Below are 144,179 nucleotides of genomic sequence, written 5' to 3'. Positions count from 1 at the left end.
GATGATTTTCTCAAAGGAATCCAGTTGATGATGTTAGTCTATTTCATCAAAAATAAATATTTTGTATTTCTCAACCTAAATAACCCTCTTTAGTCATCCTTTGCTGGTGAAACATTCAATTAGTATGCAATTACTTAAAAATCTTAATGGAAAATTTAGAATTCCAAAGAAATAAACAAGGTGTAGAGTAAGATGATGAAGTACTATATACTAAAAAGCAAAGTATGAGAAGCAAAGAAAAGGGTTATTGATACTGTCAGGTCTCACACTGGTAGCAGTATGCATTTTTTACACAGAGTAGTAAGAGGCAAGAGGGAGATCAAAGACAATGGCTATCCATACCAAAACCCCCATTGTATTCCTGAGAAACATGAAGTCCATAAAAGTTTCGTAATTTACTCAAAGTAATTTACTCATTTCTTTAGATAACTTGGACAATCAAGATGGTAAAATAAGAAATGGATAATGAAAAATAACCACAACTATTGGACTGTAGTAAAGTTTTTATACTTTTCTCATTTCTTTCACTTTGTGAGTCAAAAAGTGCATGGGAGCTTCCTGCCTCTACCATGTATGAATGCTACTTGACATTTGTCATTATATTTTGGTTACAAGACTCCATGAGGTCTTTTCTCAATGAAGGCAATTTCTTTCCCAAACTGTACCCTATTTTATTTTGGGCTTTTTTCTGACAGAACCCAGTCTTGAAATTATATATTCCACTAATCCAAACCTAATATTTTATGGAATCTGAGACAGTGTGCTGAAAATTGAAAAGAATTTAGGGTTAGTGAAGGATCTGATAAGGCAAAGGAGATTTTATTTCTGTAGTACTGGATATAAGATTTTTAATGTATCAATAGTTTATGAGTAAAATTAACTCCTACCTAAAATTTGAAATTGAATTTTATTAGGAAAACTAAACAAAATCACCTTTCCAGCTTAAAACTTTTAATATGTAATAACTGAGAAGGAGATAAAAAAGGATGGCGAGACTTTGGAAGGTAAAAATCGAAAGCCTTTGGGACTTGTTTGGGTATGGGAATGAGAAAGAAGATGTTGAGCATGGCAATTCTGTGGTGAGCTTGGATGACTGGAAGAATGGTTGTACCTGCTACAATGAAAAGCCAATTAGGAATAGGAAAGTTTCAAGAGGACAATAGTAATGAATTCAGCTTGGAAATACTAAGCTGAAGGTTTCTTTTGTATGTCAGTGAATTTAATTATAAATTCATTTGGCCCCAGAGATTTGGGAGAGTAGACTCATTGATGGCTTGTTTAATTTCTTTTTCCAAAGAAGAGTTTTTATTTCCTCTTTGGTTAATCTGGATAATTCAGATTTTTGTAAATATTCATCCATCTGACTTAGATTGTCAGATTTATTGACATACATTTGGACCAAATATTAGCTTATTTATTTTTTAATCATATAGTAATAGTGTTCTAGAACTATAAACATTGTCAGAGAAAGAACATCTGATCTGTCTGACCGGTTCACTATTATTAATGACAAAAATGGAGACCCAATAATAACTCATAATCAAGCAGAGAATAAGAATTTATCACTAATTCAAGGAAAGAAAGGGACCTTGTACAATTCTCCATACAATTATATACCAGGGAGTAACTGACAGTCTTAAAGACCTTGTGAATTGATTAATTTTGTTAAGCTATACCCATTGTTTCAGAACATTAAAAAAATGGAATGGCAGAGATATATAAAATTGTCCTCTTTTACAGCAGCATCTACTCAATTCTTTTTAATTGAATACATTTTTAGTTAAATATAATGAAGACAAAGAATAGAGCTGATGTTCACTCAACTGTGAATTCCTCTGCAGTGTTGTTGCTGCTGCTGTCATTCTCCAGCTGAGAAGACTTCAGGTCATCTACAATGATAAGGAGTTCAAATCAGACCTCATAGTGCAAGTCTTAAGAAATGGTAGGATATTGCCTAAAACAGTAGGTTCTCCAAATATTGCTGAATTAGTAGAAGATGACCCAATTCTGGGAGTTTCTACTCTGATGCAATGCTATGTTTTTAACCAAGGAAAAATAGTTTCAACAGAAAACTCTTGCTTATCAATTGTTATGAATATCAGGTCAAGGGGAGAAAAAGCCAAGGTGAAAAAAGGAGAAACAGAAACACAGCCAAAATCCCCCAATTTCACCATCCCAAGAACTTGACTAAAATAACACCTCAAATCAAATTTGGCAGCAGAAGAGGCAATAAATCTTTGGTCTGCTAAACTTTTCTAGCAGAAGACAACAAAGGGGGTAGGAGAATTATGTGACACTGAAATGATGTCTAGCCCATAATGTACCTATTCAAGGTGGGCCATGGAGGCAGCTACTGCTTCAGGAACTCTCTTGCTCAGAAAAAGTTATGGATCTGGCCCCAGAAGAGAAAGATTATAGAGGATCCTGAATTGGTTCTGTGTGCAAGACCCTGTTGCATTGCTCAGACACATTTCTCTGTAGCAGGACTAGGGGGAAGAGGAAGTACTAGGACTTGCACTTTCATGGTAACAAGTGCCCTGGGGACAATTCCAGAGCAGAGGGGAGTTCTTGCACTTGTAAGGTCTGGGAAATAGGGATATTTCCTAAGGAAGAAACAGAGTATTGGAAAAAAGTCATGAATGGCACAGAAAAAAAAAAAAAACATGAAAAGAGTATTAACACCTGGATGAGAGGGGGAAGAAATTCTAAAGAAAAATAATTGCTTTAAAAATTGGTCAAATGGTGAATGAGTCACAAGATCATTGAAGAAAAGTACTCTTTAAAAGTAAAAATTACCAAGTGCAAAAAGAGATACAAATCCTTAGCAAAGAAAATAATTCCTTTAAAAAAGCAGAATTAGGCAAGCAGAAGCTAATGATACCTTGAGACATCAAGCAACAATAAAATAGAAGTTCAAAGAATTACAAATTGAGTATTACAAAGAATTACAAATTGTGAAAGAGACTTATTTGGAAATTAGCTCGAGAGGAAAACATTTAAGACTTATTGTGGGGCTCTGGGGCACAGTGGATAGAGCACTACACTAGAGTCAGGAAGAGCTGAGTTTAAATTCAGCCTCAGACCCTAGCTTTGTGACCTTGGGTAAATCACTCATTCCCAATTGCCTCCCATAAGAACAACAACAATAATGTATATTATATAACTTGAAAGTCATGATTAAAAAAAGAGCAAAACTATCATATAGTTATATGATTTCTATATATAGAAATTATAAAGGGAAACTTTAATGATATCTTAGGTCCAGAAAAAAAAAGACATGGAAAGAATCCATGAATCAACTCCTTGCCAAAGGTCCCAAAATAAAACCTCCGGATGATTATAACCAAGTTTCAGTGCTTACATTTTAAGGAGACTGTATATTAAAGGCTTTTGGGGGTGAATCAAATAACATGGAACTCCACTTAAGATTATATAAGATTTAGTAATTTCTGGGACAAAGAAGTAGTAGACTGAGATTTGGAAATCAAAGCAACAACCTATCCAGCAAAATTCAGTAGTCTGTGAGTAAAATTGATATTGAAATAAAAGACACACCAAAGGCTTTCTGATTTAAAAAAAAAAGCCAGAGATAAATATACAATAGGACATTTGAACCTAATTCTCAAGAGAAACATCAAAGGCTAAAATTAATAGACATCATGAGAAATTCAAGATTATACCAATGACATGTCTTTAAAGGAAAGTGATAGATGTAATCAGGAATAATTACTCATTATTAAGACCAGTTATTCATAAAAATTTTTAAGTGTTTTCTACTGAAATTATTTTTCCTTGATAAAAAAACAGCATTTCATCAGAGTAGGAACTCCAGAATGGGATCATCTTCTACTAATTCTGAAATTCTTGGAAAAAAACCTACTGTTTTAGGCAATATCCTCCCATTTCCTAAGACTTTTGCACTATTGAGAAGGTCTTATTTGGACTCCTTATCATTGTAGTTGACCTGAAGGCTTCTCTGCTGGAGAATGACAACAGAAATAACAATACTTCAGTGGAATTCACAGTTGGGTGAGCATCAAGTCTATTCTTTGTCTTCATTATAATTATATCTCTGCCATCCCATTTTTTTAATGTTCTGAAATGATGGGTATAGCTTAACAAAATCAATCAATTACAAGATCTTTAAGATTACTCCCTGGGATATAATTGTTTGGAAAAATGTAGAGGGTCCCCTCCTTTCCTTGAATTAGCTGATGGACCCTAATTCTCTGAGGATAAGTTAGTTACATAATTCCATTGGGTCTTCAATTTTGTCATTAATAACAAAGTCAAACAGATCAGATGTTCTTTCTCTGATAATGTTTATAGTTCTAAAACAGTTACTACGTGATTAAAAAATAAATAAATAATGACAGCTAGATGATGAAGTGGATAGAGCACCAGCCCTGGAGTCAGGAGGACCTGGGTTCAAATGTGACCTCAGACACTTAATAATTGCCTAGCCGTGTGACCTTGGCCAACTCACTTAACCCCATTGCCTTAAATAAATAAAATTCTAAAAGTAAATAAATAAGGTAGTATTGGACCAAATATTTCCCTATATATCTGACAGTCTATGTCAAATGGATGAATATTTATAAAATTCTGAATTGCCCAAATTAACCCAAAGAAGAAATAAAATATTTAACACTACTTTAGAAAAAGAAATTGAACAAGCCATCATTGTTCGGACTTTTCCAATTCACTGGGGCCAAATGTATTTATAAGTAAATTCTACCAAACTTTCAAAGAACAATAAATCTACAATATACACCATGAAAAAGAACAGGAGAGGATGGAATCCTACCAAATTTCATTTTTTCTAAAATGTCATGCTAATAGTCAGAGAAAGAAGATTATAGACAAATTGCTATAATTAATATTGTTGCAACAATGTTTTTTTAGGTTTGTTTGTTTTTTTTGCAAGGCAAATGGGGTTAAGTGGCTTGACCAAGGCCACACGGCTAGGTAATTATTAAGTGTCTGAGACCAGATTTGAACCCTGGTACCCCTGACTCCAGGGCCGGTGCTTTATCCACTGTGCCACCTAGCCGCCCCATGTTGCAACAATTTTAAATAAAATATTTCCAAAGAATTTACAGTAGAATTGATCACCAGGAAAATACACTACAACCAGGTGGAACTGATACAAGGAATGGAATGTTGACTCAGAATTAGGAAAACTATTTGTCTAATTGACTATATGAATAATAAAACTGACAGAAATCATGTGATTATTTTAATAGATGCAGAAAAAGCTTTAGACAAAATACAGGACCTATTCCTAGTTTAAAAAGATGAGGAGCAGATAGGGGTTCTAGTGGACAAAGCACCAGCATTGGATTGAGAAACCAAGGTGAGAAAGAAAGTTGAAAGTTTGGAGCCGCATTTTATGTTCACCCTTTCTTATAAAGGCTCATATCAAAAACATGTAGAAATGTGAATCAAATTTATGAGAATACAAGTCAATTGATAAGTGATCAAAGGAAAAGAATAGACAGTTCTCAGATGAAGAAATGAAAGTTATCTATAACCATCATCAAAGAAACTGTTCTAAATCACTATTAACTAGGGAAAGGTAAAGTTCTAGTCACCCCAATGATATTGGCTCATAAAACAGAAAAGGAAAATGATAAATATTGTTGGGATTATGGGGAAAGGGGGTCATTAATACACTGTTGGTGGAGTTCTGGACTGACCCAACAATTCTGCAGAGCAATGTGGAGCTATGCACGAAAACTGTGCATGTTTTGATTAAACAAATACCAGTTCTAGAACTGAATTCCTAAGAGATCATGCAAAAGGCAAAAGGAACCACATGATCAAAAATACTTTTAGCAGCTTTTTTTTGTGGCAGTAATGAATATTTTTAGGATACATATGAATTAGGAAATGGAAGAACCAGTTGAGATCAATGAAACTAATGTAACAGTATAGTTGCTGCTGAGATATAAAGATTGAGGACAGAAAATCTGAGACCACTGAAAAGTAAAAGAATTAATGTGCTCTCTGAGATTTTTAAACTGCACAGGATTTTTATTACAGAGAGAGCAAAATAAAGTTTTAAACTCCTAGAAAAACAGTAAGCACTTTGAGTACAGGCTAGGTCTAATTTGAGAGAGAAAGAGAGAGAGAGAGAGACAGAGAGACAGAGAAGGGTAGACAGCCATGAAGCTTGGCTTAGGTGAAGGGGAAAATGGGAGACAGGATATAAACAATAGGGGTCAAGAGGTGACAAGATACAATCAACAGGGGTCAGTTTGCATCTTAGGAGCAAGAAAACTTCCAAAATTAATAAGATTTTTACAATTTTAAGGCTACATGAATAATTCTCTGCATCATTTCCCCCCTTCAAAACTATTTTGGGTCCCAGATTCTGCTGGACCTTTCAGGGTACATTGGAAGTGAATGCATTACAGTGAGACATCCACTGAGGCAGTGTCCAGAGAATACTGCTATCATGATTGGCACAACTGAATGACATGCTGCAGAGCCCACTATTGGAGACGTACAGCTCATAACCTAGTGAAATGAAACTCAGAAAAAAAATTGAGCAAGCAAAACCAGAGAGAGAGTTTTAACAGAGTAAGCTATTTAACAGAGGTCCAATGATTAGGAAAAAACTAGGTCTATTAAGAACAAGAATTCTACTTTATGATCCTGTCAGTATCAGAACATGTTCTATAAGAACATGGGTTCCAAAATAACAGATTTATTAATGGATGCCACAGTAAGTTGTAACCAAAAGCTCAAGAACAGTATAAACAAATGTACTGAATAATCATTTTAGAATTGCATATAAGTCATTTGCAAGAAAATTTTCTATTTTAACTTTAGACATGTTTAGAATGAATAAAAATTCTAGTTGAACAATGGATGTCTCCTTTAAAGCAGTTAACAAAATAGACCAATAAGCATTATCCTGAGATGAGCAGGCATACCGATAATTTTTTTCCTTAAGGGAAACTGTTGTGATAATAAGCCAAGACTCAATACTTGCAATCATTAAAGATTTAGAAGATAAGTGTTCCAAATGACTCACTCTTATTGACTGTAATAGCTCTGGCATGGGTCAGGACATTGACTCAAGAGTCAGGCTGAATAGAAATGCCCAACACATAAGGTGGTGAAACAAACTCTATTGCTTTATTCTTAGATACTCATACTTTTATAACAAAACTTATCTCAGGCATGACAGGTTAGACGAAACCCTGCTGCATAGCTTCCTGGGTTAAATTTACAATATTTATCCTTTGAAGTCTGTAAATTTCATTATCAGAAGGCTTCCTAAAACACTTCTTGTGCCACAGATTCTTAGGTCAGAGTTCACTGGTGTGCCAACAAATACATTTAAAGAGCAAGAATACATGCATATCTCTGGTGGCAAAGGTCACCAAAAATATGTGTAAATCATTCTTAGGAGCTGGCCCTCGACAGTTACCCCTCTCAGGCATGTTGAAGCTTTAAGACAATGTGTTAAGACATCAATATTTTGTCCCAGATTAAAAAGACATTTGAGACAAATGGGAATAATACACAATATCAGTAATAATGCAAAGATACCAGGAAGCATGCACACTAATAGGTTCATAAAATGAAAAGGATGAAACCTATTAACAAAGTTAAACAAATCATTGGTATCTGAGTCCCTTTCCATTCTAGGTGCAAATGCAATATCATTAACAATTTTATGCAATTCATTCATATCCATTATTAAAGAATCATTATACCATATTCCATTCAAATAATTTTTATATTATCCCATGGAATAAGTAAAGTATCACATTTTAAATGAGTAACACAAATAGCAGAAAATCTATAATCACATTGAAATTGTCCCTTATGTTCAATACAGAGGTTTATAATGCATTAATCAAATGATAAAGACCTTCATCAATTCTCTCTTGAGCCTTTAATGCTCTAGTAACATTTTCTGATAATTCTTGAATATATTTTGCTTCTATTTTTTCTTTATTCACCACTTTTTTACCTATACAAGTTTGAATAATGCAATTGTAACAGTTAACATTATACCCCTCTTTTTCTCTAGTAATACTGACATTTTTGAAAGATCCTACCATGAAAGTAATATTTGGTCCTTTGCACACAGTCACAGACAATTTCTTTTCTGCATAAGATATTTTGCCCAATGTTTTATTCCATTGTAGACACCTTATCTATTGCTGCCATAGCCTTCCCTATCTCTGAATTAGCTAACCCTAATTCTGCTTATATAATTGGATTAATATAGCCTGGAATACCCCATGGAAAAACTCTACCAGGAAAATATACTCTTTGCCTGGTTTGGTTCACCATCCCATTAAGTAGTTACTTTCTAAGCATACTATGTTCCCAGTAGATAAGAAGTTATGTGGTTATGCTGTACTTGATATGCCAGTACATATAGCATGGCCTGGGAACAAGGGAAGTACTCAGTGTGCTCAGGGGACTGGATAAAGAAGGGACCTTGTGATTATTGCAATATATAATCTTGTGCATGGCTCAATAAATCAGACACTCCTCCATCTGGTCAGAATCCCATGTCTTCCTTTATTAGTCAGCTTTCAGTCACCTAACTCTTTCCTCACTCTGCCATGCATCAGGACCACCAACATGTGGCTTTCTCCAGGATTTGAACAACAAAAGGCAGTATATATGGGACTAGTTAGAAAAGATGCATGGATCAAGTTTTTCTGAGAGTCAGAGGAAATGTGCATATTTGTAAGCGGAGAGATACTGGAGAATCAGCAAAACCTGCTGAAAGAGATGGGATGGACTGAAATCACTTCTGAAGGAATTCAGTTTTCTTTGGAAAGAAGGTGGATCACGTTCTATATGTCAGAAAGTGGAAAGTAGAATTAGTGACAGAGGCATTTTAATGTTAGAGTAGATGAAGTGGAAGGAGGAGAAAGAGCTTTCAGTAACTAGTAGTTGTACAATTCATCAAGGAACTTTTGGGTCAAAGTGGAGCCATGTCCCACTTTATATACTAGGTTAAGGACTACAAATGTGTGACCTGAGCCCCTGCCCTCCTTCCTTCTGGCTTTCCTGGGGTCTCTTCTTTGGCTCGGGAAAGTTGAAACACAAATTCTGGTTCAAGACCCATGACTACAGCTTGGAAGTAGAACAGGAAAAATACAAGATCAATCCAGGAGGACCACCCTACATACCTCCATTGTGCCAATTATAGTGGAATGGTACAAGGAAACATCCCATGAGTAGTGGAGACTCTAAAGATCCGGCCCTCTCCTCCATATATTCACTCAACTCCCCTGGGTGCCAAAGCATGTGAGTGTAAGGGGCCTGGAGGAGACAAGTATCAAGTAAGGGGTCTGGTAGTCAATGAATGATTGTCCACAAAAATGATAACACTAGGCTGAATATACACCTTTGAAATTCTTCAGAAAGGGGACTACTTTGGGGCCAGCCAAGTACCACTTTGCTACATAGATGTCTCTTCTGAATTTAGGCATCTAAGGGTTCAAGGAGGGATGCTAAGCTCTTCTTGTTGAACTGATTGTAGCTCAAGTAGGGGTGGGCACATACTTATTATGTACCTATCTTGGAGGAAAAAGAGGAAGAGAAGTGTTTACTTCTTGTCAACTGGACCAGAACTGGTCTTTAGGAAGATTATCAAATGAAACTACAGATAGGTCACCTGAAAGTTTAGGGAATTTTCATCTTCACACACCATTTCTTGTTTCCATTTTTTGTTGAACCCTGTACATTATATGGGTAATGTTTTTTTTTGTAGGTTGGACAAAGAATTGGAATTTGTAAAATAAGTCCCATTTCTGTCTTGATATTTTTAAGGACCTCAAACAGAAAAAAAAATCATCCACTTCTCAAAAGCTCACATAAGAGAATGTGAGAAATGATTCATTTAGATTTCTACTCTATTCCATCACTAGTAATCAGTTTGATATTTTACATAAATCATATAGAGGTAATTAGATATGTTTTAACTGTTGGCCTCAAACTTAACAGTCAGTATTCACCATGTGTTTACTAGTCATGAAGCTTCCTTGAACAACCACAAGAATGATGACAAAGAGCATTATCTGATTTTTCTCAAATTTCATGTTCAAACACAGCTTGAGTGTGATGCCTTAATTCTTTAGAAAATCTTCAACTTATTTTTGTACCTCCAGACTACTCTGTCTTGCCCATCTTATGACCACTCAGAGACAATGACCTTTGCCTTGTTCAACTTTTAACTATCCATACTCATGTACCATTTTTGTCACTCTCAGAGTGGTTAAGAGGAAAGTCTATAAACCTATGGAATTCTGTATTTTACTTTGACTTTTCTAAATACTTGGTCAAACATTATAAAAGTAAAGTCTTGGGAAAAGGAGGCATTTCAGATCATGAGGAAGATCTCAGAATCCTTTCATTAGAGAACTATGGACCTTTACTAAAGTGCTATTGGCTTCTAGCTCTGCCTTGCAGAATGGATAATTTTGAACCATACATCATGGTGACTGTGGTGAGACCATGATTTGTGGACTCCTACCACTCACAGAGAAATGTTCCATGGATAAATTTTCACAGTTGCTTCCCCCATTCTGGAGGAATTTGGATTCCCCTGGCAGTTGGCCACCAAATTCTCTGAGCCTAGGGTAAGTTTCTCCAATCTAAAGATGGATGAATCTCTCTTGATTTAGTCTGAATTCTTTTTTCTAAAAAAGGTTTCAATTGTCTGGATTTATAATTAATTTGCCTGGGTTTATAAGCTCGGTGGCACTCCATTCCTATATTTATAAAAATATATGCCCATAATTGCAATTTTAACTTTTAAATATTGGTTATTTTTTTTCTTTATCCTTTATTTGTGTTCATTTTGTTGAGAAATTGAGCAGCACAACTGCAAGTTCCTCATTAACTAGTCAGCCTAATTTTAAAATTAGGTGATGATGAGTTAAAAATAGATTTTGCTTTAAATTTTTTTAACAAGGATAACTAAATCATTTTTGTCATCAGTAGAGAAATCTTTTCAATTGTTTGAGGGGGAACCCTAGGTGGCTCACAGTAAGGTGAGAAAATTGTAGAAGATCCAAAGACCATTTCCTGGATGATGTAGGGATTGGAGTAATGATTGCCCATTTGACACCACCTTGAAGGAGCAAAAATTTGTGCTAGCCTGAATATAGCCTTAGGGGGAAGATTTTCCCACCTCCATGGTGACAATCAGACCAAACTAGCAACTAAGCTGTGTATGATTGGAGGCAAACATTGCATCCTAGAGACAGAACTGTCAGGAATTAACACAGAAATTTAATTTCAAAATGAGGGAAATGGTTTGTAAACATGAACACATATATGGAGGCCCTGTCTCCCCCTCTCCAGACATTGTGGGGAGATCTAAATTCCTATATATCAGTGGCTATGCAGTGAGGTGTAGAACTGACGCCAAAAATGAGACAAATTTTATTCATGTAAGGACTTTATGAGTGGAATATGGGTATTTGTCCTTTGCATGTTTGAACTTGGGAACACCTGGCACTCCCCAAAGCAATAGAATAATTGTGTTATTTTGGCAGAAAATTCGATCATCCAGAGGACGATCATGTACGAGAATGGTTGCTATGCCAAGCTCAGGTTCAGCTTGCTCTGGAAAACAGGATGTCCCCTGACAGTGGAAAGCTATCAGAACATTTGACCACCCTGAGAGTAATCCCACTCTCTTCTGACCCTGAGAAGGAGGCTCATTTCACTTTCACAGAATTGAGTAAATGAAAAAGCTCCCCTTCACTTGGTGAGTGAGGTAACTTTTACGTATATTTGTTTAGGATTAGGTCAGTTGCTGACAATCAGGAAGCGAAAATTTGTAACAAAGTTCTAGAGGAGAACTGACAAATTCTGGTGAAAATTTTGTCTCAATTGAAATATTTTACAAAATTGGTCCCTGGGTATCTTCAGCATAGGTGCTTCAGAGACGGATTTTTAATATTTCCATTCACATATAAAGAACTTGAGCCCTCGTTGACAGGGCTTAACCGTTAAGCCCCAAAATTATGAATTGGAAGCATAAGAAATTGTACCAAAACAAATCTCTGAATATAAAAGAGTTTTAGCTGTAAGAATGAGCTCCCTTAAGAGATGAACTCAGATGGCTAGGGGAGTGTACCCTTAAAAAATCAAGGGTGACTTGTATCCAGGTTTTTCAGTGGGAAACTTCTCAGATGGAATGAGTCAAAGGGCAGGAATCCTAGAAATCAATTACAATACTTCAGAAGTTCCTCTGAGGAATACCACTCCTCAATGGAAATGTCCCAAGGAGAGATGGAAATAGGCATGATCCACATTGGACCCCCTGTTCAGGGATGCCTAAAGAAAGAGCTGCTAAGTTTTGTAAAATTTGATTTGAGAATATAAAGGATATAGGGGATTGCCTTGGCCAAGGTATAGAACTTTTGATTACTTCTCCCTTAGAAAGATAAGAGAATCTACTAAAACTAGAGAAATTCAGTTTGAACTAGAATTCCTACCTCGAAAATATTTAAAGTTTTTAGGTTTCTTTTTTTTGTTTTAGTCTTCCTTCCTTCCTTCCTTCCTTCCTTCCTTCCTTCCTTCCTTCCTACTTTGGCAAAAAGCCTAGAGGAATGGAATTTTAAGCAGTTCTTCTATTTGGGGGAAATTCATTCTAAATAAAAAGTGCATTTTATATAGGTAAACCCAATTGGCAAATTAGACTAAAGCAATTTTATTTAAAACAATTTACTAAATTACATTTTGTTGATCAACACTGATAAAAGCATTGACATTATTAGAACACAGAAGTATTATTTTAGGCTTTCAGCAGGGTCCCAGTCAAAAGATGGTCATAAATTCTATAGTTAATAGAGGAGATGTAAGATTCTGACTCAAAATCTCCTTGAAAAAAACCTCGGATGTTCAAGACTGATTTAATGTTGTTACATGGTCTGTGTGTGTCAGTTTTGTAAATAGAGAAGCTAAGTCTAGAAATAAAGGGATCCTTACTTCGGAAAGACATCTATAGGAAAATCTTGAAGTGAATGAAAACAAAATGACTGTTTAGTATGTGTTGTGCCATTCATATTTTGTACTAAATCATAGACAACAGGTTAGTTTTACCTATGCATTTTCACACAGAGAATTTTTCCTTTCAATTACCATGTTAAAGAAATTTCAAAACCTTTTTTTTAACTTCTGAGTTCCAAACTCTGATCTGTTCCACTCTCTGAAGCAAAACATTTCCATATTAGTCCTTTTGAACAAGAAGACTACAATAAAAGAAAGAAAATTTTAAAAATGCATGCTTTAGTCTGCAATCAGACAATTTCAATTCTTTCTCTGAAAGCAGATGGGATGCTTCATCACTAATCCTTTGTGATTGTCTGGGATGGTTGCTGAGAATAACTAAATCATTAATACTTCTACATCAAACTTAATTGCTGTTACTGTGTACCACATTGCCCTGGTTCTGTTTTGTTCACTTTGTATCAGTTCATGTAAGTCTTTTCCAGGATTTTCTGAAATCAACATGCTTATGCTTTCTTAAAATGTTCCATTACAATCAAGTATCACAGCTTCTTTAGTCAGTCCTTCATTGATGGATATCCCTCTGATTTCCAATTCTTTGCCATTGCAAAAATAGCTGCTTAAATATTTTTGTACAAATAAGTACTTACTCCCTTTTTTTGGACCAAGACCTAGCAGTGGCATTGCTGTATCACAGTTTTATAGCCCTTGGGGGTATAGATCAAAATTACTTTTCAGAATGGTTGGATCAGTTCATAACTCCACAAAAATGCAATGTCCATTTTGTTTGATGTGATTCACCAAAAGAAACAGGTTATACAAAATTAAATTTTCAGTAAATCTTTCAAGAAGACAGATATCTCTCTTTTCTCTTTGTTTTTCCCACACTGCTCATATTACCGATGATGAGTTGAAAAACAAACTTAGAAATTAATTAGAAATTATGATACACTTGAACACTATTACATTGTTGGTGGAGCTGTGAAGTTATCCAACCTTTCTGGAGAGAAATTTAGAACTATGCCCAAAGAACAACAAAAATGGGCATATCCGGGTGTGGCTGGGTGGCACAATGGATAGAGCACCAGCCCTGGAATCAGGAGTATCTGAGTTCAAATCCGGCCTCAGACACTTAAGAATTACCTAGCTGTGTGACATTGGGCAAGCCACTTAACACCATTGCCTTGGAAAAAAACCTAAAAAAAGATGGGCATATCCTTTGATCCAGCAATACCACTACTGGGTCTATACCCTGAAGAGATGATGAAAAAGGGTAAAAATATCACATGTACAAAAATATTCATAGCAGCCCTGTTTGTGGTGGCAAACAATTGGAAATCAAGTAAATGTCCTTCAATTGGGGAATGGCTTAGCAAACTGTGCTACATGTATGTCATGGAACATTATTGTTCTATTAGAAACCAGGAGGGATGGGAATTCAAGGAAGCCTGGAGGGATTCGCATGAACTGATGCTGAATGAGATGGACAAAACCAGAAAAACACTGTACACCCTTATAGCATAATGGGAGTGATGATCAACCTTGATAGACTCTCTCATTCCATCAGTGCAACAATCAGGGACAATATTGGGCTGTCTGCAATGGAGAATACCATCTGTATCCAGAGAAACAACTGTGGATTTTGAACAAAGTCCAAGGACTATTTCCTTTAATTTAGAAAAAAAACTGATATCTTATTGTCTGATCTTTATATCTCTTGTACTTTATGTTTCTTCCTTGAGGATATGATTTCTCTCTCATCACACTCCATTTGGATCAATATACAACATGGAAATAATGTAAAGACTGACAAATTGCTTTCTATGTGGGGTGGGGGGAAGGAAGTAAGATAAGGGGGGAAAATTGTAAAACAAATAAAATCTTTAATAAAAAAGAAAAAAAGAAATTAATATACCAAAAGTAATTAAAGACCAATTTTGTGGGAAAAGAATAATCAATTTTTATTTTAAAATTATAATTTGAATATCTTCCTAACATATTTTGATGGACTGTGGCCAGGCCCAACAAATTCTGTAGTTTAATGAAAAAATTTAGAGATCACTTATTCCATAAAGGAACCATTTAAATGACTAGAAATTGATTTAAAACTGAAGGTTGATCATGAAATTAATTAAGGAGAAATTCAGTATTAAAATAAGAAATATTTAGGAAGCTGTATAGGAAAAATAAAAATAAAAGTCTTGTGGGTTTAAATAATTCCACAATCCAGAATTTAGAAAGAAACATATTTACTAAGCCTGAAGATGTTTAAGTAAGTCAGTTTTTAATTCTGAAGTTCTGGGTTATGAATCATTGAAGTCCGTTTTCATTTTAGTGTAGAATAAAGATATACTTTAAAACTGTATTAAAGTTTAAATAAATTTATTACATGAAGGAATTTTTAATAGAAGAAAGAATAAGAAATTTTTAGACCATTTTTAGAAAAGACTAAAAGGTAAACCTTCTGTTTACTATTTTTTTATAAAGTCAAACTGAGAGCAACAAGCAAGCCCTTTTTGGGACCCCAAATTGAAGGTGAATCCCACAGGAAAAAAAAAACTCAACTTGTTTTGAAATAAGAAAGCAGAAGAAGGTAAGTGAAATTTAATGACACTAATGTACTTTTAGTCAATTTTTTAGAGGTAAGCTAAAACATAGTAAGTCTTATTTTGAAATCAGTTGTCTAGTGAAAACAAGTTCAAATTGTATGAGTAAAACTATAGAAATCTAGGGAAAGAATTATTGAAGCTACAATTGAACAAGAATGTTTAAATACAGACATACATATAAAGATATAATAGAAATTGTCTTTGCACACCTAATGGAGGGTGCTCAGATTATAACAGATCAAATTAAAGTGAGACTATAACTTATAAAAGTACAAAATACTGACATTTTAAGAGGAAAAGCAAAATTTTCTCATTATTTTAGAACAAATAAACATTCTATAGACTGAAATAAGGAAGCTTACAAAACAAAACAAGTTTTTATCAGGAGGGTTTAGGGTCATAAAGCAAATCAGAGAGATTTGGAATCTCCATTTATTGATAAATTATAATAGATTAGATTAAGAAAAAACAAAATAAATGAACTTTAATTTTAAAAAGTAGTGCAAAAAATTCCAATAACTGTCAAATATATATTAAAGTACAAAGTCATTGATGATATTGGTCCATGAAATTTGAAATTTTGGCAATTGATGGCATTTGTGGAAGTTGTGATTTTTAAATTATTTAACCATATTTGATTTTGGTGAAATCAAGGTTAACAAAAGAGTGTAATAAGGATTTCTGTTGTATGGTTATAAATTATCTTTTAATGTGAGGTAAACATAAAATTCTGAACCTGGAAACCTATAGTCTTAGAACTATCAAAACTTTGTAAAAGACAAGTAATTTGGAATCAGGTTCATTCATAGGCAACAAGTACCAAAATGGTAGTTTCCTTTCAGTAAAAAGTTCAGTGTTTCATTTAGAGTGAATCATGAGAGAATAAAAGTCACTTATATAATAAGAGGAATAGCAGAGTTGAAGAACTGAATGGGGAAGATCGACTTCTGGCCAAGATGGCGGAGAGAAGCCAGGCACTGTCCTAAGCTCTCTTGACTTTCCCTAAGATCTAACATGACTCAAGCCTCTTAACAGAATTTAGTCCCAGAAAACCCATAAAAGAACCCAGGAGAAGAATGTCTACCAACAAGGTCTGTCTCAGGGGAGGGTGGGTGAGCCAGGCACAGAGAGTGGAGAGCCAGTGCAGGGGGTGGGGTGAGGCCTGGGACTCACCTGAGAGCAACTATGCAAGCTTTGGCTGTGTGAGTGGTGGGCGGGAGAGTTCTAGCTCAGCTACTAGACATCAATTGGGCCATCTCCACTGATCTGCAAGACCAGGGCTGCCAGCCCCCATGTTTTCAGTGGAGTTTCCTGCTTTCCATTTGAGTCACCCCCCCCACCCCCCACCCCCATTCCTGTGGGAGAAAGTGACTCTTCCCAGATCAAACAACCTCCCCCCCACCCAGGCTCAGAAGGGGAGAGCAGATCTCCCTCAGGGCTGAGTGAGAATTAGGGAGATTAACTATCTGGCCTGAGGGTTCAGTCTACATTGTTGGAGGATAAACCCTTTCCTGCTGCCCCCCCCACCCCCAGGCCTAAGGAGTGGGCCACTTGTCAAGGTCACAGACACTTCCGAGAAAGCAACTAGTGCCCCCTATTGGCCAGCCCACTTGGAGTTACTAAACCCAATGAGCAAAGCCTCTAGCACCCCCTAATGGTTGACCCAGTTGGAATTACGAAGCCTAGTGAACAAAGCCTCTAGGGATTTCAACACCAAAGGTCTGGGAACTAGCCCCTCCCTCAACACAAATTCCATGGAAAATGAAGAAAAGTCAGTAGGAAGGGGGGGGGGGGTCCATTGAAAGGTAACTTAAAGGCAAAGATCCTAACTCAGAGAGTTCTAGAAATTCTGAGGAGAATATGAATTGGTCGCCAACCCAACAAGACTTCTTAAAAGAGATCAGAAAGAAGTTTAAAAATCATTTGGATAAATTGGGGGGAAATGCAAGAGAACATTAACATGTTACAAGAGAAAATTATCATCTAGCAATAAGAAAATGAAAATACAATTGGACAAGTGCAAAAAGAAAAGAATGCTCTCCAAACTACAGTTGGGAAAATGGAAAACTTCAAAAATGGAATTGACCAATGGAAAAAGTAGTTGCAAAAGGTAAATGAAGAAAATTCTTCTTTAAAGAAAAAAGATTGGAATCTGTGGAAACTAAGGACTTCATGAAACAAAAAGAATCTGTTAAACAAAAACAAAAACCAAGAAAAATTAGAAGAAAATGTAAAATACCTCATTGGCAAAACAACTGACCTAGAGAACAAATTCAGGCCTAGAGAACAAATTGAGGAGAGACAACTTAAGAGTCATTGGACTTCCTGAAATATTGTGGAAGGAAAAAACCTGGACTTGATACATCAGGATATAGTGAAGATATCATAGAAATAGAGGGCAAAATAGTTATTGAAAGAATACATTGCTCCCCTCTTGAATGGGATCCCAAAATGAAAACACCAAGGAATATTGTGGTCAAATTTGAGAACTATCCGACAAAAGAGAAAAATCCTGCAAACAACAAGAAAGAAACAATTTAGATACTAGGGAGCCACAGTAAGGATTACACAGGACCTGGCTGCATCAACATTAAGGGATCGAAGGGCCTGGAATATGATATTCTGAAGAGCAAGCAAGTTTGGAATGCAACCAAGAATTCACTACCTGGCAAGGCTGAGCCTTCTCTTCCAGGGAAAAAGATGGACATGTAACAAAATAGGAGACTTCCAAGGGATAAAGGGAAAGGGGAAAGAAAGGGGAGGGGTGTTGGATACAAGGGGCAAATATACTGAAGATGGTGGTATTCAGAAACAAAATACTGGGGAATATGGATAAGATGAAAAAAGAGAAAAATATACACAGAAGGAACATAGTATGGAGGGAATAAAGAGTTAGTAATTATAACTTGGAATGTGAATGGGATGAACTCTTCCATAAAATGTAAGTGAATAGCAGACTGGATTAAAAAAACAGTATCCTACAATATGCTGCTTACAAGAAACTCATTTGAAGTAAAGAGATACATGCAGAGTAAAGGTAAAAGGTTGGAACAAAATATATTTTGCTTCAGCTGAAGTGAAAAAAGCAGGGGTAGCAATCCCTATGGCAGAGAAAGCTGCAAAAATAAATCTCATTAAAAAGAGACAAACTACATCCTACTAAAAGGTACCATAGATAATGAAATAATTTCAGTCCCAAATATGTATGCACCAAGTGGTATAGCATACAACTTTTTAAAGAAGTTGAATGAGGACATAGACAGGAAAACTCTACTGGTGGGAGACCTCTCATATTTAGATAAATCTAAGCATAAAACAAAAAGGAAGTTAAGGAAGTAAATAGAATGTTAGAAAACCTAGACATGATAGACCTTTGAAGAAAACTGAATGGGAATAAAAAGGAATATGCATTTTTTCCACAGTACATGGCACTTAAACAAAATTGACCATGAACTAGGCCATACAAAACCTAATAATCAGATGCAGAAAGGCAGAAATAATGAATACATCCTTCTCAGATCATAATGCAATAAAATTCACATGCCGTAATGGACCAGTGAGAGATAGACCTAAAAATAATTAGAAATGAAGTAACCTCATTTTGAAGAATGAGTGGATCAAACAAATTATAGAAAGAACCAGTGATTTCATCCTAGATAATGATAATAACAAGACTACATACCAAAACTTATGGGATACAGCCAAGGCAGTTGTCAGGGGATATATCTTTAAATGCTTACATGAATTCATTGGAGAGAAAGGAAATCAATAACCTAAGCATGAAACTAAAAAAATTAGAGAAAGAACAAATTAAAAACCCACAATTAAATACCAAATTAGAAATTCTAAAGATTAGGAAGAAACTAATAAAATTGAAAACAAGAAAACTATAGAATTAATAAATAAAACCAAGAGCAGGTTTTATGAAAAAAAAAACAATAAAATTGACAAACCTCTGGTTAATTTAATTTAAAAAAAAGTAGAAAGCCAAATTACCAGTATCATGAATGAAAAAGGTGAACTCACCACCAATGAGGAGGAAATGAAAGTAACAATGTGGAATTATTTTGCCCAACTGTATGCTAATAAATTTGATAATATAAGTAAAATGGATGAATATTTATAAAAATATAAGTTGCCCAGGTTAAATGAAGAGGAAATTAAATATGTAAATAACCTATCTCAGAAAAAGAAATTCAACAAGCCATTATTGAACTCCCTAAGAAAAACACTCTAGGGCCAGATGGATTCACAAGTGAATTCTATCAAACATTTAAGGAACAATTGGTTCCAATTCCATATAAACTCTTTAGCAAAATAGGTGAGGCTGGAACTCTGCCTAACTCTTTCTAGGACACTAATATAGTGCTTATACCTAAAACAGGAAGAGCCAAAGACAGAGAAAGAAAATTATAGACCTATCTCTCTAATGAATATAGTTGCCAAAATTTTAAATAAAATCTTAGCAAAGCAATTACAGCAAGTGATCACTAGGATAATACATTGTTTCCATGCAGGATTTATCCCAGGAGTCCAAGGTTGGTTCAATATTAAGAAAACTTTTAATTTAATTAACTATAACAATAACAAGTCTATCAGAAATCATGATTATATCAATAGATTCTGAAAAAAACTTTTGACAAAATACAACTCCTATTCCTACTTAAAAAAAATGCTAGAGAGCATGGGGATATATGTATTGTCCCTTAGAATGATGAGCAGTATCTATCTGAAACCATCAACAAACATTATATGTAGTGGGAGTGAGCTAGAGGCATTCGCAATAAGATCAGGGGTGAAACAACGATGCCCATTATCACCACTACTATTCAATATTGTGTTAGAAATATTAGCTTTAGCAATAAGAGAAGAGTAAGAAATTGAAGGAATTGGAATTGGGAAGGAAGAAACAAAGCTTTCTCTTTGCAGATGACTTGATGGTATACCTAGGGAGTCCTAAAAAATTATCTATAAAACTACTAGAAACAATTAAAACTTTAACAAAGTCACAGGATATAAAATAAACTCATATAAATCTTCACCATTTCTATATACTAATAGCAAAATAGAACAGCAAGAGCCAGAAAAAGAAATCCCATTAAAAATAACTTCACACAACATAAAATACTTGGGAATCTACCCAAGGCAGATTCAGAAACTCTATGAAAACACTTCTCTTACAAATAAAATAAGATTTAAAAAACTGGAAAAATATCAACTGCTCATGGATAGGCTGAACTAAAGTAATAAAAATGACAATTTGATTTAAATCAAATTCTACCTACCAAATCAGTTCTACCTACCACTCAAAATCCCCCCAAAACTACTTTAATGAGTTAGAAAAATTGTAAGTAAATTCATATAGAGAAATAAAAAGTTGAGAGTTTCCAGGGATTTAATAAAAAAAATGCAAAAGAAGGTAGGGACTAGCCCTACCAAATCTAAAATTATAAAACATCAATCATCAAAACTCTCTGGTATTGGCTAAGAAACAGAGTGGTGGATCAGTGGAATAGACTAGGTGCAATAGCAGGAAATGATAATAGCCATCTGCTGTTTTGATAAACCCAAAGAGTCCAGCTTTGGGGATAAAAATTCTCTGTTGGGAAAATTGGAAGTTAGCATGGCAGAAACTTGGATTAGACCAACAACACCTCACACATTATATACCAAGACAAAATCAAAATGGATACAGGATTTAGACATAAAAGACAATATTATGAGCAAACTAGGAGATCAAGGAATAGTTTACCTATCAGATCTATGGACAGGGAAGCAGTTTATGACCAAGGAAGAGATGGAGAACATCATTAAAAATAAACTAGATAATTTTGATTATAATGAATTAAAAAACTTTTGCTCAGACAAAATCACTGTAACTAAGATCGAAAGAAATGTAGTGGGGCGGCTAGGTGACTTAGTGGATAAAGCACTGGCCTTGGAGTCAGGAGTACCTGGGTGTCAGACACTTTAATAATTACCTAGCTGTGTAGCCTTGGGCAAGCCACTTAACCCCGTTTACCTTGCAAAAACCTAAAAAAAATGTAGTAAATTGAGAAACAATATTTGCAACCTGTATTTCTGACAAAGGACTCATTTCTAAAATATACAAAGAACTGAGTCAAATTTTTTTAAAAGCCATTTTAAAAAGCCATTCCCCAATTGACAAATGGTAAAAGAATATGTGGAAACAATTTCCAGATGAAGAAATCAAAGCTATCCATAGTCATATGAAAAATGACTCTAAATCATTTCTGATTGGAAAGATGCAAAGTAAAGCATCTCTGAGGTACCATCTCCCACCTCTCAGACTGGTCAGTCTGACCAAAAAGGGCAATTATAAATGTTGGAAGGCATGTGGGAAATCTGGAACATTAATGAATTATTTATGGAGCTGAGAACTGATCAAACCTTTCTGGGGAGCAATTTGGAATTATGCCCAAAAGGCAATAAAAATGTGCTTACCCTTTGATCCAGCAATACCTCTACTGGGTCTATATCCTGAAGAAATCATGAAAAAGGGTAAAAACATCACTTGTACAAAAATATTCATGGCAGCCCTGTGTGTGGTAGCAAAGAATTGGAAATCAAGGGGATATCCATCAATTGGGGATAGGCTGAACAAATTGTGGTATATGTACATTAAGGAACACTATTGGGGGCAGCTAGGTGGTGCAGTGGAGAGAGCACCAGCCCTGGAGTCATTAGGACCTGAGTTCAAGTTCAGCCTCAGACACTTAATAATTGCCTAGCCATGTGACCCTGGTCAAGTCACTTAGTCCCCATTGCCTTAAACAAATTAAAAAATTAAAAGGAGCACTGTCGTTCTATTAGAAACCAGGAGGGATGGGATTTTAGAGAAGACTGGAAAGATTTGTATGAATTGATGCCAAGAGAGATGAACAGAACCAGAAGAACATTGTATACTATAGCAGCAACATATGGGTGATGATCAACCTTAATGGGCTTGCTCATTCCATCAGTGCAATAATCAGGGACAATTTTAGGATTTCTGGAATGGAGAATAGCATCTGTATCCAGAGAAAGAATTGTGGAGTTTAAACAATGACCAGTGATTATTACCTTCAAAACCTTACCAAGAAATAAGGGGTAGAAACTAGAATTCTATATAATTGGAAAACTAATAAAATAATTCTATAATTAAAAAAATTTTAAATTATAAGAGGAATAGCAAAGAACTTTTTACCATTATCTGGGTAATTACTGTGCTATCAGTGGGCTCTATTATTTTGGCCATTGTCAAGTGGATTCTTTTATAAAATAAGTGGATAAATGCTTTTCCAGCATAAAAGAAATTAATTCTGAGAAGATGATAGATGAGTTTTTTTTTCTCCAAATTATACCTGTTTACTGAAATTTGTGGCCCTCTACACTGAGGAACCTTGTGCCCTGGATGATTTGTTTGGGGGGGGGGGGGCTATTTGCCTATACTTAATAAAAGTTACAGGATTGCAACCAATTTTAATTGTCTTTAAAGTCCTTAAAGATACGGTAATAAACTGTGCATTGTAACCCCTAAGAAACCAAAAAAGGAATTACAATATTGCAATTTGACAGTTTTCGGTACAATAAAGCTTCGTGCCAGTGTAAAGGAAAGTTCAGTTCAGTAATGGGATGGCTAGGTGGCACAATGGAAAAAAGCACCAGCCCTGGAATTAGGAGTACCTGAGTTCAAACCCAGATTCAGACACTTGAAGATTTACCTAGCTCTGTGACCTTAGGAAAGTTACATAATCTTCCTATATTGCAAAAAAAAAAAAAAAAATCAGTGATGTAAAAAAAAAAAATTAACCCTATTTTACTTGAAATATTTAAAGGATACCCTTTGATAGTTGTTGAATATCTCCCTTCCTCAATCATTAGAAAACTACAAAAATCTTCATTTAAGTGCACGTTAAATAAATTTCTTGATAAAGATTATCTCTTTGCTCTGAATTAAGTCATACTATGAAGAATCAGTAAAAACTGAAAAATGACCAAAATACAATCACTTGTGGAACCATATCAATTTTACTCTTTGATGAGTTCTCTTTGTCATAGAAAATGTTTTTTTTTTCCAATAAGACATGATATTATAGAGGAAAGGTTATGGGATGAAAAATCTGATTGATCCAGGTCCAAATCCTAGTTCTGCCATTACTCGCCATGATCACAGTTTGAGGTCTCACCTTCTTCATCAGGAGTAAAAGTTTAGACTAGATGGTTTACAAGACCCTTTCCCAGTCTAAAGACAATTTCTCACAAGGTTTCCAGATTATAAGGGAAAGTCCAGGAAGCTGTTGTGGGTTTTTAGAATTTCTAATTTGGTATTTAATTGCAGATTTTTGATTTGTACTTTCTATGATTATTTTAGTTGCATGTTTAGTTCATTGATTTCCTCTTTCTCCAATTTATTCATGTAAGCATTTAGAGCTATAATATATCCCCTGAGAGTTGCTTTGAATGAATCCCATAGGCTTTGATATGTTGTTTCATTATTATCATTATCTAGGACAAAATGGTTAATTCTTTCTATAATTTGTTTTTTGGTCCACTCATTTTTTAAAATGAGGTTATTCAGTTTCCAACTTGTTCTGGGTCTATATCTCCTTGGCCCAGTATTGCATATGACTTTCATTGCATTGTGATCTGAGAAAGATGTATTGACTATTTGTGCCTTTCTGCAGTTGATCATTAGGTTTTTATGTCCTAGTACATGGTCAATTTTTGTATAAGTTCCATGTACTGCAGAGAAAAAGGTTTATTCCTTTCTATCCCCATTCATTTTCCTCCATAAGTCTACCATATCTAATTTTTTTAACAATCTATTTACCTCCTTAACTTCTTTCTTGTTTATTTTATGCTTCGATTTATCTAGGTCTGCAAGCAGGAGGTTGCGGTCTCCCACTAGTAGAGTTTTTCTATCTATGTCTTCCTGTAGTTCTTTCAGCTTCTCCTCTAAGAATTTGCATGCTGTCCCACAGGGTGCATATATATTCAATATTGAAATGACTTTATTATCTTTGGTACCTTTTAGGAGGATTAAGTTTCCTTCCTTATCTCTTTTAACACTATCTATCTTTGCTGCTGCTTTGTCTGAGATAAGAATTGCTAGCCCTGCTTTTTTTACTTCAGCTGAAGCAAAATAGATTTTGCTCCAACCTTTTACCTTTACTCTATATGTATCTCTCTGCTTCAGATGAGTTTCTTGTAAGCAGCATATTGTAGGATTCTAATTTTTAATCCATTCTGCTATTTGCTTAGGTTTTAAGAAAGAGTTCATCCCATTCACATTCAAAATTATGATTACTAATTCTTTATTGCCCTCCATGTTGCTATCTTCCCTCTGTTTGTATTTTCCCCCTTACCCCCCCCTTATCCATATTCCCCAGTCTTTTGTTTCTGAAAACCACCCCCTTCAGTGTGTTTGCCCTCCTATATCACACCCTCCCCTTTCTTTCCCCTTTCCCTTTTCCCCTTTTCCCTTCCCCTCCTTTTGTTATTTCCCCTTTTTCCCCCACTCCCCTTCCCTTTCTCCATCCCCCCTCCCCTTTTCCCCTTTTAATACTTGAAAGGTTAGATGTTTTATAAGTTAACTGAGTATGTGTAGGTTGACTTTCTGCCAAGTCTGATGAGAAGAAGATTCAGGTGTTTCTCCTCTGCTCCCTTCTTCCCCTCTATTACCATAGGTTTTTTGTACCTCTTAGTGTAATGAGATTTACCCCATTCAATCCCCTCCCTCCTCCAGTCTCTTTCCTGTCCCCCATTTTAAGGAAGTAGTGTTTTTTTAGATCATTCTAAGTCTTCTGAGTGTCTGTCCCTTCTAGTTCAGTATATTCTATCAAAAAGAGTCAGAATTCCTGAGAGTTATTAGAATCTTTCTCCCAAGTGGGGTTAAAGCCAGTTACATAGCAGTCTCATGGATAGGTCATGAATGTCCATCATTTCTGGCTAGGTGTATTCTCTCTGTTAGAGTTACAATTCTCATGATTTATGAGAATCGTTCCCACCCCCATTCTGGGAGTTTCAACTTACTGGATTGCATTTGTTTCCTTTTACTGCCCCCCTTTTTTTTACCTTTTCATGTGTCTCTTGAACCTCCTGTTTGATGTCCAAATTTTCTGTTTAGCTCTGGTCTTTTCATCAGAAATTTTTGGAATTCTTCTATTTCATTAAATGTCCATCTTTTTCCCTGGAAGAGAAGGCTCAGCTTTGCAGGAAAGTAGATTCTTGGCTGCATTCCAAGCTCCCTTGCTCCTCAAAATATCTCCTTCCAGGCCCTTTGAGCCCTTAATGTTGATGCGGCCAGGTCGTGCATGATCCTTACTGTGGCTCCTTGATATTTAAATTGTTCCTTTCTGGCTGCTTGCAGGATTTTCTCTTTTATCTGATAGTTTTAGAATTTGGCCACAACATTCCTTGGTGTTTTCATTTTAGGATCTTTTTCTGGTGGGGATCGATGTACTCTTTCAATAACTACTTTGCCCTCCAATTCCATGATATCAGGGCAGTTTTCCATCACTAGATACTGTAATATTAAGTGCAGGCTTTTATTCTCTTCAATGTTTTCAGGAAGTCCTATAATTTTCAGGTTGCCACTCCTCGATCTATTCTCGAGGTCAGTGGTTTTGTTGATGAGGTATTTTACATTTGCTTCTATTTTTTCTACTTTTTGATTTTGTTTGACTGACTCTTGCTGTCTCATGGAATCATTCGTTTCTGTATACTCCATTCTTTTTTGGGGGAGGAGTTTTCTTCATTAACCTTTTGCAACTCCTTTTCCAATTGGTCAATTCTACTTTTGAAAGAGCTTTCCATTTGACCCATTGAGGTTTTGAGAGAATTAATTTCTTTCTTTTTTGCATTTGCTCGTTTGAGGATCTGAGAGAATTATTCTCATTTTGTATTGGTCCAATTGATGATCTGTGAGATTTATTCTCATTTGGTAATTTTCCAATTGTACTTTCTAAAGTTTTGTTTTCTTGTTGTAAGGTATTAATTGTCTCTCCCAAAATTTTAAGCTCCTTCCTTATTTCTTCAAGGAAGTCTTTCTGTGCTGGAGACCAGATTGTATTCTCCTCAGAGGTTCCAGGTCTCTCTGAGTTAGGGTCTTTCCCTTCCAGGAATTTTTCTATGGATCCACCTTTCCGCTGACCCTCCTTCATTTTGCTAAGACCTTGAGTTGCGGGGGGGGGGGGGGGGGGGGGGGCTGGTTCACAGGGACTTGGGATCGCTAAAGGCTTTACTCACTGAGTGCAGTTTCTCTGGCTAGCCAGTAGGAGGTGCTGGTTGCTTTCTCTGGAGTGTCTGTGACCTTGGTTGAGGCTTTCTCCATTTGCTTGAAGGGAGGGGTTGGAGCTATTGAATTCTTTTACCTTCATTCAATGGTGGGCTTTACCCTGGTCTGAGGTCATTCCTCAGCTGGACTGGTTCTTCTGCTCACACACCTGGGCCTGAGGCAGAAGTAGTTTGCATTTGTTTGTTTGGTAAGAGGCCTCAAGCTCCAGGGGGACAGCACCAACACCAGCGCCTCAGCTCCCCAGCCAACCCAAGCCCCTGTCATCCAGCCCCAAAGCTGATCCAAGGGGTCCGGCTCTCGGGCCCTCAGACTCTTGGCTCCAATTCAGCCATTAATCTGGCTGATTCGGGGCTGATCCTCCCTCTGAGCCCAGACTCACCTGCCCAGATTCGGCCAAAGCTGCTGCTGGAGACAAATCCTAAGGTAGATGTTCTTTCCCCTGGCGTTTCTTTCTGCGTTTTGTGGGTCAGATTTCTGTTAAGAGGTTTGTTTCATGTGATACATGGGGAAGAGATCAGGAGACTTTAGAACTGTGCCTTTCTTCTCTGTGCCACCTTGGCTGGAAGTCAGCAAAGATCTTAAGGCATGATTAATATTTTCCTTTATTTCAGAGAGAAAAATGAGGGGACTCTTTTCCTGAATGAGGAAGGATATGGCTTCTTTCATATTACCAATATTAGTCAACCTGGTGAGTTGATTAACTCATTTTAACATTTGTAATTTTATACCAAAGACATTGGAGCAATGTTTTGATTCAACCATGTGATGGCACAATTCTTATAAATGTCTAAATTTCTGAGCAGCAGACTTTCTAGTTTTACCCAACTGTTTCCATAACAAATGATGTAAATAATGTGCAGCATATCATTTTATAATCACAGTTCCCAATGTATAATGTGGTTTTAAGATTATTTTAGTCATTTCTGACTTTAGTGAATCCAATATAAAATTAGTAATATGAAGTTTCCAAGACTTATCTTTTTATTTCAATCTATTTTTGCTTTACATGACATCATGTTCACTACTTCTTTCCTTTTTGACTTCAGATGAAACATAATAGATTATGCTCCAGACTTTTAGTTTAGCTCTATATTTCTATTCAAAGTATCTTTCTTGGAGAAAAGATAGTGGTTGTATTCTGGTACATAATCTATTGTGCTATCCCTTCCATTTGATAGGTGAGCTCATCCCATTCACATTCACAGACAGGATTACTAGAATTCCCTCTTTTCATCTATCTCTCATTCTTTTTTGACCCTTTCATTCCTTAAAAAAAAATCTGATCACTTAACCTCTCTTAACCTGCCCTCACATTTATCACCTCTTTACCTCCTTATCCTGTTGGATAAGATAGATTTCAGTAACTTATTTAGTTTATAGATATGGAATACCCTCTTTTAAACAATTCTGAAGATAGTTTGGTTCAAACATTGCCCATCATAGCACCCCACTACTACTTTTATCCCAACATAACTGAATCATACCCATATCCTATATCTATGTAGACACCTCTAAACTGTCTTAATGAAAAATCATTCAAGACTTACATGTATCATTTTCCCTCAAAGAAATATGAATGCTTTAAATTTCTTAAATTTCTTGAATTTCTGATGCGGTCTCTATCAAATTTAACCTTTGATGTTTGTCTTTAGAATTATGTTCAACAGTGAAATTGTATATTTATCTCTAGCTTTTCTGTGTCAGGAAGATTTTGGTGATTCCTTTATTTCATTAAATATCAATTTTCCTCCATTTACCTCAGTGGCTGGATAGGTTATTCTGCTTGCTTTGATTTCCAATTCTCAGTCCACTAGTCATTTGACATAGAAGTTACTAAATCTTAGGTAATCTTGACCGTAGCTCCATGTTCTTTGATTGCCCCCCCCCAGATACTTATAATATACATTCTCCTTGAAATTGGTGAGTGCTGAAACTTGGTTATAATCCTCCTGAGAGTTTTTGTTATGGATCTTTTGTGAGGAGTTGATTCATGGATTCTTTGCATATCTTTGTTGCTTTCTGAACCCAAGCTATCATGAAAGACTTCCTTCATAATTTCTTGAAATATGATAGCTCATGCTATTTTTTTTATCATGACTTTCAGGTAATCTGAAAAGCCTTGTTGTTGCTGTTGCTATGGGAGGCAATTAGGACTAATGATTTACCTAGGGTCACATAACTAATAAATATCTGAGGCTGGATTTGAACTCGGCTCTACCTGATTCTAGACCTGATGCTCTGTACCCCTTGAGCCCGCCCCCATAAGTCTAAAATGTTCCCTTCTTGATCTGTTTTCCAATTAAGTCTCTTACCTAATGAATTATATTACACATTTCTCGATTTGTAATTCTTTGGACTTTTGTTTTATTGTTGTTTGATGTCTCAAGGAGTCACTAGTTTCCACTTGCCTGATTCTATTTGTTAAGGAATTATTTTCTTCAATGGGGTTTTGTACCTTTTTTTGTATTTGGTCAGTTTTGCCTTTTAGAGAGTGCTTTTCTCCAATGAATCTTCTGGCTCTTTCACAATTTGGCAAATTTTTTAAGGAATTGCTTTCTTCAGAATTTCTTCCCTCCTTTCTTCCAAGTGTTAATTGTGTTTACATATTTTCTCTACACTATTCATGCCTTTTTTCCAGGTTTTCCCCCAGTCTTATCTCTACCTTTAGCTCTTCCAAGAATTCTTATTTAACTTACCCCAGGATGCATGTATTTTCTTTGAGATTTTGCCTTGCAACTGTTTATATGTTTTTTTACTTCTAAATCTTCCCTGTCAGCATGAGGCGGGGAAAGATGAAGAGAATTGTGAATGTAGAAATTGGGTGGAGATGTAAATTGACTACTACCTATTCTTTGTTTTTTTTTAGTTTTTTTTTTCCTTTGCAAGGCATTGCGTTTAAGTGGCTTACCAAAGGCCACACAGCTAGGTAATTATTACATGTCTGAGGCCAGATTTGAAATCAGGTACTCTTAACTCCAGGACCAGTGCTCTTATCTACTGTACCACCTAGCTACCTATTCTTTTTTTGTTTGTTTGTTTGTTTTGCAAGGCAATGGGGTTAAGTGGCTTGCCCAAGACCACACAGCTAGGTAATTCTTAAGTGTCTGAGGCTGGATTTGAACTAAGGTACTCCTGACTTCAGGGCAGTGCTCTATACACTGTGCCAGCTAGCTGCCACTGCTACCTATTCTTGAGATGTAAATTGACTACTATGGAAAAGATAAAGAGAATTATGATTGTAATAGAAACAAAATTTATAATCTTAAAAACTGATAATCTTGTCAAATTGGGTAGAAATCCCCATTCTTGATGTAAAATTTGTGTCCTAATCTCCTTAGGCTTCACCTTCTACCTAATTCCAAATCCAGCAAAGGAAAATGGAGTTCACCTTTTGCCATCTGGATGAGAGGCAAGACATAAAAACTTGGGTTGGACTCCTGCTCAATGCAGCAGTCTTCTCTGACCTGCTGGCCTAGCCAATGCTGCTTGGCTGTTTCTTATCTCTCACTCTTTCCCCTCTCGCTCTACCTATCCCTTCCCATTTGTTGTAATTTCTTTTAAATAAGTCCTTGTTTTATTTCCACCCTAGCTTTCCGGAGTCTGAATAGGCATAGGCAGATCCAAACTCAAGTAGCCAGTGGCTATTAATTAGTATAGTCACTTCTTTTGCTCAGTTTTTGTTTCTGTTTTTTTACTGTGTGATTTACTTCTTTTTCTAATCTTTTCACTTTGTTAAAATTTGCTTATGTTTCTGGAGTGTGGTGGGCACTTTCCCAAGCTTTAGACATTTCCCCACTGTTACATTCCAAACTACCTCTTAGGTTTTGTATATTGTTTGATGCTTCCAAAGTGCTCTGATAAGAGAAATTTCACTGCTCTTCTAGCCAATACTCTTTCCTCAGGAAATGTTCCCATTGTCCTGAACCTATAAGTGCTAGAGCTCCACTCTGCTCTGAAATTATCCCCAGTGAAAGTGCAGCGCTAGTACTTATCTCTCCCTTATTCCTCAGATGGAGAACTGTATGGGCAGCGTAACTAAGTGCCCATTCAGGATCTTCTATAATCTCTTCTGATCAGTGGCCAGATACCACAGCTTTTTCTGAGCAAGAGAGAGAACCTGAAGCTGTTGCTACCTCCTAGGCCCTGCTCCAATCGATATACTATGGGCCAGGAGCCATTTCAGTCTCATAGATGTCTCCTAAACCTCTTATAGTTGTCTTCTGCTAGGAAAGTGTTGCAGTCCAAACTTCTATTGCCTCTGGCACTACTTAATTCAATTTGAGGTGTTATAGCAAAATTCTTTGGATGGTAATATTGGGAGCATTTGGCTAAATTTATGTTTCTCCTTTACCAGCTTGGTTTTTTCCTACCCTTGAACTTATATTCATAATAATCGATAAGCAAGAATTTTCTGCTGATAATGTGTTTCCTTGGTTTAAAATGTAGCATTGCATCAAAGTAGGAATTCCCAAAACAGGGTCATCTACTAATCAAACAATTTTGGAAACTATAGTTGTAGGGAAGAGTCTTCAATTTCTTAGGACTTTACAGTATTTACAAAGTCTTATTCCTTATCTTTGTGGATGACTTGAAGGCTTCTTTATTGCAGGATGACAGCAACTATAACAGCAACACTGCAGAGGAATTCACAAGGCATTGAGTTTCTACTGTATTCTTTCTCTTTATTACAATTAACTAATAATATATTCACTTAAAAAGAATTGAAGAGATACTGCTGCAAAAGAGGACAATAGTTTATAATATCCCTTCCATTCCATTTTTAAAAAGCTGAAACAATGGGTATACCTTTACATATTAATCAGTTACAAGGTTTTTAAGAGTGTTGTTTACTCCCTGGTATATAATTGTTTGGATAATTGTGGAAGGACCTTCCTTTCTCTGAGTTAGTGATGGGCCATTATTCTCTGTTTGACTAAGAGTTAGTTACATAATTTCTTCAGTTTTCTCATTAATTGCAATGAAGTGGTTGGACAGATCAGATGTTCTTTCTCAGACAATGTTTATACTTCTAAAACACTGTTACTATCTTATTTAAAAAAAAAAAACAAATAAGAGTGTAAAGGCAGAATTTTCCGGAAACTCCTTCCCCAAAAAAACTCCAAGAGGCATCAAATTATGATTCTAGACAAAACAAGGGCAGAACCCACAGAAAGACTGAGTGATACATTTTCCCAGGCCAAGATAACTTAGAAGTTCTGCAGGAAAGGTGTGTTTCACCAGGACCAGGGGTTGGGTAAAAACCCCAGTCCACAGTGCAGCCCAGCCCAATCCAGTCCAGGGATCACCAGGAACAGCTTGAAGGAGTGGTGAGAGAACTCTGCTGCGCCAGAATGAGTGTGGAATGAGGAGCATCAGCCTCAGAGAAGCACTGTGGCGAGAACCTGAAGTGGGAATTGGGCAAAACCAGCCTGCACCTCCAGAGCACAGCCTACAGATGGTAAGGGGATTGTATGAAGCTGCAGAAATCTCTCCGCACTCCCTGGGACAGGACTCTGCTGTTTTCCCACACTCAGATCCAGGTTGTAGTTTGGCCTTCCATACTAAGAAAGCAGGGACCCTCCTCACAGCTCCAGGGCAGAGGGGAGGACCTGAGTGCATAAGACCTTGGAGGAATAAAGGTCCCAGTGGGGTGACCCCTGAAAAACCCCAAATCCTTGGAAGTTCTGTAAATTAGTTTTGGGCTGAGGAAATGAGTAAACAGCAAAAAAAGAAGAATCTAACCATAGAAAATTACTTTGGTCCGATAAAAGATCAAACTACATACTCAGATAACAACAAAATCAAAACTCCTGTATCCAAAACATCCAAGAGAAATAGAAAATGGGCTCAGACTATGGACAATGAGCTCAAAAAATACTTTGAAAACCAATTAAGGGAGGTGGAGGAAAACTTGTGAGGAGAAATGAGAGTGATGCAGAAAAATCATGAAAATCAAATCAACAGCTTGGTAAAAGAAATGCAAAAAAAAAATACTGAAGAAAATAATGTTAAACACCTGTTTAGGCAAAATGGGAAAAGCAAAACAAAAGGCAAATGAGGAGAAGAATGCCTTAAAAAGCACAATTGGCCAGTTGGAAAAGGAAATAAAAAAGCTCTCTGAAGAAAATAACTCCAATGGCAGAATGGATCTAAACAAAGCTGATGACTTTGTGAGAAATCAGGAAGTAATAAAACTCTTCCAAAAAATCCAAAAATTAGAAGAAAATGTGAACTATCTCATTGGAAAGTAACCGAGCTTGTAAACAGATCCAAAGGAAATAATTTAAGAATTATTGTGCTACCTGAAAGTCATGACCAGGTAAAGACCCTAGACTTCATTTTTTCAAGAAATAATACAGCAGAATTGCCCTGAGATCTTAGAAGCAGACGGTAAAATAGAAATTGAGGGAATTCACCAATTGCCTCCTGAAAGGGATCAGAAAAGAAAAGCTTCCAGGAATATTATAGCCAAATTCCAAAACTGCCAAATCAAAGAGAAAATACTAAAGGCTACCAGCAACAAACAATTCAACTACCATGGCTCCACATTCAGGATTACACAGAATCTGTCAGCATCTACATTAAGGGATCGTAGGGATTGGAATATGATATTCCAGCAGGCAAAAAGATCTTGCTTTACAACTGAGAATCAACTATCCAACAAAAATGAACATCCTCTTTCAGGGGTAAAGGTGGATTTTCAATAAAACATGGGACTTTCAAACTTTCCTATGGAAACAACCAGAGCTGAACAGAAGTATAGGACTCTGGTGAACCATAGAGGGAGTGGAAGAGAGGGACTAACTATGAGGAATTCAATGATATTGAACTCTTTGTATTCCTGCATGGGAGGAAGATACTGATAACTCATATGAACTTTCTCATTTATAAGAGCTGTTAGAAGGAGCATATATAGAAAGGACACGGAAAGGAGTAGAATATAATGGTATAATATAGTAAAAAGATGGAGTCAATGGGTGATAAAGTGAAGTACTGGAAGTAAGAGAAAGGAGAGGACGAAGGAGCTAAAATATTTCATATAAGAGTCAAGAAAAAGCTTTTCCAATGGAGTGGAATGGGGCAAGGCAAGGGGGGGAATGAGTGAGCCTTCATTTTCATCAGAAATGACTCAGAGAGGAAATAACATACGCACTTAATAGGGTATCAAAATCTATCTTGCCCTAGAAAAAAATGAGAAGAAAGGGATGCAATAAGGGAGAATGGGGGGAGAGAAGGGGGAATAGGTGATAGAAGAGAGGGAAGACTGTGGGAGAGGGTACTCAAATACAACACACTCTTAGACAGGGACAGGATGAAAGGAGACAGAAAATGAAATAAATGAGAGTGGAAGGAAGAGAGTAGAGGGAAATACAGCTAGTAATAGCAAGTGAAGGAAAAATATTGAATACTGAAGCAGCTTCTCTGGTGGACTTATGATAAAGGCAACTCACCCCAGAGACAGAGCCATTGGAATCTGAACATAGAGTGAAGCACATTTTTTTTTCCTCTCTCTCATTATTCTTGTAGTTTCTCATCTTCTTGGGGGGGGGGAGGTGTTATTTTTACTCTTAAAACAAAATTATTGTAATAAAATTAAATAAAATTAAAAAATAAGCTAACATTTGATCCAAATGTACACCAAATAAATCTGACAATCTAATCAAATTGAATGAATATTTGCCAAAAATATAAATTGCCCAGATAAACCAAAAAGGAAATAAAATACTTAAATAACCCTATTTTAGAAAAAGAAATTGAACAAGTCATCAGTGAACCTCATGCCCCCAAATCTGTGAGATAAGATGAATTTACTAAAAAATTCTATCAAACTTTCAAAGAACAATAAACCTAATATCATATAAACAATTAAAAAAAACAAGAGAGGAAGTAGTCCTAACAAACTATTTTTATGGCAAATGTGGTGCCAAAACTCAAAATGGAGAAAGAAAATTACCATATTTCTGCATGTCTAGGACAAACCTTAATTTTCGGGCCTGAAATTTGAAAAAAAAATGTATTAAAGTTATTGAAAGTTTTTACAATTCCTCATCAGTGTCAAAACTCCCATCTGTGTTTGAGGAGGAATCACTGTCTTAGGAGAGGCTCTGACTGTTCTCCTGCCTGAGATCTAGACTGGGGTTGAACACAAGCACTCCCTAGGCAAGGCTGGTGTGTGACACATGCTTAGTCCATTCTCTTTCATGAAGTTAAATACCAGTTGTGTCCTCCTTTGAAAGCAGTATCTTCTTTTGATCAGCAATTCTTCTTACATCTTGCTGAACCATCTTTGTGGACAAAGGAATTCCAACTGCCTTTTTCCTCTTCAGTTCATCTCTTCAACTCCCTCTCTAACTCAGACCATTTTGCTGACTTGCCTCTCATGGCCTTCTTCTGCCCTGACATTTTCAGGAAGGTTTTTTCTCCTTGTAGCCAGTCTCAGATTGTTTTCTCAATTGGAAGAGGACCAAGCTGATGTTCAGCAGCACAATTTCCTCGCTATTTTGCTAACTAGATCACTTTGAACTTGAATTCAGCACTGTATGAAAATCTTTTCTGAACAATTTCTGGACAGACCTTGGTAAAACATAACCTAATATACTGGTAACAAATTCAAAGCAATGAATGAAAAAACAACAAGCATGTAAAAGCTGCAAATGCAAGTAAAAAAATCTATAACCACTGCATAAAACCTCCCAGTTTTTATGAAAGTTTCAGGAAATGTTGCATCTTATACATGGGGAAAACACAGTATAGATCAATTTCCCTAATGAGTATTGATGCAACTATTTTATATCAAATATTTGTAAAGAGATTCCAACAGGATTGATCACCAGCATAATGTACTACAATCAGGTGGAACTGACACCAGGAATGCAACGCTGACTCAGTGTTAAGAAAACTGTTGGTCTAATTGAACCTATGAATAACAAAACTGACAGAAATCATATGATTATTTCAAAAGATGCAGAAAAAACGTTTGACAAAATACTATACCCATTCCTATTTTTTAAAAAAGTGAGGGACAGCCAGGTAGTCCAATGGACAAAGCACCAGGCCTAGAGTCAGCAGGACCTGAGATCAGGCCTCAGACACTTAATATTTACTTAGTTGTGTGACCTTGGGTAACTCAACTCCCATTGCCTTGCAAAAACAAAAACAAAACAAAAGCAAAGATAAAAACCAAGAGAGCACAGGAATAGTTTTCCTGAAAACAACCAGTATCTATCAAAAATTATCTATAACAGATATAAGCCAGAAGCAGAGTTCCTTAAGAAATGCAAAATATATAATTTTGGTTACATTGAATTAAAATGGTTTTGAACAAACAAAACTAATGTGAGAAGAAAAGCAGAAATCTGGGAGCTACTTTCAATGTTTGCTCTTTTTTATAAAACTCTCATTTCCAAAAAATATAGAGAAGTGAATTAAATTCATTGTAATACCAGTCATTCCCCAATTGATAAGTGATCAAAGTAAAGAAATAGGAAGTTCTCAGATGAAAAAATTAAAGCTATAACCTTAATAATAGAAACAATGCCCTAAATCACTATTAACTAGAGAAAGGAAAATTCCCCATCACACCTATGAGATTGGCTAATGAGACAGAAAAGAAAATGATAAATGTAGGGGTTGTGGGAAAAGTGGGTCACTAATGCATTGTAGGTGGAGTTCTGGACTGATCCAACCATTCTGTAGAACAATTTGGAACTATGCTCTAAAACTGTGTAAATTCTTTATTTAAGCAAATACCACTTCTAGGTCTTAATTCTGAAGAGATTATTAAAAAGGAGAAAGGACCCATATATACAAAAATAGTTATAGCAGCTTCTTTTGTGGTGGAAACAAAATGGATGTTTTTGGGATACCCATTAATTAAGGAATGGAAAAACCAGTTGAAGTAAATGAAGGTAATGAACAGTAGTGTTGTATAAGAAATGATGAACAGGCAGATTTCAGAAAAACCTGGAAAGGGATGATCTGATGCCGAGTGAAGTGAACAGAACCAGGACAATATTGTACAGAGTAACGATATTGTGCAACAATCAACTAGAGTGAACTTACGTATTCTCAGAAATATAGTGATCCACGATGGTTCCAAAAGACTCATAATGGAAAATGCTATGCACATCTTAACAAATCACAATGGAATCTGAATGAACATCAAAGCATTATTTTTTGCTTTCTTTCTCCTGGGTTTTCCCTTTTTGTCTGATTCTTCTTTCACAGCATGACTAATGTGGATATATGTTTTAACATGATTTCACATAGAGAATCTATATCAGATTGCTTGCTTTCTGTTGGACCCCTTTGGAATCTCACCCAAGGAGAGGGCGCTCTGCCTGGCACCCTTTCCTATCCATACTGTGAAATTGGTTTGTTTGAAAAGTAGAATTCTCCAGCATGATTTTTCACAGTTGGAGCTTTAGAAATCCGGTTTGATTGATAGGTAAAAACTTTCTATCTTGATTATCTTTGAGAAAACTTTGTTTCTCTTGATTATCTTTGATAATGCTTCCAATCTTTTTCATTATCTTAATAATAACTGTTATCCTTACAATACTCTCAGGAATCATTAGTGATTGTTGTTGCAAGCTTTTTTTTTACTTTACTTTGTAATAATAATAATAATAATAATAACCTATTTTGTGTTTTTCTTTTGGAGTGTGTCTTAACTGTGGGTATGAATCCAAACTCAAGCCATTAATCTCACACCAGTTAGCTTTCTTTGTTAGTCATACTGATTGCTTTGGGTTGTTTACTGTAAAGCATGGACATGCATGTATTACTGGAATGTGCAGATGATTTTTAATATGTCATTATACATGTTGTCACACGCAGGTATAGAGCCTTGTCTCCTGGATGTATTGTTAATGTGCCTTTGTTTTATTTCAGTTTCAGTGGTACTGAGGTTTGGTAGTCTGTGTTGACAGGAGTTATCTTTGCTTCAAAACACATGTTTGTGTTGATTTTGGACAGGTTTTTACAAGTGTTGGACTTCCCCAAAGTGTCTTTGGACTGGCAAGGTACTACAAAGAATTTTCGCCCAGAGGTCTCTCTTGTGCCAAAGGCCACTGGGGTTAGACTCTATTCACTGGGGGAGATGAAGTCTCTCTCTTGCTTGAAGGACAGGGTGAAGAGCTGGAGTGCAGAAAAGCACCAGTTTTCTTGAGGCTTGCTTGGGACTCTTTTCAAGGTCCAAGTTGCATCTAGTGCTTCTGGCTTCTAGCTTTCAGATTGGAAAAAAGAAAGATGTCACCATTTCAGATTGCTTAAAGGCCAAGACTGGGGAGATATGAGACTAGGTGGCAATGTCCAAGTCCCTCTCCCCAACTTGTTGCACTCAAGAATTTGGGAAGTTTCCCTTGGTGTTGAGATCTAGGATTTTCTATTTTAGTTGAGCTGTATTACCTCACTCCTGATGGGTGAGTTCTTCACTTTAGAGTCAGGTATATACTCTCCTATGAATATCTTCTCTGATTTCTGTTTTGTTATGATCTGGATAAATGTAATTCACTATGTACATGTATGATTGAGCTAGTATCACATGGGAAGCAGGTGAAGTAGTCAAGACTTGGATATTACCTGGGGTCTCCCTTCCTCCAAATAATATTGACACAATAATTAGAAATTGCATTGAACCTGATCATATCCCTTAGGTGAATAATATTTTATGTAACAGGTAGCTATAATTCTAACTCATACCACCACCCCAGTCTCTAAAAGGAACAGAGCAGCTTCTGACTCCAAATTCTGACTTCCCTTTCTGGCAGAAATCAAAGTCTCCTTGGAGAAGGACTGAGAAAAACTGTCTCTAAGAGCATGTTCCCTATTAATCAGGTCATGTAATAGAACAATTCTGGTAAAGGCAAGGGAGAAGGATGCCTTACACAGCATATCCCTCACTATAATAAACATGATTGTGCAACTCCTGCCACCAGTCACTTGGTTAGTTATAAAAGGACTAGGAGGAGGAGGAGGAAGACAAGGAGGAGAAGGACAGGGAAAAACAGGCTGTCTATTCTGCCTCCCTTTGTATCACACAATTATACCACCAAGCAACAAACTTAGGTTCACAGAGTGAAGACATTAACATTGGACAATAAAGGCTTTTGTAGGTATAATTGGAGCTGAACCTTGAAGGAAGCTGAGGAAGCTAGGTGAAGGAAGAGAGGGGGGATATTTTTCCAGGAATGGGGGGGATATCCATTTAAAAAAAGTCAAGGAAAGGGTTTCTTATATTCAAAGACCTGTAAAGAATAATATATTGCATCACAGAGTCCCTCAGAGAACCTGAATTTGAATCCTAACTCTCTTCTTTTTTCCTGATGCAACCTCCAGATAAATCATGAATTATTTTTATTTACAAAATGAGAGAGTTGGACTGGGTCTATACTCTGAACAGATGATGAAAAAGGGTAACAACATCACTTGTACAAAAACATTTATAGCAGCCCTGTTTGTGGTGGCAAAAAAATTGGAAATTAAGTGAATATCCTTCAATTGGGGAATGGCTTAACAAACTGTGATATATGTATGTCATGGAACACTATTGTTCTGTTAGAAACTAGGAGGGATGGGAATTCAGGGAAGCCTGGAAAGATTTCCATGAACTGATGCTGAGTGAGATGAACAGAACCAGAAAAACACTGTATACCCTAACAGCAACATGGGGGTGATGATCAACCTTGAAGGACTTGCTCATCCCTTCAGTGCAACAACCAGGGACAATTTTGAGCTATCTGCAATACAGAATGCCATCTGTATCCAGAGAAAGAATTATGGACTTTAAACAAAGACCAAAGACTATTACCTTCACATTAGGAAAAAAAAAGTGTTGTATGAGATACTTTGTATTTCTTCCTTAAGGATATGATTTCTCTGTCATCACATTCAACTGAGATCAATGTATAACATGGAACCAATGTAAACACTAACAGAATACCTTCTGTGGGGGGGTGGGGGGAAGGAAGCAAAAATGGGGAAAAAATTGTAAAACTCAAAATAAATGAAATCTTTCTTTAAAAAAAGATGAGAGTGTTGCATTAAATGATTCCCACGGTCCCTTCCAGACCTAAATCTAGAATGCAAAACTCAATCTAAATCAAATCTCTATAGTTCTACAACAAATGACACAAGAAAACTTGTATGAAATATTTACAAATATTGTTGCAACTGGTGCACATCCCTCTCATTTGTGGGGCTGTCAGCATAGCTAGTCACTCTCTACAATCTTTGTACGGCTCCACGTTCACCCAAAAGCATGATTTATGAGAGACATTCTTTTACTCTAGTTAGCCAAAGGACATTATTAGCTCAAAGGGAAGAGAATGAAAAGCATAGAAAAAAAGAACATCCCATAATCCAGGAGCACACTATCCATAACTATATGCTTGATCAGTGGGTAGAATGAGCATGCATAAATTGCTATCACATAAAGGCAGAGGCCAGGGGGCACACATGTTAGGGCACCCAGAACTCCTCCTAGGAGGGACCATGAAGATGGGTAAGATAGGATCCCTTCCTCAAAAGAGCTTGCATTCTAATGAAGGAAATAGGAATTGATGTCAAATAAGAAATAGTACAAGCAAGAATGGGAGAGAGGTTCATAACAGGCAGTTCACTGGAGTGTACCTGCAGATAAAATAGTTTCTCAGATGTTTTCACTTTTATGATTCCCCTTTGATCTCAAACACATACATACTTTTCCCATATATTAGATATACACCAGCTCCACATGTTCCTTTAGTAATTCTTTTTTTGTCAATTATTGGATTACAAATATTCCCTTATATTTGTCCCTTTGCTGAAAGGACTGATTTGTTTATGGTCAAGGTTCTTGCTCTGTGTAATATCAAAGGGTCCATACAGGATCATTTATGAGTCCCTCATACTTCAAAGTGAGTCGCTTGAAAGAAATAGAGAAGTGGAAACAGTCATTAATCTTTAAGGGGCAGCTAGGTGGCACAGTGGATAGAGTCAGGAGGACCTCAGTTCAAATCCAACCTCAGACACTTAATAATTACTAAGCTGTGTGACCTTGGGCAAGTCAATTAACCCCATTGCCTTGAAAAACAAACAGACGGGGCAGAGCCAAGATGGCAAAATGAAGGGATCCAGTCTTAAGAGCTCTCTGATAAAACTCATAAGCTAAGGACTCTAACTAAACTTTTGAGAGACAGAACCCACAAAGGGACCCAGTGAGGCAGTTCTCCTACTCAAGGTAACCTGGAAAAGAGCAGAAAGGCTCTGCTCCCTGGGGTCAGAGGGGCGGCCTGCTGGAGGGGTGACCTGCCAGGGGGAAAGAACTTCAGCCTCCCGGAGGCAGCCCCAGGGCACTGGGAGCCGTGACTCACAGCAGCAGGGGAGTCTCCTGAGCTGCATCCCGGGGAGCATCGAGCACAAAGTGGGGGAACAGCGGGGGACCTCTGCCAGAGTGAGCACGTGGAGCCCAGCCCTCAGGGCACACAGCCAGCAGCTTGGTCTTTCCCCAACCCTGATCCAGGAAACAGAAGCAGTTGGAGCCTGTAAGCAGGAGCCTCCAGGGCATGAGCCCATTGAGCTGAGGGAGGGGAGTGAAGAGAGACTGCAGAGCTCTGTCCTCTGTCCCTGGAACAGCACTCTGGGGCTCTGACCACATTAAGATCCTGATCACAGTCTAGGCCCCCCCACAGAACAGCAGTGCCGCCCCACCTCAGTCCCGTGGCAGAGGGGAGCGCTTATGTTCATTCACAGACCAGGAGGAAGGACAGAGCCTCACACACTGAGACCCTTGTGGGAATGTCCCAAAAGCTCAGAAAGCACCCCAAAACCAGGCCCAGGCTGGGAAAATGAGCAAGCAGAGAAATAAGAGGAAGACTATTGAGAAATATTTGGCAAATGAGCCCAAGAAGGATCAAAATACTCAGTCTGAAGATGAGGAAGCACAAGCTCCTGCATCTAAAGACTCCAAGAAAAACAGAAATTGGGCTCAGGCTATGACAGAGCTCAAAAAAGACTTTGAAAATCAAATGAGGGAGTTGGAAGAAAAACTGGGAAAAGAAAGGAGAGAGATGCAGGAAAAACATGAAAATGAAGTCAGCAGCTTAGTCAAGGAAATCCAAAAAAATGCTGAAGAAAATAGCATGCTAAAAACCAGCTTAGGGCAAATGGATAAAACAGTTCAAAAAGTTATTGAGGAGAAGAATGCTTTAAAAAGCAAAATTGGCCAGATGGAAAAAGAGATAAGAAAACTCGCTGAGGAGAACAAATCCTTCAGACAAAGAATAAAATTCAGGGAGATTGATGAATTTACCAGAAATCAGGAATTAATACTTCAAAACCAAAAAAATGAAAAATTAGAAGAAAATATGAAATATCTCATTGAAAAAACAACTGATATGGAAAACAGACTTAGGAAAGATAATTTAAAAATTATTGGAATACCTGAAAGTCATGATCAGGAAAAGAGCCTTGACATCATTTTCAAAGAATTACTACAGGAAAATTGCCCTGATATTCTAGAAGCAGAAGGCAAAATAGAAATGGAGAGAATCCACCGATCCCCCCCGAGAAAGAGATCCCAAAAAACCAACCCCTAGGAATATTATAGCCAAGTTCCAGAACTCCCAAGTCAAAGAGAAAATATTACAAGCAGCCAGAAGGACACAGTTCAAATATCATGGAGCTGCAGTCAGGATCACACAGGACTTAGCAGCAACTACATTGGAAGCTCGCAGGACTTGGAATATAATATACTGGAAGGCAAAAGAGCTTAGAATGCAGCCAAGAATGAACTACCTAGCAAGGCTGAATGTCCTCTTCCAGGGAAAAAGATGGACTTTCAATGAACCAGGGGAATTTCAAAGGTTCCTTTTGGAATGGCCAGAGCTGAACAGAAGGTTTGATCTTCAGATACAGGACTCAGGTGAAGCATGGAGATTGGAGGAGAGGGGGGAAATATGAGGGACTTAATGAGGATGAACTGCAAGTATAGAAAAATGATATTGATAATATTCATATGAACCTTCTCAGTTAATAGAGCAGGTAGAGGGAGCCTTTATAGTTGAAGCACAGGAGAAAGCTGAATTTGAAGATAAAATATGGTGTAAAAATGGAGTCAATAGGAAAAAAGGGAAATGGAATGGGAGAAAGAAAAAGGAGATGGGGAATAGTCCAAGATATTTCACATAATAAGATTTTTTTTATTACAATGAGCTATTGCAATGGAAGGGGGGAGGCAAGGGGGAATGAGGGAACCTTTGCTCTTATCAGAGATGGCTAGGAGAGAAAACAGCAAATATACTCAATGGGTTATAGGCATCTGGAGTAAGAAGGAGGGGGGAGCAGGGGGGAAGGGGTAGGGATGTGAATAAAGGAGGAGAGAATGGACCATGGTAGGAGAGTGGTCAGATATAACACATTTTCTTTTTTACTTCTTGCAAGGGGCTGGGATTGGAAGGCCTGCCCAGGACTATAGGGCCAGGTGGATGCTGGGCCTAAGGGGTGGTATGGGGGCTCAGGGCTTCTTGGCCCCAGGACAAGGGATCTGTCTTCTGTGCCACTCAGCAACCCTACAGCAGAGTCAGAGTGAAAGGAGAAAGAAAATATAGTACATGGTAGTGGAGAAATAAGAAAGGAGGGAGTTGCGATCAGCAATGGCAACGGTGGAAAAATATGGAAGTAACTTTTGTGATGGACTTATCATAAAGAATGTGATCCACCTGTGACAGAGTTGTTGGTGTTGGAACAAAGACTCAAGCACATTTTTTGTTATGATTATTTGGGGGAGGGTGCAGGGCAAGTGGGGCTGGGTGGCTTGCCCGGGGCCACATAGCAGGGTGATCTTTGGGTGTCTGGGACCGGATTTGGACCCAGGTGCTCCTGGCTCAAGGGCCAATGCTCTGTCTGCCACCCAGCCACCCCTACTATTATTACTATTGTATTTTATTTTGGGTCTTTTTTTTAATTCTTTTTGGTTTTTGCAAGGCAGTGGGAATCGGGTGGCTTGCATGTCACACGGCTGGGTGATTGTTGGGTTTCCGAGGCTGGATATGGATTTGGGTGCTTGTGGCTCCAGGGCTGGTGCTTCGTCCATTGCACCACTTAGCCATACCTACAATTGTTACTATTATTTTTTAATTTTAATTTTTTTTCTCTCCCCTTTTCTTTTTTCACCCAAGCAAGTCTATCTATATTCATGGAGGGAGGGGTATTTTGTTTACTTGTAAACAAGAATATTTTATTAATGTAAAAAAAAATTTGTACAAAATGAGAATAAAAAATAAATTTAAAAAGCAAAAAAAAGAAAAGAAAAACAAAGAAAAACAGACAAAAAAAATGAATACACAGATTACCACAAAGGAGGGAAAATCTTTAGAGGAATAAATGCTTCAATATTTGCTGCTGATCACTTGTTTGATTACATAATGAAAGTGAAGATATGACAGGTAGGCTAAATTACAGATTTGTTGACATGCCATTCCAATTTTCAAAGAATTACTTTAAAGACGTAGAAGCAATAAAAGCAAAATTAATCTCAATGAACAAAAGGGTCAAAAATCTCAAAGGAAATTTTAAAAAATGAAAATTGGTGGGAGAGAAGAATATCAGGATTTTTTAATATTTTATTTCTCCCCAATTTGTTCCCCAATTACATGTAAAAACAATTTTTAAATATCCATTAAAAATTCTCTCTTTCTTCTCTCATTGAGAAGTCAAGCAAAGGATATATATGAGCAGTCATGCAGTGTTCTCCATGGTATCGGCTTTGAGCAGTTAACAATGAGAGTATGGATATTGCAATAAAGGGGTGAACCTAGTCAAATGAACTTTGATTATGTCATTTATTTCTAAGTTACACCCATGGAAAGTCTATTCCAAGTATATATCCCTACTCAAACCTGAGTAGAGCACCTACTTTCTCACTTAGGTGGTGGTATATGTGAACAAGATTGTTAAGAAAGTTCATCCAATTTCATTATTCCAATCTCATAATCAGCCAAAATATTCAAGAGACTGAAATTTTGAAACTGATATCAAAACTTTAGGCTATGTCAAGATGTTAGTAGATAACACTATTTTCCAGTGTGAGGACCTGCAAACCAACTGTACCCCAGTGGCATAGCAACAATCTGGTACATTTAACCTCTGGGTAATCATGCCTTTTGGTAAAATGTATTGCTTAGAGTACCTGGTGTTTTCTAATGGATTCATGATTTTCATATTAATTGAGATCTCAGTACTTATACCCATAGCTATCCTGTGAGTTGTGGCCCTGACTATGAAGACTAACAATGGGACAAGTTTGGTTCATAGGAGGACTCCATGCTTGTCCAAACTCAGGGATCTCCTGGGACTAGAAAACAATTCTGAAATCATCCGGAGGTTGGATGTACAGGATTGTTGCTATGCCACTGGGGTACAGTTGGCTTGCAACAGAAGTTAACACACACACACACACACACACACACACACACACACACACACACACACACACACACTGAACCAGAACCTATCTCTAACCTATGGGTGGCTGGAGCCCAACAGAGCAACTTAGAGATAGGAAACTCAGGACACAAACTGAAGTTTAATTAATGTCTGAGTGAGAATAGCAGCCTACAAGCAAAAACCCCGGGGGGTGGGCAAGGCTGAGTAAGGAAAGCTCCATACTTATACCCATGGCTGTCCTGTGAGCTGTGGCCCTGACCAGAAGGGCTAACAGTGTTTGCAGTTTGATTCACAGAAGGACTAGAAAACAATTCTGAGATCATTCAGAGTGAAAAGGCTTGCTCTTTTGCTAAGCACAGAGGACAGCCTGCTAGCTATGCCTCAAGTCTAGGAAACAGATACCTTGACATCATTCCTCCAGTAGAAGGATGAGATAAAACACTTCCTCAAAAGATGAACTCTAATGCAAAACTGAATTTGTGTAAAGTAGCCTGAACAGAAAGTTCTAGGATGGAATATAAAAATACATTGAATAATTCATTTCAAAACTATATCATATATATATATACATATATATATATATTCCAAGTAAGTTATATTTATAAAACATTTTCTACTTCTACTTCTATTAAAACCAATAACTCCTAACAAAAGGCATTTACAGTATTTACCACAAGCTACTCTACTGATAACCTGGTTGTGTTGGCATTCTTTTCATTAACAAAGGACTGAGAGAATTATGATATTGACCTCATTATTTTAAATAATTGGATTACATCCTAGCTTCACAAGTGGTTGAACTTTTCCCTAATTATTTCCATACCATTGTGAGAATTGAAAAGACCTTAACTAACCCAGGAACCTATATATACATATATACATGCATAAACATACTCTTTCATACTTGTATACACATACAGACATATGTACGTATGAACATATATACATCTATAAATATATATTGAGGTTAAATATTCAGTTGTTTAGAAAATATAAAGGACTAAGGTAATTTTGAGGGCAAATAGCTCAGATCTTATACATGCATCTCACAATAGTAACTCAGATGTAGTTCAGCATTAACTCCAAAATATATTTAGTTACATTTATGCTGGGAATCCAACAAAATTATAGAAATCTGGCATAAAAGGAAAACCAGGAGCATAGGGAATAAGGCTTCCCTGACTCCATGTCAATGCCAGACAAAAGTTATAAAGATAGCCAATTTTATTCAGCCAGGCTTAACATCAGGTGGGATATTTTCCACTCAAAAGGAAAGGTCATACTGGAGAAACTGGATTAGGATAATCCACTTTCTGCTCATGCCAAGAATCATTTTCCCAGTCCTCCTCAGCAGAACTCTATGCATTTAAAATCCCTTAGGGTTACTGGCAACATGAATCATTGGTTAAACAACCATCATACCTGGAATCAGACTTGGAATAATATCAATTATTGTACCATAAGATCTGATTCAGGTCTCAAGAATCACATTCTAGATAATAAGTATTAGCTATAATCTCACATTGGTAACAAGAAGAGATTCATCATAGAAAAGAAATCACACCTGTTTTTGATATAACAAGTATTCATAGTAAGGAGATGTTTTTTCATCCCTAACAACATTACACAAATGATTTTGCTTTAAGATTTGTAATAGCAAACAACAAAATAATGTGATATGCAAATAAATGCTCTCAAATTGCATTCAGAGAATAGATTATATGAAACATCATTTGTGGTAAAACAGATTCAGTTTGGGAAATGAAATAAATGGAATAAATAAATGGAAATAAACATAGACTATTGCTCTCAGAATCCCTTTAAATAATGGGAGCTGACATCTCAAATAACAAATATAAACACAATTAGATTTCCCAGGAACACAGCTTCTAAGTTACTTCTTTCTACTAACTGAACTAACTGTAACATAATTCTATTCCTTAAAAATAGAAGTTCCTGACATTAATCTCATAATTTAATAGATTCATATCTTTGTTTCACAAATTCCTTTACCATTGTCTAATTCTACCCACATTATTCTGAAAAAAAAATTAAATACTTCAGGAATTTATTCTTATACACAAATTCAAGCATTAATTTAACTCTTCCTTAGGTCATGAAATGCCCACAAATATAAATCAAAACAGCAAGATCTTCCCCATTTGAAGCTTATTAGAGTCATTCAGATGTCTTATTATTAATCTAATAATTAATAGATCCAGCATTACAATGACAGACTCCCACTTCTTGTCTACCCTAATAAAAGAAACTTTCTATTAGAGTTACAAGCAGGAACATGGCTACAATATCATCAAAACTAGTTCTCAAGGTCCACATCACTAGAGGTAATCTAGCACATAAAGCCAGGTGGATGGATTTCTTGTATGGGAAAGTGAATTAAGAGTCCAACCTTAGCATTTCCCAGGTAAACTCCTTTATTCTCAGGGAAAGATTAGCCATAGATCTCAGATGTCACTTCCATTGACCTGTTGGGGTTTATTTGTAAAGTATATGACTAGTCCAAAAACACAGCAAATCTAAGAATGAAACTCATGAAATAAAATTCAGGGTCCCAAAAGAATGTTGTCCTTCAACAATAAAGTCACATTATTGCAATAACTTTGCTTACAAATAAAATTTCAAAGGTCTTCTAAAAATCACATCTTGTTTTTACTGAAAACATTTCCATCCTAAAAATATTTTCATTACTTAAAATTTATCCTGATATTAATATAAAGTCATTAGAATCTAATAAAGTACATTAGTTGGAAACCTCCAAACTGACACTCAACCTGAAAACAAAAATAAATCCTTAAAATTGGAACTTAACAAACCTAAGTTGGTGTAAATTGTCTTCAAGTATCATAAATTCTCCTAAATCAACATAAAAAAATAAATTCCTAATCCTCACAAATTCCTAAGTACCTTCCCCTGCTCATCCCCACTCTCCCTACCTCTATCATCAGTCAAAAGGTGTTTGCAATGAACTGATTAAGTTTTTCTAAGCCCCCCAAAGTATAATCCAATTAAATTAACCTTATTACAATAACACCTATGCCCAAGTCTTTAAAAATTTACTCAATGTCCCTTTCTTCTATTTTTCTTCTAGAGTATTGAATCAATTTAATTTAAAATAGATCACTAGAAATCAATAATTGTATTCTGGATCCCACATAGATAGGGAATATGTGATAGGTCACTTAAGACCCTAGAAAGATGTTGGCTAATTGCTATAAACCTATATATTAGCATGCATATAAGGGCAGCTAGGTGGTACAGCAGATAGAGCACAGGTCCTAGAGTCAAGAGAACCTGAGTTCAAATCCAGTCTCAGAAACTTAATGGCCTAGCTGTGTGACCTTGGGCAAGTCACTTAACCCCATCACCTTAAATAAAATTTTTAAAAAACACATATATACATATTATATATGCTTATAATATACATATGTTAACATGTGACATTAACATAAACAGATCTTAGTTGAAATTCATTCTACATAATAAGCAACTTTGAGAATTATAGCCCCATTTTAAACAAGATTTATTTGTATTCCATTTATTCAGAAGGAATCTATCATAAAAAGTTTTTGCACAGAACTGATAAGAATTGATGATGAGATATTTCCAAGAATCCTTCATATCAGCATCTTTGGCATTGAATATTGATTGCAACTGAAAATCCACATAAAATGATCTGCTTAAAAAAAGAAATAAAAAATACATCTGCTTAAAAAAATTATAAAAAAAAGTTTAACATTATTAAAGCTTTTGCTCTATGCCACGCATGGCTGATTTATTTTTAAGTTATTGTAGTGCAGTGGGGTGGAAGTGACTTGTCCACGGTCACACAAGCATTTGAGTCGAATTTGAACTCACATCCTCCAGACTACAAGGGCTGGTGCTCTATCCACTGCACCACTTTGCTACCATTTGAGCACTGTGTTAAACACTTTACAATCGTGGGATCCCTACAACCACCTTGGGAGGAGGGTGGTCTTATTCATTGGAACTGAGGTACAAAAATATAAGGTAACTTTCTTAGGGCTATATGGCTAATAAATTTCTTAATATCAAATAATAAATGGGGTTCTTTGGTTCTAATTTATTATAATTATCCTAATAGGAGAGCACAATCAGATCCCATTCTAATTTTCCTTCAGGCCAGATTTTGGATTAAATAAAATTGAATCCATATTGAAATTATACCTGAATTCATCTAACTTTAGTGTGACCAAAAAATCCTTTTTGCCAAGTGGGTACTTAATTAATTTTCAAATAACTCTTTCATATACTAGAGGAAAGTATCTCCTTCCTTTTCTTTCCTCTGATTATTTTTTTCTAAATTACCCTTTTAAACTCCAAACTCAGCCTGAGGGGAGTCCTCACACTCAGTGACTAAAACTCAAAGTTGAGATAATAGTGGCTTCACTGCTTTTGAATTTTACACACACACACACACACACACACACACACACACACACACACACACAAATTTACACACACCTGCTTAATTTATATGTAGTCCCCAAAACTTAAAAGCAAGTATTGTAGTTTTAGAAATTCACTTGGAGGGCAACAGCTCAGATTTCCTTTTTTTTTTTAAAAAAAACCCTTTTCTTACCAAAAATTCAGAATAAATTTCTAATTCCTTGGGGGAGGAGGACATCTATCAGCAACTGGTTGTATAAGCTGAAATTCAAATTATTCTGAATTTTCCAGTGGACCCCTTACCATTTACACAGTTTATCCTCATGTAATTTGTTTCAGGGGATCTCTTTCAAGTAGACATATCTACTTGATGTAAAGTCTACCTCCTCCCACCCCACCCCACAGTGAGGCAGAAAATTAGAGTGTTGGAACTCAAACACTTAAAACAGAATATGTAAACTTACCCTTCCAAACAGTTTGGTGAAATAATTTTCTTCAGTCTTTCTCTCCCTTCAACATTCTCCCACTGTATTCCTCTGTCTCACCCCTCTCTTTTCTTTGAGAATATCCCAACATACCAAGAAATGCTCTATCACATTTAGGGGAAGGGGACTAATATATAACCAAACAAGAAAGAGCACTTTATAAATTGCAGAAAGAAGAATCAGAACAAAAGGGAAAACACAGTAGAAAGAAGAAAAGTAAAAAGATAAAAAACTAGAATTGTATGGTTTGATCTGCATTTAGATGCCATTGTGATTTGTTGGAATGTATTTAGCATTTTCCACCATGAGTCTTTTAGAATTATCCTGGATCATTATATTGCTGAGAAGAGCTAAGTTTACTATAGTTGATTGTTGCACAGTGTTGCTATTACTCTGTACAATATTGTCCTGGTTCACTTCACTCAACATCAGATCAACCTTTCCAAATTTTTCTGAAATTGTCCTTCCCATCATTTCTTATAGAATCATACTGTTTCATTATCTTTATTTACTTCAACTGGTAGTTCTGGTCCCTAATTCATAGGTATCCTAAAAATATCACATTCTTTGCCATCACAAAAAAAGTTGCTTTTTTTGGCTCCTTTTGCCTTTTGCCTTTTTTGTGATCTCTTAGGAATTCAGATCTAGAAGTGGTATTTGCTGAATTAAAGGATATGCAAAGTTCTAGTTTCAAATTGCTCTGCAGAATGGTTGGATCAGTCCACAATTCCACCAACAATGCAATAGTGTTTCCATTTTTCCCATACCCCCTCCAACATTTATCATTTTCCTTTTCTGTCTTATTAGCCAACTCCATAGATGTGACTGGGACTTTGCCTTTCTCTAGTTAATAGTGATTTAGAGTATTGTTTCTATGATAATGGTTATAGCTTTAATTTCTTCATCTGAGAATTGCCTTTTGTTTTCCTTTGATCAATTATCAATTAGGGAATGACTTGAATTCTAATAAATTTAATTCACTTCTCTACATAATTTAGAAATGAGTCTTTTTAAGACAAAGTGAACATAAAAACTAGTTCCCAGTTTTCTGATTTCCTTCTGCTTTCCTTGGTTGCATTGGTTTTGTTTATGCAAAACACTTGTAATTCAATGTAATCAAAGTTATAAGTTTTGCATTTCATAGTCTACTCTATCTAATATTTGCTTCTACCTTGTATTTATTATAGAAAAAACTTGTTGATGAATTTTGGGAGATACTGCTTATTTTAAGTAAATCTCTTGAACTTTTATTTTTGTTTTTGTTCTTTTTTTTTTTTATTTTTGCAAGGCATTGGGGATATGTGATTTGCCCAAGGTCACACAGCTAAGTAAGTTTTAAGTGAATGAGGTCACATTTGAACTCAAGTCCTACTGACTCCAGGGCTGGTACTTTGTCCACTGTGCCACCTAGCTTTACCCTTCACTTGTTTTTTTTTTTTTACCAGAATGCATATAGTACTTTGTCAAAAGCTTTTTCTGCATCTATTGAAATAATGATATGATTTTGGTCAGTTTTGTTATTCATATGATCAATTAGACTAATAAATTTCCTAACACTACTAATTTCCTAATACTGAGTTAATGTATCAGTTTCACCTGATTGTAGTATATATTATTCTGGTGATTAGGCCTGCTGTAAAATCTTTGCAAATATTCTACTTAAAATTGTAAAATTGTCAAGAAAGCAGTTTGATAGGACCCCTGCCTCTCCTGTTTTTTTTTTTTTAACAGAAAATGGTATTAGATTTATTGTTTTTTGAAAGTTTGGAAGAAGTTATTTTTAAATGCATGAACCCCAGAGATTTGGTTGAGGGGGTTCATTGATGGTTTAATCAATTTCTTTTTCTAAAATAGGGTTAAACATTATATTTCCTCTTTAGTTAATCTGGGCAATTAATATTTTTGCAAATATTCACTCATTTGATTTAGATTGTCAGATTTATTGGCATATATTTGGGTCAAATATTAGTTCATATTTTTTTTAATCAGTAACAGTATTTTAGAACTATGAACATTGTTAGAGAAAGAACATCTGATCTGTCTGACTTCATTATAACTGAGAAAACTGAAAACCCAAGAAATTATGTAACTCATAGTCAAACCGAGAATAAGGACCCATCACTAATTCCAGGAAAGGAGGGGACCTTCTACAATTCTCTGAATGGTTACCATATTTCCCCATGTATAAGATGAACCTTATTTTGGAACCTGAACTTTGAAAAAAAATTCTATTACATAAAGTTTTTGAATTCAAGAACTGCTATGAATATTTTGGAACATGTAGGACTTTTCCCATTTTTAAAATTTCTTATGGATATAATCCTAGAATTGGAATTGCTGGGTCAAAGGGTATGAACCATTTTATTGCACTTTGGGTATAGTTCCATATCGCTCTCCAAAAGGGTTAGATCCTTTCACAACTCCACCAGCAATGCATCAATGTACCAATCCTCACACAATCTCTCCAACATTGATCATCTTCCCTTTTTCTCATTTTAGCTAATCTATTAGGTGTGAGATGATACCTCATTGTTATTTTAATTTGCATTTCTCTTATCAATAGTGATTTGGAGCATTTGGGGGGGGGTTAAATGCATTTTATTTTAGACAACCTATATGACATGTTTTTAAAAACAATGCCTCCACTCCAAATAAATCAAGGTCAAAAATAAAAGAATAAAGCTCAAGATGACATCAGTCCAAGTGGTTGTGTAGATGACAAAAAGCAGCAGCCAGTTATGATGATAGGTAATTCAAAGTAATCAGCTGAATTTGTTAACATTTCTCCATTTCTAAACCATCCTTAAAGAAAAACACATATGGAGTCACACCATCCTCACGGAAATCCAGGAGAGCCATGCCATCTGGATTCATGTTTTCACCTATGAAGAACTGATAGCTTTTAAAATTAGCAAGGATATGTTTGATTTGTTCTGCAGCTCCCATCATAAAAGGTTTTACTCTATCTGGCTTGTTTTCTTCAAGTCTGCCTTTGATTGATTTCATGTAGTCTTTGATGTACTTTTGTAGGACTCTTTTGTGAAACTAGTTTCTTACAGATGATGGTTTATTACTATATCATCTCCAGTGATTACAGTGGCATCTGTTCCTTCACCCTCAGGACCTTCAGCAGAGGCATTTCCACAGATGAGAGAATCATCAATGGTACCCTCTGTCCTACTAATCATCTTCCCCTCCACCTCTAGGCACAGCCCATTCGTAATCTCCAAGATCTTGTAAATATCAGAGAACATCTCATCATCTGCTCAACCACAGACAGACACACAGACAGATTTAGGGTGCCATCTTAATGCCACTTAATCTCATTTGCCTTGCAAAAAAAATCTAAAAAAAAAAGATTACTAATCCTGTATTTGCCTCCATGCTGTCTTTCTCCTCTTATATTTTTCTGTTTCCTTTTTTCTTAATCCTCCTCACCAAAATTTTACTACATTTCCCTTTTGACTTTTCTTTTAAAAATTTAACTATCAGTTTATTTTCACTTATATTTTCCCTTCCCTTTTATCAGTCCCTTCTTCCCTTATCTTTTCCTTTCCCAGTCCACCCCTTCTCTGTAGATTAAGATAGATTTTTAAACTCAAATTGGAATGTGTTTTATTCCCTCACTAGGCTAAATCCATTGAATAGAATTTACTCAATGTGAGAAATGTAGGGTGTTGGTCTTCACAGGGTGTGGAGGGGTTTCCCTTTGAAATCCATTACAATGGAGGAATGGCCCCAGCCAATCACAAAATTGGGAGAGCTTTTTCCAAATCCCATTCCAGAGATGACAAACTGAAGATAAGAAGAAACTAGACCTCAGCCAGTCAAGAGTGACTTAGAGATCTTGACCTAATGCAACTGAGTTTGTACAATTAGGTAACTGAATATGATCCCACAAATCCCCTGTGATTATTGGTGTTCATCAGGATATCATGGGTTGTATGATATGGGGGGGGGATCATATTAGGGACATGTCATGGAATGGGTGGACCTCTTAGATTGTAACTCAAACTCTGAGAGCCTATGAAAATCCAAGAGGGAGGGGAAAGAGTTTCTGAAGACTGTATAATACCTGCTGGAATAACCCCTCCTCATGCCTCATGCTAAGTGAGGAACCTGTTTTCTGCAGGATTTGTGAATAAATTCTACAATTTTCTCTTTGAAAGAATATTTTTAGAGATATTTTCATGGTTATTCACACATCCATCCCTTAAGGCTAAAATAATTGTCTTAATCATTGAACTTATAGAGTAACTATACAAACAGCAGGTGATATTAGTTTTTGCTTGAACAAAAATAGTAAGATTTGGCCCAGATCCCCTGAGAAAATGTCTCTTATAGATATTAGATGCTCCACTCTGATACTTCGTATTGGAGTACAGTCACTGGGTATAATATTATACTTCTGCTGGGAAGGTGATATTCACTATTGGACATGCCATATTCATAGAACAGGTATGGTCTAATGTTCATGGTCTAGTTGGATTCCTTCACGCCAGACCAATATAACTTTTCTCTATTGATTGACTATCTGGGGCTCTTGATTGAATCATTCTTATCATCAGCCATATCCCTAAAAGACCCTATTCACATAAGAAGGCATGAATTAGTGGGGTAACATACAAATCATCATCTCCTTTATAACACACAATATTGAATTATTTTTTTCCTAAGCCACAACTTCCATGGCCTTAGGTTTATCTATAGCTTTTACTTTTAACCTATACTTAAGAACCAGTTTTCATATTAGTAGAACCAAACCCTCCTCTTCTGGTCCTGCAGAATTCTAGTTTAACTACATTGACCCATACTGAATTTAGACAGGTGATAATGACTAGTTAGGCAATTTGTTTTCCCTCATGGTAGGGTTCAAAGCCCAAATTCTGTCAAATCATCTAAATTTCACCAACATAGAGTCAATTATAACTCCCAAAACATATATTCCCCAGGCTGCTAAGCAAGAGTGAGGCAGAATGTGTCCTTGATATCTTTATTCCTAATGCAGTATTACAAATTTTACTATGTTGAGAATTGATCCACAATTTATATAAATCATAGCCTGCTGATCTGTTGGTTCCATGATGGGGCATCTGAGCATGGGGATCTAAAGCCCATCATTTTATTGTTCAAGTAGAAGTACCTTATGCTCAAGTTTTCAGATTTAAGGTCATCATTCCAGATAAAGCAGTTCCTCCTCCCAGTGGCCTGTTGTTTGATTATTGCAGAACCTCATATAAATTATCTTTCCAATTGCTAAAAGAATTGTTACTGTACTTTTTCATTTTTCCCTTTAGCAATCCATTCATTCTTTCACTCAATCCTGCAGCTTGTGGATAATAAGGGAAGTGATGTATCCATTCTATATTATGCTGTTTACAGTATAAAGCTATTTCTTTACCTGTGAAATGAGATCCATTATCACTTTGTATTTGCAAAGGGGGTATGATATAAGTAATGATATCTAAGGTTCTACAAGTATTGGGTGGCCTATTTGTATGGGCAAACTATCAAAACTCCCAAGTAGGTTCTACACAAGTACATACATATTGACTTATTAATAACAAGAGGCCCAAATATAATCAGTTTGTTAAATCTGAGTCAACATTGTCTGTCTTTCCAGTTCTCCTACCATGGTCCTAGGGACTTACTTTTCCTTAAATCACTGATGAGTTGTTGTTCTTCATTATCAAAGAAGATCAAATATCACTATGCTTGAGACAAATTACAGTGTCCTACTGTGGCATCAGACCAATATGAACTCAGAAAGCCAAGCTTTATCGCAAGTTGAGCACAAATAGTTAAACTTATGGATGCCATGTTTCCTTTGAATTCTGCCTTCCTCATACAGTGCAGCACTCTCACCGATGAAGGCATGCCATGCTGGGCATTACTGTACCAGTATCACCCATGAAGTACAAACAATTCCAGACTTCTGCGATGAGACCTTCAGGGTGTCTCAGTATCTCTTCTTCTGATCTTCTTGTGAGCATTTAACTTGTGTGAGTTCCCCATAAAATAGTATTTCTGGCAAGCATAGTCCAGTCCATTGTAGTTGCACTCTTTGTAGTAATGTTGGCACACTGGGCAGTGTCTGGTCTCTTCTCCTGCCAGGTGATCTTCAGAATCTTCCTAAGACAGTTTAAATGGACACAAGTCAGTTTCTTGACACAGTGCTGGTAGACTGCTCAAGTATCACAGCCATAAAGCATTGAAATCAGCACAACAGCTTTGTTGACCTTCAGTTTGGTAGTCAGTCTAATGCTTCTCTCCAAAACTTTTTTCAGAGCCTCCCAAATACTGAGCTAACTATGGCAATGTGTCAAACTATTGTCAATGTATACCTCCTTGGAAAGGACACTGCCAAGGTAAGTGAACTTGTTCACAGTTCTCAAAACTTATTTGCTGTAATCAATGGGTCCACATATGGATGGTGTTGTGCTCTATGTTTTCTTGGTGTTGATTGTTAGAACAAAATTAGCACAAGCAGCAAAGAATCTATCCATACTTTGTTGTATCTCAGGTTCAGAGACTGCATTGAGTGCACAATGATCTGTAAACAGAAGATCATGCACTATCACTCCCTCTACTTTGATCTTGGCTTATAGCATTTTCAAGTTGAAGAATTTGCCATCAGGGCATACTGTTACTGGCCTTGAGGTCATGTTCATTCTCATTGAAGGCATTTGACAACATGGATGAAAACATCATGCCAAAAAGAATGGGAGCAAAGACTCATCCTTGTTTTACTCCATTGATGACTGGGAAATCTCAAGAGCATCATTGACTATCTTGAACAGCATGCATGCTGTTATGAAAATGACATACAATACTGATGAATTTTGGGCAACCAAATTTTGTCATAACCTTGATGAAAGCAGCTCCTCTCAGCAGTCCAGAGAACTAGGACTGGATATGGAATGTTATCACTATCCAGAGGAAGAAAAACAAAACCAAACTCACACACACACACACACACACACACACACACACACACACACACACACACCAAAAACAACCCTTCAGAATCTGATAAACACTTTATAAAAATTATCTCTTATGTATCTCTTTCCCTTAATCCTAATTCCTCATACTGAAAATTACTAATTCGTAAACATGTTTAAAAAATATTTATGTTAACCTGACTGTTCTCCACTGAGGGGAGGGGTAGAAGGAAATTTTTAAACTTAAAAATATTCATGTGCATATTGATGAAAATAAACAAATTTTTAAAAAATGAAAAAAAAACACTATGGAAGTGTTCAGCCCATCTCTCTAGGATCATGTCCTTATCATTAATCAATGGGGATCCATCAACACTGAGTGGTTGAGATGCACCATATATCTTTGGCCTATAAATAACCTTCAGAGTATCATAAAAACATTTTGGTTTGTTATTGTCTGCATAAAATTGAATTTCATCTGCTTTCTTACTGAGCCAAGAGTTCTGCATCTCTCTAAGCTTTGCAAGACTTTACTTTTGATGAAATAAAATGCTGCCTTCTTAGAAACGGATGAACTGTCTTGCTGGTAAACCCTGTGGAGTTCTCATTTTTCATTTATCAGCTTCTGTATTTCCCCTCCTTTTCATCAAGCCAATCTTGGTATTTGTGACTGTTCTGGCCCAGATGAGTTAATGCAATGCTGCATACCAAATCTCTGAAAGCTACCCACTCCTCTTCTGCTTCACTGTTGCCAAATGTGTGTTGCCTCGGTTTTTCCTCCACATTAGCAACATGCTATTCCCACTCAGAGAGATACTCTAATCTCTTGACATTAATTCTAATATTCATTTTTGCCTTGGGGCTGCCACTTTGGTTGAGTAAGAATATTAACCTTCAAGAGGATGAGTCTGTGATCAATCCAACACTTTGCACAACACATTGCCTTTGTCACGCCTACATCCTGTCTGTTTCTTCTCCTTAAAATCACATAATCCAATAGATCCCAATGTTTACTATGAGGGTACATCCAGGAAGTGTTATTGCATTTATATAGATGGTAGAGGTTTTGTGATGAGAAAGTCATGAGATGCATAAGTCTTCAGTAGAAGGTTATTGTTGCTGTTACTGTTTCCAACTCCGTTCCTCCCAAGGACTCTGTGCCATGTTTTTTAATCTAAGTCTACTCTACCATTAAAGTCACCCAGAATTTAAGCTTGTCCTCTTTTGGTACATCGATAATAAGGGTCCCCAGGTCTTCATAAAATTTTTCTTTCACTTCATCGGTTTGTTATGGTGGAAGCATAGGCACTGATGATGGTAGCATGGAGTTTTCCTGGAAGTGGCAATCTCATTGTCAAGAACCTGTCATGTACTACTTTTGGTAGGCATTCAAGAATGTTGACTAAAATATTTTTGATTGCAAAAGTATATATTACCCCAGCTTCACAGTATTCCCTTTCTCCTGTGACCCCACCAGAAACACACATATCCAGCTCTGACTTCAGTCAGCTGCCTTCTTTTTCCAGTCTTGTTTCACTCAGGGTTCCTTTTTGGATATGATACCTGCTGAGTTCTCTCATATCAGGAGCTGTTCATCTTTCAGCTCTATTGGCTCTTGAGCTATGTATGAATATGTTCATGTTCCAAGCACTAATGGTGAATGGAATCTTCTTTAAAGAAATCTATAGGGGTTTTTTTGGTCTCAATTGCACTATGAGATTCCCCGCCTGCCATGGTAATCATGCCAGGATTAGATAAGCAGACAATTTTTAGAGCATCTTTTCTAACCCCGTCCTCACATCAGGAGGTGAGCAGTGTGGTCCTTAAAATGGCTGCTTAGTCACCCAGGGGGCTGTCGAATTCTGTTGCTGCTTTCAGTGAAGAAACAACCCTATAACTTGGGCCACTAGTGTGTAAGGTTGTAACTCCATCTCTCAGTGTATCCGCACCTGCTGCTTCATCACTTACTTGTCACCACAGGACTTTGAAGAATGGTTATGAGTGATGTCTTTTGTGTGTGTAAATTCGATTCAAGTGAGGCAGACTATATGAAGTCAAACACCTCACTCTCTCTCCCAAAGTCATCATGTGATTCAGCATAGCAAGACAGAGTCAAGACAACTGGTGATGGCTCTAGATGCAGTGGGTGACTTTGGCATCTTCAATATCTAACCAAGTTCTAAGCATTCTACAACTGCTTCAGTTGTGCTCTTGGCAATGTTAACCAATTGTTTTCCTCCTCCCATTCCACAAGTGGAAGACTTCACATGCTTGGGGTAGACACCTCCCACTACTCATAAGACTAGCACCTTGGTAGGAGGATTATTGAGCCTTCTTCAGGGTTGCTTTCCACCTTTGATGTACATCTGAGCCACCTAGCTCTCACCTGTGGCTCCAAGAAGCCACATAAGTCATTTTGACAGGCAGACTAAACCAGCTTGAGGGTAGCTAAGGGAGTTTCAATAATTAATAACACAATATGAATATGATTGTTTCAGCAAAACCATTGAAAAAACAGAATGGCTTAATGGAACATTTAAGGCATGGTGGCATCAATTAAATTATGCTATTTGAATTGAAAAAGTTTTCACTTTTAATTCTAATTGTAATAAGGTAGTTCAGAAAGAAATAAGAAAAGAAAAGAGAAAGAAAAAAGTATGTAAAGATAGTGAGAAACAGTGAGAGCAGCTAGGTGGCACAGTGGACAGAGCACTGGCCCTGGAGTCAGGAAGATCTGAGTTCAAATTCGACCTCAAACACTTAATAGTTGCCTAGCTGTGTGACACTTTACCATTGCCTTAAATAAAAAAAAATTTTTAAAGAAAAAAAGAAAGACAGTGAAAGGTTGAAAAACAGGTTGAAAATCTAATTCTTAGATAACAGAATTATCTAAGTAGGCAGTTTACCTTACCTCAGACCCAAATTAATGTATGATTAAATAGCATCAATCATCTAAAACCCTACTCAGTTCATTATCAAAGTAATTATTGAAAGGAGATCATAAGGGGTTCAAGATTATATAATTATTTCTTTATTAAATTACTGATATAATTCACATTTATCAGTAACCTGTCCTATAAGGGAGATGATCAGTGAGACTCCTCTATCCATTGCTCACTTTTGTGTAGCTTGGAGGCCTAATGTCCACCTCTGATGTGAACCCATCATGCTAAGGCTATTTCATCATCACTTATTTGAATAGAACCTTCTTTGTGTGCATCAGGAATTTTGACAAGGCCATCCATGTGTGTGTATTATACTTGTATTCCTTGGTGTTCATCCATGAAGGGGCATCCACAAGGAAAACTGAAACAGTATTTTGTGCAATATCCCATTTATCTATTTGCCATTTGTTTTGCCCAGATTTCCCTTCCATGAATTTCCCAATGTTTTGAATGCCAAATTGGCATCCAAGTACTTTAACCATTAGCTATGGCCCAGGAATCCGTAAAGATGTGTCATTATCCCCCCTTTTCCTTGCCCAATGCTTAACATGCAGCCATCAGTTCTGCCCACTGATTGCTGCCTCCCTCGCCTGTATGTTCTAAAGTACCCTTAGTCAATGTATTATATGCTACAGCATTCCAATGCCTAATTTGCCCTAAATATTTAGCAGAGCCATCCATGAACCAAGTATTTTTCTTTTGTTCAGACATCTAATCCTGGATTCCATTTGATTGGTGAAATGGCCTTTTGAGGGGGCGTGGTCAGTAGAAACTGCACTGAGGTTAATTTAGATACTATTCTATGTAAGTTAGAGTCAGCAGATTTCCCTGGTTTAGCTCTGTTCTGTATGTACCATTTCCATTTAATTATACTGGTCTCCTGGGCATGTTCTATCTTATGAAAGACTGGAGTTATCCAGCTCATAAGAGGTATTTAGGGTCTTATGATTTAAAGTGAGCTATTCAGTTTCTACTAATGCCCAATACACCAGCAATTGTTCAAAAGTATAGTTCTTCCTTGCTGAAGGGAATTTTCTAGACCAGAATCCTAATGGCATATTTTTCCCCTATTGTTGTTGCCATAGGCTCCAGTTAGCATGCCCTTCCTGAGCATCAGATACCTGGACTCCCATCCTGCATGGGCTATAAGTTCAAAGCAGTTTGGCTGGCAGCCTTGATCTCCTTAAAGATCTTATTCTCTTCTCCCAAGGAGAATTCATACTTCTTCCTAGTAGCCTAAATGTGGAATATGAGCCCTCCAGTGCCTGAACAATTCAATGAATTGTTGGGTTTCCTTTTTCCTGGAAGGTCATACAGAATCCAAAATCTTTTGCTTTGCCTTAGGTAAAATTTTTCTGTGACCTTTGTTCCAAAGGATATCTAGAAATTTTACAGATTGTGAAGGAACTTGGATCTTATTAAGATTTTTTCCCAACCTTTCATCTCATATGTTCTAGCAATTTGTCATGCTTATTTTATATATCCTTTTATTCTGTTCCCTGTAACATAAGTGTTAATTGAATATTTATGAACTTCATCCAAATGTTCTGCCACTACTTGTTGAAATTAGTGGGACTAAGTTAATATCCCTGAGACAACCTAAAAAGTATATTACCATCCCAGCCAAGTGAATGCAAACTGATTCCATTGTGTGGGGTTCATAGGGATGGTAAAGAATACATTTGCCAAATCTGTAAGTGCATAAAACTGACCCACATGGGTTGTATCTTTTCTATCAGGGTAATAATGTCTGAAACATCAGCAAATACAGGAGAGGTGACATAATTTGTCTGTAGTCCACTGTCATTCTCCAGGTGTCATGAGTTTTTTTTAATAAAGATTTTATTTATTTTGAACTTTACAATTTTACCCCCAATCTTGTGTCCCTCCCCCCACCTCCCACAGAAGGCAGTCTGTTAGTCTATACACTGTTTCCATGGTATGTATTTATCTAAATTGAATGTGAAGAGAGATAAATCATATCCTTAAGGAAGAAACATAAAGTATGAAATAAAGCAAAATATTATATAGTAAGATAACATCTTTTTAAAAATTAAAGGTCTTTGGTCTTTGTTCAAACTCCACAATTCTTTCTCAGGATACAGATGGTATTCTCCCTCGCAGATACACCAAAATTGTGCCTGATTGTTATTCTGTTGGAATAAGCAAGTCCATTAAGGTTGATCATCACTCCCTTGTTGCTATTAGGATATACAAGGTTCTTCTAGTTCTGCTCATCTCACTCATCATCAGTTCATGCAAATACTTCCAGACTTCCCTGAATTCCCATCCCTCCTGGTTTCTAATAGAAAAATAACATTCCATCACATACATATACCACAGTTTATTAAGCCATTCCCCAATTGATGGACATTCACTCAATTTCCAATTCTTTGCCACCACAAACAGAGCTGCTATGAATACTTTTGTACAACTGATGTTTTTAGCCTTTTTCATAAGTTCTTAAGAGTATAGACCCAGTAGTGATATTGCTGGATCAAAGGGTATGCACATTTTTGTTGCCTTTTGGGCAAAATTCCAAATTGCTCTCCAAAAAAGGTTGGATGAGTTCACAACTCCACCAACAATGTATTAATGTCCCAGATTTCCCACATCCCTTTTAACATAGATCATTGTCCTTTCTGGGCATATTGGCCAATCTGAGAGGTGTGAAGTGGTACCTCAGAGATGCTTTAATTTGCATTTCTCTAATAAGTAGTGATTTAGAGCAATTTTTCATATGACTATGGATCACTTTGATTTCCTCATCTGTGAATTTCCTTTGCATATCCTTTGCCCATTTGTCAATTGGGTAATGGCCTGTCTTTTTTAAAAAACATTGACACAGTTCTCAGTATATTTTAGAAATGAGTCATTTGTCAGAAATACTAGTCATAAAAATTGTTTCCCAGTTTTCTACATTTCTTTTGATTTTAGTTACAATGGTTTTGTCTGTGCAAAAGCTTTTTAATTTAATGTAATCAAAATTGTCTAGTTTATTTTTAATGATGTTCTCCATTTCTTCCTTATAAACTGCTTCCCTTTCCATAGATGTGACAGATAAACTATTCCTTGATCTCCTAGTTTGCTTATAATACTTTTTTCTAGATCCTGAATCTCTTTCGATACTATCTTGGTATAGGGTGTGAGGTGTTGTTCTAATCCAAGTTTCTGCCATACTAACTTCCAATTTTCCCAACAGTTTTTTATCAAAGAGAGAGTTTTTATTCCAATAGTTGGACTTTTGGGTTTATCAAACATCAGATTACTATAATAAATTCCTGCTATTGTACCTAGTCTATTCCACTGATCCCCCATTCTATTTCTTAGCTAATACCAGACAGTTTTGATGACTGATGCTTTATAATATAATTTTAGACCTAGTAGGGCTAAGCCACCTTCTTTTGCACTTTTTTTCATTAAATCCCTGGAGACTCTTGACTTTTTATTTCTCCATATGAATTAACTTACAATTTTTTCCTAACTCATTAAAGTATGTTTTTTGGAATTTTGATTGGTAGGGCATTAAACAAGTAGTTTAATTTTGTAGAATTTTGTGTGATACAGAGAAATGTGCAAAATCATATGTGATCTGATGCTGACTGAAGTAAGTAGAGTATAAAAATCATGATACATAGCAACTTAATGTAATTGGAAAGAACAATGACTTATCAAAAAATAAAATTTTCATTCAACAAAATTATAAAGATCAAGTGAGATGCAGGAATAAAAAAGCTAAGAGACAACCCCCCCAACCCCAATTTATGGAAATAGGCAGCCCATGGATGTTACAGTTGTGCCGACTCTTTTTTTACCTCTTCAAGAAATATTATTTGTTTTAAGGGAGGGTTCTCCTAAAGGGAGAAGAAAATAGAGAGATTGGATTCTACAACAATGTAAGAAAAAGAGAAAATCAAAATTTAATTTTTAAAAAGTTTTATGAAGTTCTATGACTTTAGGCAAAATATTCAGACCTGTAAGGTCATCAGGAAAAGTTATTCCTGCTGCCAATCAGAATCAAGGGCTTAATTAAAGAAATTCCATTTTGAAAAGTTTCAGGTGGTTAGGAAGAATTATCTCTAAAATTTGTATTTAAAATAGTGCTCTTTCTGTCAGAGTTCTAAAAGGAGTGGCAAAATATAATATCCTAAAATTTAAGCTTCATAGTTAAAAGGGTTTTTCAATTCAATTTAAAAGGGAAAGAAAGAAAGACAATTGCCTATTTCTATTTAGTTAGATGCCTTAGAAAATAGAATATTCAATGAATAGCAATAGAGGTCCCCAAAAATTCACAAGACACAAAACCTTAAAGAAATTAGAAAAAGTCTCTAATATCTATTTACAAATGCACTCATTATGGAAACAAGGTGAACCAGAGAGCTTTTTAAGACTTTAAAGTTGTTTTATAATTACAAAATATGAATGAATTGAAGTTTCATCTATCACATTTGTAAAGATTTGTTATGAGAAAAATCTATAGAATACCTTTGCCAACATGTTTTATCTCTCAAGGTCTTTCTGGCCCAGAGACTTTGTGAAAGGATTTGTTTTCACCTCATGCTTTTAAAAGGGAATATTGATATATAAGATCGATGTAGCTTATTTATTATCTGTTAAAAGGAAGAAATTATACATGAAACTGTACCACTGGCATGGGTAATAAGTGTACACTGGGCATTTGAAACTATTGTGCAAAACTAAGATTCATAGAGGATCTTGGTTTCTTTTTGAAAATAGAATATATTTGAATAAGAGGATAATAAGCTTATAAAACAGATATTAGAGAAATTTGAAAGTAAAAGATATTCAGTTCTTAGAGTAACTTTTAGAAAACTTGTTTCACATAGATTAATAGTTAAATGTTCAATTTTAAAGAAGCAAAGTAGTAAACTCAGAAGAATATATATAAGGTGTTGAAAAGTTATGTGATTCAGTTTTGTCAATAAGCTACTTGACTGTTATGATGCCAAAGACTGGATGGTAGGATTTAGGGGATGGAAGTATTTTTGTTCCAGAAGCATGGAGGGGGGTAGAGAATAGGTACAGAATATAAAGATTTTAGCCCCTGAATTCCCAAATGTCATCCCCCCACCCATTACCAGGTCCTGTCTGTTCCCCCTCAAAAGATTCCTTTGCAAGATCAAAAGAGTAGGGAGGGTGATGAACATTTCCAGATATGAGAATCTTGTTCTGTCTCCCCTTTGCCCTGAACCCACCTACTCCCCCCGCCTCGGGAAGATTCCTTTGCTGAATTGAAAGGGGAGAAGAAGGCAGCAGGGGGATGGTGGAGATGAAAAGGCCTTGGAAGTAATTAAGAAAATTCTGAATAGGGGCAACTAGATGATGCAGTAGATAGAGCACTGGCCCTGAAGTCAAGAGGACCTGAGTTCAAATCTGGCCTCAGACACTTAATAATTACCTGTGTAACCCTGGGCAATTCACTTAAGCCCACTGCTGTGCAAGAACATATATATTTATATAAAAGAAAATTATGAATGAGCTCCTCCCCCAATATAGCTTCCCACCAGGAATTAGATTAGATAATGGCCCTGCTTTTACAGCTAAAATCTCTCAAGCAAATGGAAGCTACATTGTATACATAGGCCCCAGAGTTCTAGCCAGGCTGAATGAAGTAAAGGAAACTTGAGAGCTGAGGATTAATCCATCCTTAATTAATTTCTTGCAGGGGCTTCAGAAGGAGCAGACTCCAGAGATCTGTTCCCAATGGTTTGACTATCTCATCTTCTGAACCCATACATCCCTTCCAGCCAGGGGACTCAGTCTGGTTTACAAAATTCGCAGCGTCTAGACTTGAACCTACCTGGAAGGGACCCTACACTGTCATCCTGACCACCCCAACTGCTAAAAGGTAGACTCTGTTCCAACATGGTTGCATCACACCTGGGTAAAGCTGTGCACACCTGACCAATGGAGGATAGTGCCTGGCATCAATCTACTAAAACGTATTCAGCCATCCTCCAGATGTTCTGCTGTGCCTCCATCTTTGCTAAAGCCCATGCCTCCAGAGAAAAGAACACATGAACTATTAAAAAGGGCGACCAAGTGTAATGAAACTTTTAGGCTGAGGAAAGCTCTTTGACAGAGGCTCAAGGCCTCAATGATGGACATTTTTTTCTGGTTAGGTTTAGATTCTCTGTTCCCTGAGTACACCCCTGATTCTGGCATACTGGCATGCCTGAATGAGGGGGAAGTCGAGTGCTCCCTTTCCTGGCCCAAGTGTCAGTGTGTCATGGTGTTCTACATGTCCTCTGGTCCTGGGGGATATAGATGTGTAGGCATGGGGACCCCAGGGATCCATGGTGGGTCTGACCCTTACATCATGGTTTTTCATCAGGGTCCAGAAGTTCTTTAGCTATACAACCATCTTGTTCCTTTCTGTCCTGCAACCCTCTAACCCCTTTTGCCATCCCCCTCACACATGGGAATTAAATTTAGATGAAAGGAGTTCAAAAACTACTACAGTCATTTTAACCCACCCCCCTTATTGACCCTTCTGTCAGCAATTCATCAAATGCTGAATCATACCAAGCCCAATCTGGGTCAGAATTACTGACTCTGTGTTGACCCTCAGTTGCCCTATCTCATTAGCCTCCAGCCCCTGAACATTCTCCTGAGAACAACCAAAAATCACTCTCAGGGTTCTCACGCACCTGCCTTGTAACCCCCTCCACTCTAGAGTCCACCCTCTCCCCTGATCCTGCAGCTCATTTAGAAACATCTCTACTCTTGCATCTGATTGATTCATTGCCCCAGAAGGCACCTGGTTTGCCTGCTTGGATGGGCTCATAAAATGTGTCTCAGTTCAGGCTCTCCTGCCTCAGGATGATGCCTGGGCATCTTGGTCTCGATTCTCCCCCAAGGGTCTTTACTCCAGAGACCTGATGGCTGGGGATATTTCTTCACTCCTTTGGGCCCCTCTGGTCTGCAGAAGAGAGCCGTACCTGTCCTGATCTCACTACTGGACACTGCTGCCCTTGCTGCCCTCATTAGGGGAGTATCCAGTATCTGAGCGCCCAGATGTCAAACACACTGAGAGTTCCATCTCTCAGCTCAAGAACCAGATCAGCTCATTAGCAGAAATGGTACTGCAGAATAAAAGTGGGCTGGACTTCCTGTTCCTGAAGGAGGATGTCCTGTCTGATGGAAGATGTCCTGTGCTCTGCACTGGGAGTAACATGTTGTTTTTCTGCCTTAGTAGGCCCCTTGTTACTTCTCCTCCTCACCTTAACCATTGGTCTCTGTTTTTTTTTTTATCAAATCATCCATTTTATATATTCTCAGATGAATGCTGTTAAGATGCTTACTGTAGTTAAGGTTAGGAAAATGATAACTCAAGGATTTGAGTATTACAAAAAAGAAGTGGGAAATGAAACTCAATATTAATACTTGTGTAACCCCTGTGTAAAGGGGGTCCTTGGCACTTCTGGGCCCCAAGAAGTTTCTCAGTTTGACTAATGCCCCTAAGTCTAGGAACATCCTGATAGGGCTCAAACACTTGACCCTTAGACTCATGAGATATATCATAAATTTTATCTGAGACTCACCTAATTTTCTTGTTAACCTAATGCTTTTTCTGTTTCTGCAATATTCCTGCTCTCTCCCAAAACTACCTCCCTCCTCCCCAGTGCAGCTGGAGCTATGAGAAAGTAAAATCCACCCGACCTAAGTCTCCCTGGTCTGTGACTGTCCTGTACCACAGGAAACATGTTAGACCCTGACGCCCTTCCATCTTTTATTAGCCTCCTATCTATATTATGTCCTGTGTGTGTAATACTTTGATAAGGAAATCTATCTAACTGCTATCTCTGTTTCTGTACACTGCTTGTGCCAATACCTCCCCCTCAAAATACTATAAAAACCTTACTCACTCTATTTTCAGGTTGTTAGATTTGGATTTTACCCCTAACAACCCCCAGGTAAATATACACACCTTTTCAAATTCACTGGTCTCTGTTTCTTTCAGAGGCAGATTTGGGATACATCAGTCTGATTGCCTACTTATTATGAGTGCCTGATTATAGTGAAAAAACAGAAATGCTGAAATCGTCACAACAAAACCATAGTAACAAAAATTTTATCTTCCTTACATTTTATTCCTTTGATTTTTTCCTATAAATTTTAGTAGCTAAACATGAGAAAGGAGTACAACCTGAAGATTCTGTGACTGATGCAGCACTTTTTCTGGATTCCCACAGGGTTCTGAGGAAAATAAGGATTGAAGGCTTTATATTTTATAAGGAGGTAAGGATGATTAAAGATATACATATAGAAAAATTCAGAGATTTAAGTTGTACAATGAAGGATAAAGAACATTTCAGAAAATAAAGTTGTGGTGAGATGTTTGTCAATAAATGCCTTTGTGTGGAAATATTAGAACTAGATTGTTCATCAGGTTTTAAGTATATTTGGGCTCAAGTGTATCTGAATATATGACTATGCCATCCATGTTTGAGATTTTGAAACTGGTACCCTACATTATTCTTATTTCTTTGTAAAGATAGATGCTAGTTCCACACACTAAAGAACATCTAGAAACATGTCCTCTCAAGATAGGATATATGGATTCTATAAGCAACTGGAACCAATTTTCCTACCAGACAAATGGGCTAGTTTGATGCCTATGAAGTCACAAATGTTAAAAAAATATGCTAAAAATAACCCAAATATGCTATAAATAAAGCTGAAAATACCATTTATCATCCAATAAATCTTACTTTTTTTTTTACAATTTTCTGTTTTCTAACTGGGCAGAAGAGACACCTGAAGTTCAAGGAGAGAAAATGGTTCATTTTCATGTACATTCTACTTTAATAAAATCTAACTATTATGTACAGACAGTACATCTGAGAGCCAGACCAGACTTAAGAAAAATAAGATACAGAACCTCAATGTGTAACGTGACTGTGTGTATATATGAGTAAATAAATGTATGTTTTCTTGTTACCTGCATTTGAATGTGTGTGAATATATGTGTATGTGAATGTCTACATCTGTATGAATGTGTGCATAAATTTGTGTCTATGGATATGAACATGTATATATTTTTGTGAATGAATGTGTGAACATATGTATATGTGGATGTCTGTCTGTTCTCTGAGTGATGTGTATGAATGCATGCATGTCTGATTTTAAGTGAATGTGTGAGTATATATGTATGTGAATGGCAAACATTTTTGCCTCATTGGTATCTTATACTCAAAAGAAAAAACTTAAGTATCTCCCCAATTCCTTTATAGGCCCATTTTTTTCTACATATGTCCTGTGTACAGATTTCTAACTTGGAAAGCTGATGGACAGGACAGAACCTTGGGCATCAATTAGTACAATTCTCTCTTATACTCTTGACAAGGAAAGTGAGGCCTACTGAGGTTCAAGGACTTGACTAACATTTCATTCTTAGTGAGAAGTGGCAGAACTAAGATTTGGAGGCAGATCAATCCTCAAATTTCTCTTCCAGTAGTCTTTCCTTTATTTAATGGGTCAAATGAGAATGCAGGCAGTTAAGAATAATTTATAGGCCTAAGAGGACTTTACAACAAAGAGCAAAATGATTATGATAATACAGGTACAAAATACTCAAAATCAAGAAGGAGAAATTGGTTTTGAGCAAAACATTTTGTTATTGATGCACAAAGATCTTACCATAAGAATGAAATGATCCTCCTTTTACTGCTTTTTGTTTTTAAGTTGTTCTCCCTTTTTTCTTCACAATTTACATCTAGGAGTAAAAAGAAGTCCATGAAAAAACACTAAAAGTATCCTAATGGTTTTTGTGAGAAAGAGCAGTTTCTTTGACCTGACAGAATCCTACAATATAAAATGACTGAACCCTATGACCTTCAGCCTTCCTCCCAGTACCAACCATCCATGATCTAAATGTCAAGGCAGTCCTTTTCCTTCCCTCTTCAGTGGCAGCTGAACATGAATAAAGAGGATTTGAGAAATCCAAAGACTAATTGGTCAGCAAAAGTTCAAGTAATTCAACACAACTTGGTAGTGTCATATGAATGAAGATCCACATAAGCAGCCAAGGAGGGGCATCCCTTGAGCTCAGGGTGTTCCTTATTCACCAGGACTGACTCTCAGAGGCTCTAATCTCTAAGCCTAGGCTTAGTGTCTGACTAATAAATGCCTTAGGGAGAACTGAGCTTATTCACAATACAACTTCCTAATAAATTAAAGCACTTCAGCAAACTTGTCTAAGACCTCCATTGTTCTAGAAGAGCTAAGGAAGGAAAGACCAAGATGATCAAAGTCTTCACTCTCAAGCAAGTACCATTTTACTAGTACAATTCTATGAAGATAATTTGTCTCCAAGTAATCTACAGAAATCAACTTGAGGCATAGAGAAGAGGAGCACTCAAGAGTACCAAAGTACCTTAGGCATCAAGAGGAAGCTAAAAAAGTAAAAATGGGAGCTGTGGTCTAGGATACTTTAGTCTCTAGAAGTGCACAGACCCCTAGTTTTGGGGGTACAAAGACTGAAAAGATAGTGTAGCAGAAAAGATAGTGTAATAATGTGTCAACTGTAATTGAAGGACTTTAACAACAGAGAACTAGAATCTCCACAGCATGGATTTTCTTTTTTAAATATTCCTAAATTTGAGATTAACTGTGTTAAGGTAATATTCTTTTCCAAGGGGAATTCCTCAAAGAATGTCATTTTGGAAATATTCTCTAGATACAGATAGGTTTTGTTGAAATGTTCCTGAGGCAGATACTAAAAAAGAATATGTGATATTCATTTACAAGGAAACTCTTCAAAGTTTTTCTTTCCAAAAATTTTTTCTAGATTGGGCTTCTATTGGTAAGAATCCAATTCCTCACCACAGAGAGTTCAATATCATCTCAAATAATCATATCTATGACAGATTGAGCAAATATGAGAATAAAATAGAGAAACTCAAATATGAGAATAAAATAGAGAAACTCACCAGTACTGTAACAAGAGAGATTATCCCTCATTTCTATGATATTCCACATGGATTCCTCCCTTGAACAAGAAACAAAAACTTTTAAATATAATTCCATATTTCTAAATGTCAATTGTATGAGTATGCAGTTTACATAATGCATTTTCACAATCACTCTTTCCATTGGCAAGAACACCAGAAGATCAATCCAGCTGATTGAGGGAAATGACTGTCTGACTCTAAAATACATTTCAATTTTCTGAGTATGTGTATCATTTGTTCAACCCCTCTCTTTTAAGTGTCCCTTATTACTTGAAATATTACTTTAGTTTGTGGTATTGTGAAAATTTATTGGGATTTTTAGAATTCTAAAGAAGTTTACAAAGTAGAGAAAGACAAGAAAATACTATTGAACATTTTGAAAAAAATGAAAACCGATACAAGGGGTTTTGCTCCATCTGGTACCATTCTCCTAGAGTGACAAGAGCTGTAAACTTCCAGATGTAGTCAGAATAAAAATAATATTGTGGAGTTAGGAACGGAGGTCAAAAAGATAGTGGTCATTCAATCTGACTCCATTATACTGATAAAGAAACTGAAATCTTTAAAATGAGATTATTAAGTTCAAATTATCCAGAGGATGAGAAACTGGGGGAAGCAGAAGATAGAGCATAGGCCTTGGAGTCAGGAGGATGAATCCAGCCTCAGACATTTGATACTGTGTGACTTTGGAAAAGCCACTTAACCCTGACTGCCCAGTCATACTGATTCATATCTGGCCACTGGAACCAGATGGCTCTGGAGGAGACACTGGGGTTGGTGACCTAGCACAACTCATCCAAAACCAATTCATGTGCTTGTCATGGCATCACCTTCTTGACTGTCATGATTTTTTAGAAAACAAAGAACAAACATCATCAAGACCTAGGAAATAGAAATCCCAGAAAGGCTACCCACATTGAGTCAGGAAGGTTAGAGTGAATTCCAGCTTCTATATATGTGTTTACTACTTGAACATACATAGGATTTTTAAAATTATTATTTAAAGCAGCAATGGGATTTAGTGACTTGCTCAAGATCATACAGCTGGGCATTGAGACTGGGTTTGAACTCAGGTCCTCCTCCAGAGCCTTTAACATATATTGTGCCATGATAACTTTCTGTGTGAATTGTATCTGCCCCAGTAAGTTGAGGAGAAAGGCCTAAATTTCACAATTCATGTACTTTCTTTTCTTTAACAAGGTGACTGTCTCAGGCCTTTCCTTGTTGCCAATTCTCTGTCAAGTCCTTAACTCCCAAAGACCATACCTGAAAAACTATAAAACTAACATGTCTCAATGACACTGATTTCTTCTACAAAAAATATTGTCATGGTGAGAAACAATTTCCTCAAACTTTGAATAGATTCAAAACATAAAGTGAGGGATGGAAACAGTGTAGGATAATTCTCTACCATTTAAAGAGGGTCTTGTGCTTAAAAAGTCTTCAGGAACTTTTAAGCTTAGAATCCAGGGTAGGTCCATGGAATCCTCATCCAAGATGAGAATAACTAGAAGAAACAGAAGAGGAAGAATTCACAAATGGTGCCTTTAGGCCAAATGAATAGGACCATTATCAATTCCATATCAAATGCAGAAATAGAAAAATGAATCTTTTTTAGTCTAGCATAGTGCTTGACAAATCAACTTTTCTTTGTTTCTCTATTTTGCAACTGGAAGAAAACTCAAGAGGATTGATATTCTTTGAAAGAATTCTAAAGTGTTTCTTAAACAAGGAAAAAAGGAAAATTTGAAAGTATTTTTGCTGAACATGATGAATTTGTGTGGCTCCTAACAGACTTAAAGATATGATCATCAATCACTAGTTTGAAATCCATAAGTATTTTCCAAAAGTGGTCTTTTAGGATCATATCTTTTAGGTAGACTTCTGCTGTCTCTGGCCAATTCATACTTGAATTAGGTGCTGTATCAGGAATAGAATTAAAGCCATCTTTGCTGCAATATCCATTCAAGTTCTAAATGATACCTTGTTTAGACCCAGGTGTTTGTTCTTTTGCTGGAAATTATTTTTCATCAGAACTTGCTGCACTTTCTCAAATAGATCTTTCAAAAAGTCTTGATCCTTACTACAAAGCTAATTTTAATTAAGTTTTAGGAAAAGATGGAAGCTCACTGCCCATGTTCAATGGAATTTTCTTCACTTGAATTTTCCTTATAAAGGGAATGATCATACTCTTCATCCTCCAAAGGGATTGTAAACCATATACCTCCTTCATCTAGTAAATACAGAGAATGAAAGCGGTTCAAATAAAGCATTTAAAAGGATAATAAAAAGTTTATATAAAGTTGAATCAGCAGAAAAGTTTCTAATTATAGCTTCCTTGCAGTGATGGAGATAAGACTTGTATAATGGCTACCCACCTGCAAACAAATTTTTTATCCATTCATGTGAATAATAAATCAGTTACATGAAAATTCCCAAAGTAGAAAAGACTCGAAACTTAAAATTATCTTTCTATAAATCAGGTATTTCCACCATAATTAACATGAATCAAACATCACATTTACCAACAGTGATGCTAAGAAGAGTTAAGCAAAGATGTCCTCAAGGAGCTAGCATTCTAATTGATTTAATGGTATAAGCTGCACTGAGTAAGCCACAAAAGTTTCCTCAGTACATATTGTAGCTGAACAGGAGTACACTGTGTATCATTGGCACCAAATTCCTATGAAAAACTAAGAGTAAAAATGGGAGCTCTCCTCTTGATAAGTTTTGGGCATTGGGCATTTAGTGATGAGGTGGCAGTTTGTAGGGGGAAAAAAACTGTGTAGCAACAACTCTGGGGGGAACTGGAGAGAATGGTTGCACTGGTATGGAGCAAAAGTTGCCAGTGAATGTTTCAGGGAATGGTTTGGCCCTTGAATATCCTTAAGTCAGAGACTAAGCATAACTGGGTACTTTTCATGTACAAGAAGAGTTCCTCAATGAATGTTAGTCAGAAAAGTTTGCTAGATTAGGCTGTTATTGATTAGAATCTATTTCACTGAGAAGGTGGATTCCAGCCATTCTTCCAATCACAACATGTGAGATTAAATCTGGAAATAAAAATAAAAATAAAATACAAATAAAACAAAAACAAAAACAAAATAAAAAATAACTTACCTCCCCTGTCACTGGAGGATTCATCATGGTTTTCTGCAAAGATATTCAGAGGAAACTCCCTTGAACAAGTAACCACTTTTGATTATAAATCCTCATTATAAAGGATCAAATATGTGAATATACAATTTTAGTAAAAACTACCTGTATTACAAAATTTTCAACACTGGTCAGCATCTTGGAAGACATATGCCTTTGACTGGGAGAAACAGTTCACCCTTTTTCAAAAAACTTTTATCTTTCAGAAACCATAGTTAACTTCACTTAGCCTCACTTTGGAATTAATTGTTGATACAGGAACATGTAAAATAGTAGTTTCTGGATTTCAGCAAACCTAATTGGGATTTTTAGAAATTCAAAGAAATTTACAATGGAAAGATAACTCACAAAGTATCATCTGCAATTCAAGCAAGCAAACAGGAAACAGAATGAAAACATTTGATTTTAATAGCAAATAGAATACTGCCATATTGTAGCATGAGCTTTTATTTAAGTTTTTCCATACTTCACAGGAATTTATTTTTTTGAATTGCATGTAAAGATACATTTATTCAACTTTTACATGAGGTTTTGAGTTCCACAATTTTCTACCATTCTACCTTCCTATCACCTCCCCAAGACAGCAAGCAATGTGATACAGGTTCTATGTGTAATCATAATATACATATATCCACATTATTCATTTTTTGAAAGAAGAATCAGAACAAAAGGGAAAATCCAGGTGAAAGAAGTCAAAAAGCCAAAAATAAAATTTTATGCTTTGATCCTACATTCAGACTCCATTGTAATACACCAGGATGTGGACAACAATTTCAATCATGAGTCCTTTGGAATATCGTGAATCATTCATTATACTGTTGAGAAGAGCAAAGATTACTATAGGTGATTGTTGCACATTGTTGCTGTTACTCTGTTCAATGTTGTCCTGGTTCTGATCATCCATTTCCAGGTTTTTCTGAAAGCTGCTTACTTATCATTTCTTATAGAATCATATCAATGCAGAGGATTATGAATGTAGCTTTAATGTTGTTAAAATCTTGTTAATTGTGGAAGATTATTTGCTCCTAAGATGTAAACTGAACCCTGTTTGCATCCTGTGTCCCTTTGACCCCTGTTGTTTGTGTCCTGACTCCCATTTTTCCCTTTACCCATCCTTGACAATAGATGCTGGTATGTCAGGAAATGACATGTTAAACTTGTGGGTTCTGCACCGTGGGACAGGTAGGACCAGTAGCTTGCCATTGGAAGATACCTGGCCCAAGGGGCAAGACCACTCCCCAAGTGCTACCCTTTTCCAACCTATTATAGAAGAGTATTTAACAGGAAGCGCTGCCACTTCTTGCTTCATCTTCGTCTTTGACTCTAACTTCCATCCAGCAGATTGAGTTTTTCCACATACTCTTTCTTAGGCCATGTGGAACACCATGCCCCCCCATGCCATGTGACCAGACTAAGCCAAGTCTCTCTCTCTCTCTCTCTCTCTCTCTCTCTCTCTCTCTCTCTCTCTCTCTCTCTCTCTCGGTACTCAAAGTGCTTACTGCTTTTCTAGGAGTTTTTACTCTGCTTATTTTACTATATTTATAATAAAAGTACTGAGTAGTTCTAAAACCCCAAAGGGAGCCCGCAAATTCATTCTCTTTTCAGTGGCCTTAGATCTTCTATCTCTGTCTCTCTGTCACCACATTTATGGGGAGCAGTCAGGATCACACTGAATCTCCCTTGATTGGCTCCAAGTCCCTGAGGTGAGAGAAAGCCTGAGCTAGGCAATCTTTTCCACATCTGGCTAAATTGTAAGTTCAGGAAAAACCTTCCCTATTTTAGACCTCTCCTTTGCTCCTAGGAACTTGTGGGGGAGAATGGCTATGAGTCCTTGAGGAAGACTGTGCATTGTGGTGTGTTTGGGTTGATGCCAGTATCAGGGTCAGCCACTTTGTCTTGCCCCACTGCGGGGAAGCCTGCTGTATGTTAGACACTGACCAGTGAAGGCATGTTCTGAGGCATTGAAGATGGCTTGTGGGCCCCTCTTTTGAGTAGACCAAATTTGTCCTTGGGTCATTCAGGACTAAACTGGGAGGATTTTTTCACTGAAATGTCTGTTTGGCCTTTGGAGAAGGGAAGTGGCCAGGTACAGATTCTCTGTGTCCACTCCTGGACAAACAGTTATCTGTGGCTCAATCTGTGCTTTCTCTCTTTCTCTCTAAAATGCTCTCTCTCACTCTTTGCAGCCCCCCACCTTCTGGGGATGGCTATGGGGGAGTGGAGTGAGGAAAAAGTTCTGACTCTTTGGATCCAGAAGCTCAATCTTATGTCACAGCTGCAGTGCCAATCTACACTCCTCATGGGTGAGATCCCCAAAACTTGGTCTAGCCCCATTGCTTCTATAGGGAACCTTCTTCCTGGGTTGAGGAGAAGAGGGCAGGGCAAAAGACCCTTTTTCCTTAGACTCAACATGTGGTTATTATTCCAAATCCCTCTCACCTTTAGCTCTGGTCCCATACTTAAGAAGGGCAGGGAAGGGGAAGCAGGCAGATTGACTGACATGCCTTGTTGGTCAATCGAATCACAGAAAAAAGAGGAAGAATGAACTTGTCCTGGGAAATTCATTTTTTTCATTTTAATTAAGCTTGTGCTACTAAGATCTCTGTAATAGAGTAACTGGATTTGAATTTTATAAAGTAACTTAAGAATGCATTCAGCTGTATTAAGGAATATTAACTAACTATTGATTGGCTATTTTAAAATCTTTATATATGTTTGTCAATTTGAAATTTTGGTGCTGGCTAGGGTGTCCAAAAAAAAAATCTCACTTTGGTAAATGTATAACCTTTGTTCAAAAAAAAAGAATTATATGTTTGTCTGTGTGTGTGTGTGTGTGTGTGTGTGTGTGTGTGTACTTGTGTGTGCCTAAAATTCCTCTGTGTGTGCATAACTCAGATCTGAAATAGTTCCTTACTGGTAACTGAGTTAAATGTTATTTCTTTTATTTTGGGTCTTTTGGACTAATTGTTTTTTTAAAAAAAAGACTAATTTAAAAGTATGCAATTAATAAAATTTGAGCCAGCTTCCTTATAAGGAATCCTAATATCATTTGACCTCAATTAGGAATTGCAAAGACTATCTAGCTATCCTTTGAATCAAGCTAGTAAATCAGGTTAAATTAGAATATAAACAATTAGGCACAATCGGGGAGCTGTGCCTGACTCTTGACTTGGAGGAAATAGAGCTCCATCTCTAGTTTACATTGGAAAGTGTGCAAGTTTCAAGCTTTGTGATGGTCTCTTTGTGAAACTCACGTGTGAACTAAGTTTTTGGTAGCCTAATATTGATTGACAGCTGTATTCAACCTAGGTTAATTAACTGAGATTGTAAATATTCTCTTGGGTTTAGCAAAATGTAGCTATTTGTTGACTTGTTTTATTTGTCCCCCCCCCCAAAAAAAACGCTCAATTCTTTTTGGTACATGATGCCCTCAAGACGCTTTTAAAAGGAGACTGGAAGGCTTTTCATAGGAAATGTCACCACCTAGTGGTTAAAGGGAAAAAAATTAAACTGCTAAATTGGAAAGTAATTTCTTTTGTGAAAGAGAAATTCTGTACTAAATTCTGTAATTTGAATTATTTTAATGTTGAATTACTATTGATAATACATTGTCAATAATACTTTACTACATTCTGTAATCTGATTTGTTTTGATTTTAAATAAATACTGATAATACATTGTCAATCTCACAAGACCTTTTGTAGCTAAAAGTCTGTAATAATTTTTGTCTCTTATCACATGTTTATGCAAGGGAATATATATATGTAATTATATATAGGACTAAAAGTAAAATCTACTTAATATCTCTTATTTGAAAATAAGAAAATTTAACAATTTAAATATTGTTTGGTGTAAATGTAACATTGCCTATCATTCATGGTGTAAATAAGAGTTAATTGGGGTTTTTTAAAATAATATTGAATCCTTGGGAAGTCACATTTTCTTTTTTATGATTAAAAATCATATTTTGGATAAAGTTAAATAAACATATAAAACTAATGTGAAAGATATTGAGCTATAATATCTACCTTTAGGAAAACACCTTCATTATTTCTTTTTCTCCTAAGTGAATGAGATGTTAGCCTAAGTATCTTATGTTTAATGTGAGTTAGTAATTATTTGTTTAATTTTAAAGAAGTCAAAATTGTAAATTTCTTCCCTCATGTAAATTGCAGACAGAGGAACAGGAAATCTGACCTCAGACACTTAATAATTACCTAGCTGTGTGGCCTTGGGCAAGCCACTTAACCCCATTTGCCTTGCCAAAAAAAAAAAAATATTTTTATGAACATGCTTCACAGCCATTTCTCACAATCCCCCCCTAATTTTGCATCCTCTATGAAAGTTTCCTCATACCATTCCTGATGAACTTCGTTTATCATATTCTTCTCAATATTCTCTCCATATTCAAGTTTATATTTCCAAGAGGGACCCAACCCTGTGTTTTCATTACCAAAAATCCTCATGTCCAGCTATCATCTTTTGTATAGAAACTTGCACTATTTTAGTTACTAATTATATCATGCAAGGCAAACCATATCACTTCTTTCCACCAAGAACCTCCAAAACAGTACATCCAGTTAAGTATTGGAAGGGGAATTCAGAGTTTCAATTGGGACATGAACCAGTTGTTCTAATGCTCTTTGTATTAGAAATAGTATTTGTAGTAGTCCTTTATTACTTTTCCATTTAGCATTGATCTTCCCCCAGCAAATTTATAAATTTACCCCACCCACCCCCTTGCTCTGCCAGCAAATCATCCAGGACCAGCCTATGTTGGCTGTACAGCTTCCCTTGTCTGAGTGACTTGGTCAGCTAATCAGTCAAGAGCCTTTGCTGTCTCATTGGTGCTTATTTCTAGTTAGTAATCTGCTTAATTCATTGAGCAAGCAGATTGGGGTTTTATAGCCCCAACTCTAACCTTGGGCTCATATGACTGGGCCATAGGTTTGAATTATTCTTTCAGGGGATCAAATGTTTCCCCATCCATTAGCACTCCCCTTTGTGGTTAGGGAAGTTTCAATGCGTCTTTTAATTTTTTCCAAAGCTCTCAATTCATTCTTGCCCTTAAGAAGCTTTCCATTTGTCCAGGGAAAAAGAAAAGTTTTGATTAGATGAGTCCAATATAACAATTGGCTGTCCAATCTGTAGGTAAATAAGTGTAAGTAGTCATTTCACAAATGCAATAGAACCCCCTCAGAGCAGGTTGGGGTTGTGAAAAAATCCTAGTCTGCTCAGAGTAATTGGATAATAGTGGACTTCGTGTATTCCTAAAGATCCCCCAGCATAATTAGTTTAAGTAAATTTCCATAATTGCTGATTGAGTTTCCAAATGCACCCTTCACTATGGGAAAAGACAGACAAATCTTCAAGACTCTAAAGCTGATTAAATTGCTTTCCAGTAACTGTCCCATTATTCCACACCCAGCAGAAAACAAGAGTCCTTGTCATATCTTTGGAATTCAGGAACTGGCAAGTAGCAATATCATCAGATCCTTTACAAGTGGGATTTCCTCCTCCTAGTAGGAGCTCAGGTAGGGATATCCTAGAAACCTCCCATTCCCATGATCCTTCCCCAATACCTGGTTGAAAGCACTGTTTTTCCCTTTACAACTATGATGTGACACATCTTTAAATGTTGGTACATTTGATAAGAGTTCATTTCCATTTGCCAACATATGGAGTACAATTTAACTGGGTTATTTGGCCCTCCATTCACATTCACTCTTCCCCAGACATTCCCCCATCCTCTCAAACAGTACTTGTCTTTAACTGCCTCAACTAGGGACCATTGGTGTTCTTTCTGTGGAACCCAGAACCAGTGCCATTGTTAACAGATCACTTCCTGAGGATCCATGTGGGGCTCAAAGGCCCTGGGATCCAGGGCCAATGGACAAGCTATTGCAGTTCTCCAGAGATGCAACAGTTTGCCACATTAAAGCAACTGGCTAACATTTCTACCATCTTAACTCATTACCCTCTAGTTCTTTTATCAGTTTTACCCTTTCTTTATAGGTAGGGGATCGATGGGGGGAATGGAGCAGATGAGGAAAGGGGCCAACTTTATCAATAGAGTCATGGTGCCAGTCTGCTCCAAGCTCAAATTGTATCTGCAAAGGAAGAGTTTATACCCCCTTGGGAGCACACATCTACTCATGCAAGTGATCCAGACAATCATGGCCACCCACCCAAGGAAAAAGAGAATGTATATCAATTCTTTAGGCTCCACGTAGTTTGTTTGTTCTACTGGGTCTTCTCTAAGTTCCCAGGGTCATAGGAAGCTATACTTCATGTAGAAGGTTAGTCAACAGACCCTTTTACTCAAGTATAGAGTCCAGACTCTCTCCTTGTTTCTTATGGCATTACTAGTTGTGAACATATCTGGAATGGGTCCTACCAAGTAGGTGTCAGTCGATCCATGTCTGGATCAGTACCCCATCCTCAGGCTGGAATTTATGCACTGGGAATCCTGGGGGTGGGGGGGGAGTTTGAGCAATGATCCCTTTTTTCCTGTAGAGAGAATAGCTTGCCAAATATTGTAAACAATTTCTAAGAAATTTATCTTTAGTGTCCCATTTGGGGGGCTGGGTAAATCCGGCTGGGTATGGGTGTCCATACAATAATTCATAGGGGATAAACCCACATCTCTTCTGGGTTTGGTCCTAATGTGGAGAAGTACTAGGGATAAGCACTTTGTCCAGAGGAGCTGGGTCTCTATCCTAAGTTTGGTAAATTGTCTCTTGATTTCCTGATTCATCCTTTCTACCCTACCTGATGGAGGATGCTGAGTATGCAACACTCAAGAAATTTCTAAAATTCTTTTTAAGGGCTAGAGGACTCAAGCAGTGAAATGAGACCCATGGTCCTCCACTAGCCCATAAGGAGGAATGATTTGATCTAATAAGATCTTAAAGTAGATACAGTAGTTTGAACCAAGGGGAAGGCCTCAATCCAGGATATGAGATGAACTATGATTACCAGCAAACCCCTTATTCTGTCCACTGGTGTTACCTTGAGGAAGTCCAACTGCATGCTCTGGAATGGTCTCAATCCTGGGGGCTGACTTTCTTTCGGGTCATCATCTCATTGTACTTGTCATTCAACAAATAATGCAACCATCAATCATTTGTTGGGCGAGAGTATAGATGCCAAGACACACATACTTGGCCAGCAAGGTTATCACACAGATTTTGGACATCCCAAAGGCTACCTTGATGTATGTACTGCAGGATCTCTCTCGTGGTGGCCTCATTTAGAACCTCTCTACCATCTGGTAAGAACCATCTCCCTTGCTCATCTTCCTGTCCCTCAAGTTCTTGGGCCCTTTTTTTCTCCTCAAAGATAAGGACCTCAGGTCAGGGGGAAATGAGAGTTAACATTAAAATGACTTGTCAATTCCAGTTTTTCAACCCTTTTTGCCTCCCCATCGGCTAGGCAATTTCCCCTTAACATGCACCAAAGCTGTAGTCTTGGGCAAGTGTTAATACCTTGTTAATACCGTCATAATAGTTTTTTTCTGTGCTTGTTCCTTTACTTATCATACTCCTCAGATCTTTCCAAATACATGAACCACTGGCCACACGTAGTTTAAGTCTGTATAAATATTCCCTTATGTTTCAATAAATTTTGAGCTTGGTTCCATGTGCAAACCAGCTAATTGGAAGTCTTCCAAATTCTACAGCAGTTTTATTCCCATCAACAATAACCTAGCCATTCTTCTTCCTTCCAACACCTGGGAGGAACCGTCTATAAATAAGGCCATTATCCCATGGGGGGGGGGGGGGGGGACTCCTGTAGTTCCTCATGGTGCTTAGTTAGGAAAAACAATTGATTGCATACAACAATGACACCTTTCCCTACTAGGGAAGATGTTGGTATTCCAGATGGTATAATAGATCAGGATCAGGCCTTTCTTTTCCAGGAGGATAGCCTCATAGGTAAGGATTTTTGAGTCTGTCAACCATTGTTCAGCTCTTTGGTTTAAAATGCAACTTACCTAAAGATGGATACTGACCACTAGGCTTCCTCCAAAGGTTAATTTTCTACTTTCTTCTACCAGAATAGCAGTGACAGACAGTCTGGACACATATTGGTAAATCCTGGGCTACTGTATCTAAGACTTTGGAAAGGAAGAATACCAGTCTTTGTTCACAAAATATACTCTCAATAAGCTTTGTGCTGTGAGTTCATCCAGTTCCAAGTCCAGGAACTTCATTTTCTCCTTCAAGGGATAGGTTTCTCTTTTTCCCGTCTACTCCTTGATACCTTATTCATGTTCTGATTTTTGGGAACAGTTTTGCTAATCCCTTGCACTATCATTTCTCATAACTCTATGTTCTATGAACCTGATTGTCATGGTCCCAGATAGTGGAAACTTTTCTCTCCTCAGCTCACCTTGTGCCATCAGGTGGCTAAAATTCTAAGACCACATCACTACCTTCTGAATCTGATCCTGCTCTTCCCCTGTAAATATGATATCTAATATTGACAACATTTCCCCAAAGTGTACAAATTTTTACCTAAAAATTGATTTAACTACTCTGCTAAGAGTTTCTTTGTATCCTTCTTGAAATTTCTAGTCTCTGAGCTACTGAGGAGAGGATTTACATACGTTTCCTCCCTGAATCAAAGGGACCTCCCTTAATGTGAATTGATTTATGGTGATAGAACTTGGCAGCAAAAAATTATTTTTCTCTTTAACTAGCTGTTTTAGCTTCTGGTGGAGAGGGTTGTGCTGTGAATGGCCCCACCCAGGTCAATCAGCTCTTCCTCTGCCACTGCCCTTTGGTATGGAAGGGGAGGAAAGAATCAAGAGTTGGGAGTGGAGTTGGTGGAATGTAGGGAGGAGGAAGAGCAGCAAGTTTTCTCAGATTCTGCTTTCACCTTTTCCTTGTTCAGTACAAACTGTCTCATCTTTGGCAACCAGAGGACAGCATATGCACTTTCCTCCTCACTCTGAGGTCCTTTACCATATTCAAACTTTGGCAAAACCACTTGTCAGAGTGCCAACCCAAACCTAACAACAATATTTTCTCTTTAACTTTTCCTTTGTATTTTGGCAATTTATTCCAATTACTCTATTTCTGGTCGTATGTGTGGGAAGGATTTTGATCACCTAATTCTGACTTTTTTCCATTAGTCCTTAATTCTGCTCAAGGGCAAGGAATGAATTTGTTCTTTTATTGCTTGCTGGTAGAGCATTGGATCACTGACCCTGAGCCTGTCGACCCAGGTCCTTATAGGATCTTATGGGATCATGCTTCTCCTAGCTCAACAAAGTACCTGCTAATTTCCTCCTGTTTCTTGCCTGGGGGGGGGGGGGGGGGGTCTTGAATCCAAGACCTAGGGGGTGAGAATCCCCTGTCAGGGACTCTCCTTAGTTTTTTACCCTGTGGTAGACTGTCTGGTTTCCTCAAGCCTCAAGACTCAACTGGATCCTACCCATTCTGTCCCTCAGGTACTTTACATGTGGTCCATGTGCATGTACTCACTGGACCTGCAGTTATCCTTATCTCTATTAATGGCCTTCTATTCCCCCTTGGTTGTTTTCTGCTCTCAGCTCCAGTTCCCCTTTGGACCTCACTCTCCTTAGTGGAGAGTTGTTCCCCCATCTGAACAAGAGTCAAGACTGGAGAATTCCTCCCCCTTCTGAGGAGTCTGGAATATCTTGGTGAAACCTCCAAATTGTGTGGAATAGCAACTAAAGGAATCAAGGGTTCAGAGTCTGAGCCAGAGAGCAGGAAAGGGTCTTTTATTTTTCTTTGAAGATAAAGGCAACAGCTCCTGGTACAATGTAGTCAGGGAGTGTCAAAGTTCACAGGCCTGTTTTTATAATAAATTGAATTTAAAACCCTTTCAACTATGATGTCAATATTTTAGGAAAATATATTTTACTGCTCCTTTTAGGACTCTGATAAACCTTGCATTAATCTGATTGTAAAAAAGTAATGAAGATAACCAAATTATCAGTCTCAAAAATGAAATGGGTGAACTAACAATCAATGTGGAGGAAATTAAAGAGATAATCTGAGTTACTTTGCCAAATTGTATGCCAATAAATTTGATGATCCCAATGAAATATTCCCCAAGAAAAACTCTCCAGGATCAGATGATTTTTTGTTGTTGCTGCTGTTTTTGCAAGGCAATGGGGTTAAGTGACTTATAGTATCTGAGGCCAGATTTGAATTCAGGTCCTCCTGACTCCAGGGCTGGTGCTCTATCCATTGTGCCACCTAGCTGCCCCCAGGACCAAATGATTTACAAGTGAATTCTACCACACATTTAAGGAACAATTAGTTCCTATTCTACAGAAGCTATTTAAAACAATAGTTCTGCCAAATTCCTTTTATGATATCAACATGATGCTGATACCTAAACCAGGAAGAACCAAAACAAAGAAAATTATAGAACAATCTCCCTAATGAACAATGACACAAAAATTATGACATGAAAATTGAAGTTTTAACAATGAAATTGTAGCAAGTTATTACTAGGATAAGAAATCAAAATTGGCAATGAGGAAGTAAAGCTTTCACTCTTTGCAGATGACATGGGGGTATACTTAGAGATCCTGATAAAATCATCTAAAAAACTCCTTGAAACAATTAACAAATTCAGCAAAGTAGCAGGATATAAAATAAATCCACATAAATCATCAGTATTTTGATATATGAGTATCAAAGCCCAAGAGCAAGAGATAGAAAGAGAAATTACATTTATAGCAACTATTAACAGTTTTAACAATATTACAGTATGTATTAACAGTATGTAATAATATTAAATATTTGGAAATATACCTCCTAACACAAACCCTGAAACTGTATGAACACAATTATAAAACTCTCACCCAAATTTAAATAATTGGAAAAACATCAGTTGCTCATGGTTAGGTTTAGATAATATAATAAAATGACAATTCTACCCAAATTAAATTACTTATTCAATCAAACTACTAAATAATTATTTTACTGAGCTAGAAAAAAATAGTAACAAAAGTCATCTGAAGGAACAAAAGGTCAAGATAGCAAGGGAACTGATGGAAAAAAAAAAAGGAAAGAAAACTGACCTGGCTCTACCAATTCTAAAAACTATACTATAAAACAGCAATCAGGAAAACTGGTACTGGTTAAGAAATAAGAATAATGGATCAGCAGATTAGGATAGGTTCATAAGAAACAGCAGAAAATGACTACAGTAGTCTACTGTTTGACAAACCCAAAGACATCAGCTTTTGGAATAAGGACTCACTATTTGACAAAAATTGGCGGGGAAAACTGGAAAATAGTATGGCAATAATTAGGCATAGACCTTCACCCCACACCATATACCAAAATAAGGTTCAGACTAGAAGAGTTTTGAAAAGTAAAGAAAAACTCAACCTTCAGACAAGACCACTCTCTATTAACTTAAAACACCATTTGGAATAGAATTGGGCTTTTAAAGTTACAAACCTCTTTGCTTCCATGGAACACCTCTATGACTACAAACCCCGGATCTGTTGTTTTTTGGTGGGTTTTTGCAAGACAAATGGGGATTAAGTGGCTTGCCCAAGGCCACACAGCTAGGTAATTATTAAGTGTCTGAGGCCAGATTTGAACTCAGGTACTCCTGACTCCAGGGCCAGTGCTCTATCCACTGTGTCACCTAGCCACCCCTGGATCTGTTTTATAGACCTGTTTTCTTCCATGGGGCACATCTGAGTCCAAACAGAAGCTTAAACCTCTTGAAAATTCCATGTATCTGAGACACAGCACTGTTAATGTGAACCTAAAATTAGAATCTTAAAACAGAAGTTAAAATAATATAAAATTTTAAAAAGATTAGACAGAATAGATTAGACACCATTAAGTAACAGAGACCATCTTGAAAATGATCTCCAGGAGCTAAGATTAGAAAACTTATACTGAGGGGGGAAGAATATATATTTCAAGACTAAAAAAATCTTGCCTGGAGACCATTGTAATATTTGATTTTAGAGGAATATTCTTCTACAATTCTAATTTCTTAGAGGGAGGTGACTTGTTTTTGAGTTTTGAATTTAAGTACCAGGAGGGTAGGGTACATATTGAAGTCTAAAGGTGGACTGAATAGTTTTATTGATTTAAGGAAGGTCAAAGGATAAAGGGATTAAAGGAGGCAGGACAAATATTTCTTTCAAAGTCTAAAAAGGACACATTCCAATCCTCACAATTTCCCAGGAAAACAACTTTTAACCAGGATGATAACTTTATAAAAATATATAGCAATTATTATATTTAACAACCTCCATTGCCTTGCAAAAAGAGAATAACAAAAGTAGAAATAAAAGCCAATAGAGTACAGGAATAGTGTTCCTTAAAATAAACAGTATGTAACAACAATTATCAGCAAGCATTATCTTTAATAGATATAAGCTAGAAACAAACATAAGTTAGAGTACATTATGAAATGCAAAACACATAATTATGAGAGTACAATGAATTAAAAAGGTTTGGCACAAACAAAACCAATGCAACCAAGGTGAGAAAGCAGAAAGCTAGCAAACACTTTTTATGTCCACTCTTTCTTATAAAGGTTAATTTCCAAAATACGTAGAGATATTAATCAAATTTATTAAAATATAAGTTATTCCCCAGATAAAAAGTGATCAAAGGAAAAATATGTAGTTCTAGATGAAGAAATCAAAGTTGTCTATAACCAACTCATAGAAGTAATGCTCTAAATCCCTTTTAACTAGAATAAGACAAATTCTGTATCACACCTATGAGACTGGTTAATAAGACAGAAAAGGAAAATGAAAAATATTGGAGAAGATTTGTAAAGGTGAGACACTAATGAACTATTGGTGGCATTGTGGACAGCCATTCCATACAGCAATTTGGAATCATGTTCCAAAACTGTGGATATGTTTTGATTTAGCAAATGTCATTTCCAGGACTAAATTCCTAAGAGATCATTAAAAAAAAGAAAAAAAGACCCACATGTTCAAAAATATTTATGCCACCTCTTTTTGTCCTGGCATAGAAATGGACATTTTTGGAAATGGAAGAACCAGTTGAGGTAACTGAAAGTAATGAAACAACATTATTCACTCAGGAATGATGAGTAGGCAGATTTCAGAAAAACCTGGAAAGGTATAATGTAATGCTGAGTGAAGTGAATAGAATCAGGACAATATTGAACAGAGTAAAAGCAACATTTTGTAGGAATCAACTATAATAAACTTAGTTCTTCTCAGCAATGTAACAATCCAAGATTCATGATGGAAAATACCATCCATATCCTAATAAATGATGATGAAGTTTGAATGTAGAGCAAAGTATAAAATTTTTTTTTTTGGCTTTTTTAACTTTCTTTTTTCTTTCTTCTGGGTTTTCTCTTTTGTTCTGATTCTTCTTTCACAACAATATATGTTTAATATATGTTTAACATGATTATACATACATAACTTATATTGCTATACTGGGAAGGTGACAGGAAAGGTGAGGTGATAAAAAAATTGTGGAACTCAAAACCTCACAGAAATGAATGTTGAATGAATATATCACTACATGCCATTCAAAAAAAGGAATCACTATGAGGTGTGGGAAAAAATCACATAAATGCTCATTCTTCCATATGGCAGTATTTCATTTGCTATTAAAAACAAATATTTTCATTGTATTTCATGTTTGCTTGTTTGAACAGCATACAATACTTTGTGGGTTATTTTTCAATTGTCAACTTCTTCGAGTTTCTAAAAATCCCGGTTAGTTTTGTTGAAAACAAAAAAACTAATATTTAGCACTTTCCAAAAATCAACAATAACTCCAAAGTGAGGTTAAATCCAATTCACTGGCTTCTGAAAAGGAAAAAACTCTGAAAAGAAGTGGACTGAATTTCTCACAATCAATTGCCTACATCTTCCAAGATGCTCACTATTGTAGAGAATTTCCTAAAAAGTAGGATTTTTATTTAAACTGTACATTCACACATTTGCCATTTTATAATGAGGATTTAAATTCAAAAGTGGTTACTTCTTGTTCAAGGGAGAGCTCTCTGTGTAGCATAACAGAAAAGAATGAAGAATTCTCCAGGGAGAGTGGGAGTAAGGGTTTTTTTTTTAATTTTTACTGTGTATTTTTATTTGCTGATTTTATCATATATGTTGTGATTGGAGGAATGTCAGATTCAGTCCTCTTAGTGAAATAGATTCTAATCAATAACAGTCTAATCTATGAAACTTTTCTGACTAGAATAGTTTGAGAAACTCTTCTTGTAAATGAATAATAGCTAGTTACTCTTAGTCTCTGACTTAGGGATATTCGAGGACCAAACCATTCATTGTAACACTCAATGAGCACCTTTTCTCCATACCAGTATAACCTTTCTCTCTGGTTCCCATCAGAGTTATTGCTACACAGTTTTTCCCTACATAACAGAATTCAATCACCAAATTCACAATGCCCAAAACTTATCAACAGCAAAGCTCCCATTATACTGTTCTTTTTTCTCAGGAATTTGGTGCCCAGTGATATACTGAGTACTTCTGTTCAGGTACAGTATGTATTGAGGAGATTTTTGTGGCTTACTCAGAGAAACTTATAACATTAATCAATTAAAATGGTAACTCCTTGAGGGCTTCTTTGCTCAACTTCATTTGCTTAGCACCATGATAAATTTTTTTTTTAGGTTTTTGCAAGGCAAATGGGGGTTAAGTGGCTTGCCCCATGAATAAAATTTGATGTTTTATTCATGTTTATTGAATAGATGTTAATTCATGGTGCAAATAAACTGATTTATAAAAAAAAGATAATTTTGCATTTTATCTCTTTCTTACTTTGGGAATTTTTATGCAAATGATTTATTACTCACAAGAATGGGTAAAAAATTTATTTGCAGGTGGATAGAGGTTATACAAATCTTTTATCTCCATCACTGCAAGGAAGCTACAGTTGGAACCTTCTCAGCTGATTCATCAGACTGACACCTTATAGAAACATTTTATTATCACTTTAAATGTTTTGTATGTACCTGTTTCAACTCTCTGTATTTACAAAGGCAGTATTTGTTTTACTACACCTGTCATCACTCTGTAGGAGGAAGAGTACCATAATTCCCCAAGCAGTGAAAGCTTTAACAAGGGAAGATGCACAGATTATGGAATGTGAGATTCTACTTTTGTCTATAACTTTATTAGAATTAATTTTGTAATGAGGATCAATACTTCTTGAATAGATCTGTTTGAGAAAGTGCACAAAGTTCTGATAAAAAAAATAATCTACTGGAAAGGTGAAACACCTGGGTCTAAACAAAGTAGTATTTAAAACTTGAATGGATATTGCTGCAAAGATAGGTTTAATTCTCTTCCTGATACAGCACATAATTCAAGAAGGCAATTCAGAGGCAATACATATAAGGTATTACCACAAAACATCACTAACTATATGCTTTTTGACGACACTTCTGGAATTCAAAATATTGAATGAGAATCAGAGTTTTAAGTCTAAAAGGAAACCCATTAGTTCACCATATTCAACACAAATTCTATTAAATTTTACTTACTCTTTATCCATGTTCTAGAAACACTTCAGAGTTCTTTCAAAGATTTAAATATCTGAGTTTCCTTCCAATTACAAAACTGAGTCACTAAGAAAAATAAATTTACATGTTAAACACTATGCTAGAGTGAAACATCCATTTCTCTATTTCTACATTTGATCTAGAAATGATAATGGTCTAATTCAGGTGTTCTAAAGGAATCATTTCTTAGTTGTTCCTCTTCTAGTGTTACTAGTTATTGTCTTATTCCTCTTTGGATGATGATTCCATGGATCTACCATGGATTCCATGTTTAAAAGTTACTGAAGTCTTTTTAAGCACAAGATCTTCTTTAAATGGTATAGAATCTTACACTGTTCACTCCCTCAACATATGTTTTGAATCTATTAGAAATCTGAGATAACTGTTTTTTACCAAGACAATCTTTTTATAGGAGAAATCAATGTCATTGAGTCATGCTAATATTATTATGATTCATGAATGGTCAATATAGGCTTGAAGCAAGCAGATTCTTCAAAAGCAAAGGGCTTGACATACAGAGACTGGCAAGAAGAAGAGGACTCAGACAACTACCTTGTCAAAGAAATTGAAGTACATGGATTGTGCTGGATAATGTGTTTTGACTCAGGAGGAACCTCCCTCTACTAATGAAATTTAGACTTTTCTCCCCAACTTATAGGGGCAGATACAATTCACTCAGAAAGTTATCTTGGCACAATATATATTCAAATAGCAAGCACAAATGTAGAGACAGGTATTCACTCTAACCTTCTTGACTCACAGGGGGTAACCTTTCTAATCTTTCTATTCCCTGGGTGATGATGATCTTTGTCCTTCATTCTCAAAAAAGACCATGACATCAGGAAGTTTTGCCATGAAAAGCACACGAACTGGAATTGAGTGAGGAGGTGCTTTGCTAATTTACCAACCCTACTGTCTCCTCCAGTGCCATCTGGGTCCAGTAGCCAGATATGAAATCAGGATGACTGGAAATGGCAAGGCAATCAGGGTTAAGTGCCTTTCCCAAAGGTCACATAGTGTCAAATGTCACAGTGAATTTGTCCTCCTGACTCCAAAACCAGTACTCTATCCACTGGGCCACCTAACTTCCCATTCCCTGAGTAATTTGGACTTTATCAGCTAACTTCTAAGGCCTTCAGTTTCTTTACAAGTACAATGTAGGTGTCAGATTGGATGGTCACTTTCTTTTTGACCATCCTTTCTAAATCTAGCTTATTACTTTTATTCTGACTATATCCGGAAGTTTACAACTCTTGTCACTCAAGGAGAATGGAACCCAATATGGAGAAAAAGCCTTTGTTTTGGTTTTCACACTTTTCAAAATGTTCAATAGTGTTTTCTTGTCTTTTTCTACATTGTAAACTTTAAAATTCTAAAAGTCCCATTTAATTTGCACAATATGCACAAACTCAAGTAATATTTCAAATAATAAGGGACACTTAAAGAGAGATTGACCAAATGATATATTGATTCAGAAAACTGAAATGATTTTTAGAGTCTGATGGACAGTCCTCTCTATCAGGTGAATTCATTTTCTGTTGTTCTTGCCAATGGAAAGAGTGATTATGAAATCCTTTGTGCAAACAGCATATTCATACAGTTGACATTTGACAATGAGGCATTATATTTAAGTTTTTATTTCTTGTCCAAGAGAGGAATCCATGTGGAACTTGGTAGAAATGAAGAAAAATAGCTCTTGTTACAAGGGTGGTGAGTTTCTCTACTTTATTCTCATATTTGCTGATTCAATCATAGATATGATTATTGGAGATGACACTGAACTCCCTATGGTAATGAATTAGATTCTTGCCAACAGAAGCCTAATCTAGCAAATATTTTCAGAATAAAATGCTTTGAGGAGTTTCCTCGTAAATGATTATGACATATTCCTACTTAGTGTCTGCTTCAAGAATATTCAACAAGACCAATCTAAGCACAGGAAGATTCAGTGGCCACTTTTATCCCCTATGAGTAAAGGATCCTTCCTTCCAACTTCCTTAAAAATTTTGCCAACACAATTTCTTTCCTATATACCCCCATCCAATGACTGAACCTTCACTGGCTAAATCTACCAGGAGAAAAGGTCCCATTTTCAATTTTTCCTTTTCATAGTAAGTTGATGTGTAATGAATGAAATAGGGAATATTCCTGTTCAGCTACAATATTGAATGACTAGACTTTTATGTATTAAACAGAAAAAGTGCTATTTATAACATTAAATATGTACCATAACGGCTGCTTGGGGTCAAATTCTGTGTGCTCTTTAATCTTTTATTTAACATTACTGACAGATGTTTATACTCATTTACTGCATAATATTGATTATTATTCAATGGGGAACATGCAACCTGAGTACCAAATAGAAAGCACAAAAAGATTTTAAAGTTCACATTATTCTTACTTTGGGTAATTTTATGTAACTGACATCACTCAGATGAATTGCAGCTAAATGCTTTGGTGTCTGCACCAGGAGAAGCAAAAATCAGATGGATGCTTCTCCACTGACGGTCAATCATTGTGAAGGTGAGCTTCATTTTTTTTGCCTATTTCTTTTTTATAATTATTTTTTGTAGTGAAGACCAAGATAATTTGCCATGGGCCATTTGGATATTTATAGCATCATTCATGGGTCATACAATACCTATATTTTGTCAAACTTTTAATTAATCCATCCTTCAAAAGTTTCTAGATTTATTGAATTCTGTATCATGCCTGTAGATGTTGTGGCAGCACCATACCAAATGATTTTTGATGACCCTTGTCCTAATGAAAAAATAATCCCCAGGAAAATATCTCTTTAAAATATTCTTTCAAAAAGATTTCAAAGAGGTGACTAAGCAATTTGCAAACAAAACTTAATGGGTATTGATACAAGGATGGTAGTAAGATATTTCATTCACTCCATCCCATGTAATACAGAATACTCAGAATCAACTTATCTTTAGACCAATTCCAATGTCTCTGTGGCTTTGAGTCACTCATAGATCTTTATTGTTCTGTGTAGAATCGTTTCAACAGTGCTTTACACTGACTGAAAGCCATATCAGTTACTTCAAAGATGGTCAGGATACACTGTGACTTGTTAGGAAAGACTGTGAGATGATTCAGATTTATTCTTCTTCTCCTGAACCAGTACACAATTCAAGAATAAACTGTCTAGAAAGGACATATCCCTATAGAATATAAAATACCATTCACCATTTGCCTTAGGAGTCTCTTATGTCAAAAAACTATAAAGACAATTTTAATATGATAACCCTATGAGTAAAGGCAAACTGAAGTTTCCTGTTTATGCATCTGATTCAGAATTCATTTTAGCCCATCTTGCTTGGTCTAAAGAACCATATCTCTCATGTCCTCATTCTTATCTGCTTCTTTCCCTGCCTCTCTAAGGCTGATGCATCTGTGGGCCATCTGGGGATCTCATGCTCATGGGTACTGGACACTTCTGCAAAAGACACTATTTTACAAAGTAGAAAATTTTCCAAAAGAAGGATGCCAACCCTCCAAATATACTTATACTCTTTTTTGGACCACTGTGATCTTTGTCCTGTGGAAGAAATCCATGTCATGAAGCCATGAAAAATATTGTAGGGTTTTCTCACATGGAGTAATATCTTTAGTAGTTGATTTCCATTCCTTTATCTAAATCATTTATGGTTATCTAATCTTTGCTCTCATAGTAATATATCAGAATTCACCCTCTAGGATTTGACAAATGAAAATTCTCATTTTTAGTATATGTTTGATCGCTTAAGCTGATTTCATTTTTCTGGCCCCGTTTTCTTGCATCAGTAGGAGAGAGAGGATCTCCATTTCTTTCCAAGTAAAAATTCTAAGATTCTTATCATCCTGCTGTAGTAATATTATTTGGAAAACTTTCCATATGTCTTTGTTTTTTCTTTCTCCACATGCTCCCTTTTCTCTGTCTTTCCTCCTCTTCTCTAAGCTCCATACAATATACTTGTGCAACTGAGAAACTCGGTCATTCCCATAACTATAAATGGACATTTAATCTTAAAGTGTTCTTTCAAAGTATCATGTTACTGGACAGATTTTCCTCTTTAGAAGTTCTCTAGAGTCACTACAATTTAGGAAGTTGAAATGTGGCAAATAAACTAAAGTGTACAGAATCAAATCTAAGGAAGCAATCAGCAATACAACACAGAAAATCTTTTTTTTAAATCATGGCAGGATAATTGAGTGATGACCCCAGGGACTGATACCACTAGATTTTTGTTCAGCCAAGCCCTAGTCACTCCAATGGTCATTCCACTGAGGACAATCAAGAAAATTATATGAAATTCATGGGAGGAAGGGGTGGCTAGGTGGCGTAGTGGATAAAGCACCGGCCCTGCAGTCAGGAGTACCTGGGTTCAAATCTGGTCTCAGACACTTAATAATTACCTAGCGCTGTGGCCTTAGACAAGCCACTTAAACCCTGTTGCCTTGTATTAAAAAAAAAACCTAAAAAAAAAAAAAGAAATTCATGGGAGAAGGATGAGATGCTTCATATGAAGGGGCAGGTATATGCTCAAACTGGTGTAATTGGTTTTTCATTACCTTTCTCATAGCCAAGGACACAACTATTAAGAATATTCTTTGGAGAGAGGCCCTTACTCCTTGAGTCACTTCACTTAGGTGGGTTTCAGTTTTCTCAAAAGGACAATGAATTCTGACTCAAATGCTCAAACAATTTAGATTAGATGGCTTCTTTGTCTGATCTATCCAGCTTTAGAATGTACCACCATTCTGATAATGCCTATTAAAGACAAAGCTCTTTGCACTCTTTCAGAGTGAAGCCTGACATCAGAAACAATCCTTTCAATTATTTTCTTCCTTTTTTGAGGCTAAGTATATTTTTAGGCTATCTCTTCATTAGCAACTTCTTTGAATTTTATTTAAATATTGCTAGTTTGTTCAATCCTGACAAAAGAATAGAATATCTCCACTGAAAAGAGAACTCTTATTACACTGTGTTAAATATATGTTCAGAAAATGAAAAATTTCTTAGAGATATTAGGTCTACATCAGCCACAATGAACTGGCTTCCTCTTCCAGGAACTTTGTAGTCATAAAGTGATTATGGTAGAGGCCTATTGCCAAACAATAGATTTGTTTTTTTTGTCATGGTAAAACCAGGATTTCCTTTTAAATATATTTAATTGCTATTCTAGGAAGGTCACCATGTGACCATTGACAGATAATGGAAAAGACTCCATGCTTATTAGGAATGGTGAGTTTCATGGTCCTTTTTTTCTTGCTGGCATATCTTTCTTGACATTAAAACTGTTTTTAGTGAAATAGATTCTTCCCAACAGAAGTCTAATTTAGACAATGTTTCAAAATGATATTCTTTGAACAACTCCCATTATCAAAGAATAATACTGCATCAGAGTTAATTTTTGATAGTAATATTCAACAGGGGCAATCCATGCTTTCCTTGAAACCTCCACAGAAGAAAGAATTGGTCTTCAGTCATAAGAGTCATTCATTCACAGTAGTTGACACAAGAGTTGCTACTACATTTATTTTTATTATATAATATTATTATAATATAATTAAGATAAAATGATTTAGAACTTTGCACCACTAAAACTAGGAATTTGTCAACTCATGGTGACCCAAATCGCCTACAGCAAAGTTACCATATATACTTTTCTCTTGGTGCCTAAGTTACTTTGAGTGTTTCTTTTCAGTTATAATATATCTTAAGACTTTTGTAGATTATTCAGAGAAAAATGTTCTTCATAGCATTATTGCTTGAAACAGTAAAGGATGTGGCCTTATTCATCTTTCCTTTCTTGGGCCTCCTGGCAAATTTGATGTGTCATAGATGTTTACTGAACTCATTTGAATTCAACAGGGGGGGAAAAAACCTGAGTTAACACAACAATGACATAGAATGTTATAACTTTCAGCCAGTTATCACTTTGAGAATTACCTAGAAAGGACTTCTTAGTCCTAAAAACTGATAAGCCGGGGTGGCTAGGTGGTGCAGTGGATAAAGCACCAGCCCTGGAGTCAGGAGTACCTGAGTTCAAATCCAGTCTCAGACACTCAGACCTAGCTGTGTGGCCTTGGGCAAGCCACTTAACCCCATTTGCCTTGCAAAAACCTAAAAATAAAAAAAAAATTGATACGCCATCCCCATGAGGAGCAACAAGTGTAAAAACTTGATAACAATAATCACTAACTTTTATATAAAGCTTTAAGTTTTGAAGAGTTTTACGTAAGAATGATTAACACCTTTCTCATTCTCATTTTACATATATATATGTATATGTATATGTATATATATATATGTATATATACATACATATATATGGAAATAGCCTAAGAGTGACCAAGTAACTTATTCAAGATGAATAGATTTAGCTACTTAAGTAAATGAGGGTAGAATTGAACATAGATCTTCAGAATCCCAACACCAGTGCTCTCTGCCTGGGGCCATCTAGCTGCTTTTGAAAAGCATATCCAGGCTGAAAGAATACTTTTCTTTGGAGGATTTGGGTTGAGTGCTGGAGACATCTAATTGTTGGGATATAAAATGGACCAGGCTTCTTTGCATATTATTATATAGACTATAGCCTTGACAAAAAAGTGTTTGGTGGAACTTGGAATCTATTCTGTGTCTCCTCACTTATTTGTACTTGTGTGTGGAATTGTGAATTGTGAATTGAGTTTTCCCCAAGGGATTAATTAGCCAATAAAGAACAGTCTGAACACGAGGGATGCACCCCCTTGGCTGGCACTTCTTAGGCTGTTTATACTCAGTATTGTTAATATGACACCATTAAGTTGGGGGTCAGGCTCTTTGAATTTTTGCTGACCAATTAGTCTTTGGATTGCTCAAACCCAGCTTTGTGTTCAGTTGCCACTGGAAAGGGAGAGGACAAGGACTGTCCTGACATCTAGATCATGGATGGTTAGTACCTGGAGGAAAGTTGTAGGTCATAGACTTCTGTCTCTTTTTGTTGTAGGACAAAGCCAGATCCAGGTAACAGTTCTTTCTCTTGCTAATGACATTAGGCTATTTGTAGTGTGGTACTCATTGAATTCTTTTTGCTCCTAAATGCAAAAAATGAAAACAAAGAAAAGAACACAATAGAAGGCAAAGTCAGTAAACAAAAGAGAATATTGGTTTTCTTTCAGTAAGATCTTTGTGCATCACTAACATAAGTCCATTTTCTCCTGACTTGATTTTGACTATTTGGTACCTAGATAACAGCTTAGGTGGCACGGTGGATAGTGTGCCAGGACTGGAGTCAGGAAGTCCAAAGTGCCAATCTTTGGTTAGGCTCTTATTGGCTATGTGCCTGTTTGCCTGGGTTTCCTCAACTGTCCAAATGAGGTTGGGAAAGAAAAGGCAAACCATTTTAGTATCTTTGACAAAAAAACACTGTAAGGAACCACCATGAGTCAGACACAACTGAAAAATGACCAAATCACATGTGAAATCATATTAATTTTGTTGTTTGTTGAAGAGTTCTCTTTGCCATAGAAACCTGCCTATGAATCTTTTCATCATCATTTTCTTCAATGAGCCAAGACACTATGGGGGAAAGGCAACTGGATGAGAAATCTGAGGACTGATTCAGGTCCAAAGCCTTGCTTTGCACTTGCTAACTATGAATGTTAATGTTAAGTTAATCAAGTCATTGAACCTCTAGAAGCCTCACTTTACTCATCCAGAGTAAAGAAAGTGATAGACTTTCCCATTCTAAAGGCAATATCTCACAAGCATTCCACATTATAAAGGAAGGGCCAGGAATCTCTGGTAGTCATATGCAAGAAAATATGAAATTGACTCTACTGAAAAAAACCGGGCCAAAAAATGAAGAATTTCCTTTGGGGGTAGAAGATAAATTTTCTATCAACAGAGTAAAAATGTTTGCCATTCAGAGAAATGCACGAATATACACACACACACACACACACACAACACACCAACAAAGACACTCCCAAAATACACCTACATACATACATACACAATGTTACAAATACACTCATACTGCACATAAGTGAATTCACAGTCACACATATGTATTCAGCCATAGTCTCATACGTACATTTACACACCCAAACACATTCACTCCATACCCATAAAGACATAAATACATGGACGTATACATTCAGAAAAACACAAAGTACAGTCAAAAATACATTCAGAAAAACACAAAATTTAGGCATTTATTTATGCACAAAAATTCTTGTACATGCTATTCACACAAACACGCATATATACACATACATTCATTTACACATTCACATGCATATAAAATTATCATGAGACATCCAGACCTTTTTCTCCTTACCTAAGACTAGTTCAACTCCAGAATGTGTAAGATAATCTTTTCCTCACCTTGAATTTGAGGTCTTTGTTGAACAATGTAAAAGTCAGCTTTATTGGATTTATTTAAGGCATGTCAATATTAATTTGGGACATTTGTTGGCATTCATAACTTCAGCACCATCAAACTAACCCTTGAGTAAAGAAGTCTTTCCTGGAATCCATACATCCCCATCTCATTTATGAGTGGACGGTCTTCCCAGAGGTGCTTCGTGGGCTTGGAGGTGGCGTTTCACAAGCAAGTTTGTGGACAAAGTTTACAGACACAAGGAGTAGCAGGAGGCTACCAGCTGTCCAGGGAGACCAAAGCTGAGCTCGCCCCGCTGCAGTTTGCGGCCTGTCTTCAGCACTTCCTCGTACACATCCTCTGACAAACTTGTCCCCTTGGTTCTCTTCTTGTTCATGCTCTGGAAAGTTCTTTGCCCTTCGGTGGACAGCTCAGATCTGCGGATTCTGCTGTAACGGGCTTATCTTTAAGTATCCTCGAGGCGTCCGGGAGGCCATGATTTTATCCTTACTTCACAGATGTCTCGGAGGAGACCGCTGGGCTGCTGCACAACAGGTTGGCGCTGCTTTTATCCTCGTTACCTGTTAGAAGAGGACAAAGGCCCAGAAATGAGACCCCCCAGCATGTCTGCCGCCCGGTGCCTCTGGGCGCTCCTAAGAGCTCCTACGGATATTGCACGCTCCGCCCCTTCCGGCTGGGCCACTCCGCAGGAGCCTGCGGCCGTTGGAGCTCTCCCTCCCCTTCCGGGCCCCGCCCGCCCCGGGGCCAGTGGCGCATGCCCACAGGGAGCTCACCAAGGCTCACCCCTTCCCCTCCCCCCCAGTTCCGTTGAGCGGGCAGCGAGGTGGTGGACGGGAAGCTAGCGGGGAGGCCTTCACAGCAAAGAGGAAGGCGGCCTGAAGCGGGAGGAAGTGCGCCCCCACCTGTCCTTACCCTGAAGGCAAAGTGCCGCCATGCTCTCCTGCCTTGAGGTCAACTTGACCTCCCACTGACTTCCGGCGGAAGGTCAGCGCATGCGCCCGCTGACCCGGGCGCCCTGCGCCGGGAGTGCGCATGCTCGGCCTCCCCGCCCCTTCCTCAGAGCGGGCTCTTGGGGCCCCTTTTCCGGCTCCAGGGTCTGAGGGTGAGTCGACCCTGCCCGTGGCTTCCTGATCCCCAGAGGAGAGGCTGACCTGTTGACCCATGCCGCAAGGCTATAGTGAACTAGTACAGGAGACGCTGGCACTCCGGGGACCACCGAATGGACTCCATGCATGGGGCTCACGTGACCGGCGAGCCCCCCCCCCAGCCGCCCTGCGACCTCCGCAGCGGCGCCCCCCACCACTGGGCAGCCCACAGGGCACAGACGCCTCTAAGGATGACCAGAGGAGGAGAAGGAGTACCGTGTCCCCGGCTTGTTCTTCAGTGCTGTGATGGGGGTGGATGCAAGATGGTAGAGAGAAGCCAGGCAGTGCCCCGAGGCCGCGCTTCTCAGGTACGTGTTTCTGGAGAAACTGGAGCTCAAGGTGACCAGTCAGCACCATTACAGTGGAGGAACCAAGGGAGGGGCTGAGTATTACTGGTTTACACTCACAGGATTTGTCTCAAAGAAGGAAGAACACTCAGCTGGGTTTTGAAAAACTTATCTCAGCCGAAAGGGAATTAGAAGGGGAAGGACAAGGAAAAGGGAGGACGGATGGAGGGAGGTGGCGATGAGAAGCAAAACGCAGGTGAAGAGAGACAGGGTGAAAGGAGAGAAAGGGCAGGGGAGTGGGGGAACTGAAGCAGATAGAACCTGGATTAAAACCAGGATATTACAATAAGTGGATAAGAGACACATTTGAAGTTTATGCACGTGGAGTAAAGACTAGAGTAGAATATATCATGCTTCTGCTGAAGTAAATAAAAGGGATAGCAATCCTGATGTCAGACAAAGCCAGAGCAAAAATAGATCCAATATAAAGGAATATGGGACCTAACTTCCTAAAAAGGTGAAATAGATAATGAAGTGCGATCCATACTAAATGATGCAGAGCAATCGCTAGGCAGAGGAATCACATACCAGCAAATAGTTTGTGTTGACCTTGCATATCTTGAGAAATATTTTATAGAAATGACTGTCTTGCACAAACTCTAGGAAAGTTGACCACCTCTACCAGAGTATGGGTTGATACAAACTATCTTGGATACTCTGGGAGATAGAGTCTAGAGGCTAACAAAGAAAATCCAGATAACAGAGTTACCAAAATGAACCAATTGTCATTCTGCTGACCCTTTATCCCTTTACCAGCACACAGACCATGCCCTATTTCCCTATATAAGCCACAACAAAATCCCCTTTTAGTTGCTTTTCCTCTGAGCATCAGCTCAGTTGCAATCAACTTTAGTTTCTAACAAAACTAATATGTCCCTCATTTCATACCTCTTGAGTCTTGAGTCTCTGGTGAATTCATTCACCACCATTCAGCATTTCAATACCCTGACTTCAATAGTAAACATATATGCACCAAGTGGAATAACTCCAGATTCTTATAGGAAAAGATAAATGAGGAAAACTGTAATAATGTATGACCTCATCATCTCTCTGTCAGTATTAGATACATGTATCTTCAAAGATAAAGGAAGTTAAGGAGGTGAATAGACTTTTAAAAGAGTTAGTTATGATAGATATCTGGAGAAAACTGAATGGGGACAGAAATGGATATGCTTGTTTTTCTTTTTCTTTTTTTTTTTTAGGTTTTTGCAAGGCAAATGGGGTTAAGTGGCTTGCCCAAGGCCACACAGCTAGGTAATTATTAAGTGTCCAAGACCAGATTTGAACCCAGGTACTCCTGACTCCAGGGCCAGTGCTTTATCGACTGCACCCCCTAACCGCCCATGCTTGCTTTTCTCAATGACACATGGCAGCTATAGAAAAATCACCCATGTGTTAGGGCATAAAAACCTCAAATGCACAAAAGCCAGAAATATTAAATGCATCCTTTTCAGGTCACAATTAATAATGATTACATGTAATCAAGGGCCATGGAAAAATAAACTAAAAATTAATTGGAAACTAAATAACCTAATTTTAAAGAATGAGTACTTCAAACAACAAATCATAGAAAAATCAATAATTTAATCCACAGAAATGACAATAATGAGACCTTATGCCAAAATTTGTAGGATGCAGTCAAACAGGAAATTTCATATTGCTAAATAACTACTTGAATAAAATAGAGAAAGAAGAGATCAATGTACTGGGCAGGCAATTTAAAAAAACTTACAAAAATAACAAAAATCTCCAATTAAAAATCAAATTAGGAATTCTGAAAATCAAAGGAGGAATGAATAAAAATGAATGAAAATCATTGAACAAAGGAATAAAACTAAGAGTTTGTTTTTAGGAAAAAAGCCAACAATATAGATAAGCCATAGGTTAATTTGATTTTTAAAAGGAAGAAAACCAAATTACTGACATCAAAAATGATAAAGGAAATAATTTGAGTCTATTTTGTTCAATGGTATGCCAGTATATATGACAGTCTAAGTGAAATAGATGAATATTTACAAAAATATCCATTGCTAGATGAACAAAAAAGGAAATAGAATATTTAAATAAACATATTTTAGGAAAATTGAACAAGTCATCAATGAACTCAATAACAAAAAATATTCAGGGCCTGATGGATATACAAATGGTTAAAGAACAGTTAATTCCAATATCATATAAACCATTAAAAAAAACCAAACTGGTGTGGAATTAGAATTGGCAATGAGAAAACAAAACTACACTCTTTGCAGGGGAAAAGGATGTTATACTTAGAAAATCATCTAAAATATCTCTTGGTATAAGTAACAAGTTTAGCAAATGAAAGAACCTAGTTGACAGAAACCTGAGATGTGAATGCATTAAATTATCAAAGCCATAATAGTGTGGGCATCCTTTAAGCAGTTTAAGGTTTTCCCAGCAAAAGGTTCCATCAGTGAAAGCTGTGGGTGATGGTCTGGATCCCCATTGGCTCAGTGAGAAGTTGAAGAGAAAGAAGATAGGCAGGCGGGAAATGCAAAAAAGCAATCCATTTATTTTACAGAGTTAGAATATTTAAAGGTTAAAAACCGCAATAGTTTGTAAGCAAAGATGCAGGCTTCTGTGAATTTCTCCTTCTGTCTGGTCACATATAGCTTGTACCTTCTTTCCCACATCCTGTATCTACAGGAATTGTTTTGATTAACTCAGTCCTGGTTTCTATAACTGCATACCATGCACGATTATTTCAGGTATTTATTCTTCCCAATCTTGGCAGCTGTATTCTTGTACTTTGGATACTCCCTCTGTTCTCAGGGTCCTTATATGGCATTGCATTAATCTTCAGGGTTCTTGGAGAACTGTTGTGGGCAACCTTTGAACATGATTCCCAGGGAAACAGGTACCAGTTAAGGTTCACTGGATCACTCTGCTCCAGTCCTCCACATACCCCCCCTTATTTTTGTTGCAAATGCAGATAATGTACCTGGACAGAGACAGCTTTGTAAAAGTTGCCAGTTAGTTTCATTATAAGAGGGATACTACTTAGCAGTACGAATATAGCTACTATTATGGGGATGCTTGTCATAAGCCAGTGAGGGGATTTCTGGGTTGGAGCCAAGATGGCCACACGAAGCTAACATGCTCTCAGAGCCTTTCCCTACCAAAGATAAATGAAGCCTCTACTCTGACTTCACACTACAGATCCCACCAAGAAAAAAGAGAAGATTGAAAGAACTTTTCAACTGTAGACAATGTGGAGAATCTTCTGTGAAGGTCTGTCTCTTTGGGGAAAAAGAAGTAAAGTTCAAGAGGCAGAAGAATGTGGAAAGCCAGCAGGAGGCTTTTAGCTACAGTGCAATCCAGGTCCTGGAAGTTTAATATTAACAGAGTTTCAGCTAGATAGCAATCCATCAGGGAGGATCCCAACCCTAAACAAAGTCTGAAGCCTGAAAACACCAGGGCAAAAGACAAGACCTGGTTGGGAACAATCTTCTGCTAAGTCAGAAAATGGACATTAAAGGAGGAAGGGGAAAAAAAACCTCTACAAAGGCAAGGTCCAAACTCCATGGGTAACATCTTGGCTAACAACAAGCCAGGGATCAGAAGCCAGCCCCAGAAAAATAAAAGCTTGCATCTACATTCCATAGATTACAGAAGCAGAACTAAAACAACAAAGATGAACTAAAAAGCTAAAACAGCACTCATTATAAAAAACTACAGACAAAGGTGACAGCAAGGCCATGTCTGAAGAAGAAAGCTGTGAAAAATCACTCACAGGGGAGGTACCAAAACAGTCTTTAAATCGGACTCAAATACAAAAGATCATTGAAGAGCTTAAAAAAGAATTTAAAAACCAAAGAGAGGAAGGAGAAAAATGGAAAAAGGAAATGAAAGTCATGCAGGAAAATTGTGAAAAATTTACCAAAGAAATCAACTCTGTTAAAAGATAAAATAATCAAATGGAAAAGGAAACAGAGAAACTAATCCAAAAATATAAATCCTAAAACAATTAAACAATCAATGAATATATAAGACTACAAGATTCCATCAAAGAAAATAAAAAGGCTGAAAAAATTGAAGAAAATGAAAAGTACCTTCTAGGGAAAACAAATGACCTGGAAAATAGATCTAGAAGAGGCAATCTATGAATCACTGGACTACTAGAAAGCCTGTACCAATATAAGAACCTGGGAAACATCATGCAGGAAATTATAAGGGAAAACTACCCCAATCTACTAGAATACAATAACAATATAACCATTGAAAGAATCCACAGAACCCCTCCAGAAAGAGAGCCCCGAGGGCTGTAATAGCCAAATTCCAGAACCCTCAAATAAAGGAGAGAATATTGCAAACAGCAAAAAAGAAAACAAATCAAATACAAAGGTAAAACAATCAGGCTAACACAGGACCTATCAGCCTCAACATTAAAGGATCAGAAAAACTGGAAAAACATATTTTGAAGAGCTAAGGACCTAGGATTACAACTCAGAATGTACTACCCTGCAAAATTCAGCATATACTGTCCGGAAAAAAGATGGATGTTCAGTGAAATAGAGGACTTTCAGAATATTCTGACACAAAGACCAGAATTGAACAGAGAATTAAATCGCCAAATACCTGACTGAAGAGATGCATAAAAAAGGTGAATGAAAAGGAGACTGAAAGAACAAAACTTTTAAACAAATGTTGGTTGACTATCAAATTGTATACAACCCTAATAGGGAAGATATAACACTTCTAATTCTTTAGAATTTTTCTTCTCTACAGATAGTTAGAGGGTAGAATATAATTGAAGAGAATGAATCTAAAGGATATGAGTATAATTGGGTCTGTCTCTCAATAGAAGAGGTCCAAGATGACATCACTATGTTTGATCCAAAAAGCCAAAAAAAAAAAACAACAAAGCAGGGGTGTTATAACTTTAACTTAAGTATCTCATTATACTTTGACTCACTTCAGTCACAAGATGCTAAGCACCATGTCTAATGAGGGCATCATAAACTGGAAGACCGTAGATAGTGTCTCTTTTCCTTCCATTTGTAAAGTTCTGGAGACCTCCAGATTCTCCTGGTACTTCTTCAGGATTCTCTCAGTTAATTAAATCAGGGTTTGAATTAACTGGTGCTTCACTTAACAAGGGGTTAAGTACCCCGGGTGGGGGGGGGGGGTGGTAAAATGCTAGGCGCAATAGGCCTTGGTTCACTTAACAGGCATTAGATACTTAGATACCTTTGGTGGGAAGGGCATGAGCTAAAGTGTGAAAGAAAAAAAGCCTGAGGGGAGGGGCACAAATATTTCAAGAAATGATATGGCTTTGGATGATAATTTGGCTTGTGAGAAGGATTGTGTGTACTTTAAAGATACTTGCAAAAGGGGTAAGGTAAAAAATGATTATAATTATAATTTCATGCAAATTAGGTCAATGCTGCTTACCAAGCAATCAAGTAAACTATCTGTGACAACTTAATAACAAGAGAAGCTTATCAAGCAATCAATAAACAAACTGGGATTGATGATACCTGATTAATAATGTCAGAGTGATAATTAAAACCAAGAATGATAAATAACACAAAGATTTATAATTTTAGAGGGAAAGAAGGAAGAATGTGAAGGTTGAGTGTTTTTTTAGGTTTTCTTTTTTGCAAGGCAAACGGGTTTAAATGGCTTGCCCAAGGCCACACAACTAGGTAATTAGTAAGTGTCTGAGACTGGATTTGAACCCAGGTACTCCTGACTCCAGGGCCAGTGCTCTATCCACTGCACCACCTAGCTGCCCCTTGTTGAGTGTTTTAAACGAATGAAAGAAAAACTTGCTAGTGTGATGGAAAATTGTAGATTTTTATTCACAAATCCTGCAGGATATGGGTTCCTCACTTAGCATGAGGCATGAAGTGGTGTTTTTACAACAGGTATTATATATCTTCAGAAACTCTTTCCCCTCCCTCTTGGATTTTCATGTGCTCTCAGAGTTTGAGTTACAATCTAAGAGATCCACCTATTCCATGACATGTTCCTAATATGAAGTACAATATCAGTGTTTGTGAAATTCCTGTATAGAAAGGGGTCCCTTGGGGTGGCTAGGTAGTGCAGTGGATAGAGCACTGGCCCTGGAGTGAGGAGTACCTGAGTTCAAATCCAGCCTCAGATACTTAATAATTACCTAGCCGTGTGGCCTTGGGCAAGCCACTTAACCCCATTGCCTTTCAAAAAAACAAAACAAAAAGAAAGGGGTCCCTGACATCCTTCTGGGCCCTGAGAAACTCCTTAGAAATATAAATTTGGTTAGGTGCCTTTGGGCCTGAAAATAACCAGACAGGACCCAAATGCTTGACCATGGGGGACACGGATATTCCATTAATTTGCAATGTCAATATTTGTGTAATCCCTTATGGAAGGAAACCTTGACACCTTCCTGGGCCCTGAGAAACTCCTCAGAAATATAACTTTTGCTGGGTGTATTTGGGTCTGAAAGTAGTCTGACAGGACCCAAGTGCTTGATCCTGGGGGTCACAGATGTACCATGAATAAGATTCACAAAGCACCCTTGATACCCTAATTATCCTGCTGTATCTGTAAAATTCCTGCCTTCTACCAAAATTGCCTCCCCTTCCCCCAGATGCAGATGACACCAATAAGACAGTAAATTTTCACTTCCTCAAACCTGTGGGAAACTTGTGAATATATGACTCCCTCCCTCTCAGGAAACATGTTTAGACATAAAACAAAGATCCTGACCCTTTCCCACTCTGTCCAATCCTCTATACTGAGCCATGTGTTTACATATGTTTGTAGTAGAATGACAAGACAATATATCTAACTGTTGTCTTTGCTTCTGTATCCTGCTTGCTCTCAGTACCGCCCCCCTTCAAAACACTATAAAAACCCAATCCATTGAACACTCAGGTACTGTCTCATTTGGGTACTCTTTATCCCCAGGCAGAACCCAGGAAATTAAAGATCTCCAAACTTATCAAATTTTGGTCTCCCTCTTGCTCTTTGGATTCAGCAATATGATCCCCCCCACCCCGCTACCACATCATACAACCAATGATATCCTGATGAACCCCAATCATCACAGTGGGTGTTTGGGATAATATTCAGTTACCTAATTGCACAAACTCAATTGCATTAGGTAAAATTCTCTAGGTCACTTGACTGGCTGAAGACTAGTTTCTTCTAATCTTAGGTTTGTCATCTCTGGAACGGGATTAGGAAATCTCTCCCAGTTTTGTGATTGGTTGGGGTCATTCCTCCTTTGTAATGGATTTCAAAGAGACCCCCCCCTCCACACTCTGTGAAGACCAACACCCTACATTCCTCACAACTCCCCCTTTTTCTTTTTAATAACAACTTGGTCTTTACACTTCACCAGCAGTTTCTCCATCAAATTAATTCACCATCCTCATCCTTGATAGGACTACTGACTTTTCTTATCAGTATTTTTACCTCTTCATTATTAGAGCCGTACACCTGTACTATTTTACTGATAGAATTTTGTACTATTCAAGTTATTAACTGGATCAGACAAGAAATACACACCTGGTTAATAGGATCATCCCACTTAGGGTCAATAGTAAGATACCCAGCAACTGTTTCCACCATGAACCAGTAAACCCATTCATCCAAGAGATACTGAAGGGTCTTGTCCAGATTTGGATTGGAACATGTGCCAACTTTCTGATATCCCTGGTTATCTCCTTTACCACCAGCTCATTGTCATCTATATTTAGACAACAATTTGATAAGTTCTGTGTACCACAGACTCCTCCTTCTTCAGTCAACAGGTAGTGTAATACCAATCTATGTTGAATAATCACCTCTCTTGTTAGCATGGCTTGGCCAGCCAGAAAGTCCAAGGCCTAAGCTGTTTGGTAATTTTTACACTACAACTTAGAGTCTTAGAGTCTATTCAGGATATAAACTGGGATTCCATAACCACAACACATCCTATGCCCAAGTAGCAGGCCCTTAGGTCTAGAAAACAACTCCCTGACCAACTCTTATTTAAACATCTCATTTCCCATAGAAGAGCAAAGTGAACATCCACATTCTTTACACTTTTGTCTCTTTACCCAGAACCTCAGAATTCAATCTCATACATATAATAAATTTAAAACCCCAATGCAATTACAACTAAACTTCCCAACAGTTTAGTTTGATAAAAGCATTCGAGTACCTTACAAAGAGAAGTCAGCACTCATATTCCAAAAGCTCTATCCAAAATAAAAATTAGCATTAGACTTAATATTAAAATGAATTAGAGCTTTGTTCCTAAATAAATCAGTAAACATCGCTGATAAAATTATTCCTCTACTTAGTAACACAATAACACTTCTCTTTTACCCAAAAGTTTTGCAATAAAGTTTAAAATCTCAAACCACTTAACTCCTTGCAATAATTACAATAGTGTTAAAATAGTTTATAATCCCAAACTAATTTAACAATCTAGGTTATTTATTTCCTCCCATTCCATAAAGATTTTGTTAGAATGTTTCAACACTAGTATCCCTCTTTTAAAATCCTCAGCATGCTTCCCAATTTTTGATAGATATTGCTTATTTATATTATATAGATATGTGCTTATTATATAGATATGTGCTCTCTTGGGTTTTTTTTAATCTTTGCTTTTGTTTTGTTTTTGTTTTTGCAAGGCAAAAGGAGTTAAGGGACTTATCCAAGGTCATACAACTAAGTAAATATTAAGTGTCCAAGACCCAATCTCAGGTCCTGCTGATTCCAGGTCTGGTGCTTGGTCCATTGGATTACCTGGCTGTCCCTCAATTTTTTAAAAAATAGGAACGGGTATAGTATTTTATCAAAAGCTTTTTCTGCATCTATTGAAATAATCATATGATTTCTGTCAATTTTGTTATTCATAGGTTCAATTAGACTAATAGGTTTTTTTTTAACACTGAGTCAGCATTACATTCCTGCTATCATTTCCACTTGATGGCAGTACATTATGCTGGGGGGATCAATCCTGCTGGAATCTCTTTGCAAATATTTTATATAAAATAGTTGCATCAATACTCATTAGGGAAATTGATCTATACTGTATTTTCCCCATGTATAAGATGCAGCATTTCCTGAAACTTTCATAAAAACTGGGAGGTTTTATGCAGTGGTTGTAGATTTTTTTACTTGCATTTCCAGCTTTTACACACTTATCTTTGCACTCATTGTTTCAAATTTGTTACCGGTATATTAGGTTATATTTTACCAAGGTCTGTCCAGAAATGGCTCAGAAAAGATTTTCATACAGTGCTGAATTCAAGTTCAAAGTGATCCAGCTGGCAAAATAGAGAATGGAAATTATGCTGCTGAACATCTGGTTGGTCCTCTTCCAACTGAGAAAACAATCTGAGACTGGCTACAAGGAGAAGAAACCTTCCTGAAAATGTCAGGGCAGAAGAAGGCCATGAGAGGCAAGTCAGCAAAATGGCCTGAGTTAGAGAGGGAGTTGAAGAGATGGAATGAAGAGAAAAAGGCAGTTGGAATTCCTTTGTCCACAAAGATGGTTCAGCAGGAGGCAAGAAGAATTGCTGATCAAAAGAAGATACTGCTTTCAAAGGAGGACACAACTGGTCTTCAGATTCGTGAAAGGGAATGGACTAAGCATGCATCACACACCAACCTTGCCTAGGACCAGATCTCAGGCAGGAGAAGAGTCAGAGCCTCTCCTAAGACAGTGATTCCTCCTCAAACACAGATGAGGACAAGCTAATGGATGGGAGTTTTGACACTGATGAGGAGTTGTAAAAACTTTCAATAACTTTAAAACTTTTTTTTTTCAAATTTCAGGCCCCAAAATTAAGGTTTGTCCTAAACATGAGGAAATGTGGCCATTTTCTTTCTTTGTTTTGAGTATTAGTACCACATTTATCATAAAAATAGTTTGTTAGGACTCCTTCCTCTCTTGTTTGGTTTTCAAATTGTTTGTATACTAGATTTATTATTCTTTGAAAGTTTGATAGAAGTTTTTAGTAAATTCATCTGATCTCAGAGATTTGGGGGGGCAGGAAGTTCACTGATGGCTTGTTCAATTTCTTTTTCTAAAAAGGGTTATTTAAGTATTTTATTTATTCTTTGGTTAATTTTTGCAAATATTCATTTGATTAGATTGTCATATGTATTGGCATACATTTGGATCAAATGTTAGCTTATTTGTTTTTTGTTATTTTTATTTTATTTATTTTATAGTACTACAATAAATAAGAGTAAACATAACCCCCCCCCCCAAGAAGATGAGAAACCACAAGAATAATGAGAGAGAGAAAAAAATGTACTTCACTCCATGTTCAGATTCCAATGGCTCTGTCTCTGGGGTGAGCTGCCTTCTTTATCATAAGTCCACCAGAGAATTTGCTTCGATATTCAATATTTTTCCCTCAGTTGCTATTGCTAGCTGTATTTCCCTCAATTCTCTTCCTCCAACTCTCATTTATTCCAGTCTCTCTCTCTCTCCTTTTATCCTGTCTAAAAGTGTGTTCCAATGTTTCAGCTTTTTTAAAAATGGAATGGAAGAGATATTATATACTATTGTCCTCTTTTGCAGCAGTATCTCTTCAATTCTTTTTAATTGAATACATTCTTAGTTAATTGTAATAAAGAGAAAAACTATAGTAGAAACTCAACACCTTGTGAATTCCCCTGCAGTGTTGTTGTTATAGTTGCTGTCATTCTGCAATAAAGAAGCCTTCATGTCATCCACAAAGATAAGGAATTCAAGAAAGACTGTCTAAATACTGTAAAGTCCTAAGAAATTGTAGACTTTTCCCTACAACTATAGGTTTCCAAAATTGTTTGATTACCCTTATGCAATGCTACATTTTTAACCAAGGAACAACATTACCAACAGAAAATTCTTGCTTATCAGTTATGAATATAAGCTCAAGGGGAGGAAAAAACCAAGCTGGCAAAGGAGAAACATAAATTTAGCTAAATTCTCCCAGTATTACCATCCAAAGAATTTTGCTATAATAACACCTCAAATTGAATTAAGTAGTGCCAGAGGCAATAGAAGTTTGGGCTGAAACACGTTCCTAGCAGAAAACAACTATAAGAGGTTTAGGAGACATCTATGAGACTGAAATGGCCCCTGGCCCATAGTATGCCTATTGGAGCAGGGCCTAAGAGGTAACAACAGCTTCAGGTTCTCTCTCTTGTTCAGAAAAAGTTGTGGTATCTGGCCACTGATCAGAAGGGATTATAGAAGATCCCGAACTGGCACTAAGTTCAGGACCCTGTTACATTGCCCATACACAGTTCTCTGTCTGAGGAATAGGGGAGAGATAATTACTAGCACTTGCACTTTCACTGGGGATAATTCCAGAGCAGAGTGGAGCTCTAGCACTTATAGGTCCAGGGCAATGGGAACCTTTCCTGAGGAAAGTGCAGAGTATTGGCTAGAAGAGCAAAGAAATTTCTCTTATCAGAGCACTTTGGAAGCACCAATAAATATACAAAACCTAAGAGGTAGTTTGGAATGCAACAGTGGGGAAATGTCTAAAGCTTGGGAAAGTGCCCACCACACCCCAGAAACACAAGCAAATTTTAACAAAGTGAAAAGATTAGAAAAAGAAGTAAATCACACAGTAAAAAAACAAACAAGAACTGAGCAAAAGAATTGGCTACTTGAATTTGGATCTGCCTGTAAGGAATTGTTATTCAGACTCAGGAAAGCAAGGGTGGAAATAAAACAAGAACTTATTTTTTAAAAGTTACAACACATGGGAAGGCACAGGTAGAGCAAAAGGGAGAGAGAGAGAGAGAGAGAGAGAGAGAGAGAGAGAGAGATAAGAAACATCGAAACAGCATTGGCTGGGCCAACAGGTCAGAGAAGACTGCTGCACTGAGAAGGCATCCAACCCAAGTTTTTATGTCTTGCCTCTCATCCAGATGGCAAAAGGTGACTCCCTTTTCCTTTGCTGGATTTGGAATTAGGTAGAAGGAGATTAGGATACAAATTTTACATCAAGAATGGGGATTTCTACCCAATTTGACCAGATTAGCAGTCTTTAAGATTACAAATTTGTTTCTGTTACAATCATAATTACATAATTACAATCTTTTCCATAGAAGTCAATTTACATCTCAAGAATAGGTGGCTAGGTTGCACAGTGGATAGAGCTGGCCCTGGAGTCAGGAGTGCCTGAGTTCAAATTAGGCCTCAGACACTTAATATTACCTACCTGTGTGGCCTTTGGCAAGCCACTTAACCCCATTGTCTTGTAAAAAAAAAAAAAAAAAAAAAGCTAAAAGAAAAAGAATAGGTAGTAGTCAATTTACATCTCCATCCAATTTCTACATTCACAGTTCACTTCATCTTTCCCCTGCCTCATGCTGACAGGGAAGATTTAGAAGAAGTAAAAACAAAAAAAAAATGAACAGTTACAAGGCAAAATCTCAAAGAAAATACATGTATCCTGGGGAAAATTAAGCATTCTTGGAAGAGCTAAAGATAGAGATAAGACTGGGGGGAAAATTGGGAAAAAAGCATGAGTAGTGTGGAAAAAAATAAGAAAACAGAACACTTGGATGAAAGGAGGAAAGAAATTCTGAAGAAAGCAATTCCTTAAAAAATTTGCCAAATGGTGAGAGTCAGAAGATTCATTGGAGAAAAGCACTCTCTAAAAGGCAAAACTGACCAAATGCAAAAAAAGGTACAAATCCCCACTGAAGAAAATAATTCCTTAACAAATAGAATCAGGCAAGTGGAAACTAATGACTCCTTGAGACATCAAGCAACAATAAAACAAAAGACCAAAGAATTACAAATCAGGAAATATGTAACATAATTCATTAGGTAAGAGACTTAATTGGAAAACATATCAAGAAGGGAACATTTTAGACTTATGGGGGCAGGCTCAAGGGGTACAGAGCATCAGGTCTAGAATCAGGTAGAGCTGAGTTCAAATCCAGCCTCAGATATTTATTAGTTATGTGACCCTGGGTAAATCATTAGTCCTAATTGCCTCCCATAGCAACAGCAACAACAACAAGGTTTTTCAGATTACCTGAAAGTCATGATAAAAAAAAGAGCTTGAGCTATCATATTTCAAGAAATTATAAAGGAAGTCTTCCATGATATCTTGGGTTCAGAAAGCAGCATAGAAATGGAAAGAATCCATGAATCAACTGCTCACAAAAGATCCCATAACAAAAACTTTCAGGAGGATTATAGCCAAGTTTCAGCACTCACCAAGTTCAAGAAGAATGTATATTATAAGTATCTGGAAGGGGGGGCAATCAAAGAACATGGAGTCACAGTCAAGATTACCTAAGATTTAGTAGCTTCTATGTCAAATGACTAGTGGACTGAGAATTGGAAATCAAAGCAATCAGAATAACCTATCCAGCCACTGAGGTAAATTGAAGAAAATTGATATTTAATGAAATAAAGGAATCACCAAAATCTTCCTGATACAGAAAAGCTAGAGATAAATATACAATTTCACTGTTGAACATAATTCTAAAGACAAACATCAAATGCTGAATTTGATAGAGACCACATAAGAAATTTAAGAAATTTAAAGAATTCATATTTCTTTGAGGGAAAATGATACATGTAAGTCCTGAATGATTGATTTCTCATTAAGACAGTTTGGAGGGGTCTCCATAGATATAGGATATGCATGTGTTTCGGTTATGTTGGGATAAAAATAGTAGTGGGGTGCCATGATGGGAAATGTTTGAATTGTTTAAAGGAAGGTATTCTAAATGTACAAACGAAGTTAGTGAAATCTATCTTATCCAACAGGGAAACAGGATAAAGAGGTGATAAATATGAAGGCAGGTTAAGAGAGGTTAAATGATCAGATTTTTTTAAGGAATGAAAGGGTCAAAAAAGAATGAGAGATAGATGAAATGAGGGAATTCTAGTAATCTTGTCTGTGAATGTGAAGGGGATGAGCTCACCCATCAAATGGAAGGGATAGCACAATAGATTATGTACCAGAATCCAACCACTTTCTCCAAGAAAGATACTTTAAATAGAAATACAGAGCTAAACTAAAAGTCTGGAGCAAAATCTATTATGTTTCATCTGAAGTCAAAAAGGCAAGAAGTAGTGAACATGATGTCATGTAAAGCAAAAATAGATTGAAATAAAAAGATAAGTCTTGGAAACTTCATATTACTAATTTTATATTGGATCTCTAAAGTCAGAAATGACTAAAATAATCTTAAAACCACATTATGCATTGGGAACTGTGATTACAAAATGATATGCTACACATTATTTACATCATTTGTTATGGAAACAGTTGGGTAAAACTAGGAAGTATGATGCTCAGAAATTTAGACATTTAAAAGAATTATGCCATCATATGGTTGAATCAAAACATTGCTCCAATGTCTTTGGTATAAAATTACAAATGTTAAAATGAGTTAATCAACTCACCAGGTTGACTAATATTAGTAATATGAAAGAAGCCATATCCTTCCTCATTCAGGAGAAGAGTCCCCTCATTTTTCTCTCTGAAATAAAGGAAAATATTAATTGTGCCTTAAGATCTTTGCTAACAGGACTTTTTAAAAGATCATTTGCTTAAAGAAAGCCTGTTGGTTGTGGGAGTCAGTCTATTTCATCATAAATAAATATTTTGTATTTCTGAACTTAAGTAATATATTCACCACTTGCCTCTTTAGTAATCCTTCATGGGTGTACAATTAGTGTGCAATCATATAAGTGTGGAATTATTCAAAAACTTCTAAGGAACATTTAGAATTCTGAAGAAATAAACATGTTAGGGTAAGTGATGAAATACAACTTACCAGAAAACAAAGTATGAGAAGCAAAAAATAAGTGTTATTGATACTGTCTTGGTCTCACACTGGCAGCATCATGAAAGCTTTGCATTTTTGATATAGAATGGTAAGAGACAAGAGGGCAGGTCAAAGAAAATGGTCATTCATACCCATATCCCCAGTGTATTCATGAGAAAATTGAAGTTCATAAATGTTAAGTAATTTACTCCAAGTCACCCAGGGATTAGAAATTTTCCCCCTTCTGAATAAGAAGTGCAGGATAGCTTCATGCCTCTATCAGATATGAATGCGATGACATTTGTCACAAAGTTTGGGTGTAAGACCCTAAGAAGTCTTTATAAAAATGAAAACACTTCCCATCCTAAACCATATCCTATTTTATTTTGTTTTGTTCTGACAGAATCCAGACTTAAAATTATTCATTCCACTTGTTTCTATACTGACCAAATCTAGTTTTTTTTTGTGGAATCTGTGACAGTGTGCTGACAAGTAAAGGGAAATTTAGGATTAGTGAAGGATCGGATAAGGGAAAGGAGATTTTATTTCCCAAGTATTGGGTACAAGATTTTTAATGTATCAATGTTATATGAGAAAAATTCATACCTGGGAAAAAAAATCTGAAATTGATTTCTGGAAGGAGAGCTAAACAAAATATCACCTTCCCAACCTAAGAGAGGTGATAGGTGACAATGTAGGGAAAGATATATGGATTTTGGAAGATAAAAATTCAACAGCTTTTGGGACTCTATCAGATATGGGATTGAGAAAGAAGAGATTGAGCATGACATTTCTGTGGTGAGCTTGTATGACAGAAAGAAAAGTTGTACTCACTACAATGAAAAAGGAAACTAAGAATAGGGAGATTTCAAGAGGGAAATGGCAAAGAGTTCAGCATGGAAATACTGAACTTAAGATTTCCCTGGTGTATCAATAATAAGTGAGATCACAAATTCCTGAAGCTACAGAAAGGTTAAGCAAAATTCTATCTTCTCAATTCAAGCAGCAAAAGACTGTGTAACCTGATCATCCTATCTCTATGCTTTTACTCAAAAATAATTCTCAGCAATTATCCCAACATACTTGTCAGAAATAATGGTCAGTGACTATGCCAATACTCCTCAGAGGTAATGGTCAATAACTACTATTCCAGTGGTCACTAAATTCTATCCCAACGTGCTTCCTCAGAAGTAAGGGTCAGTAACTATTCTGTCCATTCCAACTGCCTTGAGATCAAACAAAGCAATGCTTTACAATGTCTCAGCCTCATAGTATTAACTGATGAGAGTGCTGCTCAATGAAGAATTAGTGTCATATGACCATCAGAATTGTGCAGCTTCAAAATTAAATTTTTCTTACCATAAACTATTTCATGTTGGTTGCAGCTTCAGTTCTCAGATCCCAATTAATTATGTAAACCAAGATTAATGTAATCCAAAAGAAAGCATACTGAAAAGAGTATGACCAGTACAAGGTTTTGAAAAGACAGGATTTTACTCAAAGCAACAATGATGTGGTACTCAGTTTAGAATAAGAACAGTTTCAGTCATCCTTATCTAAAGCTCTTAGCAACACTTAAAGCCTTATATAAATGTTAGTGATTATTGTTGTCAGAGATGTTTACAACTCTGGCTGTATTTTGTGTTTTTATGAATTTATGTGTATGGGATGAATGTGTTTGAATGCATACATATGAGTGTGGATGAATGTATGTGCATGTACATGTAAGGCTGTATATGTGTCTAGGCGGATTGTGTGAGTGTGTGTGTGTGTGTGTATATTGTTGTTTTTCCTTCATTCTAGAGGGACACCCTGATATCAGGTAGGTGATTCCATGACAAATCCATGAATTAGGATTGAATGAGGTGATGCTGTCCTAAGTTACCAGACTTACTTTCTCTTCCAGAGCCACCTGGGTCCAGTGACCAGATATGAACCTGGGTGACTGGAGTTGACCCTGAATGTGGCAATTCAGGATAACTGCCCTGCCCAAGGTCATACAGCTACTACGTGTCAAATGTCTGAGGTCAGATTTGAACTCTGGTCCTCCTGTTTCCAAGGATATTCTAGCTACCCTTTAACAAGATGACCATCACATGGTCATTTTTTTCTTTACTTACCCACAACAGCTTCCTGGACTTTCCCTTATAATTTGGAAAGCTTGTGGGAAATTGTCTTGAGACTGGGAAAGGGTCTTGTAAACCATCTAGTCCAAACTTTTACTCCTGATGAAGAAAGTGAGACCTCAAACTACAATCATTGCGAGTAATGGCAGAACAAGGATTTGGACCTGGATCAATCAGATTTTTCATCCAGTAATTTTTCCTCTATAATATCATGGCTTATTGGAAAACAACATTTTCTATGACAAAGAGAACTCATCAAAGAGTAAAATTGATATGGTTCCACAAGTGGTTGTGTTTTGGTCATTTTTCAGTTCTTACTGATTCTTCAGAGTACGACTAATTAAGAGCAAAGAAATAACCTTTTCTCTATAAAGAAATTTATTTAACATGCATTTTAATAAAGTTTTCTTATAATTTTATGATTGGGGAAGGGAGATATTCAACTATCAAAGGGTATCCTTTAAATAGTTCAAGTCAAATAGGATTAATTTTTTTTTTACATAACTGATTTTTTTTTCAATACAGAGAGATTATGTGACTTTCCTAAGGTCACAGAGCTAGGTAAATGTTAAAGTGACTGAGTATGGGTTTGAACTCAGGTACTCCTAATTCCAGGGCTAGTGCTTTTTCCATTGTGCCACTTAGCCACCCCATTACTGCACTGAACTTTCCTTTACACTTTACCACAAAGATTTATTGTTCCCAAACCTGTCAATTACAATATTGTAGTTCTTTTTTTGGTTTCTTAGGGGTTACAATGCACAGTTTATTACCATATTTTTAAGGACTTTAAAGACAATTAAAATTGGTTGCAATCCTGTAACTTTTATTAAGTGATAGGCAAATAGCCCCACCCACCCAAACAACTCATTCAGCACACAAGGTTCCTCAGTGTAGAGGGTCACAAATTTCAGTAAAAAGTTATACTTGGGGAAAAAAAATCATCTATCTTCTCAAAGTTAATCTCTTTTATGCTGGAAAAGCATTTATCCAGCTATTTCATAAAAGAATCCACTTGACAATGACCAAAGTAATAGGTAGAGCACAGGGGTGACCCAGATAACAGTAAAAAGTTCTTTGCTATTCCTCTTATAACTTTTTAAAAAACTTTTATTATAGAAATTTTTATTTGTTTTCCAATTATATAGAATACTAGTTTCTACCCCTTATTTCTTGGCAAGGTTTTGAATTTTACACTTTTTCCCCACCCTCCCTTCACTCCCCCTTCACCCCAACAGAAGGCAATCTGATAATCTTTACATTATTTCCATGCTATGCAATGATCAAAATGATCAAACTCAAAAATCAGCGTTGAGAGGAAAAACATATCCTTGAGAAAAAAATGAAATATTAGAGAAAGTAAAATTATGTGGTATGTAAGACAATTAAAAAAATTGAAAGTAATAATCATTGGTCATTGTTTGAACTCCACAACTCTTTCTCTGGATACAGATGGTATTCTCCATTCCAGAAATCCTAAAATTGTCCCTGATTATTGCATTGATGGAATGAGCAAGCCCATTAAGGTTGATCATCACCCCTATGTTGCTGCTATAGTATACAGTGTTCTGGTTCTGCTCATCTCTCTTGGCATCAGTTTGTGCAAATCTTTTCAGTCTTCTCTAAAATCCCATCCCTCCTGGTTTCTAATAGAACGACAATGCTCCTTTTAATTTTTTTATTTGTTTAAGGCAATGGGGGCTAAGTGACTTGACCAAGGTCACATGGCTACTCAATTATTAAGTGTCTGAGGGTGAACTTGAACTCAGGTCCTAATGATTACAGGGCTGGTGCTCTCTCCACTATACCACCTAGTTGCCTCCAATAGTATTCCTTAATGTACATATACCACAATTTGTTCAGCCTATCCCCAATTGATGGATATCCCCTTGATTTCCAATTGTTTGCTACCACACACACAAGGCTGCCATGAATATTTTTGTACAAGTGATGTTTTTACCCTTTTTCATGATCTCTTCAGGATACAGACCCAGAATAGGTATTGTTGTATCAAAGGGTAAGCAGATTTTTATTGCCCTTTGTGCATAATTCCAAACTGCTCCCCAGAAAGGTTTGATCAGTTCTCAGCTCCATAAATAATTCACTAATATTCCAGATCTCCCACATCCCTTCTGACATTTATAATTGCCCTTTCTGGTCAGACTGACCAGTCTGAGAGGTGGGAGATGGTACCTGAGAGATGCTTTACTTTGCACCTTTCTAATCAGAAATGATTTAGAGTCATTTTTCATATGACTGAATAGCTTTGATTTCCTCATCTAGAAATTGTTTCCACATATTCTTTTACCATTTGTCAATTGGGGAATGGCTGTTTTTTTAAAAAAAATTTGACTCATAATTACCTAGCCATGTGGCCTTGGGCAAACCACTTAACCCCATTGCCTTGAAAAAAATTTTTAAAAAATTTTGACTCAGTTCTCTATATATTTTAGAAATGAGTCCTTTGTCACAAATGCTAGTTGTAAAAATTGTTTCCCAATATATTACATTTCTTTTGATCTTAGTTACAGTGATTTTGTCTGAGCAAAAGCTTTTTAATTGATTATAATCAAAATTATCTAGTTTGTTTCTAATGGGATTTCTTTTTCTGGCTCTTGCTGCTTTATTTTGTAATTAGTTTGTAGAAATGTTGAGGATTTATATGGGTTTATTTTATATCCTGCGACTTTGCTAAAGTTGTTAATTGTTTCTAGCAGTTTTTTAGATGATTTTTTAGGATTCCCTAGATATACCATCAAGTCATCTGCAAAGAGAGAGTTTTGTTTCTTCCTTCCCCATTTCAATTCCTTCAATTTCTTTCTCTTCTCTTATTGCTGAAACTAACATTTCTAACACAATATTGAATAGTAGTGGTGATAATGGGCATCCTTGTTTCACCCCTGACCATATTGTGAATGCCTCTAGCTTATCCCCATTGCATATGATGTTTGTTGATGGTTTCAGATAGATACTATTAATCATTCTAAGGGACAATCCATATATTCCCTTGCTCTCTAGCGTTTTTAGTAGGAATAAGTGTTGTATTTTGTCAAAGGTTTTTTCAGAATCTATTGATATAATCATGATTTCTGATAGATTTGTTGTTGTTGTAGTTAATTAAATTAAATGTTTTCCTAGTATTGAACCAACCTTGCACTCCTGGGATAAATCCTGCATGGTCATAATGTATTATCCTAGTGATCACTTGCTGTAATTGTAATTGTAATTCCTAAGATTCTATTTAAGATTTTGGCAACTATATTCATTAGAGAGATAGGTCTATAATTTTCTTTCTCTGTCTTTGACTCTTCCTGTTTTAAGTATCAGCACTATATTAGTGTCCTAGAAAGAGTTAGGCAGAGTTCCAGCCTCACCTATTTTGCTAAAGAGTTTATATGGAATGGAACCAATTGTTCCTTAAATGTTTGATAGAATTCACTTGTGAATCAATCTGGCCCTAGAGAGTTTTTCTTAGGGAGTTCAATAATGGCTTGTTGAATTTCTTTTTCAGAGATAGGTTATTTACATATTTAATTTCCTCTTCATTTAACCTGGGCAACTTATATTTTTGTAAATGTTCATCCATTTCACTTAGATTATCAAATTTATTAGCATAGAGTTGGGCAAAATAATTCCACATTGTTACTTTCATTTCCTCCTCATTGGTGATGAGTTCACCATTTTCATTCATGATACTGGTAATTTGGCTTTCTACATTTTTTAATTAAATGAAGCAGAGGTTTATCAATTTTACTGTTTTTTTTTTTCATAAAACCCACTCTTGGTTTTATTAATTCTATAGTTTTCTTGTTCTCAATTTTATTAATTTCTTCCTAATCTTTAGAATTTCTAATTTGGTATTTAAGTGTGGGTTTTTAATTTGTTCTTTCTCTAATTTTTATAGTTCCATGCTTAGTTCATTGATGTCCTTTTTTTACAATGAATTCATGTAAGGATTTAAAGATATAACCCCTGACAATTGCTTTGACTGGATACCAAAAGTTTTGGTATGTAGTCTCATCATCATTATCTAGGATGAAATCACTGGTTCTTTCTATAATTTGTTTGATCCACTCATTTCTTCAAAATGAGGTTACTTCATTTCTAATTAAAACTAGGTCTATCTCTCACTGGTCCATTATGGCATGTGAATTTTATTGCATTATGATCTGAGAAGGATGTATTCACTATTTCTGCCTTTCTGCATCTGATTATTAGGTTTTTTATGGCCTAGTTCATGGTCAATTTTGTTTAAATGCCATATACTGTGGGAAAAAAAATGCATATTCCTTTTTATTCCCATTCAGTTTTCTCCAAAGGTCTATCATGTAAATGTTTTCTAACATTCTATTTACCTCCTTAACTTCGTTCTTGTTTTATGCTTAGATTTATCTAAATCTGAGAAGTCTCCCACCAGTAGAGTTTTCCTGTCTATGTCTTCCTGTAACTCAACTTCTTTAAAAAGTTGGATGCTATACCAATTGGCGCATACATATTTAGGACTGAAATTATTTCGTTATCTATGGTACCTTTTAGGAGGATGTAGTTTACTTGTCTCTTTTTAATGAGATGAATTTATTTATTTATTTATTTGTAGGTTTTTGCAAGGCAAATGGGGTTAAGTGGCTTGCCCAAGGCCACACAGCTAGGTAATTATTAAGTGTCTGAGAAGGGATTTGAACCCAGGTACTCCTGAGGCCAAGGCCAGTACTTTATCCACTATGCCACCTAGCTGCCCCAATGAGATTTATTTTTGCAGCTTTCTATGAGATAAGGATTGCTACCCCTTCTTTTTTCACTTCAGCTGAAGCAAAATATATTTTGCTCCAACCTTTTACCTTTACTCTGTATGTATCTCTCTCTGCTTTAGATGAGTTTCTTGTAAGCAGCATATTGTAGGATTCTGGTTTTTAATCTAGTCTGCTATTCCCTTAAACTTTATGGAAGAGTTCATCCCATTCACATTCAAAGTTATAATTACTAACTCTTTATTCCCTCCATCCTATCTTCCTTCTGTGAATATTTTCACCCTTTTTTCATTTTATCCATATTCCCCAGTATTTTGTTTCTGAATACCACCACCTGCAGTATATTTACCCCTTTGTATACAACCCCTTTCCCCTTTCCCTTTGTCCCTTGGAAGTCTCCTATTTCATTACATGTCCATCTTTTCCCTGGAAGAGAAGGCTCAGCCTTGGCAGATAGTGAATTCTTGCCTGCATTCCAAACTCACTTGCTCTTTGGAATATCATATTCCAGGCCCTTAGATCCCTTAATGTTGATGCAGCCAGGTCCTGTGTAATCCGTACTGTAGCTCCATAGTATCTAAATTGTTTCTTTCTGGTTGTTTGCAGGAGTTTCTCTTTTGTCTGATAGTTCTGGAATTGGGCCACAGTATTCCTTGGTGTTTTCATTTTGGGATCCCTTCCAAGAGAGAAGCAATGTATTCTTTCAATAAGTATTTTGCCCTCTATTTATATGATATCTTCACTATATCCTGATGTATCAAGTCCAGGATTTTTTTCTCCACAATATTTCAGGAAGTCCAATGATTCTTAAGTTGTCTCTCTTCAATTTATTCTCTAGGCCTGAATTTGTTCTCTAGGTCAGTTGTTTTGCCAATGAGGTATTTTACATTTGCTTCTAATTTTTCTTGGGTTTTTTTTAAACAGATTCTTTTTGTCTCATGAAGTCCTTAGTTTCCACAGATTCCAATGTTTTTTCTTTAAAGGAAAATTTTCTTCATTTACCTTTTGCAACTCCTTTCTCAATTGGTCAATTCCATTTTTGAAGTTTTCCATTTTCCCAACTGTAGTTTGGAGAGCATTCTTTTCTTTTGGAACTTGTCCAATTGTATTTTCATTTTCTTATTGCTAGATGATAATTTTCTCTTGTAAGGTGTTAATTTTCTCTTGCACTTTTTTCCCCCAATTTTTCCAAATGATTTTTAAACTTCTTTCTGATCTCTTCTAAGAAGTCTTGTTGGGTTGGAGACCAATTCATATTGTCCTCAGAAGTTCTAGACCTCTCTGACTTAGGATCTTTGCCTTTAAGGTACCTTTCAATGGACCCCCCTTTCTACTGACTTTTCCTCATTTTCCATGGAACTTGTGTTGAGGGAGGGGCTACTTCCCAGACCTTTGGTGTTGAAAGCCCTAGAGGCTTTGTTCACTAGGCTTAGTAACTCCAACTGGGTCAGGCATTAGGGGGTGCTAGATGTTTTGCTTATTGGGTATAATAATTCCAAATGGGTCGGCCAGTAGGGGGTGCTAGAGGCTTTGCTCACTGGGTTTAGTAACTCCAAATGGGCTGGCCAGTAGGGGGCACTAGTTGCTTTCTCAGAAATGTCCATGACCTTGACAAGTGGCCCACTCCTTAGGCCTGGGGGTGGGGTTCGGGCCAGCAGGAAAGGGTTTATCCTCTAACAATGTGGACTGAACCCTCAGGCCAGATAGTTAATCTCCCTAATCCTCACTCAGCCCTGAGAGAGACCTGCTCTCCACAGCTGAGCCTGGGTGGGGGGAGTTTGTTTGGTCTGGGAAGAGTCACTTTCTCCCACAGGAATGGGGGTGGGGGGTGGGGGGGTGACTCAAATGGAAAGCAGGAAACTCCACTGAAAACATGGGGGCTGGCAGCCCTGGTCTTGCAGATCAGTGGAGATGGCCCAATTGATGTCTAGTAGCTGAGCTAGAACTCTCCCGCCCACCACTCATACAGCCAAAGCTTGCATAGTTGCTCTCAGGTGAGTCCTGGGCCTCACCCCACCCCCTGCACTGGCTCTCCACTCTCTGTGCCTGGCTCACCCACCCTCCCCTGAGACAGAACTTGTTGGTAGACATTCTTCTCCTGGGTTCTTTTATGGGTTTTCTGGGACTAAATTCTGTTAAGAGGCTTGAATCATGTTAGATCTCAGGGAAGTCAACAGAGCTTAGGACAGTGCCTGGCTTCTCTCCGCCATCTTGGCCAGAAGTCGATCATCCCCATTCAGTTCTTCAACTCTGCTATTCCTCTTATTACATAAGTGACTTTTATTCTCTCATGATTCACTCTAAATGAAACACTGAACTGTTTACTGAAAGGAAACTACCATTTCGGTACGTGTTGCCTATGAATGAACCTGATTCCAAATTGCTTGTCTTTTACAAAGTTTTGACAGTTTCCAAGACTATAGGTTTCCAGGTTCAGAATTTTATGTTTACCTCATATTAAAAGATAATTTATAACCATATAACAGAAATCCTTATTACACTCTTTTGTTAACCTTGATTTCACCAAAATCAAATATGGTTAAATAATTTAAAAATCACAACTTCCACAAATGCCATCAATTGCCAAAATTTCCAATTTCAGGGACCAATATCATCAATGACTTCATACTTTAATATATATTTGACAGTGATTGGAATTAGCCAGTTCCCTTTATTTGTAATAAAGGAATTTCTTGATTTTAAGTTTCTGTTTTCATTAAAATATAATTTTGATTTCATATAGGGAATTACACTATTGGAAAATTATCTGATGGAGATTTCATGTTTTTGGAGGGCTCAGGGTATAACTTTTGCCCTACTTCTTTTCAAAATTGAAGTTCATTTATTTTGTTTTTTCCTTAATCTAAACTATTATAATTTATCAATAACTGGAGATTCCACTCTGTGATTTGCCTTATGACCCTACAACCTCCTAATAAAAACTTGTTTTGTTTTGTAAGCTTCCTTATTTCAGTCTATAGAATGTTTATTTGTTCTAAAATAATGAGAAAATTTTGCTTTTCCTCTTAAAATGTCAGTATTTTGTAATTTTATAAGTTATAGTCTCTCTTGAATTTGATCTATTATAATCTGAGCACCCTCCATTAGGTGTGCAAAGACAATTTCTATTATATCTTTATATGTATGTCTGTATTTAAATATTCTTGTTCAATTGTAGCTTCAATAATTCTTTCCCTAGATTTCTATAGTTTTATTCATACAATTTGAACTTCTTTTCACTAGACAACTGATTTCAACATAAGACTTACTATGTTTTAGCTTACCTCTAAAAAATTGAATAAAAGTACATTAGTATCATTAAATTTCACTTACCTTCTTCTGCTTTCTGATTTCAAAACAAGGTGAGGTTTTTTTTCCTGTGGGATTACCTTCAATTTGGGGTCCCAAAAAAGGCTTACTTGTTGCACTCAGGTTGACTTTTTTAAAAATAGTAAACAACAGAAGGTTTACCTTTTAGTCTTTCCTGAAAATTGTCTAAAAATTTCATTTCTTTCTTCTAATAATTAAAAATTCCTTCATGTAATAAATTTATTTAAACTTTGAGTATAGTTTTAAAGTATATCTTTATTCTATACTAAAATGACAACTGACTTCAATGATTAATAACCCAGAAGTTCAGAATTAAAAACTGACTTACTGAAACATCTTCAGGCTTAGTAAATGTGTTTCTTTTTAAATTCTGGATTGTGGAATTATTTAAGCCCACAAGAGTTTTATTTCATTTTTCCTATACTGCTTCCTAAATATTTCTTATTTTAATACTGAATTTCTCCTTAATGAATTTCATGATCAACTTTCAGTTTTAAATCAATTTCTAGTCATTTAAATGGTTCCTTTATGGAATAAGTGATCTCTAACTTTTTCATTAAACTCTAGAGATTTTGCTGGGCCTGGCTACAGTCCATCAAAATATGTGAGGAAGATATTCAAATTATAGTTTTGAAATGAAAATTTAATTATTCTTTTCCCACAAAATTGGTCTCTGATTACTTTTTGGTATATTAATTTCTTTTTTCTTTTTTATTAAAGATTTTGAGTTTTACAATTTTTCCCTCTAATCTTACTTCCTTCCCCCCACCCCACACAGAAAGCAATTTGTCAGTCTTTACTTTGTTTCCATGTTGTACATTGATCCAAATGGAGTGTGATGAGAGAGAAATCATATCCTTAAGGAATAAACATAAAGTACAAGAGATAAGATAAGACAATAAGATATCAGATTTTTTTCTAAATTAAAAGAAATAGTCCTTGGACTTTGTTCAAAATCCACAGTTGTTTCTCTGGATACAGATGGTATTCTCCATTGCAGACAGCCCAAAATTGTCCCTGATTGTTGCACTGATGGAATGAGAGAGTCCATCAAGGTTGATCATTGTCCTCATGTTGCTATTAGGTTGTACAGTGTTTATCTGGTTCTGCTCATCTCACTCAGCATCAGTTCATGCAAATCCCTCCAGGCTTCCCTGAATCCCCATCCCTCCTCCTTTCTAATAGAACAATAGTGTTCCATGACATACATATACCACAGTTTGTTAAGCCATTCCCCAATTGAAGGACATTTACTTGATTTCCAATACTTTACCACCACAAACAGGGCTGCTATGAATATTTTTGTACAAGTGATGTTTTTACCCTTTTTTGTCATCTCTTCATAGTATAGAACCAGTAGTGTTATTGCTGGATCAAAGGGTATGCTCATTTTAGTTGCCTTTTGGGTGTAGTTCCAAATTTCTCTCCAGAAAGGTTGGATAGGTTCACAGCTCCACCAACAATGTAATAGTGTTCCAATGTATCATAATTTCTAATTAATTTCTAAGTTTATCTTTCAACTCAGTCATCGGTAATATGAGCAGTGTAGGGAAAAACAAAGAGAAAGGAGAGATATCTGTCTTCTTGCAAGATTTTTTGAAAATTTGATTTTGTATAACCTGTTTCTTTTGGTGGAACACATCAAACAAAATGGACATTGGATTTTTGTGGAGTTATGAACTGATCCAACCATTCTGAAAAGTAATTTTGATCTATACCCCCAAGGGCTATAAAACTGTGATACAGCAATGCCACTGCTAGGTCTTGGTCCAAAAAAAAGGGAGAAAGTACTTATTTGTACAAAAATATTTAAGCAGCTATTTTTGCAATGGCAAAGAATTGGTAATCAGAGGGATATCCATCAATCAAAGACTGACTAAAGATGCTGTGATACTTGATTGTAATGGAACATTTTAAGAAAGGACAAGCATGTTGATTTCAGAAAATCCTGGAAAATACTTATATGAACTGATACAAAGTAAACAAAACAGAACCAATGCAATGTGGTACACAGTAACAGCAATTAAGTTTGATGTAGAATTATTAATGATTTAGTTATTCTCAGCAAGGAACCCAGACAATCAAAAAGGATTAGTGATGAAGCATCCCATCTACATTCAGAGAAAGAACTTGGATTGTCTGCAGACTAAAGCATGCATTTTTTAAATTTTGTTTCTTTTATTGGAGTCTTCTTGTTCAAAAGGACTAATATGGAAATGTTTTGCCTGATTGCATATATATATATACCTATATCTCATTGCTTATCATTTCAGAGAGTGGAACAGATGAGAGTTTGGAACTCAAAAGTTCAAAAAAAAGGTTTTAAAATTTCTTTAACATGGTAATTGAAAGGAAAAATTCTCTGTGTGAAAATGCATAGGTAAAACTAACCTGTTGTCTGTGGGTTAGTACAAAATATGAATGGCACAGCACATACTAAACAGTCATTTTGTTTTCATTCACTTCAAGATTTTCCTATAGATGTCTTTCCAAAGTAAGGATCCCTTTATTTCTAGACTTAGCTTCACTATTTACAAAACTGACACACACAGAACATGTAACAACATTAAATCAGGCTTGAACATCTGAGGTTTTTTCAAGGAGATTTTGAATCAGAATCTTACATCTCCTCTATTAACTATAGAATTTATGACCATCTTTTGACTGGGACCCTGCTGAAAACCTGAAATAATACTTCTGTGTCCTAATAATGTCAATGCTTTTATCAGTGTTGATCAATAAAATGTAATTTAGTAAATTGTTTTAAATAAAATTGCTTTAGTCTAATTTGCCAATTGGGTTTACCTATTTAAAATGAACTTTTTATTCAGAATAAATTCCCCCCAAATAGAAGAACTGCTTAAAATTCCATTCCTCTAAGCTTTTTGCCAAAGTATAATCACAGGAAGACTAAAACAAAAAAAAAACTAAAAATTTTAAATATTTTGGAGGTAGGAATTCTAGCTCAAACTGAATTTCTCTAGTTTTAGTAGATTCTCATAGCTTTCTAAGGGCAAAGTAATCAAAAGTTGTATACCTTGGCCAAAGCAATCCCCCATATCCTTTATATTCTCAAATCAAATTTTACAAAACTTAGCAGCTATTTCTTTAGGCATCCCTGAACAGGGGGTCCAATGGGGATCATGCCTGTCCCCATCTCTCCTGGGGACATTCCCATTGTGGAGTGGTACTACTCAGATTGAGTGGAATAAAATTTGAGATTTCTTCAGTAAAATACTATAGATTGAATTTGGTTAACTATGTGCCCCTCCTCCCTTGACAAAGCAAACTTCTGGGATATTGTTGAAGAAACAACTGACCTCACCTGATCTGTTGATGTCCAAAGAATCATTCAGTTCCTAGGGCTAAAAAGAAAATTTGGTTTCCCTTTGAATTTTTTGTTATTTTCCCTAGATTAGCTTGCCAGTCTAGATTTTAAAATAACATTTCTCATTGACGAGGGTGGGTCAGTGGTGGACGAGAATTGAGTTAGCATAAATGTGATTCTTGGTCCTTTTGCTTTTGCCTCAATCTCTGTAATTGATTGCGGCCCATTTCTCAAGAAACAAATAAGGCCTTCTCTTCATACCTTGAGAGATCGCCAAAATTTATTTAAGTGGCATTTGTCCCACAAAAGTAGAACTTCTGAGGTATTGTACTTGATTTCCAGGGTTACTACCCTTTGACTCATTCCATCTGAGAAGTTTCCCACTGAAAAACCTGGAGACAATTCACCCTTGATTTTTTTAAGGGTACACTCCCCTAACCATCTGAGTTCATCTCTTAAGGGAGGTCATTCTTATAGCTAAAACTCTTATATTCAGAGATTTGTTTTGGCACAGTTTCCTATACTTCCAATTCATAATTCTGGGTTCAACAAGGGTTCAAAAGTTCTTTATAAGTGAATAGAAATATTAAAAATCAGTCTCTGAAACACCTAGGTTGAAGAGACCCAGGGACCAATTTTTGTAAAATATTTCCATTGAGACCAAATTTTCACCAGAATTTATGTCAGTTCTCCTCTAGAACTTTGTACAAATTCTGGCTTTGTGATTCTCAGCAAGTGACCTAATCCTCAGCAAATATAAGTAAAAGTTACCTCACTCACCAACTGAAGGGGAGGTTTTCCCTTTCCTCAGCTCTGTAAAAGTGAAATGAGCCTCCTTCTCTGGTCAGAAGAGAGTGGAATTACTCTCAGGGTGGTCAAATGTTCTGACAGCTTTCCACTGTCAGGAGACAACCTGTTTTCCAGAGCAAGCTGAACCTGAGCTTGGCATAACAAACATTCTCATACATGATCATCCTCTGGATGATCTCACCTTCTGGCAAAATAACACAATTATTCTATTGTTTTGGGGAGTGCTAGGTGTTCCAAAGTTCAAACATGCAAAGGACAAATACCCATGTTCCTCTCATAAAGTCCTTACATGAATAAAATTTGTCTCATTTTTGGTGCTACTTCTCATTATCAGTTCCACACCTCACTGTATAGCCACTGATATATAAGAATTGAGATTTTCCCCACAATGTCTGGAGAGGGGGAGACAGGGCTTCCATATATGTGTTCCTGTTTGCAAGCCATTTGCCTCATTTTGAAATTAAATTTCTGTGTTAATTCCTGACAGTTCTGTCTCCAAGATGCAATGTTTGCCTCCAACCATTCACAGCTTAGTTGCTAGTTTGTTCTGATTGTCACCATGGAGGTGGGAAAATCTCTCCCCTAAGGCTATATTCAGGCTAGCACAAATTTTTGCTCCTTCAAGGTGGGCAATCATTACTCCAATCCCTACCCCATCCAGGAAATGGTCTTTGGATCTTCTACAATTTCCTCACCCTGCTGTGAGCCACATAGGGTTCCCCCTCAAACAATTGAAAAGACTTCTCTACTGATGGCAAAAATGATTTGGTTATCCTGGTTAAAAGAATTTAAAGCACAATCTATTTTTAACCCATTATCACCTAATTTTAAAATTAGGCTGACTAGTTAATGAGGAACTTGCAGCTCCACCTCTCAATCAACAAAATGAACACATATAAAGGAGAAAGAAAAAATAACCAATATTTAAAAGTTAAAATTGTAATTATGGCTATATAATTTTTATAAATATAGGAATGGAGTGCCCCCAAGCTTATAAACCCAGGCAAATTAATTATAAATCCAGACAACTGGGACCCTTTTTTAGAAAAAAAGAATTCAGACTAAATCAAGAGAGATTCATCCATCTTTGGACTGGAGAAACTTACTTCAGGCTCAGAGAATTTGGTGGCCAACTGCCAGGGGAATCCAAATTCCTCCGGAATGGGGGAAGCAACTGTGAAAATTTGTCCATGGAACATTTCTCTGTGAGTGGTAGGAGTCCACAAATCACTGTCTCACCACAGTCACCATGATGTATGGTTCAAAATTATCCATTCTGCAAGGCAGAGCTAGAAGCCAATAGTACTTTAGTAAAGGTCCATAGTTCTCTAATGAAAGGATTCTGAGATCTTCCTCATGATCTGAAATGCCTCCTTTTCCCAAGACTTTACTTTTATAATGTTTGACTAAGTATTTAGAAGAGTCAAAGTAAAATACAGAATTCCATAGGTTTATAGACTTTCCCCTTAACCACACTCTGAGAGTGACAAAAATGGTACATGAGTATGGGTGGTTAAAAGTTGAACAAGGCAAAGGTCATTGTCTCTGAGTGGTCATAAGATGGGCAAGACAGAGTAGTCTGGTGATACAAAAATAAGTTGAGGATTTTCTAAAGAATTAAGGCATCACACTCAAGCTGTGTTTGAACATGAAATTTGAGAAAAATCAGATAAAGCTCTTTGTCATCATTCTTGTGGTTGTTCAAGGGAGCTTCATAACTAGTAAACACATGGTGAATACTGACTGTTAAGTTTGAGGCCAAGAGTTAAAACATATCTAATTACCTCTATATGATTTATGTAAAATATCAAACTGATTACTAGTGATGGAATAGAGTAGAGATCTAAATGAATCATTTCTCACATTCTCTTATGTGAGCTTTTAAGAAGTGGATGATTTTTTTTTCTGTTTGAGGTCCTTAATAATATCAAGACAGAAATGGGACTTATTTTAAAAATTCCAATTCTTTGTCCAACCTACAAAAAAAAAACATTACCCATATATGTACAGGGTTCAACAAAAAATGGAAACAAGAAATGGTGTGTGAAGATGAAAATTCCCTAAACTTTCAGGTGACCTATCTGTAGTTTCATTTGATAATCTTCCTAAAGACCAGTTCTGGTCCAGTTGACAAGAAGTAAACACTTCTCTTCCTCTTTTTCCTCCAAGATAGGTACATAATAGGTATGTGCCCACCCCTACTTGAGCTACAATCAGTTCAACAAGAAGAGCTTAGCATCCCTCCTTGAACCCTTAGATGCCTAAATTCAGAAGAGACATCTATGTAGCAAAGTGGTACTTGGCTGGCCCCAAAGTAGTCCCCTTTCTGAAGAATTTCAAAGGTTTATATTCAGCCCAGTGTTATCATTTTTGTGGACAATCATTCATTGACTACCAGACCCCTCACTTGATACTTGTCTCCTCCAGGCCCCTTGCACTCACATGCTTTGGTACCCAGGGGAGTTGAGTGCATATATGGGGGAGAGGGCCGGACCCTTAGAGTCTCCACTACTCATGGGATATTTCCTTGTACCATTCCACTATAATGGGCACAATGGAGGTATGTAGGGTGGTCCTCCTGGATTGATCTTGTATTTTTCCTGTTCTACTTCCAAGCTGTAGTCATAGGTCTTGAACCAGAGCCTGTGTCAATATGTCCTGGGTTATATCTTCGCCCCAGGAAGTACTAGTTCCAAACTCCTTGTATTTCAACCCTCCTGAGCCAAAGAAGAGACTCCAGGAAAGCCAGAAGGGAGGAGGGAAGGCACTCAGGTCACACATTTGTAGTCCTTGACCTGGTACATAAAGTGGAATATGGCTCCACTTTGACCCAAAAGTTCCTTGATGAATCATACAACTACTAGTTACTGAAAGCTGTTTTTCCTCCTTCCACACCATCTACTCTTAACACTAAAATGCCTCTGTCACTATTTCTACTTTCCACTTTCTCACATATAGAATGTGATCTACCTTCTTGCCAAAGAAAACTGAATTCCTTCAGAATTGATTTCAGTCCATCCCATCTCTTTCAGCAGGTTTTGCTGACTCTCCAGTTTCTCTCTGCTTACAAATATTCACATTTCCTCTGACTCTCAGAAAACCCTCACTTGATCCATTCATCTTTTCTAACTAGTCCCATATATATCCTGTCATTTGTTGTTCAAATCCTGGAGAAAGCCACCTGTTGGGGGTCCCAACCCATGGCGGAGTGAGGAAAGAGTTAAAGAGTTATGTGACTGAAGGCTGACTAATAAAGGAAGAGATGGGACTCTGACCAGATGGAGGAGTATCTGATTTATTGAGCCATGCACAAGATATATTGCAAAAATAACAAGGTCCCTTCTTTATCCAGTCCCCTGAGCACACTGAGTACTTCCCTTGTTCCCAGACCATGCTGTATATACTGGCATATCAAGTGCAGCATACCCACATAACTTATCTACTGGGAACATAGTATGCTTAGAAAGTAACTATTAACCATCCTGGATGGTGAACCAAACCAGGCAAAGAGTAGATTTTCCTGGTAGAGTTTTTCCATGGGGTATTCCAGGCTATATTAAACCAATTATATAAGCAGAAATAGGGTTAGCTAATTCAGAGATAGGGAAGACTATGGTAGCAATAGATAAGGTCTATACAATGGTATAAAACATTGAGCAAAATATCTTATGCAGAAAAGAAATTGCCTGTGACTGTGTGCAAAGGACCAAATATTACTTTCATGGAGGGGTATAATGTTAACTGTTACAATTGTATTATTCAAACTTGTATAGGTAAAGAAGTGATGAATAAAGAAAAAATAGAAGCAAAATATAGTCAAGAATTATCAGAAAAAAAGTTACTAGAGCATTAAAGGCTCAAGAGAGAATTGATGAAGATCTTTATCATTTGATTAATGCATTATAAACCTCTGTATTGAACATAAGGGACAATTTCAATGTGATTATAGATTTTCTGCTATTTGTGTTACTCATTTAAAATATGATACTTTACTTATTCCATGGGATAATATAAAAAATTATTTGAATGGAATATGGTATAATGATTCTTTAATAACAGATATGAATGAATTGCATAAAATTGTTAATAATATTGCATTTGCACCTAGAATGGAAAGGGACTCAGATATCAATAATTTGTTTAACTTTGTTAATAGGTTTCATCCTTTTCTTTTTATGACCCTATTAGTGAGCATGCTTCCTGGTATCTTTGTATTATTATTATTATTATTTTTTAGTTTTTAGTTTTTGCAAGGCAATGGGGTTAAGTGGCTTGCCCAAGGCCACACAGCTAGGTAATTATTAAGTGTCTGAGGCCACATTTGAACTCAGAAACTTCTGACTCCGGGGCCAGTGTTCTATCTACTGTGCCACCTAGCCACCCCTCTTTGCATTATTATTGATATTGTGTATTGTTCCCATTTGTCTTAAATGTCTTTTTTCTCTGGAACAAAATACTGATGTCCTAACACATTGTCTTAAAGCTTCAGCATGCCTGAGGGGGTTAACTGTCAAGGGCCACCTCCTAAGAAGGATTTATACTATTTTTGGTGACCTTTGCCACCAGAGATATACATGTATTCTTGCTCTTTAAATGGATTTGTTGGGTCACCAGTGAACTCTGACCTAAGAATCTGTGACACAAGAAGTGTTTTAGGAAGCCTTCTGATAATGAAATTTACAGACTTCAAAGGATAAATATTGTAAATTTAACCCAGGAAGCTATGCAGCAGAGTTTCGTCAAACCTGTCATGCCTGAGATAAGTTTTGTTATAAAAGTATGAGTATCCAAGAATAAAGTGATAGAGTTTGTTTCACAACCTTATGTGTTGGGCGCCTCTATTCAACCTGACTCTTGACTCTTTCAAATGACTTATATGCAATTCTAAAATGATTATTCAGTGCATTTGTTTATACTATTCTTGAGCTTTTGGTTACAACTTACTGTGGCATCCATTAATGAATCTGTTATTTTGGAACCCGTGTTCTTACAGAACATATTCTGATACTGACAGGATCATAAAGTATAATTCTTGTTCTTAATAGACCTTCTAGTTTTTTTTCTAATCACTGGACCTCCATTAAATAGCTTACTCTGTTAAACCTCTCTCTCTGGTTTTGCTTGCTCAATTTTTTTCTGAGTTTCATTTCGCTAGGTTACGAGCTGTACATCTCCAATACCGGGCTCTGCAGGATGCCATTCAGTTGTGCCAATCATGATAGCAAAATTCTCTGGACACTGCCTCAATGGCTCACTATAATGCATTCACTTCCAATGTACCCTGAAAGGTACAGCAGAATCTGGGACCCAAAGAGTTTTGAAGGGGGGGAATGATGCAGAGAATTATGCATATAGCTTCAAAATTGTAAAAATCTTGTTAATTGTGGAAGTCTTCTTGTTCAAGATGCAAACTGACCCCTGTTGATTATATCTTCTCACCTCTTGACCCTTATTGTTTGTATCCTGTCTCCTGTCTCCCAAGTTTCCCCTTCACCTAAGCCAAGCTTCATGGCTGCCTGCCCTTCTCTCTCTCTCTCTCTCTCTCTCTCTCTCTCTCTCTCTCTCCCTCTCTCTCTCTCTCTCTCCCTCTGTCTCTCAAATTAGACCAAGCTGTACTCAAAGTGCTTATTGTTTTTCTAGGAGTTTATAACCTATTTGCTTTACTATCTTTGTAATAAAATCCCGTGTACTTTAAAAATCTCAGAGGGCATGTTAATTCTTTTGCTTTTCAGTGGCCTCAGATCTTCTATCTTCAATCTCTGTATCTCAGCAGCAACTATACTGTTTCATTACATTCAATGAGCTCAACTGGTTCTTCCATTTCCTAACTCATATGTATCCTAAAAATATTCATTTCTTTGCCACCACAAAAAAGCTGCTAAAAGTATTTTTGATTATGTGGTTCCTTTTGCCTTTTGTATGATCTCTTAGGAATTCAGGCCTAGTACTGGTATTTGTTTAATCAAAACATGCACAGTTTTAGTGCATAATTCCACATTACTCTGCAGAATGGTTGGATCAGTCCAGAACTCCACCAACAGTGCATTAGTGACCTACTTTTCCCACATCCCCAACAGTATTTATCATATTCCTTTTCTGTATTATTAGCCAATCTTTGGGGTGACCAGAACTTTGCCTTTCCCTAGTTAATAGTGATTTAGAACATTTCTATGATGATGGTTATAGATAACTTTTATTTCTTCATCTGAGAACTATCTATTCTTTTCCTTTGATCACTTATCAATTGACTTGTATTCTCATAAATTTGATTCACATTTCTACATGTTTTTGATATGAGCCTTTTTAAGAAAAAGTGGACATAAAATGTGGCTCCAAACTTTTAACTTTCTTTCTCACCTCGGTGTCTCATTCCAATGCTGGTGCTTTGTCCACTAGAACCCCTATCTGTTCCTCATCTTTTTAAAATAGGAATAGGGACTGTATTTTGTCTAAAGCTTTTTCTACATCTATTAAAATAATTACATATTTATGTCAGTTTTATTATTCATATAGTCAGACAAATAGTTTTCCTAATTCTGAGTCATCATTGCATTCCTCATATCAGTTCCATCTGGTTGTAATGTATTTTCCTGATGATCAGTCCTACCATAAAATCTTTGGAAATATTTTATTTAAAATTGTTACATCAGTATTCATTATAGAAATTGGTCTATAATCTTCTTTCTCTGAATATTAGCATGACATTTGATAAAAAAAAAAAGAAATCTGATAGAATTCCATCCTCTCCAGTTCTTTTTTCATGTTGTATATTGTAGATTTATTGTTCTTTGAAAGTTTACTTTTAAATACATTTGGCCCCAGCTATTTGGCAGAGTGGGCTCACTGATGACTTGTTCAATTTCTTTTTCTAAAGTAGTGTTAAGTATTTTATTTTCTCTTTGGGTTAATCTGGGCAATTTATAATTTTATAAATATTCATCCAGTTGACTTAGATTGTCAGATATATAGGGAAACATTTGGGCCAAATACTACCTTATTTATTTATTTACGTTTAGAATTTTATTTATTTAAGGCAATGGGGTTAAGTGAGTTGCCCAAGGTCACACAGCTAGGCAATTATTGTCTGAGGTCACATTTGAACACAGGTCCTCCTGACTCCAGAGCTGGTACTCTATCCACTTTACCATCTAGCTGCCCCTGTTTATTTATATTTTAGTCATATAGTAACTGTTTTAGAACAATAAACATTATCAAAGAAAGAGCATCTGATCTGGCATTGTTTTTTAATGACAAAATTGAAGACCCAAGAAATTATGTAACTAACTTATCCTCAAACAGAGAATAAGGATCCATCACTACTAATTCAAGGAAAGGAGGGGGGTCATCTACAATTCTCCAAACAATTATATCCCAGGGAGTAATCTTAAAGACCTTTAATTGATTGATTTTGTTATGCTATACCCATTGTTTCAGAACATTAAAAAATGGGATAACAGAGATTTTATATAAAATTATCTTCTTTTGCAGGAGTATCTACACAGTTCTTTTTCATTGAATACCATTCTTAGTTAATTATAATGAAGACAAAGAATAAAGGTGATGTTCACCCAACTGTGAATTCCACTGCAGTATTGTTATTGCTGTTGTCATGCTCCAGCAGAGAAGCCTTCAGACCATCTACAATGATAAGGAGTCTAAATAAGACCTTCTCAATAGTGCAAAAGTCTTAAGAAATGGGAGGATATTGCCTAAAACAGTAATTTTTTCAAGAATTGCAGAATTAGGGAGGATGGAGCTAAGAGGGAAGGCAGAGCCAAGATGGCAACAGGAGAGGATGTCTCTTAGGTGCTCTCACTCAAAACTTATAAGCTAAGGACTCTAAATTTTTGAGAGACAGAATCCACAGAGGGATGCAGTGAAGCAGTTCTCCAGCCCCAGGTAACCTGGAAAAGAGTGGAAAGGCTCCACTCCACGGGTTGGAGGGGTGTGCGGGCAGTTTTCCTGACCAACACCCCGGGGAGCACCAGGCACAATTTGGGGGATCAGAGGGGGATACCTCTGCCAGAGCGAGCAAATGAAACCCAGCCCTCAGGGCACACAGGGAGCAGCATGGCTGTGGAAGGCCAGATCCAGAAATCAGAAGCAGGCAGAGTTGGTAAGCAGCAACCCCCAGGGCATGAGTGCTGAGCCTAGGGAGGGGAGTGAAGAGAGACTGCCAAGCTCTGTCTTCTGTCCCGAAACAGGACTCTGGGGTTCTGACCCCATCCAGATCCTTATCACAACCTAGGCCCCCCCATGGAACAACAGGGCCTGCCCACCTCAGCCCAATGGCAGAGGGATGCACTTGTGGTCATTCACAGACCAAGAGGGAAGACAGAGCCTCACACACTGAGATCCTTGTGGCGGTGTCCCAATAATACTCAAAAGCTCAAGAAGCACCCCAAAACCAGGCACAGGCTGGAGAAATGAATAAACAGAGGAAAAAATAGAAACACCATTGAGAAATACTTTGTGATACCAAGAAGGATCAAAACACTTGATGAGGAAGTACAAGCTCCTGCATCTAAAGACTCCAAGAAAAACAGAAATTGGGCTTAGGTTATGACAGAGCTCAAAAAAGACTTTGAAAATCAAGTGAGGAAGATAGAAGAAAACTTTGGAAAAGAGAGAGAGATGCAGGAAAAACATGAAAAGTCAGCAGCTTAGTCGAGATCCAAAAAAATGCTGAAGACAATAACATGCTAAAAACCAGAATAGGTCTAATAGATAAAACAGTTCAAAAAGTTATTGAGGAGAAGAATGCTTTAAAAAGCAAAACTGGCCAAATGGAAAAGGAGATAAGAAAGCTCTCTGAGGAAAACAAATCCTTCATACAAAGAATGGAATTGAGGGAGGTTGCTGATTTTATGAGAAATCAGGACTCAATACTTCAAAACCAAAAGAATGAAAAATTAGAAGAAAATGTGAAACATCTCATTGAAAAAACAACTGATATAGAAAACAGATTTAGGAAAGATAATTTAAAAATTATTGGAATACCTGAAAGTCATGACCAGGAAAAGAGCCTTGACATCATTTTCAAAGAATTACTACAGGAAAATTGCCGTTATCCTAGAAGCAGAGGGTAAAATAGAAATGGAGAGAATCCACCGATCTCCCCCAGAAAGAGATCAAAAAAAAACAACCCCCAGGAATATTATAGCCAAGTTCCAGAACTCCCAAGTCAAAGAGAAAATATTACAAGCAGCCAGAAGGACACAATTCACATATTGTGGAGCTGCAGTCAGGATCACACAGGACTTAGCAGCAATTACATTAAAGGCTCATAGGGCTTGGAATATAATATTCTGGAAGGCAAAAGAGCTCAGAATGCAACCGAGAATCAACTACCCAGCAAAACTGAAGATCTTCTTCCAGGGAAAAAGATAGACTTTCAATGAACCAGGGGAATTTCAAATGTTCCTGTTGGAATGGCCAGAGCTGAACAGAAGGTTTGTTCAGATACAGGATTCAGGTGAAGCATAGAGAGTGGAAGAGAAGGGGAAAATATGAGGGACTTAATGAAGATGAACTACATGTGCTCCTGTATAGAAAAATGATACTGATAATACTCATACAAACCTTCTCATTTAATAGAGCAGGTAGAAGGAGCTTTTATAGTTGAAGCACAGGAGAAAGCTGAATTTGAAGATATATTATGGTGCAAAAATGGAGTCAATAGATAAAAGGGAAATGTAATGGGAGAAAGAAAAAGGAGAGGAGGAATAGACTAAGATATTTCATATAATAAGATTTTTCTTTATTACAATGAGCTATTGCAATGATATGGAAGGGGGGAAGGCAAGGGGGAATGAGGAAATCTTTGCTCTTGTCAGAGGTGGCTAGGAGAGGAAACAGCATATATACTCAATGGGGTATAGACATCTGTAGTAAGAAGGAGAGAAGGGAGACAGGGGGAAGGGGGGGGGATGTGAGTGATGGAGGAGAGGATGGACCATGGCGGGGGTGGGGAATAATCAGATATAACACATTTTCTTTTTTACTTCTTGCACGGGGTTGAGATTGGATGGCCTGTCCTGGACCATAGGGCTGGGTGGTTGCTGGGTCTAAGGGGTGGTATGTAGGCTTGGGGCCTCTTGGCCCCAGGGCCGGGGATCTGTCTGTTGTGCCACTCAGCTACCCTACAGCAGAGACAGAGTGAAAGGAGAGAGAAAATATAGTACATGGTAGTGGAGAAGTATGAATGGAGGGAGTTGCAATCAGCAAAGGCAATATGGAAGTAACTTTTGTGATGGACTTATCATAAAGAATGTGATCCACCTGTGACAGAGCTGGTGGTTTTGGAAGACAGACTGAAGCACATTTTTTATTTTTATTATTGGGGGGGGTGTTACAGGACAAATGGGACTGGGTGGCCTGCCTGGGGCCACACAGCTTGGTGATTGTTGGGTGTCTGAGACCTAATTTGGACCCAGGTGCTCCTGGCTCAAGGGCTAGTGCTCTGTCCACCACTCAGCCACCCCTACTATTATTATTACTATTTTATTTTATTTTGGGTCTTTTTTTTTTGTTTTTGTAGGGCAATGGGGTTAGGGTGGCTTGCACAGGATAACATAGTGGGGTGATTGTTGGGTGTCTGTGGCTGGATTTGGGCTCAGGTGTTCCTGGTTCCAGGGTCAGTGCTCTATCCACTATGCTACCTGGCCATACCTAAAATTATTATTATTATTATTATTATTATTATTATTATTATTATTTTATTTTAATTTTTAATTTTTTTCTCTCCACTTTATCGCTCATGTGGGTCTATATTTTTTGGGGGGAGGGGATATTATGTCTACTCTTAAACAAGAATATTTTAGCAATGTATAAAAAACATTATTTGTACAAAATAAGAATATATAAATAAATGGGATTTAAAAAAAGAATTGCAGAATTAATAGAAGATGACCCCATTCTGGAGTTTCTACTCTGATGCAATGCTATACTTCTTACCAAGGAAAAATAATTTCAGCAGAAAATACTTGCTTATCAATTTTTATGAATACCAGGTCAAGGGGAGACAAAGCCAAGATGATAAAAAGGAGAAACAGAAACCCAGCCAAAATTTCCCCATTTTACCATCCAAAGAACTTTAAAATAGAATTTGGCAGTGGAAGAGGCAATAAAATGTGGGCTGCTCTACTTTCTAACAGAAGACAACAAAGAGAGGTGTAGAAGTCTGTAACACTGAAGTGATCTCTAGCCCATAGTATACCAATTTGAGGTGGGCCATGGAGGCAGCTTCTGCTTCAGGAACTCTCTTGCTCAGAACAAGTTATGGGATCTGGCCATGGATGAGAGGATCTGAACTGGATCTTTGTGCAAGACCTTGTTACATTGCCCATATACCTTTCTCTGTCCCAGGATTAGGGGAGAGAGATGTACTAGCACTTGCACTAGCAGGGTAACAGGTACCCCAGGGACAATTCCAGAGCAGAGGGGAGCTCTTACATTTGTAGGTTCTGGGAAATAGGAACATTTCCTGAGGAAGGAGCAGAGTAATGGCTAGTGAAAATTTTCAGACAAGACCACTTTGGAAGCACCAAAAAATGTACAAAACCTGAGAACTAGCTTGGAAAAAAACAGTAGGAAAATGCCTGAAGCTTGGAAGGTGCCCACTACACCCCAGAAACAAGTAAATTTTAACAAGAAGTGAAACATCAAGGCTAGAAAAGGTAGCAAATCACACTCAAGAAAACCTGACCTTAAGAAGTGACTGTGGTGACAGTGAAACACAATGATTTTCCTACATGTCTGGGATCTGAACAAGATGATTAAGAAATTTATTCAATCTCTTTATCAGAAATGAACTTCAAGAGACTGAACTTTTGAAATCAGGACATTAGAAAAATGGGGGGACTCTGGATCTCCCCAAATTATTAGTTGCTAATAATGATTATTCTCATTAGTAATAACTCCATGTGTTCCTAATAAACACTGTTCTTATCTAAAATTTCAAGTCCATAGAAACATTCTGAAATTACCATTCCATGTTCACCTGAAAGACATAGATTACACTTATGACAACGTATACAGAATGTGGCCCTTTCAATTTTCTTCCCCAGTGTACAACAGCCTTCAGTTCAAGTGAAAGAAATGAGAAAAATGTAAAAACCTTGTTATAGTCCAACAGTTGTAGTTATTTTGCATTATCTAATTCTTACTTTTCCATCTTGATTGTCCATGTTATATAAAAAAATGCTGATTTTCTTTACCTTTTTACTCTCTTGACTAATGTTTGCATGCAGTGTTTCATCAGAAGAGAAATAAATTCTGATTGCTAAATAGTGACTGATACATTTTCATTCCTGTTGGTTTCAAAAACTTATTTTTCCTTGTTGCCTTTGTACGTGAGAAATCTACCTCTGACCTATCCTGGATTCAGAAATATGTTCTTTCATATATGCAGATATTCATAATAAAATTGTTAATATTTTCCCTACAGGTACTGAATTTGACATAACAACAATCCTTTGTGGTCATCCTCTGGATGATCTCAGGAACAGCAAAACTCCAGAGCTGGGACTTAGGATTTCCCTATTTACCAGGGTTTGGAGTTGCAACAAGTAAAATGTCAATGGTAAGAAAATTTTGACAATCATGAAGCTGTCTCTGGTGGTCACAAAACATCACCAAGTCTTCATTGATCAGCTCACCCAACAGGTAACCCCAGGAGTGAGTGACATCATAGAACAATGATTTGTCTGCTGTCTTGATAATAGGGATGCACAGAGCAACTGACCATTACTTCTGAGGAAGAATGTTAGGAAAGTGGACACTTTCTGTCACTTCTAAGGAAGGATCAGGATAGGATGTTCACTTTAAGAAATACTTTGCTTTGCAGGGTGGCTAGGTGGCACAGTGAATAGAGCACCGACCCTGGAGTCAGGAATGCCTGAGTTCAAATCCAACCTCAGACACAATAATTACCTAGCTGTGTAATTACCTAATCCCATTGCCTTGCAAAAGAAAGAAAGAAAGAAAGAAAGAAAGAAAGAAAGAAAGAAAGAAAGAAAGAAAGAAAGAAAGAAAGAAAGAAAGAAAGAAAAGAAAAGAAATACTTTGCTTTGAAATCTGTGAAGGCAGAATTCTAAGAAACCCTTTCAGATTTTCCGAAGTTTAAGGTAGATGATGATCTCACTAATTTATCACTGACATACAAAATAAATCTTAAGCTCAGTATTTCCAAGCTGAATTCATTACTATTGTCCTCTTGAAACTTCCCTCTTCCTAATTTGTTTTTCATTGTATCAGGTACAACCATTCTTCCAATCATCCAAGCTCACCACAGAACTGTCATGCTCAATAATCTTCTTTCCCATTCCCATATTCAATCAAGTCCCAAATGCTTTCAACTTTTACCTTCCAAAGCCTCTTCATCCTTTGTTTTATCTCTTTCTCAATTATCACATATTAAAAGTTTTATGTTGGAAAGGTGGTATTTTGTTTAGCTCTCCTAATAAAATTCAATTTCAAATTTTGGGTAGGAATTATTTTGCTCATAAACTATTGATACATTAAAAATCTTACATCTGTACTATGGGGAAAAAATTTCCTTTGCCTTATCAGATCCTTCACTAATCCTAAATTCCTTTCACTTTTCTGCACAGTCACAGATTCCATAAAACATTAGGTTTGGACTAGTGGAATATATAATTTCAAGACTGGGTTCTGTCAGAAAAAAATAGGGTACAGTTTGGGATGGAAATTGCCTTCATTGAGACAAAGACCCCATGGAGTCTTGCTCCCAAAATATAATGACAAATGTCAAGTAGCATTTATACATGGTAAAGGCAGGAAACTCCCATGCACTTTTTGACTCACAAATGAAAGAAATGAGAAAAATGTAAAAACCTTACTGCAGTTCAATAGTTATGGTTATTTTTCATTATCCATTTCTTATTTTACCATCTTGGTTGTCCATGTTATCTGAAGAAATGAGTAAATTACTTTGAGTAAATTACAAAACTTTTATGGACTTCAGTTTTCTCAGGAATACAATGGGGGTTTTGGTATGGATAGCCATTTTCTTTCATCTCCCTCTTGCCTCTTACCATTCTGTGTCAAAAAATTCCAAACTTTCATGATGCTGCCAGTGTGATACCTGATAGTATCAATAACCCTTTCATTGCTTCTCATAATTCGTTTTTTGTTGAGTTCATCAGTTCTGTGGAATTCTAAATTTTCTACCTAGATTTTTAAATAATTGCATACTAATTGACTAATTCATCAGGAAAGGATGACTAAAGAGGGTAATGGACTAAATTACCTGAGTTCAGAAATATAAAATATTAATTTTTGATGAAATAGACTACCAGATCAAGCGGATTCCTTTGAGGCCATTCAGGAGGTGTTAGAGAAGTCCTTTTTGGAATAACCTTATGGCACAATTACTGTTTTCCTTTATTTCAGGGTGAAAAATGAGGAGACTGTTCTCCTAAAGAAGGAAGAAGATAGTTTCTCTAATATTCTTATTAATCAGCCTGGTAAGTTGATTAACATTCTACTAACATTTGTAAAGAAATTAGAGCAATGTTTTGATACAACCATAAGATAGTAAAACTCTTATAAATATCTACAATTCTCAACATCAGATTTTCAAGTTTTACCCAACTGTATCTATAACAAACTAAATAAATGAAGTCCAATATCTCATTGTATAGTTACAGTCCCCATTGTACAGGACATCTCAAAAGCCTTAGAGTACATTTAAAGTTAGTCATTTCTAACTTTACTCATCCTATATAAAATTCAGTAATAAGAAGTTTGCAAGATTTTCTTTTTATATTGGTCGACTTTTGCTTTATATGATATCATGTTCGCTACTCCTTCCCTTTTTATCTTCAACTGAAACATAATAGATTTGACTCCAGCCCTTCCCTTCCATTGAATGACTGAGTTCAACCCATTCACATTCATAGACAGGATTACTAGAATTCCACCTTTTTCATATTTATTCTTCTCATTTTTTTTGGTCCTTTCCTTCCTTATAACTATTTTCCTTCTGATCACAACCTCCCTTAATCTGCCTTCCCATTTATCACCCCTGATCCTATGGCCTTCTTATTCTGTTTTTCTGGTAGGTAAGATAGATTTCTATACCCAATTTAGTTTGTAGATATTGTATATTCCATCTTTTAAACAATTCTTATGAAAGTTTGGTTGAAGCTCTGCCCACCATAGCACTACAATATCATTTTTCTCTTTCACTGAAAATGTTCAGTCCAAACATTTTGTTGAAATAATTTTCTACATTCTTTTTCCTCCCTCAGCATTCTCCCAATGTCTTCCATTGTTTCACCTTTCTCTTTCCTTTGAGAATATCCCAACATAACTGGATCACACTCATATCCTACATCTAAGGAGACTCCTTCAAACTATCTTAGTAATGAGTAATCATTCA

At 36.8% G+C, this 144,179-nt stretch overlaps 1 long non-coding RNA gene and 1 pseudogene across 6 annotated transcripts; both read right to left on the bottom strand.

Annotated features, from left to right (window-relative positions):
- Window positions 1-53,027: 53,027 nt before the first annotated feature.
- LOC141521119 (translationally-controlled tumor protein homolog pseudogene) lies at window positions 53,028-53,506 on the bottom strand (annotated as a pseudogene).
- Window positions 53,507-62,208: 8,702 nt separating this feature from the next.
- On the bottom strand, window positions 62,209-128,879 carry LOC141507024 (uncharacterized). Of its 6 annotated transcripts, XR_012474052.1 has the most exons (6): window positions 98,132-98,921; window positions 96,750-96,884; window positions 71,097-71,155; window positions 69,805-69,880; window positions 68,312-68,361; window positions 62,209-62,294 (listed from the first exon to the last, which is right to left on the bottom strand). It is a non-coding gene; the product is annotated as an uncharacterized LOC141507024 (long non-coding RNA). The 6 variants fall into 6 exon arrangements; XR_012474050.1 differs by lacking the exon at window positions 62,209-62,294 and having other exon boundaries at window positions 68,085-68,361; XR_012474053.1 differs by lacking the exons at window positions 62,209-62,294; window positions 71,097-71,155 and having other exon boundaries at window positions 68,087-68,361.
- Between the last annotated feature and the right edge of the window lie 15,300 nt (window positions 128,880-144,179).

The sequence above is a fragment of the Macrotis lagotis genome, chromosome 1 (genome assembly GCF_037893015.1).
Source record: "Macrotis lagotis isolate mMagLag1 chromosome 1, bilby.v1.9.chrom.fasta, whole genome shotgun sequence".
Lineage (NCBI taxonomy): Eukaryota > Metazoa > Chordata > Mammalia > Peramelemorphia > Peramelidae > Macrotis > Macrotis lagotis.
The sequence above is the reverse complement of the archived record's forward strand: the minus strand, read 5'-3'. Positions and strand labels throughout refer to the sequence as shown.